General features: G+C 36.3%; 5 protein-coding genes and 1 long non-coding RNA gene across 6 annotated transcripts; 3 read left to right on the top strand and 3 right to left on the bottom strand.

The window, feature by feature from the left end:
• Positions 1 to 8490: 8490 nt before the first annotated feature.
• LOC140152210 (beta-1 adrenergic receptor-like) lies at positions 8491 to 10133 on the bottom strand. The gene has a single exon (XM_072174509.1). The coding sequence runs from the start codon at positions 10131 to 10133 to the stop codon at positions 9072 to 9074; it is 1062 nt and encodes a 353-aa protein (XP_072030610.1). The 3' UTR covers positions 8491 to 9071.
• Positions 10134 to 19725: 9592 nt separating this feature from the next.
• LOC140152209 (glutamate carboxypeptidase 2-like) lies at positions 19726 to 43536 on the top strand. The gene is made up of 13 exons (XM_072174508.1): positions 19726 to 19869; positions 22918 to 23017; positions 25914 to 25942; positions 27152 to 27341; positions 27595 to 27685; positions 29613 to 29708; positions 34740 to 34825; positions 38732 to 38851; positions 40193 to 40275; positions 41467 to 41598; positions 42302 to 42321; positions 42452 to 42544; positions 43341 to 43536. Exons 1-13 carry the CDS (start codon positions 19726 to 19728, stop codon positions 43534 to 43536), a joined length of 1380 nt encoding a protein of 459 aa, XP_072030609.1.
• Positions 43537 to 44749: 1213 nt separating this feature from the next.
• Positions 44750 to 70189, top strand: LOC140153132 (N-acetylated-alpha-linked acidic dipeptidase 2-like). Its single transcript, XM_072175773.1, has 17 exons — positions 44750 to 45018; positions 48195 to 48351; positions 49160 to 49288; positions 50301 to 50429; positions 50628 to 50817; positions 51760 to 51850; positions 53027 to 53122; positions 60360 to 60445; positions 61070 to 61189; positions 62113 to 62195; positions 63665 to 63796; positions 64761 to 64849; positions 66662 to 66752; positions 67519 to 67771; positions 68702 to 68783; positions 69030 to 69122; positions 69917 to 70189. The coding sequence occupies exons 1-17, from the start codon at positions 44831 to 44833 to the stop codon at positions 70110 to 70112; spliced, it is 2205 nt and encodes a 734-aa protein (XP_072031874.1). The 5' UTR covers positions 44750 to 44830; the 3' UTR covers positions 70113 to 70189.
• Positions 70190 to 72305: 2116 nt separating this feature from the next.
• Positions 72306 to 104584, top strand: LOC140152208 (gamma-aminobutyric acid type B receptor subunit 1-like). The gene is made up of 16 exons (XM_072174507.1): positions 72306 to 72770; positions 83879 to 84016; positions 88094 to 88264; positions 91403 to 91468; positions 92704 to 92898; positions 93990 to 94027; positions 96238 to 96437; positions 96682 to 96765; positions 98071 to 98236; positions 98729 to 98861; positions 99304 to 99411; positions 99557 to 99679; positions 99838 to 99984; positions 100110 to 100298; positions 101089 to 101124; positions 104516 to 104584. The coding sequence occupies exons 1-16, from the start codon at positions 72306 to 72308 to the stop codon at positions 104582 to 104584; spliced, it is 2328 nt and encodes a 775-aa protein (XP_072030608.1).
• A 4849-nt stretch (positions 104585 to 109433) lies between these two features.
• Positions 109434 to 135015, bottom strand: LOC140152207 (dual oxidase 1-like). The gene is given in 20 exon segments (XM_072174506.1): positions 109434 to 109715; positions 110350 to 110437; positions 110439 to 110476; positions 111076 to 111231; positions 112947 to 113105; positions 113542 to 113771; positions 113959 to 114290; positions 114834 to 114927; positions 115497 to 115727; positions 118762 to 118937; positions 120204 to 120297; positions 121403 to 121631; positions 122344 to 122741; positions 123106 to 123231; positions 125527 to 125703; positions 128085 to 128181; positions 132944 to 133102; positions 133499 to 133683; positions 134513 to 134674; positions 134955 to 135015. Coding segments are annotated over 20 exon segments (3315 nt in total). The 3' UTR covers positions 109434 to 109592.
• Positions 128737 to 130268, bottom strand: LOC140153131 (uncharacterized). The gene is made up of 3 exons (XR_011859073.1): positions 130196 to 130268; positions 129384 to 129480; positions 128737 to 128834 (listed from the first exon to the last, which is right to left on the bottom strand). It is a non-coding gene; the product is annotated as an uncharacterized lncRNA (long non-coding RNA).
• Positions 135016 to 139228: the final 4213 nt, after the last annotated feature.

Below are 139228 nucleotides of genomic sequence, written 5' to 3'. Positions count from 1 at the left end.
TGTTTAAAACGTTTTGATGACTTAGTAAACCCGCATTTACTATTAAAACGTTTTTAAATGTCCTAAGACGTGTTGCGTTTGCTAGGGTACTATGCATGTATGTAAGCTTATAATACTACTACTAGGCATACTACTATATGAATACCTGATGGATCCCAATCTATCGGTGTCTCAGCTGTTCCATCTTGTGAAGCTACCACTTTCCATGAAAGGCAAAGGACTATCACCAAAACAAATTTCCAACACATGCTGAAGCAGAATAAAATGTATTCTGTATGTTACGACTATGCTACGAAACTCTATGTTTCTGATGTTAGATATTAAAAAGCCGTGGGCGAAATTCCATTGAATAATCTCGGAGGTATAGGGTTATATGGTACGGGTCAGTGGATCACGACATCCAGCCAAATCCGCTATTATTCCTGTATGGTATTAAAGGAACAACATAAAAGTTAATAAAAAGTTTTAATTTCGGAAATGTTACAGTGTTTATAAACGGAAGCAGCATCGATATTATTATTATTATTATTATTATTATTATTATTATTATTATTATTATTATTATTATTATTATTATTATTATTATTAGTAGTAGTAGTAGTAGTAGTAGTAGTAGTAGTAGTAGTAGTAGTAGTATTAGTATTATTAGTATTATTATTATTATTATTATTATTATTATTATTATTATTATTATTATTATGAATTACGCTATAATACCGGTGGAGTTTTTTAGCTTTTCTTCTCTCCATACACAGATGAACAAATACAATAGGAGAAGGTCAACACATGTGACCTCCTACGAGACATGTTATATGAGATGTACAAAAACTGAACATCATAAAGATCAGTATTCGTTTGTGCATATGCACATTTACGATGCTAAATATTACTCATTATATCACTCATACATAAATTGTAGACAGTTCATTGGTTGATTACCATTTATCATTTTTACTATCACCCTCTCCGTGTGATATAATTGTAGACTGAATTAAAAAGACTAGTTTGCGTATGACGTCCTGTCAACCAGACTAAAAATGTCGTACTGGGCAGGTCAGCAACCAATCACGCCGCGCCTTTGCCCTGACGTCAGACGCAAACTAGTCTTTTTAATTCGGTCTTCAATTATAGTCTTTACCATCATAGTGCTCTGCCGTAGTGCGCCTGCGCCAGGCCGGGGCGCCAGGCCGTGCATGCGCTGACTCTTGGACTCGCCGATTTAGTTATGGGGTGGACCCCAAAATGTGAAGTATATCATGGCAAAACATGGTGTTATGTTGATGAAAAAATGTTTTTCCTACCTTAAATAGTATTTTAGTAATAAAATTTATGCATGAGTGATATAAAACAAATATTAACTGTCTTAAATTCGTGTAATGGTCGAAATATAATCACTCGGTGAAAGATGTATTGTTCCATTCCATCTTTCACCTCGTGATTATATTTCGACCATCGCAAAAAGAGCGAAAAACAGAGACGAATGTGAAATCTGTGGCTATCAAAAACAGGTAGAAAAATAGAGCAGAATAACTGCTCTGTTTTTCGCTCTGTTTATAAAATATAGCCACAGATTTCATATGCTGCTCTGTTTTTCGCTCTATTTTTGAAATATAGCCACGGATTCATATTCTGCTCTGTTTGTAGCTCTGTTTATAAAAATAGCAACAGATTTCACATTCTGCTCTTCTTTTCCCTGGTTTTTTTTGCAATATAGCCACGGATTCATATTTTGCTCTTTTTTGCTCTGTTTATAGCCACATATTCATATTCTGCTCAATTTTTCGCTTTGCTTTTCAAATATTGCCACAGATTTCATATTCGGCTGTTCTTCGCACTGTTTTTAAAATATAGCCACAAATTTCACATTCTGCTCAGTTTTTTGCTCTGTTTTTAAAAGGCATGTCTATTGCAAAAACAAGTTTAACTCCATTCGAAGAGAATAATTATTACCTTACAAGTTGACACTCGTTGAAATTTGTTATGCGTATTTCTCCTAAAAAGATAAATTGTGTTGATAAAGTTCGGGGCTCGTACGAGTCCTCCACCCGTTTGAAGAGAAATTAATTTTCTTTTTGTAAGGTAGAAAAACGAGAACTTTCGCATTCTCCTGTGAGCTTCGGTCATTTAATGTGACCACTTTAAACTTCAACGGCCATTATTTCAATGTTCATTTTAAATAATTTGAAATGACGATTTAGGTACACGATAACTCAATAAATACAGCATCTATAGGTAAGTTATTGTGCTCATCTTAAAAAGCATGATCAACTCAAGAAACGGTTTTCTCATTTTTTAAATATTTTTTTATATTTCCGATTTTAGGTATCATATTGTGCAAATAGGCATTTGCGAATTTTAAAAAGTTCATTTTGATGCCTTATATGGCCAATATCTCAAAAAATAAGGCCAATATCAAAAAACTATATAAAAAAAAATATTTTGGAAAGATTGTTTCTTTGTTATGATGTACCGAACAAAAATTACCAAAAATTCACCCTTTAGTGATTTTCTTCATAATTGTTGTTTTTACACCAAATCTGTATTTATATTGAACTTTATTGATGTCTTGCCTTAATTTGATAAAAATGTATACTTTTATAATCTTGCGTGAATAATTACAAAGTTATGACACTTTTACTACATGCATGTCTGAGAGTACACAGCCACCTTAAGCCTATTACTACACATTAAAACAACGTAAGATAGAATAAACCATACCAATATCAAGAGTGGGATTACCCGCCCTTCTCCTATGATCACGATAACACATGAGCTATAAAGCTCTTTTTATGTTCATTCATGCATAGATTATCTAGATGGTCTATGATTGATATATAAATGCGCGACCTTCAAATGTCAACGAAGGTTAGATACCGTATCATTGAAATTGTTTATTTGCATAAAATACAATATTGATCACAGAGACTAGTATACCTCAATATACTAGTCTCAGATTGATCACGCTCAAATTCTAAGCTCAAAATATTTTTTTTGTTTCTTAGTCCAAATATTTCTCATGTTGTTGATATACATATGAATGGTAATATCACAATTTATTAATATATAAAAAGAAGCGGTTGATTTTATCCATATGTTTAAAAACCATTAAATTTGTAATACTTGATTCAGTTTTTTCTGAGAACAACAACAGTATACGTTCTGTGCATTGAGAGCGTTTACAGTCCCTTCTCTCAAAGCAGGCAAATCTCATTTCATGACGTCAACTTTTTTCTAGGTCAAATCTGTCCGGTTCGAAGAAACTCACCGCTTATGTTGGTGTTTTCGTGTCCATAAGTCATGTGCATATTTATAAAAGCGCATTTATAAATATAACCGAAGTAGAGTGTCGGTCTATCTGCTCTAGTTAAGATTTTCATGCAACATTTTGGACAAAGGTGCTAACTGGGTTAAAATTAACCATAAGAGTATCATCTTTCTGATTAACCCGGCTGGCAATTCTGAAAAGTGACGTGAGCTGAGATATTTGGGTTGAAAAATGCAGTTTTTGTGATATTTTCCCTTTTTGTTTGATCAAAAATGCCAATTATTAAAACAGATATAACTTTGAAAGTAAATATGGTATGAAGTTTGCCGGGCACATAGTATAAAGAACCGGATGGTTGGAGTTAATTTTTGTCCTCCATGAGCGGAAGGCAAACATGGCAGAGTCGGTACTCTTTGGTTCTACTTCTTTGCTCATTCCTCATACAGAAATTGCTCATTCCTCATACAGGAATTCCCATCTTCCAAAAATATTCAGCCTATGATGCAAAACCTAGTTGATAAAAAACCAAAATAATAAGATTTGCGGATTTTAAAACATTTCATGATTTAGGTCGAATTTAACACTCTCATGTTCTTTACCGACATTGCAGCATCATAAGCAGACTGTAAACATGGTAAAGGGAAACACTTAAAAACAATGATGGTGCCAAAATCATGCATAATAAGTACTAATAAATACACATTTTATTGAATCTGGCAGCACATTTTGATATATTGCTAACAATTTCCTTCCTATTATGAATACAATGCATATATAATGATGTACACTTTGCATAAACAAAATACTTCTTTAAATAGACTGTAAAAGTCGACTTGAAATAGATAATCCAAGTTTGGCAATCGAATAATCAATTATAAATGATTTTTTGTTTAAATCCTATTTTTCTACTTACAGACAGGTAGGTGTCCATATGATTGAGGTATATCTTTCCTGATTATTAGGTATTTCTGCGTTTAATTACTTACATTTGAAACATTTCGTAACCATTTAAAAGGGCATTTTCTGATCCACAGCCTTATCAGGCCACTCCAAAAAGTTGAAATTTTTATACCACTGGAAACTTCTGGCTACATATTGTTTATGTACCAACAATTTCTTGCAGATTAATTCGTTTAGCAAAAATATCGTCAAATTTGAATTTCTTTCTGGTATACCAGAACGAAATTACAACAGTGGCCTATGAAACAGTGTAATACACACAATCATGCATAACTCGCAAATGCAAAATCGTAATAAACTCAAATTTTGGGAATAAGCCTTTTTCGTTGATATCTACTGAAAAATGCCATAAAAAGAGGTTGCTAGGATCACGAAATCCTCCTTTAAAGGACATTATTAGGGAGATAATTATGTTGTTCATTTAGTTTTCGTAATATTTAATTGTGGCGGCAATCAAAAAAAGGTTTATTTCAGTTTCATAAACCACGATAATGGGGATTTTGCTGACATGCAATGTTTCCAGATCTAAGTATCTTTTTTTAACATTAATATGATGTATTGGGTGTTTACTAAGTTGAAACGTGTTAAATATTAGGCTGGTTGTCAGCAACAGTTAGCCAGTGAGTAAAATCTGCACGCGTAAAGGTTTAGTACTTCATTGCTATATATGAAAATATTTCTGTACATGTATTAAAATTGTGACAAAAGGAGACACTTTTGGGCAGGATCGTAAATGGAGAAATAGCCAAAAATCTGCCTGGGCTGAATTTTACACAATTTGGGTTTGTTGCGAATTTGTGATCTAATTAATGTTAAAAATATTGTCTGATAGTTTCAGACCGGAATATAACTAGCATCTTGTATTTTTGAGACATTTTCAAGGTAATTCCTACTCTCAACATTGTCAATAATATTTTTGAAGGCCGATATCTCAAATTCCAATTTTATAATACCATAACTTACGAACTCAATATCTTCGCTTAGGAAAGTCCGATTGCATTGGGGAAAACGGTGTTGTGGAGCAAAATATCTCTATATTTCAGATATGTGAAAACCTCAAAATTGATAACCTGCCCAAAAGTGTCTCCTTTTGACATGACACGTCACAAATAATGACATGACGACACATACCAAAATCATAGCTACGCTACTGACTAGGGTTAATGTACCTTTAAATCTTTAAATACCGGGCGCTTCCCGTAATTTTCTTGGTACTGCCAGCTGCAATCCCGGTCATAATTGTTGGTACAGTTTAACATGGATACTTCAATTATGTCCCCATTCCCCCGATCAATGTTGGTAGTTGTTTTTTGGTCATGCACCCCCTAAAGGTTGTAGTAGTAGGGAGGGGTTCAGACTTCACACCAAAATAAAGCGAAATTTTAGTATGCCAAGTATAACAGAAATACGGCTTCAAACAATGCTACTTTGACCCGGGAGAGGGAGGGTTCTTCAACAAACAATACGGGGCTGTGTCGCGCAGACTTTCGGAAGCTGACTTTCTCTATACCTACTTTTTGCCGTTTTTGCTACCCATCAGTATATCAATTTTTCACCAAAAGTGGAGTGGTCTCCACTGAAAACCCACCCATCGATATACCAACATCGCTGAAAGGATACCCCAAACCCGTGGCACATCCCCGTATACCTTCAACCATGGATAACCCCCTTCGGGACTTTGACATAAATGTCTATTTATGACCGGGATTGTGGGTTGTTATCATCATTTCACCGTAAATTTCACGGTAAATCTACGACTCCTACTCTGTACGGTACGCAAAATTGACTACACTGAAAGCCAAACTGGAGTCTAGGTGACTCTAAAAGTAGAGTCCAGCCACTCTGCGACTCTATGTCTAAAATGACTCCATATTGGGAGGCATGTGACTCCCTTGAAGAGTCATGAATTTCTTGACTCCGCTGAAGAGTCACAGGAGTCGTTTGACTCCCAATATAGAGTCATTTTATACATAAGGTCCGTTCATACTACCACCGCATTTGCGATGCGTTGCTTTGCGATGCCGATTACTTTTTGCCGCAACTCAACGCAACTCGTCGCAATTCCAAGTTAAAATGTATTTAACTTTATTGCGATATCGCAATGCAGTATTTTTCAGTACAATGCGATGCGGCATCGCACCACATCGCAACGCAATTGCGGCGTAGTATGAACGGACCTATAGAGTCGCGTAGTGGCTGGACTCTGCTCCTAGAGTAACCCAGACTCCATTAAAGGTCCGTTCATACTACCACCGCATTTGCGATGCGTTGCTTTGCGATGCGGTGCGGTGCCGCACTGCATCGTACTGCAAACTACTGCATTGCGATATCGCAATGAACTTAAATACATTTTAACTTGGAAATGCGACGAGTTGCGTTGAGTTGCGGCAAAAAGTAATCGATATATCGGCATCGCAAAGCAACGCACCGCAAATGCGGTGGTAGTATGAACGGACCTTAATAGAGTCACCCTGACTCCATTACAGGGTCACTCCGACTGTCCGAAAAAAAGACAAAATAATGATAGAAATAGATGTACATCAAGATAAAAATTCAAAGTATAGACCTACCGGAATAAGAGACATTACTCTGAGTTTCACGCCATTGGCGATTGTCAGACGACACGATGGAGAAAATTTGGCTTGACCACCTTCCCCTTGGAATTATTGGGAGAATATACATTCCATGGTGTCAAGAGCCAAGCAACTACAGAGTCTGACTCCCTGGAAGAGTCATAAATTTCTTGACTCCGTCGACGACTCTCATTGTAGAGTCAATTGACCCCACATGTAGAGTCAACTGACTCTCCTGTGATAATCAGGTGACTCCTTTGGAGAGTCAGTGCTAGTTTACTCCACTTATAGAGTCACTTGACTCCATTCTGGCTATCAGTGTAGACATGGTAGACTACCACGAATAAGTGTCTTCGTTTATTACCCTATCATACACACCGGCGTCATCCTACCCCCAATATTTGTGAAGGTGCATAAAATCACCCCCCCCCATGTTGACGTCTCTATATGGGTTTCTGTTTTTCTACATCTACATTCTACAATGTATGTGGTACACATCGGGTTTTTTTCACAACGGGTATCTACTAGCTTCTACTATCATTATTTATATGACGTCATGTTGACACTATAATGTATGTGCGCCCTTGGAAAATCCTAGCTATTATTATTCAAACTCTGCAGAAAACTCCTTGCCTTCCGCCTTTGTACAGGTCAAAATTTTGAATCCTACTTGCAAACATTTAATGCTACTCTAGATTTATATGATGCGAGCGTAGCATCTATAATAAATTAATGAGTTTGGCGAATTGGTAAGGCTAAAAACTTTTACGGTTTACATTAGTTCGGTAAACGGCCTTTTGTGATGCAAAGAACAAGATTGTGCGCACTTCAATAAAACGTCGAATTTTGTTTTTGTTTACATGACGGTGGTCAAATTAAGTTAATTAGTTTCAAAAGCACTGAAAGGGCATTTTGGACTGAAATAAGGTTGTCATATTTTTCACTCGCACACTCCTTTTTCTGTCTCATACTCCTGTCACTGCATCAACTATTACATCACACAGGAGAAACTCAATTAACATGTATTGTTTATTCAACTCATTTGTCAACATTCAGTGTTCAAAGGGTGACTGTTTTTATGAAGAACCTATTGTCAACAGTAGAGTGTTTGTTTATTGAATTAGTTCAAGGGTTTGATGTTTTTGTGTTGAAGGACAAATAAATCAGGGTTGCCAAACCCCGGTTTGGTTGCCCAAATGGGTGACTTTTGAAGATTTTCCCTGAGAAAACAATTGGGTGACTTTTCAGCAATGCAGGTGCAAGTCTGATAAGGATAAGCATTTGGATGTCTTGAAGGCATAAGGGACTGTGCAATAATTAATTATGAACCCTGCTCAGACCCTGGGAGTGGGTTAGTCTGATATTGGGTCACACAGGAGTACACACTACTTTCAAAATGGGATGCACATCAGGGTAAAAAAAAATAGCCCAAAACACTGAAATTACACTGACCTACTCAATTGTAATTCTAAATGACAATATCCTTTTACATCACTAATCACATTAACATTAAATAGAACATTTGAAAAAAATATCAGTACCGCAAAAGACAGTGACCGCGAAAGACGGGTGACCGCTAGTCATATAAATTTAAGCCTTTCCGTACTGTTTTCATAAGCCTTTTTGGAGCGTATTATTTAAAAGGCGCCCCATGAATCTTTGCCAAAAATTGAATTGAATGAATGTGTCCACCTTTCGGCACCTTATTGCACAGCCCCTTACAATATTGCAAAAACTACAACATATAAAAATTAAAAACACACTACGTGCGAGACACTGATTTGGTCCAAGTCACTCACAGCCTACCAATGTAAAGATTCCAAGAACAAAATAACAGTACTGTTATCTGGTGGTATACGAAGATGATTGACTAGATCTTGACCATACGTATGAGCATTTCATTTGAATACACAATATAAAGAGCAAAGTTATTAATAACTTTAAAAAGTATTATTCAAACAGCAATGTCATTTATTCATATCCCTAAAGAATGTAAATAGTGAAAGGGACAATAATGAGAGGAGCGGCTTCGTTTTACACTCGGTTCCAGAGAAGAACGCAGTCCCTTGCTCAGATTGACGTGAGCACCCTGGCCAACGTTTTGACGCGTAATCGGTCAATCAGATTGTGTCAGCTGTTACGATTGTCAGAGGAATGAGCTAATCAGAACCCCACTTCCGTGTTTACGCTGTGCGCTCTCAAAATATGAACAACTGCCGTTCTTCTCTGCTAGAAACTGTTGTATGGGTTTTTAGAGGAGAGATTCTCAAAATTCAGTTTGCTCTTGTCGATTCTGTGACACTTGAGTCTCCGACTTCAGGTGCTACACGCCGCCAACTCCTCGGCATTAATTTTCGCGCCGGACGCCTAAAAGCTTCATTTTTCCAATAATATATGATCACATTGATCAAAGTCCCAAATATTACGCACAATTCTGACCACCACGGTAGAATAGGTGGTTCAACGTTGACAACGTATTCATATCCAATACCCACAATGAAAGGGAACCAGGAGAGAACAAATCCCACAGTAACCATGAGGAAAGCTTTGGCCGCTTTTGTATCCAGCATTCGCTTTCGATCACCCGCTTCCTGACCTTGCACTCTGTTGTCAATCGCTGCAATCGCTGCAGCATGAAATTTAGCCACCTTGTAGATCTTACGGTAAATGACGATAACTGCGATTATTGGGAAAACAATGAGTATCAGAACATTGCTCATTCCTATTATATCGACAATTTCATCAGTATAGGGATCAAAGAAACAGAATAGGTAATCTGGTTTGTAGAAGGCTTTCTGATACGGAAGAAATGCATTGAGAATGGCAAAAATGAGTGAAGCAATCCATGCAATCGAAGCCATTAGAGCAGCCTTCCATACCGGCATTATTGAGTCATAGTGAAGTGGTCTTGTGACAGCAATTAGTCGATCCAGGTTTAATACAAATAAAATGCAAAGACTCCCTGTGTTGAACCAAACCATTCCAAAACAGAACCAATGACATAACCCTGGTCCGTATGGCCAGTCTCCTACAATAGTTGATCCGATCAACGGAATGCCAAACGATAAATCGATGCAGATGTAACAAACAGCCAACGAGAACATATATATCTTTGTGGTTGTGTTAATATCTCTTGCTTTATTGATGACAACAATACTGAAAGTGTTTCCAAGTAAAGACAATATAACAACAATAGTGAGAAGAGTTACTTGTACGGCTTTGTAAATCGGGTTTTTAACGATTGCCAAAACTGGATGCGAGTATACATCAATAGGAGTATCTGTCTGCATACTCCCAGTAGACAAGTTAGCAAAGATGTTAACAGTTACATCCATGTTTATTCCTGATGCTCACAAGTGATAATACAAAGTCCATTCGATTATTTCAAGCAAACGGATGTTATATTTACACGACAAATACTTTTTCTCAGAATCGTTGCAAAATTTGACATTGAAGAAATGTCAAACACTTTCCTCTACACTTTGAGCTTGACTCTATCGTGTTTTGCTTCCCATTTGAATGAGAAGCAGCATTACGCATTAACCCTCACACACAGGAAACTAAAACTACCCTCCACACAGGAAACTACAGCATCTAAGTGCAGCGACTAATTAGTCGCCTGTTTTTTGCAATATAAATTAATTGCGTGAAAATGGGAAGATACTGACACGAATCGATGTCTTGGTTCGTTAGAAAGATTAATTTAAGAGAAAATGGAACGTCCGTTCATATACATTCAATAAAAGGGCAATTGATTCGAAATGCATTTTAAAGTTAGTTAGCTCTTACCAGATATATGGATGACCTTGATTGATTTCTCACTTACCGGGCCACGCTATATTTCATTCCTTGCATCGAATACATTTGCTAGTCAAGGTTGGAGCGCGATTTTTGTTAACTTCTCATTATGAAAACTGTTTTCATTTTGTATTTATATATTGTATACCATAAACAATTTAATTCCTATTATATTGCCTGACAAACAATGGACATCATACGTTGCATCAGGGACGTTATGATACATGTGAAAATAGAAATGGCCTTTAACAATCATAGTGCTATGTCTCTTTGAATACGTCAAATAGCAAGTATAATTACATGGTTTGTTTTCACAATGGCAAGGAGAGGCAACAATTAAATCTCGTCCTAATAATGTATATGCATCAATGTGAAGCAAGTGCCTCTGGCTATTTGATTTAAGTGTTCGAGCTCATGCATTTTGTTCCTCTCGACACTAAGTCATTCTGCTATATCAATTATTCTATAATGTCCTTAAATTAAAAGCAAGAAATAAAATATAACACAAGTGTGTCTGTGCCACCGTAATTCAAGGACTACCATTATAAATAAACAATTATATCAACCACGTCACGTACTTTTCGACATGGGGATGAGGTTGAAAAAAATTCTTAATCCAGCATGTTTTGGCAACAGAATAAAGGTAAAATTGAAGCTAATGATTAAATGTTGAACAAAAATTGTAGGCACAAATGGCCAAATGACGTTAATTTTGTCCACATACAGACGACAACATGGGGTGGGGTGCTGTGATTGAATGGACCATCCCTCTATTGATCTTACCCCCTTAGAAAAATATTGTGCCAACAAACAGGCTAAATAAGTGCTAGAGGCGCAATTCTTTGTAACGTTCAAGCTTAAAGACGTAAATTATCATTCAATGCCGGAGGTACAGTATTTATTTGCCCTTCACGAGCAACAAAGCAATAAGGCGGACTTCAAATCGTGTTACACACGGGGCAATCGGTACTCTTTGGTTCTCATCTGACTTTATTCATGAATTTCATACATGCTATGCAACAAAAACACTAACAATTTTCAATATACTTGCAAGAGAATTCTGATTATATGGGAAAAAAACAAAGCACACAAAATACAGCCTTTCAAATAACAGAAAATCAAATAAATAGATATTGTAATGACGTCAAAAATGCTTTTAGATGATTGATACTTTAAAATTGTCAATTCGATTTTTGCTCTTCCGGTTGTATTCTTTTAGCAAGTCTTAAGATTTAAATCACGTTTCTTGTATGACAGTTAGTCAATAAAACCTTAAAACCATTCCCCAACAACCTTACAGTAAGCATCCATCCAGCTAAGATGGCGATAATAAGACATAGCGTGGGCAACGGGCAGCGACAAGGTACGTAATTTTATTGTCAGCGACCAGAGCCGCGGATAGTATGAAATTGGGTTTTTTGGCCCATGTATTTCACGTGACTAGATGGTCTCATCCTCTGTTTGTGTAATAATATCATGACTGCATTGACAGTCGTTGCATGTATGTTTGATTTAAAGCCATAATGTGTGATTTGCTCCACAGCAATGCTATTAATTTTTATTCGAATTTCTACTTTTTGCGCCATTGTAATGGCCATTGGTTTACATAAATGCAATGTGAAAGACAAAGTCCGAAGTGCTTTAATTACAGTAAAATTTAACATTTATAATAAAACCGGAGATCTCCGGTTTTATTCTGAGCTCACCGATCGAGTGCTGGATAAACACATCGCGTGCGTGTATATCATTGAATCAGTGACGTATCGTATAAACTGTATGCATATCGCTATTCGTCTTTCGTCTTGTTTGTACATCCCATCAGCTGCGTGAAGCCTCCTCCAATAATCATGATAATAATACGATCGGCGAGTTTATACACGCATTGTAGGTGCTGTCCGTCTTGACGCATAAACTCTATGTATATCGCTATTCGTCTTACGTCTTGTTTGTATATCCCATCAGCTGCCTGAAGCTCCCGATAATCATGATAATAATACGATCGGCGAGATGATCTACGCATTGTAGGCGCTGGACTGAAATAGCAATTTTCTTCGTTTTACCTCATTTGTTTGGCTCGAAATTAAAAGGGTACAATGTGATTATATCAGTAGCTATAAGTGAAAGCTAATATTTAAATAGGAAATTTTAAAAGAATTCTTTATGCAAATCACACATTATTGCTTTAATCACTACTGAGATTTGGTGTTGTGCTATTTGCCCCAGTTATTTGACCAAAATACACCATATTGATTTTACTCCTAGTTATAATGAAAATAGATACATGTGGTGCATAGATCGTGTAGATTCTTTTGATATGATTATAGTCTCAAATCCTAAAATATATGCCGTGATTTTTGGTCTAGGTTAAAATCTATTGTTGGACTTGAAGTTGAATATATGTGTTGAAAGCATATGGTAACAAAGACTGACACAAAGATATCGAATTATTTCTTGAGTTGGAAACGTTAAAGAGGATAATGAGCATGGGCAGATCATAAAAATGAATCATTTCAGATGATGAATGGTAACGCTCTATTCGTACTGGGAATGAAGCGTACATTTTATCGTACATGGTGGTGTGCTTTGCCTGAGTCGAATAAAATCACCATGCGTGTCTGTTGAAGAACTAGTGGATTCGCCGTACTATCACGGCAACTTTTGACAGGAAGATACAGGGATGATGACGCTGTGGACCGTTTCTATATTACGCCCTAATCATGCTAATAGAAATGTAAAGCATATCTATTGCAGTGGGAGAGGTGTAAAATCGTACTGCATGGAATGTAAGAGGATTGGTTTCAAGTAAAAAGGAAAAAAAGCTTAGGTTACCATTTTGGTTACCATTACAACAAGTTGCCATAGATCGAGTAACAAACTCGAATGAGCTGCGACATCATCACCCAATTTACATCTCGCCGTCCACAGCCAATACAATTGGAGCACCATTGGCCTGTTTGCCAAATGTCCGACAAATATTTATGAATATTTCATGGTACATCTAGGGAAAATACCCGGATGGTGCAAAAAAAACAACCCCAAAAAAACCAACCCCCAAAAAAACAAAAAACAAAAAACACGGCCAAAGAACACGGCCAAAGAGGGGGTAAACAATTTTTGGCAGACCATTTTGTGAATTTTTCATACTTATAAAACAACACTCCCATTATACAATAACAATACATTATATGCCGCCCAGGATGACCGTAGCCAAATAGCGTTCAACCTTAATTCCATTAATGGTATTGTGTCTCTCGATGAATATGCATAGGGTGCTATAGTGATTTTAAACTTGACCGTAAATAATTTGTTATGTTTACATTTAACAATTATTCATACCACTTAATTTGATCAAATGTAAACAAAGTAGTTTAACTCTTTGCCATAGATAACACTAGGCCCAATAAACGCTCATCATATTTGGAACCGAATGTAAATAGGCCTATTCAAGATAAAGTGTGATTCTACATTTTTTTGCCAATACACCAGCCTTCCATACCGGCATTATTGAGTCATAGTGGAGTGGTCTTGTGACATCAATCAATCGATCCAAGTTTAATACAAACAAAATACCAAGACCCGCTGTGTTGAACCAAACCATTCCAAAACAGAACCAATGACATAATGCTGCTCCGTATGGCCAATCCCCTACAATAGTTGATCCGATCAACGGAATGCCAAAAGATAAATCGATGCAGATGTAACAAACAGCAAGCGAGAACATATCTTTGTGGTTGTGTTAATATCTCTTGCTTTGTTGATGACAACAATACTGAAAGTGTTCCCAAGTAAAGACATTATAACAACAGTAGTGAGAATAGTTAATTGTATGGTTTTGTAAATCGGGTATTTACAGTTAGCAACCTGGACAACCGATTCTTTTGTTTAGCAAGGCTCACTCAGTCATTTAATGTGGCAATACAAACGATCGAATTTGGTGTTGAAACGAGCTAAATTTTGAGTTACACCTTTTCAATGTAAAATTAATTTTCTCCGCCAAATGAAATGCAATCATTTTCATTTTTTCAGTAAATGTCAGGTCAAATTGTAGTGCTTGATATTTTTTTTTTTTTTAAATCCTAGTGTTAAACTTCGGCGTGAAATTCAGTCATTTCGTGTAAGATTGTCGATTTTGATAGGCTTAAACTCTGCCCGCGAGCCTTTTCTTGGATCAACCTTTTAGCTTTTCAAAGTAATATAGTTCGCTAATGAAGGATTTTTCCCAACTTTCTAACGCACATCACCGTGAGCGATATATCATAGTTTTGTCAGAATTTACGTTTTGATTTCACCATTTTTTCACCGGCTGAAATTTTTTCAAAATCAGCGCGTGAAATATAAGGCTAATAATACTAGCATTGTGGATCGATATCCCTGGGTTTAATAGGAATACCGTCATGATACAGTGTTGCCAGAACTTGAATATAGCAACGAAATTCCCAGGCCTAATACTCCTATACTGATCATGTTTATAGCACGATGAGGATATTTCATCATCACGTGAGTGATTCGGACCAATGTGTTGAAATTTGCTTCTCCTCAAAACAACTTTGCCCGAAGGCTTACATGCAATTGGGCAATATTTTAAACAAAACTTTCTTTTACAAAACATTATATTACGCTGTATGTTTTATGATCAAGCAAACTGTTTGGAACACACTTCCAAAGAAATAACCTTCGTAACGCCCCGGCGTAACGCCCCAGACTTTCGTTATTTAAACGCCAGAAATAGATTGTCCTTATAAGAACCATCAGAGATTGTGGCTTATAAGAACCGTTCATTATCATTGTTAACTGTAACAGGTTTTTGTTTTTAAACATCTTTATAAATTGATTGTTTTTATGTTTGTTTGTAAATTTCGTGCTTTACGCGCTTTGAGTTCCTCATCAGAGATTGTGCCTTATAAGAACCATTCATTTTCATTGTTAACTTAAACAGGTTTTGTTTTAAACAAAAACCTGTTCAAGCAATTATTTAAAATTGCTTGCCTAAAACAGAATAACTTGGATGTTAATACTTGACGTAGTGTTTCAATTGTCATGAAGGTGACTGGGTATGGTGCCTTTTGTTTGTGTTTGTTTGAAACTGCTTTTGGAAACCCACCGAAAGTCATAGGCCCTAATGAAGCAGCCAAAACAATACCAGGTTAAACATGGAAGTTTATAAAACTTATTAAATAACCTTAAGGAAAAAAACAACATTTGTGGCAACAATAAGCCTTGCATTGAAAGTCATGGTTAAAGTGTGTTGATTACCACACCAAAGTTTCCCTACATACACCCCCACTACCCACCTCACACACCTCTGCACCCACCCCACCCTATAGGCCTACATGTACATGATATTACATAATAATATATAGCATAGCTATACATTTAGGTATAGCGCTTAATTATGACAAATATGGTTTAGGCCTACATGTCAAATTAAAAACAAACCCGAACACTGATGAATCTCTACAGAAACCCGAACACAAGTCTGAAGGGTGTAATGAAAATGGCAACCCGAGACGGGGGGGGTAGGTCATACAAAATTCACATGGAGATAGGAGGGACAGAAGATTAAAATCCCCTATAATAACACGCTAATTTTTCTAGGTTTGGACCGTGGATTTTCATGAACCTCAAGCGTGCGTCTCTTAATACGGACTAACCTAGGTAAACAAACACACAGACAGACAAAATGGTTTTCATAATCATGGAATCCATATAAATTGAAATTGCAGGCTATCACGGGAGCAAATTTTTAAAATTCACCTCATTTACCAATTGGGGATTTGGGCTACCAAATCGCTAGTCGGGCAATCTTCATGATCTTTGCTTTTCAATGGAAAATTGCCCTGGATGACAACAATGAAAATATCGACTATTTCTGCTGGTTGCGCACGAGATAAAAGCACCGAGTTTGACATTTTCAGAGCATGAAGGGAAAAAGGGTAAAATAAAAACGGAAATTCTGACAAAACTATAATATATAGACCCACACGATGTGTTTTACAGAGGTGGGAAATATCTTTCTTTAGCAAACTATATTAGTTTGAGACGCTAAAAAATCAATTCCGTAAAAAGCTCGCAGGCGAACTCAAGGCCTATAAAAATCAAAAATATCACACTAAAAGATACAATTTGATGCTTAATTTTAACACCAGGATTTAAAAAAATGTATATCCAAGCACCAAGTTTTTAACTGACATTACTGAAGAAAAAAAAATATTGCTTTATATTTGACGGAGAAAATTAATTTCATAGCAAAAAGGTGTATCTCTGAATTGTGCTGATTTCAACATGTATCGATCGACTTTTAGCGCGACTAAGCATTTCTAAAGAATCGGTTGTCCAGGTAGGTGACTGTTTAACGATGACTGGATGAGAGTATTCATCAATGGGATCATCTGTCTGCATTTCTGCGCTACTTCCGGTAGACATGGTAGAAGGGATGTTAAAAGTTACATCCATGTTTATTCCTGGTGCTCACAAGTGATAATGCAAAGTCCATTCGATTATTTCAATCAAACGGATGTTATATTTACACGACAATTCACTTTTTCTCAGAATTGTTGAGAATAAAATTTGGTCATTAATCCTATTCAAAATTTCAAACACTTCCCTGTTCACTCTGAGCTTGACTTTATCGTGTTTTGCTTCCCGTTTGAATTAAAAGCAGTATTACGCATACTTAAACCCTGTCAGGAAACTAACACCACCCTATACACAGGAAACTACAACATCTAAGTGCAGCGACTAATTAACCTCCTGTTTTTTGCAATATAAATTAATTGCGTGAAAATGGGAAGATACTGACACGAATTTAGAAAGATTAATTTACGAGAAAATGGAAATGTATGACCTTATACATTCAATAAAACAGTCTTACAGTTGTTAAGCCCCATCTGAAAGGCGGGAGCAAAATTCATTTTAAATAAAAGCGGTACCACTACATAAAACATAAATGGTGATTTTTTTATTAGATTTCGTTTTTAATGAATAGTGAAAAAATATTTTAGTCAAACTTAAAGGATGGTATCGTGTTATGCTTCTGTATTATCATGACAAGTTTGGTTTTCATCGATTCATTCAGTCTATTTCATTCGAATAAAGTAAATAAACATGACAAAAAGCACGAGGTTTTCAAACATGCAACACTAGCATTGAGCATCATGATTCATATTTGTTATGAATACCGTATTATAAAATGTCCACATTTCAGTTGTGTCAAATCAGGAGGGTCGGTACGGTATTGTTGCAGCTTTTAAGTCAAGATTTTAAGCATTTAAGTCAGCATTTGTAAACTTAAAAGTCTCTAAACATGTAAATTTCCATAATGATAGATGCAAAATAGTTTGTTATGTCAGTTCTGATTAAAAATTTAATATACGTACTAGTTTTGAGGCGTTTTAAAGCATTTTGGCAAATATTTGTCCATCTCCATATAATTATGTACTTGCAAAAGTGCAACCCCCGGTGAAGCATCGTCGGTTGTGATGTAGGCATCATCATTATTAATACATATTTTAAACTTATGATCGCAATACAAAATCCTAGACTCTTGGTAACTTGTATTGGCCCCCGTCGCGGTTGAGTGATGGTTGGTTGACTCTGATGTAAATTGACTCCTTCACACCCCTTTCAAAGTATCTAGCGTCCCAGTCAAGGAATTTGACCTCATCCAAATCAACTTGGTGGCCGAGGGATTCAATGTGGATGTTCTGGGAGACTTCCGACGAGGTAGTACTCGGACGACGGTGTTCTGAGAATCTGGTTTTTAATGATCTTTTAGTCTCACCAATGTAGGATTCTGAACACTAACCCTTCAGGGTTTTCCCCTGACAGGGGATGTAATATATTGGTCCGGTAATGTCTTTCTTCTCGGTTTTATTTTTAGGCGAGACAAGTAATAAGGGTATATGGAATGCTGCTGTCATGTTGTAATAATCTTGCATTAATGCTACCAATTTGGTTAAAATCAAAGGTTGATTTTGGTATTGAAACAGACTTTCATAATATATTCTCAATTATGGTTAAATGCGCGCAAAGCGCGTGAATTTTGTAATCAGGATTGGGGACCGTTCACAAACACTTGTTAGGGGGGCCTGATGCAAAAAAAAGGAGGGGCCCTTAATTTTTTTGACCCTCCAAAGGGGGTGGGTGACCACACATTTTCCTGCGAAAATTGAGTTTATATGCTTTTCTATGGGGTTGAAAAAAAAGGGGGGGCTGAAATTTTTGAGGTCTGAAAAGGAGGGGCCTGAAAAATTTGCATCAGCCCCCTAACAAGTGTTTGTGAACGGTCCCTTGGTTAAAACTTTTTTGACCCCCTTCTCTAAGTAGTCAAACCATTCCCCCCTTTTGAAGACCTAAATCTTTTTCGACCCCCTCCATTTTGACCAGCCCCACCAAGGTATTTATGAACACTCCCTATCTTAGCGCTACAGGTGCAATTCTTTGTAACGCTCAAGCTTTAAGACCCAAATTATCGTTCGATTTCACTAGCTCTTGCCGATAAATAAAAGGGTACACTATTTATTTGCCCTTCATGAGCGGCAAAACAATAAGGCAGATTTACCATAGCATTACACACGGGGCAATCGGTACTGTTTGGGTCTAATGTATGTGGATAAAAATGACTTTTAAAATTCGTGAGTTTCATACATGCCTTGAATTTCTAAAAAAGTCACAAACAATTAATAATATACTTGCATGAAAATTCTGATTATATGAGAAAATGACGACGCACGAAAAAATACAGTCTTATAGCCTGTGAGGCCAAAAAAAACACATGTTTGTTTCCTGTAGCAGATCTTAAAAGTCAAATGCGAAATGCGGGTGTTTTTTTTAAATCCATGTCCTGAAATGAAAAACAAATACCCTTTTTGCTGCAAATTGGAATGGGAATTTACAGTAGGTCTCTCCGACACTCACAAAAAAGTCATATTGGATTTAGCTTCATGGGAAACTAAGACAATGTTTTTCTACACAGGATCTATGGATTTCAACTGCAATAGGACTTGGCAACCAAAAGATTTACACAAAGTATTGAGCGTTTCAAGTTTGTTTCCCGTAGCGCGCATTTCGTTTTGGACGGTTTTTTTGCGCATTTAGAGTTTTTTTTCACTTTTGAAAAAAAAAACCACCATGGTTGCTGTTATTGAAACGCTCAATGCTTTGTGTAAAACCTTTGGTTGCCAAACTATTGCAGTTGAAATCCATAGATCCTGTGTAGAAAAACATTGTCTTAGTTCAAGTTCCCATGAAGCTAAACCACATATGACTTTTTGTGTGAGTGTGGAAGAGACCTACTGTAAATTTCCATTCCAATTTGCAGCAAAAAGGGTGTTTGTTTTTCATTTCAGGACATGGATTAAAAAAACAAAAAACAAACAAAAACACCGCATTTCGCATTTGACTTTTCAAACCTGCTACAGGAAACAAACATGTTTTGTTTTGCCTTATTGCTTATCCATAGGCCTATCCAATGTATAAAAGTTGAACCCAAATCCACCCCATGATGCAGTCATGTCTACAGTAGAATTCATCTCGACCTTTGCAGGACTTAACCCCATTAAAAGCTATTAAACCAAGATAACACTCATTGAAACAGCTCAACTGATTAAATCGGATCTTTTCTGGCTGTGCACATGTGACTGTTTTCATGTGCGATATCGCAATAAAGTTTGTATTATAGCTTCAGTTGGGTAACCGATTATAAAGGAAACGAAAGGAAACAATGGTATGTGTACTTTTGTTCACGAAATGAGACAATGGCGTGCTTTTTGAAAACCAGCATTCTTGAAAATGAGCAACATAATGATTGTTGACTTAACACGGTTTGGAAATAATTTTCATATTTTTGGTGTTATCTGTCGTTTACATATCCTTCCTAAAACACAAAAGTACGACCCTCTCCAAACACCTAAATTAGCTAAAAATTTAGGACATGTTACAAAACTATATTGTCTAGAATTTTAGAAGAGTACTTTTAATATTGGCCGGTTATTTTTCACACAGCGACGTTAACTAGGCAATGTACTATTACCTATAACATTAACTAAAACACCAAAGTACGAATATTTCCAAACATCTAAATTAGCTAAAAATTTAGGACATGTTAAAAAACTATATTTTCAAGAAGTTTAGAAGAGTACTTTTAATATTGGCCGGTTATTTTTCACACAGCGACGTTAACTAGTCATATCCCCATACTTATAACGTAGGGCTATTTGTAGAGGTCACGCGTCAATGGGAAAGAGCACTGTGTATTGTGTATAGGAAAACGGACAGTAACTGCAGTATGCGCTACTTGCGTCTATTGATGAGCATGTGAAATCCAGCATGTGAGAATACCCAGCATATGTTTGATACACATTTGTTTTTTAGTTTTCTCAAAATCACTTTCCATGGACTTGGGTGGGTTTTGTATTCAGGTATTCAATTATTACTTGATTTGTTTTTATAATGGCAAGGAGAGGCACCAATTACAGCTCGTCCTGATAACGTACATGCATCAATGTGAAGAAAGCGCATCTGGTTATTTGATTTAAATGTTCGAGCTCATGCATTTTGTTCCTCACTGAATCGTTCTATTATATATATCAATTATTCTATAATGTCATGGAAGTAAAAGCAAGAAATAAAATATAACGCAAAGTGTATCTGGGCAACCGTAGTTCAAGGACTACCATATTATTAATGAACAATCATATTAACCATGTCACGTAGATTTCCTTTTAACATGAGGGGTGGAAAACATAATACAGCACGTTTTGGTGACCGAATGAAGTTAAAATTGAAGCTGCAATGGCGAAATGTGGTGCAAAAGTTGATCATATTCGATCACAAATGGCCAAATATGACGTTAATTTGGCCGAGTAATTGTGTCTACATACAGGGTCAACATGAGGGGATTATTGAATGGTCGACCGTTCCCCTTATTAAATTATTGGGGGACTCATATCCACCATCACCCTTGATCTACGCCAATGATGGTGAATGTATGTAAAAATAACAAAGCACGAAAAAATCTTTCAGTTGGCAGTAAATATTAATGTCTGTAAATAGATATTGGCATGACGTTAAAATGCTTTTAGGTGGTAATTTAAAATTTTCAATTCGATTTTTGCTCTTCCAGTTAAGATTAAAATCACATTTATTGTACGACAGATAGTCAATAAAAGCTTAAAACCATTCAACCATCCAACAACCTTTAAAGTAAATAGCTTCAAAAATGTTTCAAAGTGTTAATTATTTTATCCAAACTACCCAAAACAAAACATATTTCTGAACCTCTGGAACTCCGGACCAGCGATCTTACCCGCGGCCCTTTTTAACTTAGCTATCCGTGAAGCTTATGCAATATAAAAAATGGAGCTTTTAGATTTACTATACAGGCCCAAGATTCCTACTCATATTTCTCCCGCTTCTCATCATTATGTTTTTATAATCTTCGTTATTCAACCATTCATTAGACTTGACATGTTTGTAGAAGAATAATTTTACCGAATATAATTGCTACTTGAATCCAATAAAGTGAGGTACAAATACATGCAAAAATTATTTTATAGGTAAATTCTATAGAAATCGTTTTTAATAGTACATGCATTAAAGTGGAACCTTTTTTGAATTATTTATTCAAATAATAACTGGTTTTAACAGCTATTATTTGAATAAATATTCAAAAACAATTGCAATTATGTTAAACCCCCATAATTGCCATCTGCTTTAATATATTGATACTGCATTTCATAAACATGCTTCGGTTATGAACCTACATGCTGTATCATAATGATTGGTACTCATTAGTTTCTATATTTATTGAAAAGTCTGCTTCATACAAAAACTTCATAGTTGTACATGTAGTTTAAACAGTTAAAAGTTCTTATTACCACGCGGTTTAAAAAAATAATTACGCTATAAGTCCATCAAGTTTGAAGAGTGTAATAAAAGTAAATATTCTTTTTTTTGGATGACATGTCATAAAAATACCACATTTGCTTGATAAAACATGAAAAATGAAGAGAGCTCTACTAGTCCATGATATGTTACCATGGTTACTGAGATAGAGTGAGACGTATTTAATGGTAATGAAATGTTGCTGAACTAAACTGTACTTGAACAATTCGCTTGCGAATTATGTTCGCCAATAAATTACTTTTTTTTGTCGGAGATGGTATATTAGACATTTGATGGAATGTTGAGAGTTTAATCGCTTACAAAGAAAACGAACAATGTACTGGAACATTACATGTACAAGTATTGGAAATTAATTGGAACCATGGAAACATGAGTATTATTACTAATAACATGTACGTTCACTTCTTTGTAATGCAGAGTGATTTGGTTTACGCTAATTATGCCCGAGTGGAAGACTTCGAGTATTTGGAAGACAATTATCCCGAAATAAACCTGACTGGTACCATAATTATCGCTAGACATTACTCGTTGACTGCCGATAAAACGCCCAATAAAGACTTAGTCACCGGACCGCGCCGGCCAGTTAAAGTACATGCCCTATCACACCACTCCACACCATACATAAATTCTCCCAGTCACATTTCCCAAATATGAAATTTAAAAAATCCAAATTTTAATTTACTTCTTTTAAAGTTTGGCAGAGGCGGGGTTCGAACTCACGGCGCAACGCTTAGTACTCTATGAGCCTAGCGCCTTAGACCACTAGGCCACTTGTCTTCTTGTTATTCATCTGAAACTTATTTAAAAATATAATCGCAACTTCAACATAGGCCTACCACGTGACAAGCAAAGGCAGAAAACGTATTATATTTTGGAATTTTATCTGCTTAAAACATTAATGTGTATTATAATAGAGCTACCATTATTTATATTGTTGAATTCTCAAGCGCATAGAGACAATTAATACGAGCGTCCTATGATACATACACAATACATAAAATCGATTTTGATCTTCGGCATTACTCGGTGACCTCCGATAAAACGCCCAATAACGCCGGTCAGTTAAAAAAAATGCTTAAGTACATGCCCTATTGAGATAAGCAATCCTTTTGTGATATGTCCATTCATCCATATAATAATAGCAATCAGATTTTTGGATGGATGTTTTACACAGTGGAGAAGAAGCTATGTAAATAATCAAAAGTACATGTCTACAAATTGACAAGGACAACTCCTTTTGTCAAAATTGTTTTCACCTATTGCTCAGTATGTTAATTAATCCGATTAATTACGTAATTTCGCCAGCGTATGATATATCAGTACTAATATGTAGGCCCAAGGAGGTTAGATATAGAAAGAAGAGGAAATAGATTACGTATCGCATATTGGTCCTTTGTGCCTATTAGAGTTTCCGCCAAGGGGAGGAAGAAAAAAAGGAAGGGGGGGGGGGGAAGGAGAGCGAGACCGATGGAGTAACAGGGCTCTAAATTACATAGGCGTAGATCGGGGGATAAATGCCACAATATTTTGCCAGGGGATGGTCAATATAATCACCCCCCAATATTGACGCCTGTGTATTGGTTTGTGTCGAAATTAACCTCATATTTGGCCATTTTATAGCCACAAAATGCCATTTTAGCGCTTTGCGCGAATTTATTCCACTTTTGTCCCATATTTCACCAGTTTAGTTTCAATAGGCCTATGCTAAAATTTTCGCGCGCATTTGTACCATAAGGTTCACTGTACTGGGTACTTTAAAAAAATCCTAACCTAACCTAAACATAACTTTAACCCTTAGATTGGAGCTCTACTAGAAGTAAAAATAATACGAATTTAGTATTTCTATATCTATGTGAGAATGATACAATAGAGGCCCTGCATGAAATTATTGATTGGCTCCAAACAAAGGTTTTCAACCGGTGTCCTTCACCGTAGTTATGGCGGAGTGCAGTCCATTCAATCAAATGTTGTCATCAACCTATTTGATCGTAGTGCAGGATTATGTGTGTGAGACGAACTGTCACGGTAGATTGCAATCATGCTTTTGTTGAATGCATTTGAGTAGTCCGCCATATTTACGGGATGATACGTCGCATGCAAGGCCTCTATATGACATGATGAACAAAGTCATTGATGCATCAGTTTTAAAATAGACTAGGCGGTTACCCATATTTGGCGGTTCTCGGCTGGGCGCGATTACCAGGCTGATGGTGACATGCCCATATGACAATTTTACTAATTTGACCTCAGATGACCCCAGGGTGACATTGGATGACCCCAAAATGACCTAAACTTATAACTCTAAATGTTGACTGTACCTACCAAGTTTCATGCCCATATATGAGCTTTTACTAATTTGACCTCAGATGACCCGTGGTGACCTTGGATGACCCCAAAATGACCTTCAAAAAATGCTGCTTTAAATGTTGACTGTACCTACCAAGTTTCATGCCCATACGACACTTTATAGTAATTTGACCTTAGATGACCCCTGGGAGGGGACCCCGTGGTCAGATGACTTAACGAACATAAACATCTTCTTGCCAGCACAGAACTATACCCACCCACCGAGTTTGAGCCCCGTACGACCTAGTTTCATGCCCATATGACAGTTTTTAGTCATTTGACCTCAAATGACCCCTGGGAGGGGGGCCCCATGGTCGGATGACTTAACGAACATAGACATCTTCTTGCCAGGACAGAACTACACCCACCCACCGAGTTTGAGCCCCGTAGGACCTAGTTTCATGCCCATATGACAGTTTTTAGTCATTTGACCTCAAATGACCCCTGGGAGGAGCCCCGGGGTCGGACGACTTAACGAACATAAACATCTTCTTGCCAGGACAGAACTACACCCACCCACCGAGTTTGAGTCCCGTACGACCTAGTTTCATGCCCATATGACAGTTTTTAGTCATTTGACCTCAAATGACCCCTGGGAGGGGGCCCCGGGGTCGGATGACTTAACGAACATAAACTTCTTCTTGCCAGGACAGAACTACACCCACCCACCGAGTTTGAGCCTCGTACGACCTAGTTTCATGCCCATATGACAGTCTTTAGTCATTTGACCTCAAATGACCCCTGGGAGGGGGCCCCGGGGTCGGATGACTTAACGAACATAAACTTATTCTTGCCAGGACAGAGCTACACCCACCCACCGAGTTTGAGCCCCGTACGACCTACGACGGCCTCACATTAGCAGTCACAGACAAAACCTAAATCTACAGAATATATCCATTACTCGTCGATACTCGAAAGAGCTCAAAATAAATAACTTAGAAAATTTTCTTGATGTCCTTTAACATGTTTTCATAGTTAACCATCGTTAGCCATGGAAATCTATCATGAGAACTGACCGGTGACTAAGTCCGATTTATTGGGACGTTTATCGGCAGTCAACGAGTAATGATACGGAAAGATATTCAGAGGAAACAAGGTATAGCTACTCGTTTTAAATACTATAAACACATTCCTGGTATTCTCTTACTCTTATCCTTACGAAGATACTGTCCAACGCCCCAAGGTGGGGTCAAACGAAGAGGAAATATGTGACCGTACACCACGAATGAGCCGTAAATGTCCTCAATTGTATTCTGAGTTACAGTGTAAAATGGGCATGAAGGTACCTCAATTTGGTGCTACGTGTACCTCATTTAATGAGATACACGTAGCACCAAATTGAAATACCTATGAATATGACCTTCATGCCCATTTTACACTGTAACTCAGAATACAATTGATGACATTTACGGCTCATTCGTGGTGTACGGTCACATATGTTGTGCGCTGGGGTGGAATAATATATGCCGCAAAAGTGATCTTCGATGCGTTCCTTGAATAACATAGAGTCTTGTTGTTGGTACTGGAAGTTCAATTCAATCCAATTAAAAAATTTAAGAAATATGTATTTCACAACTTCAATAATACATGATATAATGACAAATGCCGAAACAATTGCATACATAGATATCTAAGCAAGCAAACAAGCAAGCAAGCAAGCAAGCAGTGTATCCGATCATAAGCCCACTGCTGACATAGTAGTGGAAGTGAGTTCGAGTCCTTGATTGTTCTGGTATAATATGAAAACTTGAAAACGTCTCTGACTTGAAGCTCTTGAAAATTATTCGGGTGACTCCGTTTGTTAAGGCGCTGGATTGGGCGAAGTATCTTTTGCACTGGAAGGGCAAGGTGATACTCGCTAGGTTTGTGGAGTATAAGACGTTCTATTTTTCTCTGTCCTGTAAGCTACTCATGTGTAAGTTCTTCATTAATTCAGTGATACTAGTTTTCCTGCTATAACAATTTTTTTTATTAATCGGACTGCTCGACGCTGCATCGCTCAATAAATGAGATCTTGGTTATGAGGATCCTCAACAGCGGAGCAGTATTTAATTGTAGTTCTGACCAGCTCATTGAATGCTGTCAGTTTGGTTTCTGAATTACATGAGCAGAGATATCTGTTGTAGCATGATTCATGGACTAAACAATATTGTTTATATTAAACTTAAAAAGTTATAGAACATGACGTTTTCACGCTGGAATTTTTGTTTCCCGCTGTTGTTCGATTGCTTAAGCTTGGGTTATATGTTCTGTAACTTTGACACTTCGCTTGCTTAATATTTTCTTCATCATATCCTCTTCGTAGGCACTCCACGCGCAAGCTGCCGGGGCAAAAGGTTTAATTTTATATTCAGATCCAGCAGACTACGCCGTTGACGGTGACATTTCCTTGTATCCAGATGGTTGGTGGCTACCAGAAACCGGAGCTCAACGTGGTAACATATGGGTGAGCGACGCTAAAGGAGATCCACTGACTCCTGGATTCCCTGCGAATGGTAAGATGTGTACACTTCATTTAATTAGCACATGGCACTTGTTCCAAAACTTTCAGTATGATCATCAACTAAGTTATAAGAACTTCAAGGAGCTACCGAATCAATGAAAGAAAATATATCAGAAATACATACAATATATGACGAGAATTGAAAGCATATTTTGTAACCTCCCAATTATCTTACTTACGCTATGCCATCGATAAGAGGTAAAATCTATACTTTCCACTTTCTTCTAACCAATTCTTTAATTCAGCTTATGCATACCGGAAGAATGATACCGACACACCCTTACCAAAAATCCCAGCCCATCCAATAGGCTACGGTGATGCACGACGCCTTTTGAGGTAAGTTTTGACAGGTGTATAGTATAGTATAGCGTCTAATCTGATGATACTCCTATAATTTAAAATAATATGAGGAAGATGCATAAGCGAATAACAGTGGCCCAAGAGATCCAATCTCAATTTCGGTTTGAGAAAACTGAATATAATAATTGTATCGTCCACATTTTGATAAGCATTAGACCGCTTTTGATAGCTCGTTTTGTTGGGTAGGAAACGCAAAACGATTCAAATTAAAGAAGAAAGGTTTTATTTCAAACTCTAATGGTGACCCGCAGGTCAAATTGCTAGAATTGTACATTAACCACACCTAAACAGACACAATGCAATTTGCAGGCAGCAGCTTAATCAGCGCCAATATTACAACATTGAAACAAACAACTATACAAACATCCAATCCAACCCAACCCCATCCCCCAGTAGGCAATGAGGATAAAGTGCCTTGCCCAAGGACACAACACGTTGGCACGAGCGGGGCTCGAACTCGCAACCTATGGATTATGAGTCGGGCGCCTTATCCACTCGGCCACACGTGCTCCCACAAGTGCTCCCAAAAATACAGCCCTCTCTCTTACCTAATGTCACCATTGTGATGTACTTTAATTTAATTTAATCGTTTATCTTTACTTACATGTAAAGCTATTTCATGAAAGATGAGAATCCCCGTTCATGTAATCAAGTTGATTCAATAACAAATTCAGTCAGAGCTATTTTTGTATTTGAAAATGACCATATCTCACAGGACGTTCATTGCATTGCATAATACCAAAATCCTGTGGATAAAATAAGGTGAATGTGAACGAATAATCTTTTAATACGACTGGAACTTTCCAGTTTTACCAATTTGGTATAAAGACAAGAAGCAAGAGATTTTTGTGGAAATGTATGAAACTTGTGTTTATATTGAGGGATATTTATAGTATATGTGGCAAAGATACTTGCGAGCCATACATCATTTTATGTAGTCAATGTGCTACTATCCATCTTTAACGAAGAAGATCTGGAGCATGCCAAATTCCTCAACCTTCCCCAAAACGGGAATATATTCTTCTGTTTACTTGCTGAAGTCTGGTTTATGTAACCATACATCTGTAAATGTAAGTGCGAACAAGTGGAACAACCTTTTACTTGTGGCCTTTTTCCTGAAGAGCGTGAGTAAATGGTGAAAGCAGCACCGTTTGGTATTTGTGCAAGGATTTTGTACACAAAGAATATATATTACACAAGTCAACAGTGGTATTCGCAGGACCAGTTTGAAACAGGATATACAACAGTGTTCCGGAGTGCAACAAAACTTTGTAGTCAACAACAAGAAATCGACTGCCGAATAAGTACGCTCGTAATTATTATAAATCAGTATAACTTGTTCAATATGCATTCATGTTATGTGCAAGAACATTGCCCAATCATATTAAAGTTTCCTTTAAAGATTCTAATTTTGTTAACTCAAACAAATAGTGTGTTTTGTTGTAAATTTTGAAGTGAATTTGGGTAATAGGTCTTTTGGGTCGTTGCGATACATAACACCATCATAATTATGTGATCAGCTCAGTTTATTTTCTTTCTATGGCTGCGATTTTATGTTCTTTTTGATAAACCAAGAATATATGTCAATGATCATGTCGGTCTGTATAATTGTTTTATCAGATAAGTCCATTAAAATAATTTGCAGACAGTTCCCATTAAGGAAAAATACTGCCACTCTTCATAATTTTAATATACACCACGCACTATGGGATAATGGTTTATGGTTTACCCGTTATCAATTACATAATTATACGACGACACACGTTATGCATGCTACAGAAATATATTTCTCGTAGATTGTACAATAAATATACGATTTCATATTAAACTTAGTTGCAGATATCATGTAGATATGCCCTTTATTATTTATTATCTCCTATTTTGCATTAATATTTTATCTTAGTGAAATGAAAGGACCAGTGGTATCGGAAGCTGATGGGTGGAAAGGTAATCTTAATGTAACATATCGTATCGGCCCTGGGTTTACAGATCCACAAAGGTAAACAAATTAATGGGGTCTTTTACATTTGTTTTTTGGCTTTTTTTGGCAATCAGAACACGCGTTATGAAAATGTCAGGAGTGAATTGATACTCAGTGCTTTTGGACTCGTTAATTTGTCTTGCGGGTTGAAGCATTTATATTTGTTCGCATTCTTCAAAATGTTTATTGAAAATTTAAGGTAAATAGGTAAATGCGTATCACTTGTTGCTCGAGAAATTGCACAAAATAATACACTTGAAATGCACTTCTCATGTGTCGCTTGTGCATTATTGTCTGTCCAATTAACTTAGACACCCAGTTTTTGTTATTTATTTGAAAAAATATCCACTTTCAAAGAAAGTCATGAAAGAAAAGTGTTAACATTCGCTGAGACCTAACGGGGTTTTTGTGTTTCCAAACCATTGGGTGAGAGTTTACCAGAAATTCTATTGAAATTGGAAGGTTTTTCTCAACACTTTAAAAATAATCCGGTAGAAGTTGGGTACCACTATTTTGGAAGGTCTCATTATACAGATTTGTAGGTATTGTGATTTTGGATAGTGAATGGATGAATAGCAAATTAATTATACTCCTCACCAAAAACATTTTATAAAAATGAAAAATACAATTCAGTTCATAAAATGCAGACAGTGTTTCTAATTAGCATATTTATTCTTAGTGTATTAACTCAGTGATCCCAGTTGTCCCTCAACCAATTACAACAATTCGGCACGGCCGTTTTTAACGTCTACTTTTATCGAAAACAACGAAAACTGAGGGGGTAAACTATTAGTCTCGTATACACGTTTGTGGCGTGTCAGACGCCTACACAGCGAATGCCCACCGTTACTGATGAGTACGTTGAAGATATGGACACGTAATACGCTTTAAGCTTACTGAAAGTTAAGTTTTTAAGCTTACTGAAAGTTAAGTTTTAAGCTTACTGAAAGTTAAGCTTCCTTAAAATCCCATTAGATCATGGTTATATAATAGTTAAAGTGTCCAATATCTTCAATTTAACAATAATTTTGTCTCTAAGCTAAAGCAATTAATTAGTTTAATTGAATCTATTCCAAAGTGAAAGTCCGATTCTTGAAGACCCGGTCAGTGGCCCGAATGTAGACGGGTGGAAAAATTCGGTCTTTTTTCACCAAAACATAAACTGTGACGGTGAATCTGAACATACCGGTACGCTATTTTAGCCTATTTAACATCGTAAAGAAGTACGACACAGCAAAATGTACAATTTACTCCAGATTTTAGGCCCCGTAAAAAATAAGTTACGTAGCTGGTTAAAATAGACTAAAACTTATCGTGTATTGTTGCGTACATAATTGGTCTTTCGTAGGAGCTTAATGATGAAATCTGAACATACCGGTATGTTATTTTAGCATTACTACGGAACCCGGTAAATTACTACGGAACCCGTAAAATACTACGGCACCCGGTAAATTACTAAGGCACCCGTAAATTACTACGGAACCCGTAAATTGCTATGGAACCCGTAAATTGCTACGGAACCCGTAAATTGCTACGGAACCCGTAAATTGCTACGGCACCCGTAAATTGCTACGGAACCCGTAAATTGCTACGGAACCCGTAAATTGCTACGGAACCCGTAAATTGCTACGGAACCCGTAAATTGCTACGGCACCCGTAAATTGCTACGGAACCCGTAAATTGCTACGGAACCCGTAAATTGCTACGGAACCCGTAAATTGCTACGGAACCCGTAAATTGCTACGGAACCCGTAAATAGCCTACGGAACCCTTAAATTGCTACGGCACCCGTAAATTGCTACGGAACCCGTAAATTGCTACGGAACCCGTAAATTGCTACGGCACCCGTAAATTGCTACGGAACCCGTAAATTGCTACGGAACCCGTAAATTGCTACGGAACCCGTAAATTGCTACGGAACCCGTAAATTGCTACGGAACCCGTAAATTGCTACGGAACCCGTAAATTGCTACGGAACCCGTAAATTGCTACGGAACCCGTAAATTGCTACGGAACCCGTAAATTGCTACGGAACCCGTAAATTACTACGGAACCCGGTACATAAAATTATATGTAATGTAGAATTTTATCGGAAATTTTGGCCCGTAGAGCATTTAGTTACGTAGCTGGTTGAAACAAGCTAAAACTCATCGCGTAGCGTTACATTTGTAAATCGGACCAAATTGATTCTTCGGAAGAGTGCGACGATGATACCAGAACATACCGATACACTATTTCGGCATTGTAAAGAACTACGGAAGGACGAAATATAAAAAATGGAGAATTTATCGAGATTGGTAAAAACAAGTGACAAGTCATAGCGTATCGTTACGTATCTCACACGAAGCAAATTAATGCTTCGTAAGGGTTTGACAACAAAATCGCAACTCACAATGATTTCAGTCAGCGCATACACACTACATGTTATACTTTTGGGTTTCTATGTCGAGTTTACATGTACATGTACTGTACTGTAGTACAGTATCATGAGTGGCTATAGTGCGTGTATTATCAGTACATGTCATATCATTTCTGCAAAGTATATAGACTGTGACACTGTTATGCTCGCACAAATTATTATCATTAGCATCTGTTTTACTTGTAAATAAAGAGAGGATGATATTATTGACTGTTTTTATGTTCCAATATTCTGACTAAAATACGCTATACCGTACGGTATGATTCGCATTTTGTGCAGTGAATTTAGTGATGGTGTACGGACATATGTTGTCTATTATCAAGCATCTAAGGAGGGTGAACGGTAACTCTTGGATAGCATTTTTATCTAAAGCTTCTGGTTTACTTGAAAAATTAATAAAATATAATTGGGAGTGTTTTTGTGGGTCTATTCTAGTGATCAAAATGGGCTATTTTCAACTTCGAAAGGACATTTCGTCGCCATTATCGGCGACCGATTACATTCGGTAACTATGTAGGGTTGGGCGGTATGGGAATTTTGAGTCAACAGTACCGCTATACTTTTGTGTGCTAATTGGTATCGGTAGTTTACAATTATAACTCTTTGTATCGCCCTACACCACTTTAACGAAATAAGACTCCTTAAGTCAAAACTGAGGGCGCTCTAGATAAAAGTAGACATCACGCATAGGCGGCGAACGGCCGTGTCGGCGCGGTATTTGAATCTTGTTCTGTGCATGGCTTGGCCCAATTCCAAGAAAATACAAATTGTATGCCCTATGAATGTTCTGATGTTATTGGTGAGGAGTATAATTCACAATACACTCCAGACGTATAGTAACTTGCCCTATCATTTGTTATAATGCATCAACTGAAATTAAACAAAGGATTTGAACCGGTGTCCTTCACCGAAATCATGGCACAGTGCAGTCCATTCAATCAAATATTGTCATCAACCTATTTGATCGTAGTGTATTTGTAATGCGTGTGAGACGACCTCTCGCGGTAGATTGCAAACATGCTTTTGTTGAATGCATTAGACCGCCATTGTTGTGAATTAGTAAAAGGATCAAAGAAAAAAGGGTGGCATCGCTGATCAATATGCATGATTACAATGTTCAAACACCCCTTACTGTAAATAGATTATCCCATCAAAAGTTTCAAGTCATTAGGAATATTCGGCTGGACCCAGATATCTTGCTGTAAATCGGTCCAAATTGAATAAAAGTAGACAAGGAAGAATATTTTTTCATCGCTTTACTAATAATTTCTGTTAGGTCTGACCGTGTTTAGCAACTTTTCTTTCATGACTTTTTGCCAAAGTAAAACCTTTAAGAAATATATCCTAAAAACCGGGTGTCTAAGTTATTTGGACAGACAATAGACGCATTAACATCTCAATACGGGTGCATTATTTTGTACAATTTCACTCCCAACAAGTGATAATTAACGCTAATTTGTTTTAACATTACTATACATGACACTTTAAGTTTAAAGCAATTCCTCTTGAGAGTTTTAGGTCTTAAAGGAATTATTTCCCTGACCCAGAATGACCGGTTTATTTGTTTGTCATACAGCCAAGGGAATCAGTCCACCTTTCCAGGTAGTGACTTTCATCTGAGGCAGTAATTTATATCACATACGTTGATGATTGGAGAGGTCTTTTTCAATTTTGCTCAGAACTCTTTTGACACTCTTCCAACACATCCATTATTGAAAAAAAAATCAGGAAAAAACAAAAACACTTTTGATAAACAACTGTACCATATATTATTGTAGACACTTCCACATGTGCAAACTACCATGCATGGCATGTAATTATGGTAGACTACCATTTCACGTCTCTCAAGACCATACGTACAAATTAAACTCAGCTAGTCCATATTGAACTGCTTTGACATTTAACTGTTGTTGCTTAAGCCAGTGGAAACTGTTTTTATTGCATTTCACTTTCGTTGTTAAAGATAAATATTTGCAACTTGATAATTGAAATAATTATCTTTACGATTGGACGGTGATTTTCCAATAGACTAAGCACAATGTCCAAGCCGAAGTGATTGATTTAATTATTAAACAATTTAAAAGGCATTTTAGCATGATGTTTACTAGAAAAATTAAGCATATCCTCAAAATATTGGATGTTCATCATCATCATCATCATCATGATCATCATCATCATCATCATCATCATCATCATCATCATTATCATCATCATCATCATCATCATCATCATCATCATCATCATCGTCATTCATTATCATCATCATTATCATCATCATCATCATCATCATCATCATTATCATCATCATCATCATCATCATCATCATCATCATCATCATCATCATCATCATCATCATTGTCGTCGTCGTCATCGTCATTGTCATCGTTATTATTATTATTATTATTATTATTATTATTATTATTATTATTATTATTATTATTATTATTATTATTAGTGTTATTATTATTATTATTATTATTATTATTATTATTATTATTATTATTATTATTATTATTATTATTATTAGTGTTATTATTATTATTAGTAGTATTATAATTATTATTATTACTATTATTGTTATTATTATTATCATTATTACTATTACTATCATTATTTACATACTATTAAAGGAAAGCAAAGATGAATATATACACTACCAGAGAGATACGCAACACTTATGACGTAATTGGCTATATCAGAGGCGACACAGAACCAGGTAAAATAAAAAATCTACCTATTTCTTATAACAAATTGTATTGCTGTTTTATATGGACCTTTTGGTATGAAAATAGATTTTATTTTGAAACATTCACACATTCTTCATTTTCAACCCCAATTGGGTATCATTGTTCTCACATGCTACAGCAATTTTTCAACCAGAAGTCCTTCAGAATCAACTGTCTCCAGTTCTTTACATGCCACTTATACCCTTCAGCAAGATGAAGATCTTTTCATTACATTGGGGCCAAAAGAAAATTTTATAATCTCAATTTGCCAGCATTTTTGCGACAAAACTACCAGTATTGGATCCTTAATAAGTATGCGTAATTAAAAAACCAAGAATTCTATGATCGTATAACCAATCATTACTCGTTGAAGGTCGATAAACGTCCCAATAAATCGGACTTACTCACCGGTCAGTTCTACAGCATAGATATCCATGGCTAACGATGGTTAACTATGGAAACATGTTAAAGGACATCAAGAAAATTTTCTAAGTTATTTATTTTGAGCTCTTTCGAGACGAGTAATGGATATATTCTGTAGATTTAGGTTTTGTCTGTGACTGCTAATGTGAGGCCGTCGTAGGTCGTACGGGGCTCAAACTCGGTGGGTGGGTGTAGTTCTGTCCTGGCAAGACGAAGTTTATGTTCGTTAAGTCATCCGACCCCGGGGCCCCCTCCAAGGGGTCATTTGAGGTCAAATGACTAAAACTGCCATATGGGCATGAAACTAGGTCCTACGGGACTCAAACTCGGTGGGTGGGTGTAGTTCTGTCCTGGCAAGAAGATGTTCATGTTCGTTAAGTCATCCGACCCCGGGGCCCCTCTCCAGGGGTCATTTGAGGTAAAATGACTAAAAACTGTCATATGGGCATGAAACTAGGTCGTACAGGGCTCAAACTCGGTGGGTGGGTGTAGTTCTGTCCTGTCAAGAAGATGTTTATGTTCGTTTTAAAGTCATCTGACACCGGGGTCCGCTCCCAGGGGTCATCTGAGGTCAAATTACTAAAAAGTGTCGTATGGGCATGAAACTTGGTAGGTACAGTCAACATTTAAAACAACAAAGGTCATTTTGGGGTCATCCAAGGTCACCACGGGTCATCTGAGGTCAAATTAGTAAAAACTCATATATAGGCATGAAACTTGGTGGGTACAGTCAACATTTAGAGTTATAAGTTTAGATCATTTTGGGGTCATCCAAGGTCACCCAGGGGTCATCTGAGGTCAAATTACTAAAAACTGTCGTATGGGCATGAAACGTAGTGGGTAAAGTGAACATTTAGAGCCAAATTTTGGAAGGTCAATTTGGGGTCGCCAGGGGCCATCTGAGGTCAAATTAGTAAAAACTGTCATATGGACATGTCACCATCAGCCTGGTAATCGCGCCCAGCCGAGAACCGCCAAATATGGTAAGCGCCTAGTCTATTTTAAAACTGATGTATCAATGACTATGTTCATCATGTCATTATTGTATCATTCTCACATACATTAGGAAATGAATTTGGAGAATAGAGGCCTTGCATGTGACATATCATCCCGTAAATATGGCGGACTACTCAAATGCATTCAACAAAAGCATGATTGCAATCAAATAGGTTGATGACAACATTTGATTGAATGGACTGCACTCCGCCATAACTACGGTGAAGGACACCGGCTCAAATCCTTTGTTTGGAGCCAATCGATAATTTCATGCAGGGCCTCTATACTTTCTGTTAATAAAATACTATGCTGACCTCACACTCCAGTAATTTTAGATCATTGAGCTCAGTAATACATCAAAGAATGTCTTCCAATTCATGAAAACAAATAGATAATCTGCATATCGGATTAAAAGCTTGAGGCATTTCAATTGCAAGGCCCATTACTTATACACCAACAACAATATAGGCCTACAAGTGTATATAATGTAGCATGTGCACACATTATCATGTTGTGGATGGTGAATCAAGCTGCAGTGCCTACCCATTCCCAAATAAATGCAGTGACCAACCGGTGTGCACTCATGATTGACGTACTGATCATTATGTATGATTTAAACTCATAGGTTTTGGCAATTTGGGAGGGGGTGGGTTCAAAATGACCCCATAGGATTATACGGGGGTAAAAATTTCAAATTGCTCAAATACCCCTTTCAAATAATATCAAATTATTTAACTAAATAAATGAATGAATGAATGAATGAATGAATGAATGAATGAATGAATGAATGAATGAATAAATAAATAAATGAAAAAAAAATTGAACAAATTGTAGCGTAGCATTAAAATCATAATAACCATTGCTGGCAGGCGGATTAGAACCAACGATATTGACATTACCAGTCTGATGCTCTAACACTGAGCTATGCCATCATCTAGTAATGAGGGTCGAGTTTTTAGCGTATACAGTGTTTGTCTGTGAAAATGCCGCCTTGTGAAATAAATAAATATAAAGTCTCAATTTTTAATTTAAATTTATTTGATAATTTCTAACCTATATTTTCTTTAGAGCAGGAACAAATATTTCCCCTTTTATCCAATTTGGCCGCTAAATAAGAATCTACTTCTTTTATTACTGATTTAATTCCGCGATTTGTTCCATTCAGCAATATCAAAGATTAATGTCAAGCATCTCACGACAGATATTTAGTTGGCTTAGTGGTTTTGCACAGTGCTTTTTAACCGGGAGGTACCGAGATCGATTCCCACCTCTGCCTGCAATTTGTTTTCAAGACTGGGAAATAATAACCTGACATTCGCCGCTGACATTCGTACTGCAGAAGCGGAGTTCCTTCCGTAAAAGGGTACATTATTTTGGCACTACATTATTTCTTTTTTTCCACATTGCTGGTAGGCCCCTATTAAATATCAAATGGTCATAATTGGCGGTCACTTCAAATCATCGCCAACTGAACGAGGTTCAGGAATGTACTCTCATTGTTAATTGTTGGTTAATCCACCACTTGAACAGGACTTAACCAAAGCAAACAAAGACTTAAGCTTTTTTACGAATGCTATACATAAGTATAAGCTTATTATCCTCATCAACAATAGGATTAAAGATTGGTGATTGACTGGTATTACGTGCTAGTGTCATTGGTTATTGTTAAAAGGCAATAAGGTGTGTAATTGCAATATTTCCTCTGAATAGGAAAGACACTCTACATCGAACCATGGATGCTGGTGGTTCGAATTAAGCCCGATCCTGACTCCACTTCGCAGCGGTATGCGATGCTGCGATGCTTTTCAAACATCTCAGCATCCCGCGATGAAATTAAAATGTACAGGTGGAGTCAGTATCGGGCTTTAGGAATAAAAACCCAATTCGAAATGATGCGCTTGAGAATTCAACAATATAAATAATGGTAGCTCTATTATAATACACATTAATGATAAAATTCCAAAATATAATACGTTTTCTGTCTTTGCTTGTCACGTGGTAGCGATTATATTTTTTAATAAGTTTCAAATGAATAACAACAAGACACAGTCAAGTGGCCGAGTGGTCTAAGGCGCTAGGCTCATAGAGTACTAAGCGTTGCACCGTGAGTTCGAACCCCGCCTCTGCCGAACTTTAAAAGAAGTAAATTAAAATTTGAATATTTTTAATTTCATATCTGGGAAATGTGACTGGGAGAATTTATGTATGGTGTGGAGTGGTGTGATAGGGCATGTAGGCCTACTTTAACTGGCCGGCGCGGTCCGGTGACTAAGTCTTTATTGGGCGTTTTATCGGCAGTCAACGAGTAATGGTATTATTTAAAACATTGCAATGTTTTTAATCCCGACTGTGTACGACAGCAAACTGAACATCATGGGCATGAACAAATTTATTGCAGCTCTTGTCCAAACTTGGGCCTATATTGCACTTTTTTAAAACAATATTTTCATAACCTACATCAAATATTATATTCACAGATAGATACGTGATACTTGGTAACCATAGAGATGCATGGGTCTACGGGTCCACTGATCCATCAAGCGGAACTGCCACATTGATGGAAGTAGCAAGAGCTTTTGGAGAGCAAGTAAAATCTGGTAAGAATGTTTCTACATCAGACCACGTTCTGACATTAGGGAAAGTTTCCCCCTGCCTCAAAATACTGTCGAGTCAGCTTGATAGCGTGCGACCAGGAACACTTTGCCGTATTGAGCCCGATTGGAAAGTGCGTACAGTACGCCACTAAACCAAAGTATTACTAAACACCTCCGAGTTGTTTTCAAGATGTATGCGTTTTATCCCTTGTCCTATTGAGCCATTTTTTGTAACACGAGCTACGAATAATTATATAATATTAGATGGCATTGGCCTAAGATGAGCGGGGGAGGGGGGGGTGGGGGTGCCACTAGCTACGCCACCGTGCCTAACGTATTTTAATACGTTATTACTTATTGGGGCCATCCATATGAGGCCAAAAGTATTGATTGGGCTTTACGGTAATTGGACTATCACTGATAGTGGAGTAAACTAGCACTGACTCTCCAAGGGAGTAACCTGATTATCACAGGAGAGTCAGATGACCTGTGGGGTCAATTGACTCTACATTCAGAGTCGTCGACGGAGTCAAGAAATTTATGACTCTTCAAGGGAGTCAGACTCTGTAATTGCTCGGCTCTTGACACCATGGAATGTATATTCTCTCATTCCAAGGGGATGGTGGTCAAGCCAAATTTTCTCCATCGTGTCGTCTGACAATCGCCAATGGCGTGAAACTCAGAGTAAAGTCTCCTATTCCGGTAGGTCTATACTTTGAATTTTTATCTTGATGTACATCTATGTGTATCATTATTTTGTCTTTTTTCGGACAGTCGTAGTGACCCTGCAATGGAGTCAGGATGACTCTATTAATGGAGTCTGGGTTACTCTAAGAGCAGAGTCCAGCCACTACGCGACTCTATGTCTAAAATGACTCTATATTGGGAGTCAAATGACCTCTGTGTAGAGTCATCAACAGTGACTCTTCAGCGGAGTCAAGAAATTTATGACTCTTCAAGGGAGTCAAATGACTCCCAATATGGAGTCATTTTAGACATAGAGTCGCAGAGTGCTGGACTCCACTTTTAGAGTCACCTAGACTCCAGTTTGGCTTTCAGTGATAATGGCCAATAAAATTATTTCCCGGATCGCGGACCACTGTAACATACAAGTATAGAGATTGCAAATCTTCGTCTTTACCACGAAAACTGAGAAGTTTGGGCTGCTGCGCGGTGGACAATTTCCAATTGTCATGTTTCATTTCATACATTGTCATTTAAGTAATAGTTTGTCGAACTCAATTTGTAACACGTTTATACTCGGTGTATTTTCACCGCATTTCCTTCCTTCCGCTCTCACTTTCCCATCTGCCGTTCAATCTATTTCTGATTATCATAAAACAGGGTGGCGACCCCGACGGTCAATACTGTTCACTAGTTGGGGCTCAGAGGAATATGGACTACTTGGATCAACAGAATATGTAGAAGTAAGTTATTGATGGTGTAGTGGTATACTACTGCTACTAGCTAGGCGGGGCAGAGGGACCCGGCAGAGGGAAGAACGGCCCTATAGATATGCTCCCGGATATGCTATGGCTACGGTGACGTTCAGCTTAAAAATCGTAACAGAAGAAAAGAATAAAGCAACAGCTCCGTGTATCTTCCTTATTAGCCAAAAATAAGGTAAATTGCACACTTTTACCCGTTTCGCTCGCACTGGTCAATCAAACACCAAAATTCACCTTTTGGGCTGAAATAGTCTGCATTTGATATTTTGTGCGCGCTCTGAAAATATCTTATTGAAACCGCTGAATACGTGAGTCTAATTAACTCCACGTTTCCATCATACTTACGCACCAAGAGTAAGGGCTTTCATACAGATTATACTGTACGTTTATTCAATGAACGTAACGGTACTTTGTTGAGGAATCATACTGTCATGAGGTATAATAACGCCTTTTCCCGCCTAAAATGTAATGCAAAAAACAAGCATCATAGAAAAATAATATACAATACGCCTGTCAATTTACAGGCGTTACTGTAAAATTCCCGGGTAAAAATACACTTATACTAAAAATACAATGTCTGATAAATGCATGAGAGTTTCTACACATGAATTACATGGTCCAAAGTTAATGTTAAGACCTGGAGCAATTTCCCTAGTGACTACTATAATAATAAAAACAAATTTCTCTGTATGACCTTTGATGGATACCGCGGCAACTAGAGGTCAAATTTAAAATGGGTCCCAGTTTTAAAATAAATTTCTTGTGCGTAAACTCTCATACTATATATACAATGATTCTGGTTAGCAGCTGTACTATAGTTTGATCAACTCGTAATCGGCGGGATTTGTTAAGCTTTTACTACTACGCCGACAAGTAGATCCACGTTAAGAGTGCTGACCTGTCGGGTCTATCATGTGCGTATTAAAGAAAGTAGGCAAAGTGTAGGGCTTGAATTAAAAAATTCGTGGTGCTTCTGGCGAGATTTTATAAGACAATTCTCGAAATAAAATATTTTGATACTAATCCGCGATGTTATAAGGCCCGCCGATTACGAGATGATCAAACTATATAGGGGAACTTTCCTCCAGCGATTTCGACAAAGAGATCGAAAGAGGAAAGAAAATTGGACAGCAATTTACTGGAATGTAATTTAGTTTTATTTACCGACAGGAATTTCAAAAAATACTAGGGGAGAGAGCTGTTGCATATTTGAACGTAGATTGCGCTGTGGTAGGGAATTACACTCTCCGAGTGAAAAGTACGCCACTTTTATATAATGCCATATATGAAGCTGCAAGACAGGTATGTTTACACGTTTTTTCATAAAAGTAATAGACCCTGGCAAGAGATGAAAATCCATTTTGAATTGGTAGTTAATTAACCATATTTTGTTTACAAAAGTAGTACAAGGTCATGTATTTTATTGAGTAATCAACGTTTGATAAAAAGGTAAAATAATTTTGACCTCTCGCTTCCAAAATAGTCCCATACCATACTTTGTGGACCTGCTAAACAAGTAATGTGTAATTTTTCTTTTTATTCATGTGCTCATTGTATCCTGCATGCACAGTGGCCGTGCAATCAACCTCCTTTTTCTGAAGTGAATTATGCAATGTGTAGCTTTCCTTTTCTTTTTCTTTTTTTATTATTTAATGATACTATTTTAAAAGTGCAATATTAGTTTCTTTAAATGAAATTTTATACCATTTTATGTGTTTATAGATGTAATTCTTTAAAACAAAATTTTTTTGAATGTTTGTTGTTTTTATCTTTGTAAATTTGTCATGTAATTTGACCTTCGGGTCACCTTTTGATAATAAAATATGAATATGAATATGAATGAGAATAGAAGAGGTCAATGTTAACAGGTAATATCAAACGGTATAAGCCTTTATAAAAAATGGTTGCAACGGTTTAAGTTTCAATGAAACCTTTGCGAACAAGAATAATAACAGCCGATTCAACATAAAATATCCACCTTTTATAATGATTCCAAAATTTACAGTACAAATGTCAATATGCATCGTAAACATAATATTATTCTACAGCGTTTTAGATTCTTACGTAGTTATCCGTTGAGCGAAATTAAAGTAATGTAGCATTTAACTTAATTTATCTAAAATTTTATCCTTGGTTATTGTTATTTTGTCTTCAGCCCTCTGGAAGTCCGTCAACTTAACGATCAATTGATGCAGGTGGAGAGAGCTTTCATCGAACCACTTGGTTTACCTAATAGGAAATTCCTCAGGTAACATGGCTCTTATTTCTTCGAGAGATAAGCTCTTGCTTTGACGTGAAAATGTGGTGATTTTCATTTTGTTCCTTTGTAGTAAATTCAATTTCTGATTTACAGAAAGAGGTATTGCACCAGTTACCAATATACACCCTATCTAAGTAGTGTCTTCCACAAAATTCAAGATGTCTGCGCACAGGTCAAACAAAAATATTTATATCAAGTTCTTGTCTTTTGTATTAGGTTAACGCTGTTTGACGCCTCTAAAATTATTCTACGGATTGTTGTGATGACATCTTATTATACAATCTCCTTTATTCATATCCTAATTCAGTTTTTCTCAACATTTTTGTTTTTCAATTTTCTGAAAACCTAACATGCCTAACTTCATATCCCTTTATTGTTGAGCTTCCAATCAGGTCTTGTCTGTTGGTCCCGTCCTTTTTTCTTTTCCTTTGCTTTGTCGATCTTAGCCTTGATTAATTTTGTAATTCTACAATGAGCTTTGTCAACCAACCTGACTACTTTGTCTCTATTCAACCAATTCCTCATTTGTCTTTTATTTCCTTATTTGACCTACTTTTGTTTCATGCTTCGAATTGTCTCCCCGACTCCGAAGTGCTACTTCACATAAAGGTCAGTGGCTCGTCAAGCTCTCCGTGAATTTTCTCTACGGCCCCCTATTTTGTATATTATTTTCATATGATGGGTTCATTTTTTTAATTTTGCTGAAATAATTTGTATATTGTCGTATCGTACACGGTATCGTATTAAAAACGTACACGTACTTGCATATTATTTTGTATTTCAGACATCTCGTATTTGCTCCGAGTAACAATGACTACTACGCGGCCGATGCTTTTCCAGGCATAGTAGATGCAATGTTCAACATCGACGAAGATCCTGATCAAGAAACACGTTGGAGAATCGTGAGGGAACAAATGGCTATTACTGCTTTTGTTATTCAATCTGCTGCCACCACTCTTGCTGATGTACTACAGTTCTAAAGAATGCTGGATGCAGTCGTGCACTCTCGGTTGTCATTCATCATTTTGTCTTCCTGCGGTTAATGACGTCGAAGCTTTGTTTACATTAAATGGACATAATTTTAAAATTTCCGTGATTTTGATAAAATGGGAATATTCGACGAAACTCTGGCAAAAGTGTTCCCAACCAGTTAATAGATCTTCTTTGTTTTTCACTTTTTAGAAAATTACAATTAGAAAATGGCGGTATAATCATAATTATTTCAATCTGTATTGTTTACACTGGAGGAAAACAGTGTTAACTTTATATAGTAGTAGAAAAATATTATATTAAATTATATTACACTTTCAGTGTTAGTGTTTTATTGGTAAATAAATAAATTAAGCTTTCATTAGTGTGCACATCACCTTATTACAAAATTACTGGTAATTATCATGATATCGCAATATTTAAAAAAAATCATCAATTCCATTATTTTATCATACATACATACATACATAAACAACATTTAATAGGGCGCCTTTCCAACTTGATCAAAGCGCCGTAACAACAAAGCAATAACAAAAACAGAGTCAATACGATGGATAAAAATGAGACTTCAAAACTTTCTTGAAACTAGGCAGTGTGCATGCCTCCCTGATGGTTCTTGGGAGGCTGTAAGATGTACTTTGAACGCTTAGTATCGAGCAAATACTATCATCAATTGCATTTATTTTCCAATTCAATTCATATCAGTTTATTGGTTTTCATCTCATACAACGCATTTGATGTAGATTATAACAAATGGTAATTAGAGAAATACCATATATAATCTAAATCTACTGAGACCAAGAGGTTTGCACTTTACCTCTCGTGACCGATTGAGAAAAGAAAAGAAGACGAATAGACTTATCGTAAAAGAATAATCACAGTTACTTGCAATATTTTTAAATGAAAATTTTTTTACTTATTGCAAAACAGTCACTTTTTACTTCAAGATGAAAAAACACCACCTTATTGGGTACGACACATGGCCATTTCTTATAGTTGCAAATGTAATATAACACCCTCTCTGCAAGATAATAATCCCTGTGTTTGACACTCTTTAACAGTTTAAACTCTACGTAAATGGCAAATAATGTTATCTGTTGACCCTGATCAAACTGGTGTTATCAAAAGGGCAACATCTGTGCTTCACAGTGTGTAACATGCGATAAATAAATAAGTATCAATTCCAAGTGATACTTTGAATAGGTATGGAATAGGTACAGTAGTGGCCCGGGAACAGTGGGTTCAGTTTGGAATCAAGAAGTGAAAACTTTGCTTTTAATAATCATGACTTCAAAGGTTGTTGTTGTAATTGCTGCAACATCAGTCGCGCTTTTTGCATTCGCCATCGGTATTATTATTGGCTTCTTTTCGGCACCATCCCCGAGATGCCAGGGAGTTGTTAGGGAATCTACGGGAACATCCAACAGACTAATTAATTCAATCAGCGCGTCCAATATAGAAGAAAATTTAAAGTAAGTATACTTGAATTTGTCGAAAGGAAGTTTATTTTACGATTTTAATAATTTTATTTTATGTTGGGTAATACCCATCAACAAGTATAAACTACTTGTTGAATTTATTAAATCATAATATCACAGTGTATGCATTGTGTATATTGTAGGTGATGGATATACTGTGGGTATATTAAACCATTAGAGAGCTTGCGATTTCCAAACGTAGACATCGGACGTACGTTGATCTATTCAAAACCACTCTCCTGTATCGAAGCGAGGTCACGTATTTAGCTATTTTTTAAGATATTCCACGTGCGAAATCGACGTAGATACATCGTTGAAAATGCATAAAATTTGTCCATTTCACAATATGTTAAAGACAGTCAAAGATAATGAACATACGACGGAAAGTCTAATTATTATTATGATCCTTTTTGTTTGTAACAAATCATTATAATAAAGGTACAGCGATGTGTTAAAAATGGACTAAATTTAAACGCAATATTCATACGCAGAGATTGTCTATTGAAATTTGTGTGATACCTTGCGTATAAAACATTAGCTTGCGATTTGACATTTTGGACTCAACGTAGCATTAAAACGTACGTTCCTCCATGGTTCCTCGTGGAAATAGGCTGATTTTACCTCGAGTCTAGGTAAAAGAAACGTAGAGAACGAGTGTTTCTCTACGAATGTTATAATCAAAATATCATGTGTTTTTGTACAGCTGAGGGGTGGTGCAATAACTTTGTGTATCCCCGAGGTGGTGAAGTATTATAGGGGGTGGGGGGGGGGGGGAAAGATTGGTTGGCAGGTCAAAAGAGGGGGGGGGGGCAAGCATTTTTTGCAGGTCGAAAGTTGGGTGGGGAGGGCAAGGAAATTTTGGCTCAGATATTTTAGGAACATTAGGAACGCGTTCAAATATGCAAAATTCCTGATCGGTTATTTATGTATTTATTTATTTATATATATTTATTTATTTATTTATTTATTTATTTATTTATTTATTTATTTATTTATTTATTTATTCATTCATTCATTGAACCATAGATGTCAAAGAAAGGATGTTCACTTGCACCTATAAGATTAGTATTTTTGAAAAGAGCTGTATTGTATTCATGTTTGCAGAGATACACAGGTAATTAGTGCAATCTGCTTGTGTTGGCATGGTTGGGCGATCTATTCAAACATTGTATTCATCTATTGCGATTATTACGTCACTTCTTAACTTATAGAGGCCCTGCATTCTTTTATCGATTGGCTCCAAACAAAGGATTTGAACCGGTGTCCTTCATCGTAGTTATGGCGGAGTGCAGTTCAACAAAAGCATGATTGCAATCAACCACGACATTTCGGCTCACACACATAAGAAATGCACTACGATAAAATAGGTTGATGAAAACAGTGCAACAGAGCATTAATGCCCAAAATTGAAAAGCTGTATAATTTATAAACAATATACACTACACATAAAAAATACTACTACAAGGGATTTTCAACATGCACAGTTTTGTCCTTATATCACTTTTGGGTTTATAACAAAATGTTTTTAAGCCTCTATCGTGATTGGCAGCTGCATAAGACATCTCTTTGATAGCTGATAATGCCCATCTATTCACCAAGTGGCTATTAACTGATGAGCACTGTCATTATGCTAATATGAAATCATTGTTTATCAACAAAGGCGAGGACTCATCTGTCGATATGCTCAAACAAACCGCTACACTGTTCAATGGCTTTCTTGTACTATATGAAATATGGTGGGCGATTTGAAATGCACGTGCCCTGACCAAACTACGATGCCTACGCACACTGCAGGGCAAAGAACAATGGAAATTGTCATAATTCGCGCGCATACTGCCGGACAATGACGTCACATGTCAAGTGGTCTATACCCGATCAATGTTGGAGTTGCCTATAGCCTATATGTTTAAAATTCAATATGGCTACCGAACTGTCATGTGGTCCAGTGGATTAATACGCTGGACTTCTGTATTCTGTATGTAGCAGCGGCGTGGGTTCGAGGCCCACCTGTGCCGAACTGAAATTCCATTTAAAAAAAAATTTAATATTAGGGAAATGAGACTGGGCGAATTTATGTATGACGTAGAGAGGATTAAGATCCCTTTATTGATCCCTGCCCCCCACCGACTACCCCGGGCTGATTTCATGCAAAACAAATCACCAGATAACTGGCTATAGGACATAGCGCCACAACACGAGCGTTGGTAAAGTATGTGGCCTCACTGCAATACATAGCTACGTAAAAACGTACGTGTTAACGTACGTAAAAACGTACGTCCTACGTCTACGTTTGGAAAATCGCAATCTCTCTATTGTGTAGGGGTGAGTTGACATGTGTTTACATTTGATACGTCCTCTGTTGATCTGAGATCATAACTGCCAGGCAAAAACACTATAGTTTACATGGAAGAAGTTGATTTTTTCAGTAACTTTGGTTTCAAAGCAAATACTACTAAAAATGTTATCAAACTTGTTTACAAATGCATCAAATGCTATATATATATATATATATATATAGTGTGAGAAATTTGGTCTTGGCTTTTTTACGACTTGGTTCATCCATTCGTGAAATATTATATAGGCGTAAGAAATTTGAACAGACGACAACGTAGCTGTGTAACATTAACTTTTATTCCGAGCTTTCGCCCTCAGGGCTTCATCAAGGCATAGGCAAACTGTTAAATGAATAAACAGAGAGAGGATACATAAATGCCAGGCAATAAATCCCTACATTACAAGAAATATTATACAATCAAAAACCTGAGCAGACCAGAAACAATGTTCATGTACAAAGATTATACAGAAAAGGGATTATATTATTATTACAAACTGATGATAGCAAAAAATTGCAAAATTATGATGCTATATTGTAAACAATAAAAAACATTATGTTTTTTATTGTTGACTCTAAAGCACGAATTTTACTGTAGAGACCTATGTAGGGGATTTAACAACCTCCGCCCCCTCAATGTTCAGCGGTATGTATTAATGGTAAGGTGGCCGGTTAAATGTTTTATTATTAAAATGAGCGCAAAAGATGGATCTAAGATTAGCTTATTATAAGTCATTTTTGTGTAAAATAAACATACCGGATGAAAAAAAAATCGAGGATTATTGTTTTCGCATAAATTATAGATATTAAGTATTTTTAATTTACATCTGATATGTAGGTATTTCACAAGTGTTCCACACATCGGAGGAAGCCCAAGAGAAAAATCTAATGCTGAATATATAAGAGATACATGGCTGGAACAAGGACTAGACTCTGCCAAATTAATACCATATGATGTATTACTGAGTTATCCTAACCCAGATATTCCCAACAAAGTAAGTCTAGGTATAATGTTATAAAAGGCGGGTGGGGAGCATGACCCAGCTGTGTTTGCACTCAAATATTGAGATTGATAAAGCTGACACACAAGAATAATGGAATGGTTAATATAAACGAGATCTCAAGGCTTGATATAAGGGGTGTCATTTCTGCCTACATGTGCAACTTTGATATTTTATTATTGGCCGTAACTCAAGGACGGCAAGACTTACGGAAATATAAATGCGATTATTGGCTTCCTTGACCCATTTCCTACAAGATCAATGTATTAATATCAAAACAAATATTTATGTCGAATGGCACAAACTGAAAGAATATGGATCCTGCTATCCCATTTGCATTAAATAGATGTTGATGCATACCTCGTATACTATGACATGTTTTTGATACAAAAAGCGCGTTATTTTGGACTGCTAAAACTTTAAATTGTTCATGCGATGTTAATTGAGTTTAACTGGCAATGATCTATGACAAGCAAATCATTATCTTTTGTAGATGTGACATAAGATCCGTCATGAGCGTTTGAAGTAACTTTACCATGTTAAGGTCTACGGCCGGAACGTTGTTCGAAAATAATGCACCAATTACGTCACAAAGTTTGGTAGAATTGTGCCTATAATACTGACACAGCTTTTCCCTGTTGCAGTTAGAATGTGCGAAAAAAGGCACCTGCATTACATTTATTATTATTTTTTGTTTCATGCAGTTGGCAGTATCTTGAATTTGTCTTGAATTTAGACCAGTACTTAATGATTAGTACTTAAAGTGAACACCTTTTTGGCATAATGTTTTTGATTTATACAGATATCAATTATGGAAGATGGCAACGAGATATACCACACTGCTTTGGAAGAGGAGATTCTTCGAGAGGAAGATCGTCATCCTGACGTGGTACCTCCATTCAATGCATACTCTGTTGCCGGACAGCCAGAGGTATTTTGACAACAAATTTTAAATATGTGTCGCTTTTTGTATTGTATATGCTACACTGTTATATATCCATAAAACATGTTAAAGAATCAAATCCAATTATATTAAGAAACTGCAACTCGATATTCATAGCATGAAGAGATCGGGGATTTGCCATTTGGTCTAATACCATTTGGTCTAACATCCATTTCATCTACATCCATTTCGTCTAAACCCATTAGGTCTATATCCACTATGTCCAATAATCATTTGGTCCTTTAACCATTTTGGTTTGATAACCATTTGGTCCGATAACCATTTAGTCTAATAACCAATAAGTCTAAAACCATTTAGTCTAACAACCATGTAGTCTAATACCCATTTGGTCTATAACCAATAGGTCTAATAGGCGTTTGGTCTAATACTCATTTGGTCTACACACCATTTAGTCTTACAAGCATTTAGTTTATTAATAAATAGACGAAATGGTATTAGACAAACTGGTTATTAGACCATACAAGTAGTAGAACTAACGGTTATTAGACCAAACGGTTATTAGACCAAATGGTTATTAAAGAAATATTAGACCAAATGGTTATTAGACTATATGGTTAGTAGATATACCGGTTATTAGACCAAACAATATTAGACTAAATGGACATTAGACTATATGATTATTAGACTAAGTGCCAATTAGCCTTTCTGGTAATAGACCAATTGAATATAGACTAAACGGGAATTAGACCAAATGGTATTAGACCAAATGGCAATAGACCAAGAGATCTATAACCACTTAATGGTAATGAAATGGTGTTTAACCTAAATGTACTTAAAAGAACAATCGTTCGAATTATTTTCGCCGTCTATAAATAAATTTTTGTCGATGATGATATCCTAGACATGATATGTTGAGAGTTTATTAGACTGAATTAAAACTAATAAAAAAACTAATTAACAAGTATAGAGAAATAATTGGAGCAATGGAAGCATGAATATTATTGCTAATGGCAAGTACATTCACTTCTTTGTCACGCAGGGTGATTTGGTTTACGCTAATTATGCCCGAGTGGAAGACTTCGAGTATTTGGAAGACAATTATCCCGAAATAAACCTGACTGGTACCATCATTATCGCTAGATACGGAAAGATATTCAGAGGAAACAAGGTATAGCTATTTACTCGAGTAATTACCGTCAAAACATAAATTATAACTTAATGAAACTAAGAAGTGATAGTCGCACATTGATTTTGTTACAAAATGCATAAGATTTAGTGATGTACGTTATTTTTCGCTGTTGTTCAATTCCTTATAAAAGCATGACACGTTTTGATTACCATACACCTCATCATGCCCTCTTCATAGGCACTCCACGCACAAGCTGCCGGAGCAAAGGGTTTAATATTGTATTCAGATCCAGCAGATTATGCCGTTGACGGTGACATTTCCTTGTATCCAGATGGCTGGTGGCTACCGGAAACTGGATGTCAACGTGGTAACATATGGGTGAGCGACGCTAAAGGAGATCCGTTGACTCCTGGATTCCCTGCGAATGGTAAGACGAGCTTTGATTCAGTATAGACCTTTTCAAAAGCTTTCAAACCTATTCATTCCGATTAATCCCAAAGCAGGAAATTTCCCCGAAAGCACGCGCAGAAAAAAGGAAGTACCTCTTCAGCATCATGCGAAGTTCCAATCTGTAACAGGCATAACCACAACAAACTTTCGCACAGTCAATTATGGATGAGAGAGGTACTTTTGCCAAGGATAATCAATGCGCATTCAAGCTCACATTCACTCTAAACCTTGGTTTCTGAATACGGAAAGTACGCACGTAAACCATACAGTCATGTAATGTAACATGTCATTTCATGTTTGTCGTTTGTACGCTTTATTAAAAAAATTTACGCTTATTCCAAAAATTATTCCAAAAAAGCTTATTCCAGAATTTGAATATCAGAAAAAATATTATATTATGGGATATGAAAATTAATTATAAGAAGTTAATGGAGTGAACGAGTCGGTCGTGTGCTGTAAGAGAAAAACAATGTATTTGCATGCATAAACTATATCAGACACACTACACAAGGCGAGAAATTGTAAATATATTGCAATTGTTTTTCATTGTCTAAGCATAATTGCTTAGACACGGTAGTCAGGTAGTGAAGAACGATGGGCCAATAGTGACAATCTTCAAATGCGTTAAGTTTGTTCATATCCATAACATATTAAAAAAGAGTACTAATATCAACTACTGTTTATCAATCAGTAACTGATGTTTGTAAATTTATCTACCTATGATATAAAGTTCAAGTACCATTAAATGACATATGTACACAATCAATGATAGCAAATAAAGATAGCAGGCGACATTTGTAATCAAATAATAATTATCTTAAGATAACAGATGAAATCTTTAATTTTTAATGTTTTTGATGGAAATTGTTATTTTCTATATTAAATGTATGGATAATTCTGACCAATTCTTTAATTTCAGCTTATGCATACCGGATGAATGATACCGACACACCCTTACCAAAAATCCCAGTACATCCAATAGGCTACGGTGATGCACGACGCCTTTTGAGGTATTAAGTTCTTACAGAAGTGGGAAGAGTATTATACCTTGTAATCTAGAAGAACACTTATCGTAGATAATTTCATAACTTTTGTAGTTTGGGCAAACTGACATATAATAATTTGAGAGAGCGAAATAATCATGACTAATGGTGAGATCGCATACCACTGCACTACCTGAGTTCGCAATTGGTACTCGGGTATCTTACGTACTTCCATTCAAGAAAAATACAGCACTCATTTTTTCGGATTTAAAAAATATTATCCTGTTTTAGTTAGTTCTAACTGGCAACAGAATTCAAATTTTAATATTTTTGCAATTTGAGGAAAATTTTTTGGCACAAGTCTAAGCATTCGAAAAGCTTGAGTATATGATAAGAGTTAGCTCACAATTGTAATATTTTATGTTATATTTGCTAATTGGTTATGAAAAAGATTAGAAAATGTGTTTTTCAAAAATTAGAATGCATAACTTGAAAGTAGTCTTTGTTCAAGTCTTTGGGCTTGATTGTCACAGAATACGAAAAATGACGAAAATGTTTTTGGCCCTTATTTCCAAAAATTGACCAAATATTGAAATTGTTCTTTCATTGTCAGTTAGGACTAACTAAAGGATTAGGATTTAGCTATGTTTCATTTGGCAAAACAGGATAATATTTTTTAATCCAAAAAAAATAGTGCTGTATTTTTCTGGAATGGGGAGCAGGGCCGGATTTACCATTGGACCAGATGGGCCCGGGCCCAGGGCCCCCAAATTTTGTGGGCCCCAAATTTGCCCTGTGCATCTTCCTTTGGACCAAAATAGGGTAAAATCGCCAATTTTTTTGCGCGCTTCGATCGCGCGCACTGACCAGTTATACCAGTTATATAGCAAAATTCGCCTTCATGTGGGGCTAAAATAGTCTGAAATTGGACATTTTTGCGCACTTTCTGGCCCTGATGGGGAGTAGTCATGATTGCCTAGTCATTCACTGACATAGCGGCATTTATTTGAATAATGAAGACAATGCGATACCCAATTAATATGCGAGGGTCAGAAATGAACAATGCAAGCCCAAGAAAATTTATTTATGTTACTTCATGAAGCTCGAGCATAAAGTATTTATAAGCATGTTTTATCGTAGGGATCTACCCTTAATTCAGTATATTATTTATCATTAATATTTATACATTATATTTTATCTTAGCGAAATGAAGGGACCAGAGGTATCGGAAGCTGATGGGTGGAAAGGTAATCTGAATGTAACATATCGTATCGGCCCTGGGTTTACAGATCCACAAAGGTAAACAATACATTCTCCTTAAAAGATTATCTTTTACATAATTGACTTTTAACGCTGATTTGATACATAACATATATGATATTAACGTATGGCTCTTTTACGTTTAAAGCAGTTCCTCTTGACAGCTTTGTTTCCCAAAGGAATTATTTCCCTGGCCCTGAGTGACCAGTTTACTTGTTTGTTACAGCCAGTTATATGTCATCAGCTGACAATGTTCACTCCCGCTTTCTAGCTAGTGACTTTCGCTTGAGGCAATTGGTTGTCAAATGTCGACAGTTGGTAACAGGTGTCATGCTGGAAGTATTCTTGGCCATGATATGGTTGAAAGCATTATCATCCCATTTGCATCCCCAACTTTGGTAAAATAGGACCGATTGCTTTAGGAGTTAGTAACGTAATGACATTTTATTTCACAATGTGCGCAATACAGCATACTCAGCCCGTGTATTAGTCGGGCTCTCATTCACGCGCGGATGGGAAATAGTGTTCACTTTATGTTTGATACGGTTTCTAGACTGAAATTTTGCGTAGAACACGCTCCCATAGTCCACTTTAATTAAAAATGTGCCCAAAGTGGGTCCGGGGGGTGCCCCTACAATGGGGGTCAAAATTACTAAAAATGTATTATAAGGCCAATGGTGGTGATTTTGGTGTCTGAATATATGTTTATGGACATGAGAAAGTCATTTTGACAGTTTACGAAACCTAAAATGGCGTCCTTATGTTCCAAAATTCAAAATGGCGGCCAAAATGGTGAATTTTAGCCAAACTTATTTGAACGGCTTTTTCAGGCCGATGGTGGTGATTTGAGTGTCTATGAATATGTCTGTGGACATGAAAAAGTTATTTACATAGTTTATTAAAATCCAAAATGGCTGCCTTATACAAAAAAATTCAAAATGGCCGCCAAAATGCCGAACATTATTCAAACTTATTTGAACGGCGCTCTCGGGCCGATGGTCGTGATTTGGGTGTAGGTATATGTTTGCGGACATGAAACAGTCATTTACATTGCTTATAAAAATCCAAAATGGCTGCCCTATGCCCCAAAATTCAAAAGGGCGGTCAAAATATCGAATATCAGTCTATATCATTCGGAACGGCATTCTCAGGCCGATGGTGGTGATTTTGTGGTGTCCAGTTATATGTTTGGGGACATGAAAAAGACATTCGGCTAGTTTACAAAATCCAAAAAAAGTTGCCATATGGTCCAAAATTGAAAATGGCGGCTAAAATAGTGAATTTTAGTAAAAATTACTTGAAAGATATTCTTAGGCCGATGGTAGCGATATTGGTGTCCAGGTATATGTTTGTGACATATAGGCCCCTATAGTGTACATGACCAAGTCATTTAGATGATGAAATCTTAAATGGCTGCCCTATGTTAAAAAATTCAAGTGGAGGTCAAAATTGCAAATTTTATATTGATTTCACATAATTATCATATAGACCATAGACTCTAGATGTTTTGTTTTTTTGGTTTTAAATCTAAGGTCCCGGGTCACAATATAATCACTTGTAATTGGTACATAGATCCCCAAATTATTCAAAATGGCGCCATTAACCAAATAATCAGATTTGATGTCCATTGATCTATTATGATTTAAAAAGGTGGCCAACTGTTGTACAGCCCGTAAAAGGTAAACGATTTCTATCTTTAAACCGGGGTATTTGAAGATCGGCCATAATATGAAACATAATAATCATTATAACGCAATTAAGGAAAGTGATTAATCCTAGAACTACACAGGGGGTTGTACCACCCCTAAGGTTTTTCATGCGCCATAAAAAAACACGCGTCTTTACGCCCAAACGACTTAAACTAATCGTAGATCCATCTTGTACGCTCTTTTAAGTGATACAATTTTTACCCCAGCACCTTACCAGGGGTATGACCGACCATCAAAGATGATTGACCATAGAGGGGGGGGGGGGTGAGGCTCACCATAGGTTTCTACAGTAAATACAGTTTCATTTCACTCTATATATTGACTTTTTACTTGTTAGTTAGGTTGAAATAGTCATTTTCCTTTATATTTAGGAGACAATTCGGTGAAAATCGCATTTTCGTAGAAATTTTTGAAGATCAATTTTGCCTATACTTTTGTGAATAACCAGAATTGAATACATAAATACAAGACCCACCCAAGTCCATCGAAAATGATTTTGAAAAAACTAAAAAACAAATGTGTATCATACATGCCGGTTATATGCCATTTTGGATTCCACATGCTAATAGACCCACGTAGAGGGTTGATTTGGATTCAACTTTTATACATATGATAGGCCTATGTACTATGTATAAGCAACACATTTCCATGCTTAACTCAATTTGGCCAAAGTATGGACTTGGGTGGGTGCATTCATATTATTCAATTTTGCAAGGATGTGCTGACATTATGACGTCATAGCGATATTATGTGGGGAATGTTTGTACTTCTTTTGGTATCACCGGATAGACGAGACCCATAGCTATACATTGGTACCTAATACAATTGAAAATTAGGGGCAACGCCCCCCCCCCCTCTTCGTAGTCAGTGGTACAAAATATGGCTCAGCAGTTCTCAGTAGTATATAGCGACTCACTGCGACTGTTCCTTGGAGTCAGTAGGTAACTGCGAAAGCTGGATTTGTTAGAAAGCAATCACATTCGCTTGTTTGGTAATAATATTGACCAAGACCTGATACCCTTGTGATAAAGGCGAGTGTCTACTGAGCAAGGATAGATGATAAACAATAATTTCCACTTTTAGCACATTAATTTCACTCATAACAGATCAAAAGTGGAAACGTAAGTTTAACCCTAGAACTACTGAGTCATATTTTGTAATACAGACTACAAAGGGATGGGGTGTTGCACCCCCCCCCCCCCAAAAAATTCAATTACAAACGTCATATGCCGTTATATTTGGTACCAAAGTATAGCTATAGGTCTACTCTCTCCAGTGATCCCAAAAAAGTCCACATTCCCCACATAATATCGCTATGACGTCATAATGCGAGCACACCCTTGTAAAATTTGGAAATTTTGGGTATCTACAAAAGTATAGGCAAAATAGATTCGGCCAAAAAATCTACGATCTTAAATCTAAAGTGCGATTTTCACCGAATTTTCTCATAAATATAAAAGGAAATGACTATTTCAACCTAACTAACAAGTAAAAAGTCAATATATCTTGGAATAATTTTACAAGATTGAAATGAAAATCATGATGGGCCTCACCCCCCCGGCCATCTTTGATGGTCGGTCCTACCCCCGGGTAAGGTACTTGGGCAAACATTTTATCACTAAAATGAGCGCAATTGATGGATCTACGATTAGCTTAAGTCGGTTGGACGTACGCGTGTTTTTTTTATGGCGGATGAAAAACCTTTGTGGTGGTACAACCCCCCCTACTTACTTCTAGGGTTTATCACTTTACTTATTGCGTTATAATGATTATTGTATGATGTTTCATATTATGGCCGCCAAGGTCTTCAAGTGCCCAGGTTTAGCATGTTTAGAGATGGAACTAGTTTACATTTTACGGGATATACAACATTTTCAATCGTCTTTGGACTACCCTTTTAAATCATAATAGATCAATGGACATCAAATGTGATAGTGTTGGTTAGTATTGAATTTGGTTAATGACGCCATTTTGAATATTTTGTGCATATATGTTCCATTTATAAGTGATTATATTGTGACACGACGACCTTATATTTAAAACAAAAATTAAGTCCCAGGAGCTGGGGTGTCTATATGATAATTAGATAAAATCAATATGAAATTTGCAATTTTGGCCACCACTTGATTTTTTTTAGCATAGGGCAGCCATTCTAGATTTCATCAACTATCTAAATGACTTGGTCATGTACACTATAGGGGCCTATATGTCACAAACATATACCTATAGACACCAATATCGCTATCCGAGTCATCAGCTTAAGAATACCTTTCAAGTAATTTTTTACTAAAATTCACTATTTTAGCCCCTATTTTGAATTTTGGACCATAGGGCAATTTTATTTTATTTTGTAAACTAGCTGAATGACTTTGTCATGTCCCCCAAACATATAACTTGACACCAAAATCGCCACCATCGACCTGAGAATGCCGTTCAAATGATATAGACTAATATTCGACATTTTGACCGCCATTTTGAAATTTTGGGCATAGGGCAGCCATTTTGGATTTTTATAAATAATATAAATGAATGTTTTATGTTCTCAAACATATACCTACACCCAAATCACGACCATCGGCCCGAGAGTGCCGTTCAAATAAGTTAGAATAATTTTCGGCATTTTGGCGGCCATTTTGATTTTTTTCGTATAAGGCAGCCATTTTGGATTTTGATAAACTATGTAAATAACTGTTTCATGTCCACAGACATATTCATAGACACTCAAATCACCACCATCGGCCTAAAAAAGCCGTTCAAATAAGTTTGGCTAAATTTCACCATTTTGGCCGCCATTTTGAATTTTGGAACATAAGGAAGCCATTTTAGTTTTCGTAAACTGTCTAAATGACTTTCTCATGTCCATAAACATATATTCAGACACCAAAATCACCACCATTGGCCTTATAATACATTTTTAGTAATTTTGACCCCCCCCCCCCTTGTAGGGGCACCCCGGAAAAAGCACTTTGGGCACATTTTTAATTAAAGTGGACTATGGGAGCGTGTTCTACGCAAAATTTCAGTCTAGAAACCGTATCAAACATAAAGTGAACACTATTTCCCATCCGCGCGTGAATGAGAGCCCGACTATATACTTTTGTTGCTAAAAAGCGAAATATTTATAATTTGATAGCTGAAATAATTATCTTTACGATAAAATGCTTAAAAACAAAAGCATACGAATTAAAATTTTATCAGTAGAAGTACAAATTATTGTTGTTTTCCTTGGCTACTCGATGGAAATAGTAAATTATGTATATCGAGTACTAAGTATTAGCAGTAGACTTCGGTTGTATATATAAATGCGCTTTTATAAATGCGCACGTGACCAGATGGCCAGCGCCATATTTGCATTACATCACTGTCAATCACTGAAATGGCGATCATTGAAGGAGTGGCTACAGTTGTGACCTTGTTTCGTGGCTAGCACTGGCAAGGAACATTGGCTGGAGGTTCGATGCTATAAATTTGCAAGGATAAATCATGGATATCAAAGGATCATGATTATTGCACAGCACCCCCCATGTATAAACATAACTAATGTTTATTTATTTATTTTCGGAAATTTCAGGACAATTTTTTTTTGTATTTTCTCAAATTGAAATTTATTTACAGATTTTTGTGATTTTTTGGGGTATTTAAAATTTTTAAAAAATACCAACCGACCGACCGACCCTACTTGAAAGGTCCGTTCGCCTGTAGAACAGGGTTTCTCTCTTTCCCGCCTTACTTATAATTTTATAAATATTATTTGCCCCCCCCCCCCCCTTCCCCCAAAACCACCCTCCCCCTTTTACACTCATAAATTAATTGTTTTTTGCTAACTTTCCCTTCCGTGTAAAGTAAAACTTTATAAGCCGGTTGAATCAAACTGAACAAAATAATTCGTCGTCCGTATTCCATAGTGGCGTATAGTGGGGCGCCGCGAATAAACAACTTTTCGAGAAAATCGGGTTTGAAGAAATGCCAATTTAAAATCGAGTTGTGTAAATCAGACATTCATTATATTTTGTAAATGATGTGAAATTTCTGTAGTAAACTAAATAGATTTTATTGTTATATATTTTTTATTAGAAATAAATACATACTATTGCTGGCAAACTGACAATAAATCTATACGTCACTATGGAAAACGAACAAAACGCAATACCCTAACCTTACGTTAACCGTACGCCACCTCGGTCGCCGTGTAATCCCTATGGCGTTACTTTTCGTCGTTCGTATTCCATAGTGGCGTATAGGTCCGATACGCGTACGCCACTATGACATACGATGTTTTTCATTTTTGCCGATATTTCATAATTATACAATGTGTATAAAAAGTGGCGTATGGTCGATACGCCACTATGAAATACAAAAAATATCACTTTGTAACTATACGCCACATTTAATTAATTAATTACTAATTAATTAGCTAATTATGACTGATGAGACTTAGAAAAATGAAAGAGAACATCATTAAAAACATATGTGCCAATTTTCAAAAAATGACCAAAAATCACTATACGCCACTATGGAATACAGCCTTTTACAATGTAATACCATGACAATAATGCGTATGACGGATCTAACTTACTAGCTGAATAAACCTCAAACCATGCATCACATACGTGATTGTACGTCAAATTGTCATATAACGTATGAGCGTGATGTATAGTATACGAGTCTTCCTCAACATCTTCCAGCCGGGATGATTAGATCATGTACAGTCATCTACGTGTTTATACTCTAAATTGTACGTCAAAGGGTGACAAAGGGTGTACAGATTACCGATTTAGCATGGGGGACACAAAAAGGTGCTTAAAAACACATTTTGAATTTGTTTTTTGTCCATTTGCGAGCGAATGAGTAAGTTAGAGTTGAGGAGGTCGGGCGGGGACATCTAGCCTATTAGTTTGAGAGGGTCATTATGCCGAAAAGGGCTAAAGTTATAGTTTCCTCAATTTACGTTATAATTAGAGTTAAAATTAGGGTCAGAGTTATGTTCATTGGCGGCACTACGGGGGGTACTTATCTTGACTCCCAAATAAATAAATCCATGACCCCTTCCTTCCGAAGAAAATGACAGCCCCTAAGTTCCCTACGTGCAAACATTATCAAATAACATCATCGGCAGCTACCCAGTTCTGACCTTAATGCCAGTAAGAATCACATTTCGTCATCAATATGGCCAATTGCCACGCCCATTTAGCACGGAAATAATGAAATATAACTTTTTAAATCAGCTATATCTAGCTTTTCCGTCATAATTTTTTTTTCCGTAATGGAAAATCCAAATAAAGAGTTTATGTTTCGGGTCAAATTATTTTGCCCTTTGCAATCAATGCCACTATTTTGCAAAGCCAATTTTCCTTGTAACCTGTCATTTTCGCCTATACTTTTGCGTGTGGAATTTGTGCACATCCGGGTGCCTTACATCGTTGAACACGGTATGGCGACTTGTAGATGTCACGTGCGCATTTATATATGCGCATTTATATATATACCCGAAGTCCACTGAGCCATAAAGCGGTAAGAGAATATTCACTATCAGAATTATTTTTAAACATAATTATTAAATTTAATAGGAAAGCAAAGATGAATATATACACTACAAGAGAGATACGCACCACTTATGACGTAATTGGCTATATCAGAGGCGACACAGAACCAGGTAAGATTTGATAAAAGTCAACTACTTTGGTTGACAAACTGCATCATCGTTTTATAGTTTTGGCCTCAATGTTGTAAATCCTATCAGATCTTAATTTTAAACATTCACTCAATATTTATTGTTTCCAACCCAATTGGTGAAAATATATCATTGTTCTCACAGGCCAAAGCAAATTTCAAACAAAGGTCTTTCAGTGTTTACATCCTTCTACAAAATCATGAGCTACATTATTCATGACATAATATTCATTCATTCATTCATTCATTCATTCATTCATTCATTCATTCATTCATTCATTCAATCATTCATTCATTCATTCATTCATTCATTCATTCATTCATTCATTCATTCCACAATTCACATAAAAATAACGAAATACGCATTAAAATATCATTACATTAAGGCCTGAGGTAGCCATCCTCTTTAACAGAAAAGGTACCAAACAGAAAACACATAAAACAACAGCAAAATAACACACACAAAAAACCCCAACAACAAACAGCAACCAAAAAAATACAAAAACAAACAGCAACCAAAAAAAAATAGACATTATATTACATTACCTACATAATGCACTTTTTTAAACATTATTTTTGTAAGCTATCTTAACAATTATGCTTACAGATAGATACGTGGTCCTTGGTAACCATAGAGATGCATGGGTCTACGGGTCCACTGATCCATCAAGCGGAACTGCCACAATAATGGAAGTAGCAAGAGCTTTTGGAGAGCAGGTTAAATCTGGTAATATACGTTTATCTGCCTTTCTACCTTTAGTCCCGACAAGTTCAAGTTACCCGTATGCTCGAAATATAAAATAAAAATTGACCAAAAACTGCTATTTGCATCTTCCTTTTGGTCTGTGTACCTGTGTTAGGCAACAATTATCTTCCTTTTACTTTTCCAGTAAAGAAAATCTGGTAGCAGGTCGGCAAAAGGATATTGCCGTTTGGTGCCCCTTGACAATATTGTCCGGGACGCCACTGAACCCGCAATCCTTGTAAAAATTTGTTGGGCCATGAAAATCTTCGGTGTCAAGCCTAAATCTTTTCCTAACATCCCAACCCTCTCCCCACCAGTCATGTGAATGAACTAGGCGCGAGTGAACAAAAAAGTAGGATTCATCATTGAGTGTGTGGGGGTGGGGTGATTTACAGTATCATATCAAAAATGGTATCCCAACACTTTTGAAATTTTTACCACCATTGTTTAGATTATAATACTTCTGAAGCAATCGTTCCTAAGACACATTTTAATTATTATATATCCGTAAATGTTAATTTTTACAATTTATTTTTATTAACCAACCAATAAGTAGTTGAAAGTGTTTCTCATCTAAGAGTAAAACAACCTTGATACAGTTCAAATCTTAATACATATATCACTCTTTATCAACCAGCAAATAATTTGCTTAACCATGAATACAATGCTGAGAAATGGAATGCTGAGAAAGTTGGGCCGCAACGTGGAAGGCAGATTCTTTGTAGTATCTTTCAAGTGTTTCATTTATTAATGACGTCATTTCATAAATTAACGTGTTGTAATATTAGTTTGTTGAACTAAATTTGTAACACGGTTTAGGTCTATACTCGGGTGTATTTTCACTGTTTTCATCACTTCCGCTCCCACCATCTCATCTGCCTTTCAATCTATTTCTGATGATCCAGGGTGGCGACCCCGACGGTCAATACTGTTTACTAGCTGGGGCTCAGAGGAATATGGACTACTTGGATCAACAGAATATGTAGAAGTAAGTCACAGCTATTATATCGATGGCGCAGTGGGCGGACATACTGGGCCTGGGCAGAAGGGAGAATGGCCATAGTCATGTTATCGGGCATTCCAACTCCAGTACCGGTACAAACAATTTGCAATCTGTCATTTTTAGAGCTGGTCCAGGTCAGCGTGAACACATTTGCCCTTATTGCCCTGTACATGTACGACACGTATACGCCTCTTAACTTTCCCTGCAAAAAAGATTGATCCCTTTGACAACACACCCATGACAGGCCCCTGCAATGGCTGATTTCCTGCGTAATATACCCGTAATTTACCCGTAACACTCCATCTGATCAGTGTATAATGCATTTAATAGTGTGAGTATAATTGACATCTCTACCTTAACTCATCCTAACTCAAACCACCAGTTAGACATTGATCCATTGAACGTAGATGGCACTGTGCTAAAGAATCATCATGTCATTCGGTATTATAACGAATTTCCCGCCAAAATGTAATGCAAAAAAGAATCATTGTATTTGTATAACTAGCTGTTATGCGTTTTTGCGGTAAATTTTAATTATAATAACTACTTGCTGCTAGAATTGAGAAGTCTTCAACGTGGTGTAATGAATATGATGTTAAAGCATAATATGTTTATCTCTAAAGTTAACAGTGGCATTTATGACCAATTTTAAAAATGCAGTACATGGAATTCGTATTAATTATAATTTTTAAAGCAATTGAATACATGAATACAAAAGCCACCTAAGTCCATGCGAAGTTATTTTGAGAGAAAAACCCGTGTATCATTTTAATTCCTTCAGTTAGATTTACCTGGTCAATATGGTAAGTTTTACGTGCAAATGAGTGGATTAACCTGTATTAGGTATGACGATTAGCATTTCAGGGACTTCGTGGGTTCATTTTAAATTTTGGACTTTTAAAAAAAATCATATACAAAGACAACAATGTTAGAATGAGATTACCACTAGTAAGATAATACAAAATAAAGCACACAGGTATGTATAATGTTGATAAGCATTCTGCCATGTAATATAAACCACACACTTTCCTTTATTAAACCCATTTTTGTTCAAAAGTCATTCTCTAGCAATGAATGTGTTACAAGTGGACTTTTATACATACTGGATTTCAATCAATGTGTTACAAGACTCAAATCATGGAATTGGGTGATTCTTTCATACATGCTATTTTTCACATGCCCAATAGATACAGAGAATGAATTTGAGTTGTTCTTTCATGCATATGACAGGCCTATGTATAGCAACAATTTCCCATGCTTAACTCAATTTGGCCAAAGTATGGACTTAGGTGGCTTTTGTATTCATATATTCAATTTTCCTAAGAACTTGGTGCAGTTGCCCATATTTCACACACAAACATAATGGGAAGAGAATGAATGTAATTTCGATCAAAGGAGAATTTGACAAAATATATTGCAATGTATTTACTTTTATGCTTATTATCTACCAACAGGAATTTCAAAAAATACTAGGGGAGAGAGCTGTTGCATATTTGAACGTAGATGGCGCTGTGTCAGGGAATTACACCATCAGAGTAAAAAGTACGCCACTTTTATATAATGCCATTTATGAAGCCGCAAAACGGGTATGTTGGCATTTTTTCTTTATAAGATTTTATAAAAAATAATAAAAGTAAGGGCTTTTGGAAATGTCTCGGTTACCCAGCAAACACAAAAACGTTTTAAAAACGTTTAAAAAAAGTTATATTTTGGCTTTTGGTTTAGGTAAACACGTTTTAATAACATTAAAATGTCGGGTTATATAAAGGTCATGATAACGTTTTAAAACGTTTTGTATGAAAACACACTACAACAATGTTTTTAAATGTTTTCAAAAATGTTATTGTAAACTATTTTTGCAAACATTTTTGCCAAATATTGTGTCAATACTTAAATAACATTATGTTAAAATATTTGAACCCAGCAAACACAGAAATGTTCTTAAAATGTTTTTTCAAAACCTTTTAATAACATTTAAATGTCGTGTTATATAAAGGTCATGAAAACGTTTTTAAAACGTTATTGAAAATATTTTGGGCAAACATTTTTCGCAAAATCTTTTTCAACCCCAAAATAACATTCTGTTTAGAATGTTTTGTATCAAGTTTTCAAGAATGTTTTTGGAATGTTATTAAAACGTTTTTATACCCTTTATATAACCCGACATTTAAACGTTTTCTGTAAAACATTTTTGTTTGCTGAGCAGTACATTATCAAGAAATGTTTTTTAAGGTTATGAAAACGTTTTATACTCTTAATATACCCTTTATATAACCCGACATTGAAACGTTTTCTGACAACCTTTTATAACCTTTTGCGAATGATGTCGAAAACGTTTTGTGTTTGCTGGGTAGACTCTAGAGATAACAAACCATTTTGGAACCATGTAGCGTATTGTATTGTATTGTATTGCATAATTAGCAGACAACAACCTATGTTATTCCTAATACCAACAAGTTACAAACACAACTTTTTTACAAAATTTTTACACACATATATCGTACATAATCATTCAGAAAGCTTTATATTCTTCTAAATTTGTTCGTGAAGATTCCTGACCCAGAAGATTTGGGAACATCAAAAACACTTTATGACAGCTGGGAAGAGAGACTGAAAACACCCCCTGAACAAAGACCAAGGTAATAATTAACTGTATGAAAGGTGTGTGAAAAGTAAACTATTATACGATCCACAAGTGTTTGGAGTAATCTTTATTTGTGTACAGGTTAATTATTATCAATAGACGGGCTCACTGACTCCACACAATGCAGTTAGGAAGAGATCAATAACATTTAATTATGTTACCCAGATCTGAAAATCGCTTCAATGTATTATGGAATCTATTACAGTATATGACGTGTCAGATCCCTTTCTAGACAATTCTCAGACAATTATTTAAAATAATTGCTTCAGTACGAATTCCGAAAAAATTCTTTATCTTTCGCTGAAAACAGTTTAACAGTTTGTCACAGAGTCAGGAGCAGTATCCCAGCAAACACAAAAACGTTTTAGAAACGTTTTAAATAAGTTATATTTTGGCTTTTGGTTTATGTAAAAACGTTTTAATAACATTAAAATGTCGGGTTATATAAAGGTCATGATAACGTTTTAAAACGTTTTGTATGAAAAAACACACTACAACAATATTTTTAAATGTTTTCAAAAAATGTTATTGTAAACTATTTTTGCAAACATTTTTGCCAAATTTTGTGTCAATACAAAAATAACATTATGTTAAAATATTTGAATCAAGCAAACACAGAAATGTTCTTAAAATGTTTTTTCAAAACCTTTTAATAACATTTAAATGTCGGGTTATATAAAGGTCATGAAAACGTTTTTAAAACGTTATTGAAAATATTTTGGGCAAACATTTTTCGCAAAATGTTTTTTTAACCCCAAAATAACATTCTGTTTAGAATGTTTTGTATCAAGTTTTCAAGAATGTTTTTGGAATGTTATAAAAACGTTTTTATACCCTTTATATAACCCGACATTTAAACGTTTTCTGTAAAACATTTTTGTTTGCTGGGCAGTAGATTATCAAAAGATGTTTTTAAGGTTATGAAAACGTTTTATACTCTTAATATACCCTTTATATAACCCGACATTTAAACGTTTTCTGACAACCTTTTATAACCTTTTGCGAATGATGTCGAAAACGTTTTGTGTTTGCTGGGATATGTGACCCAAATGTTGGATCCGTTACATTAGGCCGTATAAAATTAATGTTTTGGTTCTCGTCCAGAGGATTTTCATGAATTGATGAGGAGGAGGTGTTTTTTTTTTTTTTTTTTTTTTTTTCAATGTAAAATTAGCATTGTCAGTAGTTTTCGGTCTTCTCCAACAGTGCTCGAGGAAACGATGAGGCCCTTTTTTTTTTTTTCAAATGTGAGATTCTGAGGATAAACCCCTAGAGTACCACAAAAAGACTTGGAAGTGATGCTTGTTCTCTAATAAACTTATTTATATGTATGAAGATTTCATAAATCATTCCAAAATCTAAAAAAAATGAAAAATCTAAAAAACAAAAAAATCTGACAAATCCCAGAAATTGAGGAGGGAGGGGACGAGAACCAAAATATTAATTTTACACGGCCTTAGATGTCCTTGTTCAGGCCACTTGCCTCACCAAGATAATTAGTTGTCAGATGTTGACAGTTGGTAACAGGTGTCATGCTGAAAACATTGTTTGACCTTCCCTTTTTTCAGCTGAAACGATGGCAAAATATGACCAATTGATTAAGAGATTTGTAACGTGATGAATCGGGTAGATTGAAAGTGAAATCGTGAATAAATGTAAACAAGACCTCATTATCGTTGTTCAAGACAAATACATTCAAACATAAAATTGCCTTTCCTTTTGAAATGATGAGGATATCATATTCTCTACGAGTTAAGTCACTTAAGTGTTTTCGTTGTATCTTTGTTTACACGTCATTTCTCTACAGGATAGACAACTTGGGAGCAGGCAGTGATTTTGCACCATTCATGTATCGTATTGGTGTACCTGCTGTTGATATGAGATACTCATATGACCCGGTAAGATTTTTTTAAATCAAATTAGTTTGTAATAGGTGGGGAGCTAATAATCATCTAGACACTCTTACGAAAATTGGGTTCTTAATACAGCACAGCGCAAGAATTAAAAGGGTTTTAGGATATTGTAAGAACCTCAAAATAGTGTCTCTGGCATTTACAGAACATATTTCATGCCTAAAATGGTTCTTTCTGGCTCTTGCAGAACTCTGTTTAGTTATATCTAAAACTATTTAAGATGCTACGAACATGAAACCTTATGAACCTTTCTACGAGTATAGCTGGTACATAATAAATATGGACTCATGATCATTCTACACTCTATTATGCTAATTAGCAGGTGATAAAAGTTTGCTATCCAATAAAGTTATATAATAATGATAGATGTTTCTCCCCAAACACCAAAAAAATTCAATTGATGATCGGCTTTTCATCCCAGCTACATAGACTTAAGTACATATCATTAGATTTATTAAGTTTACTTCGAAGACTGTAAAAAAAATGTAATTTTAGTAATTTGCCATGCAATTTGTATTATATCGCGAATTTCAAAAAATCAAAATGATTTGATATGAGAAAGACATTTCTCGTATTCAGAATGCAATTCGACATATCTGATGTGCTCTCATGTCCCACAAAATACTGTGCAAACGTTGCTATCCGATTCTTTAAATGTAGAGGTATATGTTTGCTTCGAGAAAACAGGCGGTTACGCGTTACATGTAACGTAAAATGATCACATACATTTCATTTATATTATCTAATACAGGATTTAGGCATATCAAGCTACCCAGTCTACCATTCCGTTTACGAGACATTCTACTACATGAAATCCTTTTTGGATTACAATTTCTACCGTCACCAAGCTGTTGCACGAATATGGACTGAATTATCACGAGATCTTGCCGACTCAGTTATCCTGCCAATGAATTGTACTGATTACTCTATCAAGATTCATGGGTCGATGGACCTGGTGAAAGACGCATATGAGGACAGAATGAATCAAGAAGGAATCACTTTTGGTATAATGTTTATTGTTGTTTTCTGTGATTGATTTTGTGACCTATGATCAGTGGTGACCCTGACTTTTTGTCAGGGGGCAAAGTGAGCATTACTTTTTACCAGTTCTTATCTGGATATATTTTCAGTCTCAAACTATTTGAAGAAAAAGTTGATACACATTGGGTTCATTATGCGCGGAGCGTGCCAATTTTACACTATCAGTATTGATACCCAAATTAAGGTGTTTACCGAATGTATGCGTATTTAAACATCACTAAGAACAATGAATCTATTTTATTTGAGTTGTCAGGGAGGTAATCGCCCCTCCCCGCACCCGACTCCTTTCGTTAGGCATTATTTTGTTGTGGTATCAAAAAGGCCGGATTTACAATTAGGGCCCCAAATATTGCCCCGTGCATCTTGTTTAGCGCGAAAAATACCATGTTTTAAGCCAAAATAGGGCACAATTGAAAATGTTTGCACGCTTCGCGCACACTGTACCTTCAAATAGTCCCTTCCACTGTCTCTTCCAAATTCACCTTCATTTTGGGCTAAAATTGCCTGAATTTTTCACCCTTTCGCGCGGAAATGTCCTAGTAAAATCGAAACAAAATATGCTCGCCCCCTCTAAATTTCAATGCGCCCGCCGTCACTGTCGAACTTATACGTAAACCAACACTTGGTCACTTAAGTGCACATGCCTTTCCTCACGGTGAGCTTGTGGGCTTCCAAATGCCCCCCCCCCCGGAAAATCTGGCCCTGGATATCAATACAGTATGAAACCGTACATTTGACATTTCTGTACTTTCTCGCACAATATTTACCGTAAGTAAAATTCACACGTGTTATAATATTGGCCTATCCTAAAGGTTCTAAGCATGGACACATAGTTGTAAGTGCCGTTTACAATTTTACTAATTTTGCATAATGTATTGTTTTGATTTTTCTAGCTTACATTGATTCAGCACTGGCCAATTTTTCTGCAGCTGCCAATGAATTACATATTAGAATAAAAGAAGTCAACGTTAACAAGTAAGTCTTTTATATGAAAAATTTGGTTTGCTGGTTACAAAGGTTCAAGTTTTAATAGTACTTTCCCGATTTATGAATAATAACACCAAATACAAGCGACCAAGATCCGGCTGACGACACGGAATGTCCGCGAAAGTTCTCCCGGTTAGCGAAATTAAATATAGTGTAGAAGTTTAATTACACTAATTCAATACAATATTATTCTTGATGTTTTTTTTTGCAATTTCGTTCTATAATTTCTTTCAGCCCTCTAGAGGTCCGTCAACTTAATGATCAATTGATGCAGGTGGAGAGAGCTTTCATCGAACCACTTGGTTTACCTAATAGGAAATTCCTCAGGTAATATACCTCCTATTTTTTACGTGTCATGGGGCCTATCCTCCAACACCTACAAATTCAGTTTTTCCCCTCACACAATACCAAAATGGAATGATCTCCCACCTTCATAACTTGATTTCACAAAGTTTGAGCCTCTTTAAAGCAGGACTCTGTAATATTACGTTTTAATTGTTTCTTTAATTGCCTTTTCTGAGCCGTGTCTTTTGACTACCGGTGTCGGCATTCATGGTTCAGATATTGCCTTTATTCCTAAAAAGGGTTTAGGGCTTGAAGGAACCAAAGTGGCTAACCGTATCTTCCCTTGATACATATAGCACTGATTGTACGTTAAATAACTTTTCCTACTGCCATTTTAGTCGGCCGAGCAGTTTACAGCCACAACTACTATACGGTATGATACATAATGTGTACCCCACCTAATCTCCAACAAGATGTCTGCACAAAGACCAACCAGGGGTGGATCCAGCTTTATGAGGGAGTGTTTAGAGGAGAGATATGCCCGCCTCCTGGTCTTTTGTATCAGGATATATATGTGTAACGCCTAAAATTATTCTACGGATTGTTGTGACGACATCTTTAGTCCCCTTTACCCCAGCACAAGTCATCATACTTTCATATTTTACAAAAATTTGTACCTTTTATCAATTTTTCGTTGTATAAGGAACCGAATGTAAAATACAAAGTTGATAACAACTTACGTTGATAGGATACTGTAGCTTCCACCGACAATTAAACAACACCTGCATGATTATCCTGTGATATAACACACGCTCTCATAATTATTTGGATTTCAGGCATCTCGTATTTGCTCCAAGTAATAATAACTACTACGCTGCCGATGCTTTTCCAGGCATAGTAGATGCAATGTTCAACATCGACGAAGATCCTGACCAAGAAACACGTTGGAGAATCGTGAGGGAACAAATGGCCATTACTGCTTTTGTTATTCAATCTGCTGCCACCACTCTTGCTGATGTACTAAAGTTCTAAAAATGATAAATGCATGCCCGACTGGCGCCCTTTCTTTTTGCATACAACGGTTTGTCTTCATACAGTTAATGACGTCAGAACTTAAACATTAAACGCGCATTTTTTTAATATTCACATTACGGTTGATGAAAAGAGAATATTTAACGAAACTCTGACAAAAGTGCTTCTACAACCAATTTTGTTTTTGTTTTAATAAGATTACCAAGACTGTATAATCACATAATGTGATTTCAATCTATTCTTTTTAGCATAATGACGAAAACAATGTTAAGCTATAACAATAGAGCTAATCCCTCGTATAACTTCATTAAAGTATTTGTAAGAACTGCTTATCCACAATAAACAGTCAGGGCAAATTTCCAGATAAGGAAATATGACCAATCTGTCAACACATTGTCTGATCAGGAAATATCAATTCCATAATAGATTGCAAATAGGCTTACTCAAGTCAAATTTCTAGCTTAAAAATATTTGTAGCAAAAGTAGACAGTAAGTAGAGTACAATCTCTCCAGTATGTTGATGATAATAGTAGCAGACTGTCAAAATAATCATAATTCTACCACACTGTGCTTGCTACCTCAAGCATACTCAAGTATATGTTTTCTTAAATTTGTCATTATTGTGTGTACACAATACACATTTTTTTCAAAATACTTAATTCATATTTTTTCAAATCAAACTACCGGTTATAATCACATTTTGTCAAGACACCTCAATATGAATATAATTTCATGCATAAATCAAGTTCCATCAATTTATCAAGATAGGCATTTGAACACTTAGTGTGTACTAGTAAAATACTACCGTCAATTGTATTTATTTTCCAATAATTCGTTCTATTTTTGAAAGAACACGATATTCTCACCTTTATTTTGTCACCCTCAAGTTTAATCAAATTGTAGACTGATCATTATGCACTAAAAGCAATATTGTAATAATTCCATTAAACATAGATTTTCCTCACAAAAATGTGAGTCTTCACTGTCAAATATGTTCCCTTTTAATTTTGAGCCGAACAATTCAGGTAAAACAAAGAAAATACGCTATTTTATTCCAACACCTATATCGCCAATGCGTGTTAGCAGTTCGTAGATCGTGACTAAGGTCGATCTGCTTCATGTGTTATTAACATCTCGTACGCCATTTACGTAGAGTATTATGAACATCGCGTCCGCGTCGACTAATACTTTCGAACATTTGAATTAAACGACGTTTATTCAAAATCTCAGATAATTTTGTCACACATACTGCTTAAGGGATCGGGAATGAGCGTTTAAGGCGTTTCGACAGTATTTTTTGTGGAACATGAGAGCACATCAGACATATCGAATTGCATTCTGAATACGTAGAATGTCTTTCTGATATCAAATAATTTTAATTTTTGAAATTCACGATACAATACAAATTTTATGACAAATTATTAAAATTTGATATTTTTCACATTTTTGATATATAACAGTACTCGAAGTAAATTTTATAAATCTAATGATATATTCTTAAAGTGTATGTATTTCCTGGGAGGAAAAGCCGACGATCAATTGAAAATTTGACCTTTCATATTGAAGATATGGATTTTTTCCCCCAAAAGACCTAATTCTGTTTGGTGTTTTGGGAAAAAAATCCATAGCTTTCATCCCACCTACATACACTTCAAGTATAAATCATCAGATTTATGAAGTTTACTTCGAGTACTGTTAAATATCAAAAATATCAATTTTTAATCATTTGCCATAAAATGTGTATTACATTGCGAATTTCAAAAAATCAAAATTATTTGATATTAGAAGGACATTCTACGTATTCAGAATGCAATTCGATATGCCTGATGTGCTCTAATGGCCCACAATAAATACTGTCCAAACGTTCATACCCCACCCCTTAAAGGCCTTGATTTTTTTCAGGGTATGTTAGTTCATTACGTTACAATCGTTTAAAAATCAGAATTTTGAAACAAAACTAAGGGCGTTTCGCACAGCCAATATTACATGACATGATTGAGTAATAAATACAAAATCTTAAGAATACGCCACCCATCCCATACGTAGAAGTATATGAGAGTATCCATGTAATGTGGTGATGACAAGTGGTATTCGCACTTCGAGACTATATTGCATATACGTTGCAGTGACGGCGTTGCAAGTAGTCGGTTTTCAGTGTACCTACCTCACCTAGACATACAACTTAACTCAGGTATGTCTCAACTTATGCTTTTATTCTTGTGGAATTTGACATTTACCTGTAAGGTTATTTGTCAACAACGGGCAACAACTTATCCAAACGAAGAAACTACAATATTAAGTGATGTCACACAAGAAGTATCATCAGAAAGTGTTACATCATTTGATTCTGAAGCCAATTCAGAAAGCATATCTGCTATAGACAATGACGATTTACTAGCACAATGTGCTTCTGTATGCCAACTAAGAAATAACTCTGAATACGTGAATGAGTCAAGCCGTGAACAACCCACAAATGATTCGTGGACCAGACCCTCAGATAAAATACCATTGTATCTGGGTGCTTTTTTTGAGGGGCCTGATGGAAGTTGGGATGGTAGCGGCTGTGTTCCAGCAATTGAAATGGCTTTAGAACATATCAATGATCGCGATGATATTCTTCCTGAATATGAGCTGAATGCTGTTTGGGCTGATACCATGGTAAGAAGTAACTCTATTTTAGTTTTTAATGCAGTTTACTAAATAAATCATAATGAAAATGCTAATGGTCAAGTCATTAGAATTATCATATAATTTGCTTACTTCGACAACGAGTGAAATACGTGAAGCAACCTGCACGTAGTTGAACACTTGATGCAGAGCTCTGAAGTGAATTGTAGCAACAAATCATGGCAGCACTTTCACCCAGAAATACAAATTCATGTCATGATATTACATTAAAAAATGTTGCCAAATGAAAGAACTTCGAATAGGGAAAAAACCGCATCCCGATATCATGTACGCCAACATTTTTGCATGTTATTTAGTCTTTTTCAGCTTTTAGTTGTCTCTAGATTTGCTAAAATGACTAAAATTGCCTATTTAGTGGCTTTGTTTATATATTTATTCACCGAGGGATTTTAGGAAAGATACGTATTTAACGTGTGATACTTAGATTAATTGATTTCAATCGTTCAAACAAGTGTCCAAATTGCTATTTTGCTCTTTTGTTGATATTTTTGCCATTTATATCAATTTATGGCCGGTTTTCATCTGATTTCCGACACACATTATTGAATTTCCAGGCATATATAACCATAGAGGCATATACAGTTGAAATGATTTTAATTTTCAATAATTATTGTCTAGGTGTATGATGGTATAACGCAATTAAAAAATCTGTCTAAATTATCTGTACATTTGAAATATATTATTTGCAGAACTTGAAAAGGGTTTTTTTGCCGAGTTTATTGAAAAGTTATAAAACAATGTACGTGCTCATACGAAAAAATGACCATTAGCCAATAACGTCAATCATTACTTTTCTTTATAAAATTAAAATGATTTCATTTGCCATGACCTGTGTAATATAAAACATCCTAAATAGTGCAAATATTCTTTAAATGAATTATGTTTGCAAAACGAACAATTTTGATTAAAATCAGACAAGTGTTTAGTTTTTGACCTCTGTGAAGCCCAAAATTTGACCTTTGACCTTTTGCTTATAGCTCAAGAACCGTACATCACAAATATGGCAAACTATGCTTTTTCTGAAGCAATTAGTGTTGCATCAAAACCTACTTTGATTGGACAATTGGTTGGCAACCCGCTTTTTGTTCCCACAGCAATACCATATGCATGTCAATTTCACATCAGAGATATTCATAACAAAATAAATAACACCATATCATACAACGCTAATCGATAATTTAGTGCCACAAATCGTATAAAAATCGGAGTTTCATTTTGTTTGTGTGGCAAATGCATAAGCTAATACTAAATGTACTTATACCTCTTGAGTTCAATAGGCAATAGATAATGCATCATCAGGCATGAATAACACTAATAATAGTTTTAAAATAAAAATTACAGGTTTTACGACGATTTGTTCATGTCGATGTTTCAAAGAACCAATTTAACGTCGATGATATTTCAAACACATTTTCTGATTTTTGTTGAGAGCATATTAACTAATTAATATACCAGAATCTTGCGCGGGAAAAGTGACTTATTATCATAGATGTAGATCCGGCGGATTGGGGGATAAATCCCCCAATATTTTGATAGGGGATGGTCCATACAATCATTCCCCCAATGTGGACGCCTGTATGTGGCTTTCTGACCAAACTAATCTCATAATTAGCCATTTTAAGGCAGCTGTGTACTCTAGACATTGTTTCTTTCGCAAAATTGAGTTTTTATTGATATGTTTGTACTTTGTTATGTTTTTTTATAAATACAAGGAATGAAAATCCAGATTTGTAAACTCCAAATGCAATATTTTAAGGATTTTATTTCACTATTCCACTCGTGTTTAAAATTGAAAAGGAAAGAAAATCTTTGTTGTACCAGCCCCAGACAAACGAGAACCTAGACCAATGACTTTGACTCGCGTAGTGAAGCCGACACTGCTTAGCAACGAATTTGACAAGGACGCATACCCGGACGCAAACAAGCAGACATGTTCGCGTCTATGGAACATGTTGCATTTGACGCGGCGATAACGGCGCAGTAATCACGCAAACGAGCGCGTCAAACATATATGCGATATTTCTTCTCGCCTAGTAACCCCGTCAATCCGTCAATATCACCTTGGATACGGGGCTTCACCTCCCGTTGTGGTAAAGGATGGGCAGTAATAGGTCTAGGTGGTATGTCTATGGTACCAGCAGGGTACACGCGCGCAACAACGCATCGCGTTGCGTATTGCGCAATTTGTTAACGCACAAATACGCTACGCATACGCGACGCTTATCTGCATGCGCGGCGCATCTTATGGAAACACCACGGAAGCACAAAAACCTAGTGGTCAAATGGCTCCGTTTTAGCTGATAAAATGTGGGTTTTTTTCAAGTTCTTTCCCCCGATTTAAATATCAAGTTATGAATGGGTTTCGCTCAAACTTCTCAAGGGGCCGTGGATTTACCCGATGTTTATGTAATGTAAGGTAGAAAAATAAAAACTGCCGCATTCTCCTGCGAGATTCGATGAAAGTGCAATATGTGACCACTTTAAACTTCAACGGCCATTATTTCAATGTCATTTTCTCGGTAAAATGACGATTTAGGTACACGATAACTCAATAAATACAGCATCTATAGGTAAGCAAATATGATCATCGTAAAAAGCATGATCGACTCAAGAAACGGTTTTCTCATTTTTTTATATTTTGGTCTATTCCCGATTTTAGGCATCATTTTGTGCAAATAGACGTTTGTGAATTTTAAAAAGTTCAATTTGATGCCTTATATGGTCAATATCTCAAAAAATAAGCCCAATATCAAAAAAAAAAAAAAAAACATTTTTGAATGGAGCCTCAAGATTGAGCTAAAAACAAAATAAAAATATTTTGGAAAGAGTGTGTTTTTGTTATGATGTACCTAACAAATATTGCCAAAAACTCACTTTTTTTGTGATTTTCTTCAGAATTGTTGTTTTACCCCAAATCTGTATTTATATTAAGATTTATTGATGTCTTTCCTTCATAAAAATGTATACTTTTATATGTCTTGCGCGAATAATTACAAAGTTATTGCACTTTTACTACATGCATGTCTGAGAGTACACAGCCTCCTTAAAGGAGTATTTCGTGATCCTAGTAAACTCCTTTTATGACATTTTTCAGTATAGACATCCATGAAAAAAGCTTATTCCCAAAATTTCAGTTGATTTAGATTTTACGTTTGCGAGGTATGCATCATTATGTCTATCAAGCTGCTCTATAGACAATGTGTTGTAATTTCGAGAAAAGGGTGTGGGGGTGTGTGTGTGTGTGTGTGTGGGGGGGGGTGATGCTGTGGGTCACGAAATGCCCTTTTAACCTAAAAAGTGCCAATTTTGCACACTTGGCGCCAATATATTTCACTTTTGTACCATATTTCACCAGTTTAGTTTCAATATAGTAAACATTTTCGCGCATTTATACTATAAACTTATTTTGGTGCCAAAATTAGCTTCACAAAAATTTTTCCAATCTCAGCTATCAAATAGAAAAAGAAATGTACGCAAAATCGTGCCCACCCCTTTTTCAGGTCATGTAGGAAAGCAATACGGTGTTTACCTGGTTACGTCTGTGTGTCTATTCGGTTCGGAATAATTATTTATAGACTGAATGTTTCAGAGTCAATGCCAGTTCGTCCGTCAAAAATAGGTATATCTGCTTGACTAGATTATTTCATGCTATTAATTTAACACGCTGTTAATGTTAAGCAATTTAACATTAACTCCCGCTGAAGAAAAACAATAGTCAAGGCGTGAAATGGGAATTGAGTGAATTTATGCTTTCAAAATAGACCAAGGTTTACCACTAGCAAAAGCCATTTAAATCACTCTCTCGATCTAGACAATTTATGTCATTTCCATTTCAATACCTTTTGAATAAAATTAATATTTTTCGACCAAGGTTTCAATGAATAGAAAGAATACCAGGATTCATGTGAAAGATCACGCTCCAACTTTTATTTTGATTATAAGTAATACTCTAAGTAGTCTACTGTAGTAGACCACTTTAATTTATCATCCCCTAAAAAAAATTAATCCCTCTGACCATGGAAAATCAATCCTGGTCTGATCCAACAGCTCGGCCATCCATGAGAAAAGTGGTCTACTATATTTAGAATACACAATTAACTATATGCACTCTAATACTGGGTATGATGTTACCTCATTAAAAATGCAGTCTTGGTTGTTTATGCACAGATGTTGTGGTTTATGTTACCTGACCCAGATAGAGCTACCCCATGTGGGTTGGGTTCAGTGAATACAGTGGGTTGGGCTAATGCATAAGCATGTATGATTGCCTATCTGTTATTGGTTAAGATATACCACCCACATTGATTTTTACTTCATTAACATTCATCTCAGATTTAAGATGAAAGAGGTTGAGTCTATGTGTTAAGGTATGGTGGGTCACACAGGTCATATTCAACTAGAGCAGTCCCTCTTTTCTCTGGGCAGGACAGTCACTGGAGATGTATTATGTTTTATGCATGGAAATGTATGAATTGTTTATCAAAAAAAGGGGGAATGCAGAGCAGTCTATACTCTAAGGGATCTACACATACAGACTAGCCAAAAGTATCAAATCTGGCAGACTGTCAGTTGAACCAATATCCTTTCATATTACGTACTAGATGGCAACGTTCTCAGCATAGAATAAGTAAGATCAGTCTAATCAATGGGATTCGTCTTCCCGCCATTGTAAACACACAATTACGCGCATGATTTCAACACAGTGGACAAATTACATGCCATTGATTAGCCTAATCTTACTTATTTCATGCAAAGAACATTGCCATCTAGTAGTCCTGGCCCTGTCCTACAGACCCGTATACAATTGTTCAGGAAGAAAGTTTGAATGTTGATTCGAGTAGGGTATGCATAGGTCTTTCAAATTCTACTAGGTGGAAAATTCCAAACCCGGGCAAACTCTGTATATGGCCGTTTTTCAAAATGGCCGCCAAAATGTACTTATGAACCAGGTATAATGACAATAACTCTGAAACTATTTGACCTAGAGGGGCGATTGAGGTGTCTATCCCCACTAAATCAAGGCTGTCTGATTGAATGAAGGGGTTTCATGGTTGTCCGAGGTCTAGGACACCTGAAATCCAAGATGGCCGCCCGTAGCAACCATAATCATCATATTCGCCAGATGAAATGACAATAATTCGGAAGCTGCTTGACCTACAAGGGTCATTAAGGTGTCTATCCCCACTAAAATCAAGGCTTTCTGATTGAATAAAGGGGGTTTCATGGTTGTCCGAGGTCTAGGACACCTGAAATTCAAGATGGCCGCCCATAGCAACCAGATAATCATCATAATAGCCAGATGAAATGACAATAATTCGGAATCTGCTTGACCTGCAAGGGCCATTTAGGTCTCTATCCCTATGAAATCAAGACTGTCTAATTGAATGAAGAGGGTGTCATGGTTGTCTGATGTCTAGGACCCCCGGGTCTAGGACAACCACAATCTCACATTGAATATCAAGAAAACAAAACTCATGATTTTTGGCACAAGTTATATGTTGAATACATTTGATGATATTGATGTTTCATACAATGGTAATAATATTGAAAGAGTTGATAAATTCAAGTATCTTGGGGTTGTATTTGATGAATTATTATCTTGGAATGAACATGTAAGCCATATTTCTTCTAATATCTCAAAGCGCATTGGCATAATCCGTAGACTTAGGTATTATCTTCCAAATGATACCCTTAAAATGCTTGCCAATGCCCTTGTCATGCCACACTTTGACTATTGTAGTCCTGTTTGGACAAATTGCATAAACCCCCTTTCAACTTCACTTCAAGTGCACCATAATAGACTTGCTCGTACTCTTTTGTCAGCAGATGTAAGAACTCCTATTAATGATATGATGGAGTCTCTTAACTGGGATAAACTACATACAAGATGGGAAAAACAACTTCTGATAATTGTGTTGAAGTGCCTTACCCATAATGCACCATCTTACTTATCCTCTCACTTTATTTATATGCAATCTCTTCATACTCATGGTACCAGAAGCCAAACTTTCAATTCTCTTGCCATTCCAAAATGGAACATAAATCCTGGCAAGAGAACTTTTCACTACAGATCATGTTATGCTTGGAATGAACTCCCTCAAGACATCCGCAGAAACTTTTCTTCCATGACCCTTAATACTTTTAAAACCTGTATTTCAGATTTGTGATTAGATTTTATCAATTTCCACAAATTTATTTAACTTTTTGTCTTTTCTTTATATCTGATTGCCAAACATGTACCGTACATTGTTATAATATTATCAGTATTTAATCATGTAACTATTGGTGTTACCAGACCTAATGTAAAAATGAACCTGATGTACAATGTAACTAATGTATCATGTAACTTTTGATTCCATGCATTGCTTTTAATTTAATTTATATTAACATCTGTTATGAAATTGTACAATGTATATGTATATTGTGAATTGTCACTCAGGGCCCCCTTGGAGATCAGTACTAGTTACTGAAGGGGCTACCCTGGTTAAAGAAAGATTAAATAAATAAATAAGATGGCCGCCCATAGCAACCATATAAATATTCACATTAACCAGGTGAGATGACAATATCTCAATAATTATTTGATCCAGAAGAGCAATTAAGGCGTGTAACTTCGCTAAATCAAGGCTGTTTGATTAAATGATGTGATATCATGGTTGTCTGAAGTCGAAGTCACACCAAACCAGATGGCAGCCATAGCAACCACTATTAACCAAGTAAAATGTCATCAATTAGAACCTCTGTAACATAGAGGCTGGATTAATGCCGCCAAAATACGGTTTTTTTTCACTAAAAATGGGTTAGAGTGTCATTGAAACAGCATTATAAGCACTAAATATTCAAAATAATCGATGAAAAATGGCTTTGAGGGTTATAGCAGAAACATTTCTCCCTAAATTATGTTGCTAATATGTTTTTAATCCAAAATGGCGCCGATTATGAGGTCCAAAATGGCCTTCAAAATACATTTTTTCACTCAAAAAATGGGTTAGAGTGGCATTAAAACAGCATTTAACACATTAAATATTCAAACTTATCAATGGTAAATGGCTTTGAAGGTTACAGCAGAAACATTTCTCCCCAATTGTGTTGTTAACATGTTTCAAATCCAAAATGGTGCCGATTATGAGGTCAAAAATGGCCATCAAAATACTTTTTTCACTCAAAAATGGGTCAGAGTGGCATTAAAACAGCATTATAAACATTAAATATTCAAAATAATCAATGAAAAATGGCTTTGAGGGTTATAGAAGAAACATGTCTCCCCAAATTATGTTGCTTATATGTTTTAAATCCAAAATGGCGCCGATATTATGAGGTCCAAAATGGCCTCCAAAATACATTTTTTCACTCGAAAAATGGGTTAGAGTGGCATTAAAATAACATTTAACACATTAAATATTAAAACTTATCAATGGTAAATGGCTTTAGAGGGTTACAGCAGAAACATTTTCCCCCAAATTGTGTTGTTAACATGTTTCAAATCCAAAATGGTGTCCATTATGAGGTCCAAAATGGCCGCAAAAATACATTTTAAGCAGCCATAAGTAGTATTAAAACAGCATTAAACACATTAAATATTCAAAATAATCAATGGTAAACCGTTTTAGGGATTACAACAGAAACATTTTGTACCAAACAATAGGTTGTTAACATGTTTTAAATCCAAAATGGTGCCAAAAATGAAAACCAAAATGACCGCTTAAGTATTTTTTTCATACTAAAGGCGACATTAAAACAGCTTTTAAAAAAGCTGAGAAAAAATTTATTTGGCCGCTATTTTGGGCTTCACTTTGGGCGCCATTTTATTTTTGACCTCATAATCGGCACCATTTTGGATTTGAAACATGTTAACAACACAATTTGGGGAGAAATGTTTCTGCTGTAACCCTCAAAGCCATTTACCATTGATAAGTTTGAATATTTAATGTGTTAAATGCTGTTTTAATGCCACTCTAACCCATTTTTGAGTGAAAAAATGTATTTTGAAGGCCATTTTGGACCTCATAATCGGCGCCATTTTGGATTAAAAACATATTAGCAACATAATTTAGGGAGAAATGTTTCTGCTATAACCCTCAAAGCCATTTTTCATCGATTATTTTGAATATTTAGTGCTTATAATGCTGTTTCAGTGACACTCTAACCCATTTTTAGTGAAAAAAACGTATTTTGGCGGCATTAATCCAGCCTCTATGTTACAGAGGTTCTAATTGATGACATTTTACTTGGTTAATAGTGGTTGCTATGGCTGCCATCTGGTTTGGTGTGACTTCGACTTCAGACAACCATGATATCACATCATTTAATCAAACAGCCTTGATTTAGCGAAGTTACACGCCTCAATTGCTCTTCTGGATCAAATAATTATTGAGATATTGTCATCTCACCTGGTTAATGTGAATATTTATATGGTTGCTATGGGCGGCCATCTTAGATTGTGGTTGTCCTAGACCCGGGGTCCTAGACATCAGACAACCATGACACCCTCTTCATTCAATTAGACAGTCTTGATTTCATAGGGATAGAGACCTAAATGGCCCTTGCAGGTCAAGCAGATTCCGAATTATTGTCATTTCATCTGGCTAATATGATGATTATCTGGTTGCTATGGGCGGCCATCTTGAATTTCAGGTGTCCTAGACCTCGGACAACCATGAAACCCCCTTTATTCAATCAGAAAGCCTTGATTTAGTGGGGATAGACACCTTAATGACCCTTGTAGGTCAAGCAGATTCCGAATTATTGTCATTTCATCTGGCGAATATGATGATTATGGTTGCTACGGGCGGCCATCTTGGATTTCAGGTGTCCTAGACCTCGGACAACCATGAAACCCCCTTCATTCAATCTGACAGCCTTGATTTAGTGGGGATAGACACCTCAATCGCCCCTCTAGGTCAAATAGTTTCAGAGTTATTGTCATTATACCTGGTTCATAAGTACATTTTGGCGGCCATTTTGAAAAACGGCCATATACAGAGTTTGCCCGGGTTTGGAATTTTCCACCTAGTAGAATTTGAAATACCTATGCATACCCTACTCGAATCAATATTCAAACTTTCTTCCTGAACAATTGTATACGGGTCTGTAGGACAGGGCCAGGACTATAGTACGTATGGATGAATGTTCGCTTTACGAGTTGCCAAATCCTTTATTACAGTGGTATGATGTTGCAATCCTTTGTGTGTACATCGGATTCTGCGCTGTTTTCAGTATATTATTAGGGATTCAATCATGTTTCACCGTTGTTCATCACCGTTTAACAACGATGCGGCCGCGTCGTCTGCGTGGTTTACTTCGCGAGGGCAGCTTTAGCTGCCCGAGCGAAGTAAACCACGCAGACAATAAAGCTAAAAGAAGCTAAAGATCGTATATTTCACATCATGCAGTTATTGTTAACTACCGTTATGTATGCACACAACACAGGGGCACTCACATAGGTAATTGACCCGTACTAGTAGCGCTGTGCAGTGGGTATAGGAGATGAACTAGTTAGCGTCATATATCAAAAAGTATAAAAGCTCTGATTTTAGTACTTGCTCTATGTTTCAATTACTTATTTTTTTCAAAATATCTGAATTTTTAATCCGGTACAAGCTTTAATACCGGGGGAGCATGGATTTGTATGAGAAATTATCCAAACTCCCGTGTTAATCCAATGCATATTTTGCTTCACCGGACCGCCATGACTTGGTCGCGTTTGGAAGAGGAGTGTCACCAAACCGTAATAGGTACAAATTTAGTACTTTCTGTCAATCAAGTATGGTTTATTTTCTACATGTCAATCTTTAAATTATTAGCATAGTCCGTATAATAACGGTGGAGCGCCTTGATGAGTAAATGATAACAAACCAGTGAAAAATCCCCAAAACTCAGTCAGTGGAGCTCCACCCGTACATGTCAATAGCGTCAGTATCGATTGGATTAGTCGACCGTAGCGGACAATTCGATCGCTCATTGGATTAATATTATCACGTGGTAAGAAATGTGCATTGGACAATCGATTACTATAATGGTTTAGTACTGCATATTTCGGTTTAATCTTCACTAAGCGGGTTTATGGCTGAAAAGGTCACGGTGAATTTGCCGTGGACAAAACTGTGCTATGACATGATTATTCATGAGGAATGTCAGTTAATTATTGCCACTCAGCCTTACAAAAACTTCGATGATTTCTCTGTTGATATCAGCAATGAAACCACAGAATAAAACTGCATGTTTAGCCGCTGCCTGAAAAATACTGAATTCAACTTGTAAAGCTTGCATACGCACACATGTTCCAGGTATGACGAATTTTATGCGCTCTCGCGTAACGCGTAGTCTCGCTCGCGTTCGCGTATACGCTACAGTAAAAGTGTGGATTCATCACGGATTAACAACGGTTGGCTCCTGTACAAAGGTATAGGAGGAGTTGTTGAATCAAGATTTAAAGTAAAAATACAATAACCAAAAACTAATCAGGTCAAATTTAAAATAGCTCCAACCCATTTCAAATTGTTATTATTGACGCAATGACCCAAATTGGAAAGGCAGAAGCAATTTAACATTAGCTGAAAAAATGCACTATATAAATACCTGTGAACATCGTTTGCATGCCATTTAAAATACTGTTTCCACGCAACAAAACAAACTCTTGGAGGAACCAAAATAGAATATAGAATAGGATAGAATTTTACTTGCCCAAAGTAACACTCTCAACTCAAACTTACTAATGGCTCTTAAGTGGACAACTAATTTTTCTATTTTAATACCTTTATTTGACCAACGTTTCAATTTTGTTTTTCATATAAATAGTTGTACCTTTGAATATTATATGAATGAGATGATATGAAAGAACATGTATTGAGAAATAACTTACATAGTTCGAGCAAAGATATTGGTACTTTAATATTTTCTTGCCATCATATCAATTTTGGTGGCATTATTAGATGATTTGTGAGACCCACGCCCATGATTCATCTGTCATAAAAAATTCTACTGCTTTGAAAAATGAGATTCAAATTGAAATAATAATACATGACCCTCTAGTAGTGGCCTTTATAATAACTTTAAACCCGTTTCTTTGTTTTCTATAGTGTGACACTGGCGCTGGTTCGCATGGTTTGTTTGAGCAGCTATTTCAAGAACCAATCAAGATAGTACTCCTTGGTGGTGGATGTTCATCTCCAGCTAAAGCTTTGGCAAGCACTGCACACTATTGGAACCTGATTACGGTATCAATATGTTATTTCGTTCAGTTTTTTCATATCTCTTTTTTTTTTTTAATGACGTACGATTGTAATCTCCATCGATGATCACCTTTGTTATAGAGACAATTGCTTTCGTGGTTCTTGCGTTCTTTTCACGCACTTTTTAAGTTGACATGACGGCAACACTCTTTATATTTAATACTGTCAATATAAAAATAATCAACTTGAACATTGAACATGACGAACAACAGATAAAGCTATTCACTTATGTTACGACGTCCTTGGAATTCCCACGTTTCCCCCGTTTAATAAAATAATGCGAAGCATAGTGATGAACAAAGAAAACGATCAGTCTTTTGGGAGTTTCACAGATAAATGTATGAAAGAGTATCATTTGCTCTATCTTTCATATGTTTTTAGTACAATATCGTCGTTCGCAAGACATAGTGGTGTATCACGAAAATGGCCATTTTGAGATAATTGCATCTGAAGCTTTTGCAACTTTTAACCATTTGTCACACATTGCCTAGATTAAAGTATCCATTTTCTTTAAAGGATATGAAAATATAGATATTTAAGTTACATTTAATGTATAAAATACAAGGTTGTCATTCACCAATTTATTGTAATTAGTCATTAAACTTATACGCCAGTATGTCAATTTTTTTGAAAAATTATTCTCCATTCAAAATTGACATACGACACGTGATACGCCAGTATGTCGAATAATAGTTGAATTCATATCCATATTGACCACACAGCCGCGATATACCAAAATAGTGGTGTATGTCACATACATGTATTTACGACATAGTTGCGTATGTCACTGATACGCCACTATGTCGTCCAAAACAAGGGGAATGTTGTACACAATAATTCCATTGAGTGAGATACGCCAAACCTAATTAATACTTAATTAATTGATGACATGCATGTCTCGAAAGTTTGTCATAATGTAGAGCTTTATACATAGATTATGAAACTGATCTTATCTCATTCGATGCGTTCGATTCGGTGCAGTGGTTGCAAACAAATGGTAGATTATGTAATGCATGTCACAACAGGGGCGTAGTCAGCTTTCTTGGTCAGAGTGAGCAAAATAAATTTTCGGGGGCACAGACGAAAAAAATTGCAGCTGCATCATACAATACATAGGCCCCTATACCTGTTTTGTTTTTAGAGAGACTGTACATGTCGCCAAGCTTCCAAAAAAGGCTTTATTGGGACGATGTGCGCGAGTAGCACGCAGAATTTTGGATTTTACACTATTTTCGCCCATGATCGGAATGAAACGGGGCTTAATTGTGGCAATGTGCGCGCGCAGCTCACAAAAAAATTTGAATTTTACAGTATTTTGGCCCATGATCGGGGTGAATTTTGAGGGAAAGGAGGCTCCTTGCCCCTTTTCTTTTGCTTTGCCCTACAGATTTTCTCTTTCATTTTTTGTAAGAGGGTAACCTTTTTCTTTCATTTTTTGTCGGGGGGGGCACTCTGCCCCTCTGACACCCGACTGGTTACGCTACTATGTCACAATGCAAGGTTAACTATGAACTTCTTCATGAGGCTCATCCTGGTCATAATGCTCCTTTGATGTTGTCACTATTACTTGATTCGTTTATTGTGATCGTATTGGCATTCTATAATTCATGTTGCGGTACCGTAATTAATTTATGTTCGCAACTTATTTCCGGAGCTCTAACATAACATTGGGAAACATTTTCAATGAACTTCCTCCTTGGAGAATGTTATATAATTATATAATGCAATGCATCAAAACTACAAATTGCTTCGTAGCAGTTTATGAATAACTTGTTTTTAATTCTATTGTCAAGTATTTCCAGAGCTCAGCCATATTCTATAAATAAAATAAAATATCTTATTGTATTAAATACAAGTCTTGTTAATTTGAATACAATTCCTATACAAATTATATTTTTTGTTGATGCAACATCTAAAGGTCTTTAACCTTAACACGCCTGAGTACTACAAAATACTACTTGATGTATGCGCTGTTCGTGCGTGTATCCCGCGTGGTGTGATGACGCAATCGCCCTAAGTGATATCGGTTTCGCTGGCCAGCGAAGCCCAAGATCAGTGGCAAAGTGTCGCCAAGCCAGTGGTTGGCATGCGAGGAGTCTCGGGTTCGAATCCTACCCGGAGCAAACAACTTCTTTCTTTCAAGTGTTTTCTCTCTTTATTACTTCCTTCTTTGCCTTCCGTCGCCAAAAAGCCCCTGGCGGGTTAGGGTTAAAGGAGACTTAAGGGGGTTCGAAACGATGTTTCTGGAAAACAGAAACTGAATTTAGAACCATTTGAATAGATTGAATAAGTTAAGCTAAATACACTGAGCAAAATAGTTTTTGTTTGAAGGAAAGATATGCATGTTTTTAGTTTCTTTGTATTCTATTGTTTTTGCCAATATATTGATGAAGTTAATGAGGAAAATTGGCAAAATGTGCTCATGAATATTCATGTTTGCCAATATTATACCAATATCTTATGAATAAACCTTCATACTACTTTTATTTTAAATGATTTTGACATGAAACTTTGCCAATGTGTTTCTATGGCCTAAAACATTACCATGTGATTTTTCCGCCCATCTAATTTGCATATTTGCATAATTAATTAGCATTATACTTAAGGCTAATTAATTATGCAAATATGCAAATTAGATTTGCGGAAAATCACATGTTAAAGGTTTAGGTCATAGAGACACATTGGCAAAGTTTCAGGTCAAAATTTTAAAGGTAAAAGTAGTATGAAGGTTTATTCATAAAAATATTGGGAAAATATTGGCAACAATTAATATTAATGAGCACATTTTGCCAATTTTCTTCATTAACTTCATCAATATATTGGCAAAAACAATAAAATACAAAGAATCTTTCAACAGCAATATCTCAAAAACCGTTTGTCCGATTTGGCTCAAATTTTAGAATTAAGATTATTTTGCATATCTCTCTGCAACAAGTCTATTTTAATCTCAATCAGAGCAACTTGATTTTGCCTTTCGTACCACCTTAAATTTATGTTATCCCATTTTGAGCTCAGTAGCCTTATTTGCATATAGGTACATTTAAATAAATGAAAAATATAAAAAGTATTATTTTCAGGTAGACTAACTTTGCAATTAAGAGTGCTCAATCCCATTACAGGAGCGCGTAAAAACAAATTTTAAATCATAATAAGACCTCTGGAAAGGCAACCGTTACTCTGCGTTTCACGGTATACCATCACATTCGATCATTGGGTACCCAATCATCATTGAAGGATATGTTTTTCAAACCAGTTTATAGTGCATAACAGAGCGCGTTTGCAATTTCAGTTGAAATGTAATATATTTGGGACATTTTGAATCTTGATCATATATGTGTACTACTCGTAACTTAAGGGTGGGGTATGAACGTTTGGACAGTATTTATTGTGGGACATTAGAGCACATCAGACATATCGAATTGCATTCTGAATACGAAGAATGTCCTTCTGATATCAAAATTGATATTTTTGATATTTAACAGTACTTGAAGTAAACTTTATAAATCTGATGATTTATACTTAAAGTGTATGTAGGTGGGATGAAAAGCCGACAATCAATTGAAAATTTTGACCTTTCGTATTGAAGATATGGATTTTTTTCCCAAAAAAAAAAAAAAAAATAGGTCTTTTTGGGAAAAAATCCATATCTTCAATATAAAAGGTCAAAATTTTCAATTGATCATCGGCTTTTCCTCCCAGCTACATACACTTTAAGAATATATCATTAGATTTATAAAATGTATTTCGAAGACTGTTATATATCAAAAATTTGAAAAATATCAAATTTTAATAATTTGTCATAAAATTTGTATTATATCGTGAATTTCAAAAAATGAAAATTATTTGATATCAGAAAGACATGCTTCGTATTCAGAATGCAATTCGATACGTCTGAGGTGCTCTCATGTCCCACAAAAAATACTGTCGAAACGCCATAAACGCTCATTCTAGATCCCTTAAAGGGACCAAAATATGATGTAAAAGTTATTGTGCTCCCTCACCTTAAGGTTTTTACTACTCAATGCAGATGGACTAGGATTATTTTCCTTTTACTCCTTTTAGGTTGCTTACGGATCGGAGTCTCCGGAATTATCCAATCGCAAATTTTACCCATACTTCTATCGTACAAGTTCACCAGCAACTGTATATAATTTTGCCAGGATCCGTCTCATAAAAGAATTTGATTGGTCTAGAGTGGCTACTATTCATGAGAACAGAGAGCATTATAAATTGGTAAGTATAAAAGAAAAAGAAACAGAAGCGAGAGCTTTCGAAATAAAATGACAACCACTTCCAGATAAGATATAAACAAATCTAATTTCATCACGCATACTCAAATAGTTTTAACTATATAATTATGTTAAAGAAGGGAACTCATTACCAAACGGTGCCCTTAACATTCATATTTTTCAACTTACACTGCAGCAGATAATAAGTCTGCACAAAAAGTAACGCAGCTGTTATAGATATGCCTAAAGCTTCAGAATTATTAATTGCATTCACAATGTTTTATCATAGAAAGAAGGATGGTGTATTTACGCGCATTTTGATACCCCATTTGTCATTCAATATTAACAACTTGTTAGTGCTGTTAAGGGATCTAGAATGAGCGTTTATGGCGTTGTCTGATGTGCTCTACTGTCCCACATAATACTGTCCAAACGTTCATACCCCTTCCCTTAAAGTAAAATACCCGAATTAAAAAGTGGCATTTTACAGCGGTAAATGGTTATTATACAAGCACGTAAAGCCCGCTTATACCTTCGCGCTGACTACAGATCAATACAAATAGCTGCAATTTTTAAATTCGGGTATTTTTTCTTTCTAAACACTAGCTGTTGTATTGGTAATATTGAACGAAATTGGACAAATGGGGGGATCAAAATGCGCGTAAATACCCCGATCTTTTGTTCTATGTCAAAACATTGTGAATGCAAATAATAGTTCTGAAGCCATGGGCGTATTTATATACCTCATATATAGATTCCTGACATCTGGTGATCTCAAAAGCATGCTATGACCCTCGGCTGCGCCTCGGATCATAGCATGGTTTTGAGATCACCTTAGGCCTATAATCTTAACCATGCCCCTCATAGCAGTCAATATTTGTATACTATAACAGCTGCGTTACTTTTTGTGCAGACTTTAGATCATCTTCATATTAAATCTACCAAACGGTGCTCTTATTTACCATTAATATTTTTCAACTGCAGATAATAGATCATCTGCATAATCTGCTAAAAGAGGAAAATATTACGTTGATTACTTCGGAGAGTTTTTCTGACAGCCCAAGGAATCAAGTGGAAAATTTAAAGGTTCGTATTTTCATATACATTTGGCTGTTCCCGATGAAATCCATACACCCCCTATAAAAGACATGACCTTATCCATCGTCTACTGGAGGCACTTTTGTAACACGTCTACCGAAGCGGGTGGGGGTGACGATGGGTGGGGGTGTGTGGGTGTGAGGTTGGGGTTGGGATTAAGGTGTTTGGGGATGCGGTTGGGTGTGTGGGGGGGGGGATATTCTGGAAATCGTATACCCTATAGCAGATGAGATGAGATATCACCTTCGATGGTTAACGCCCAGTAACATATAGTACCACTGCTGTTAATATTACTACTTATTATGCTTTTATACCTGTATTTGAATAATTGATTGTATCAGTATCCATACTTTATTAAAAAATCATGTCTCGTGTTCCCGAAGACCAAATTGCACATAATTGTCCATATAAAACATCCAAATATCAATATTTATATTTACATATACAAAGAATTGCACACTTATACAATAGCACAAATAAGGCAACATGCATGAAACGAGAAAAAGACGTAGTATAGGTCAACAGCCCAGCAGAATACCTTCACTACACCTAAATATATAATTGACATTTTAGTTTTCATAACAAACAAACAGGATAAATAAAACATCAAAGAACCGACATTTCTGTCCACATTTAAAGAAAATAGCATAAATGTGATAGTTACCAGTAATGGTCATTCTGCTTGTACTTTAGTAATTGACATTTTGACAATAGTTTGAATAGTTTTGACAATAGTTTTTGCTTTGAACCTTTTAATAACATTGCTATTTTGCAGTTTATTTTTCATAATTTGCATTCTCGTAGTATATGTTTTGCGGGGGAAACTTTTTCCGGTATTAATTATTCCTGCAAGTTTTTATGGTAAAATAACAATCAAGCAATGGTTGCCATAGCAATGGAAATAAGAACAGTTTTCTTTTGGAATAACAACTTTCCAGTCAATCTAAACCAATTAGTGGTGTCAGTTACCACTAATATACTTGGTGAAAATTTCAATATTTTTAAAAACTATACCAAAGTATTCAGCTAATCACAAGGATTCAGAAAAAGTATAGCTTGTCATGCCTGTGACGTACCGTTCGCAAGTTATAAGCAAAAAGGTCAAAGATTATATTTTGAGCTTCATGAGGATCAGATTTGAAATAAATGCTCCGATCTCTTTAAAAATTAAAATTGTCTCAATTTGTTCGTCCTTGAGAAACACTTTAAATTAAGAATAGTTAGCCATATCTTGAATGTTTCGTTACCTAGGTATAAGAGGTCAATGACCATTAAACTCTATTAACCTATTTTTCGATGTTATCTATGTATATAAACATCCTAAACAGTGCTTGACGCACAATTTGAGACGATTTTGGTTAAAATCAGACAGTGTTTAGTTTTAGACCCCTGTGGAACTCAAGATTTGTCATTTGTCTTCTTGGCTTATAACTCAAGAACCGTACGTCACAGATAGCCAAACTATACTTTTTCTGAATCCTTATGACTAGAGGAATAATTGGTATAATTTTTAATGATTTTTAATGATTGGAGCAATTTTGAAATTTGACCCCTGTATGACCCTTTCCCGCCAAAACTTACCTTTCCACTAAGTATATTTTAGTATACTTTTTGTATGCTGTTCAGGCGACATCTCTGAAATACATAGCAGTGAAAATAATTATGTTGCAATTAGTAGTCAAAACCCACTTTGACTATTATCCACTGTTATTGTGTAAAAAGAGAGGTTTGAATATGTAGCGACCATGCAAAATGCTCTCCATTTTGAAAAGACCGGGGTCAAAATTGTCAGTTACCACATCGATAGTACACGATGAGATGTTATATGCTATGAAATTTCAGATTCTGTTTGAATTAGCAACTTTTCAAATCGCACCAAACTTCATTCAAGCATAAATTCTCGGTCATTCGAATTTGATTTTACACAAATTTGGTATCATACTACAGCTAACAAAAATGTATACAACACTTAATTAATTATCGGCCATTGAACGCAATTATTTTCTTTGATTGTAACATTGGATGGTTTCTAATTTGTATCCAGAGAAAAGATGCGAAGATTATCTTTGGCAACATGTACGAAGACATGGCGCGAAGGGTATTTTGCGAGGTAAGAAACACTGTTTGTTTTGCATACTTCGCATTAGCAACCTCAGATTTTTGTTTGTTTGCTGAGGCTGTTGCCAGTGAGGAATGGGGTGAAGTGATGACAATGTGAGACATTGTCATCACTTCACCCCATTCCTCACTGGCATTGTCTAAAATAGTCAAACAAGCGTTTCGGGCCAAGAGGTGGCTACGACTCTGTCTCCCGAGTTATGATAACATTTTCTTTTCTGTGTCAATTATCATTTCTTTGTGCTCTACAGGAAAAATAAAAACAACTACATTAATTAAATTTGTGGTAAACACTACCAATTGACATGTTGTATCAAGTGGAAAAACAAATAACCACCTAAGTAACAATTATTGACCTATTAGCAAGAACAATAACTATGAAAAAACGTCATTTACGGTCAAATAAACATAACTAATTGGATAACTTTAATTCAGCATTTTCTTCCAAAGTCCAATTGAAACACTTACTGTATGGGACGTTTCAAGAGCTAAGGTCTGCTCTTTTCATCAGCCAGATGATGCACTGATCTGCTTGGGTTGTCAGTTGACTTCTTGTTGGTATTGATTGAAGTAACACTGTCATCACGCATGGAATTTCATATACACAGTCTGTGATTTTATCCTTTTCTCTTTTGTCCTTGGGATGTACCAGAATGTTACGCAGAGTGGTCATGGGCTTCATTGCTGTGGCAATGTTATGTTTTTTGAAAATCCGCTGTGCTTTTTCTGACAAACCTTGAACATAAGGGATAACAACAAGTCCTTTATTCCTGTTGGTATCATTTTTCTTTTTAGCTGGTTTAACTTGCTCCTGCTTTTGTTTTATGGCACTTTCCACTTTTTCAAAGGCCCACTGAGGGTAACCACATTTCTGGAGAGCTGTTTGGACGAGTATGACAAGTATACAAGATGGGTCAAGGAATCCATTTGGATCCGGAGGCGGGGCACCCAATCTATGAACAGAGTTGATGGCACATTCTAATTAAGCCACCTTTATGATGTATTGATTTCTGGTGATGACAGTGTTACTTCAATCAATACCAACAAGAAGTCAACTGGCAACCCAGGCAGATCAGTGCATCATCTGGCTGATGAAAAGAGCAGACCTTAGCTCTTGAAACGTCCCATACAGTGTTTCAATTGGACTTGTATAGAAGAAAAAGCTGAATTAATGGAATATTACAGTCCTGATGAACTTAATCAATTGGATAACTTGTTAAACTACAGGCATTCAAGAAAGGAATGACAGGCAAAGGCTACGTGTGGATTATGATGGGGTGGTACTCGCACAAGTTCTGGGAAGTAGAGGACGATAATATTGACTGTACAAATGAGGAGATGCGACTTGCTATTCATGGTTTCATCGGCACAGAGACGAATCTATTGAATGATGACCCTGACGCCATTACTATCGCCAATATCGTATGTTGTTAACTACAAAACTAATTGAATCAATATTTGTCCCTATTTGATTTTAATTTATCATGCGATACCGATCTCTATTATATGAAACAAGTACCTGCTAAATTGGTAATTTAATAAAATATCAGACGATTTTGAAATAAAGCTCATCTATATAAATGACTAAAATGGTTGAATAAAGGAAGCAACGCTCCGTTGCTAAATGGTAATTCCCCTTCTCAGTGAAGGAGAAACGTGAAGTTATTCTTCTTATAATAAATAAGGTAGCAGTTTATGAATTATGACGTTACAAGCAAAGTGAAAGTCGATTTTGAAAATCAAGGTAGCCATAATGATCGCAGGTGAGGAAATAACCACATTATGAAACTATTCTCAATTCCAGAAAAATACAGCACTAAATTGATTAGATTAAAAACACATTATCCTATGTTGCCACATGAAAGATATTAATTAAATTCAAACTGGCAATGAAAGTAAATTTTTAATATGGTCAATTTTTGTGAATAAGGGCCAAAAACATTCGTTTTTAGGGTATTTTTTTCGAATGCTGTAACAATGTTGTATCAAGACTAATTTCAGCTTATGCGTTCAAATTTTTGGAAACACGTTTTTGAATTTTGAGTATTATTTTCCACAAGGTCATATGTACACGCTTGACGTCTCGCGCGTATGCACGATGGTTGACGCATAAAAAGAACCTTGCTACAGATTATGCAAATTCAAAAGTTGCCATTTTCATTTTCCGTCAATGCGTTTACCGTAGTAAACCAACCTGGTCTCTCTAATATTCAGTCTTTATCGCACTGAATATACGGCATAAATAGCGCCATCTGTTGGTGCAGTGTTAAGGTTACTGTTGGTCAATGTTACATTCAGGTTACTTTTTGTCGATATTACTCCTTTTCAAGTATTTTTTAACTTTCAACTCTAAGCAATAAAACATATGCTTGCATTTAAGTACCACGTTTGAAATTATTAGTAGGCACTATATGTGTTGATAGCTATTGGCCATAATTAGACATAATGTGCTAGATTAGGCGTAAGTACTATACTCAATTTTGACGTCCATCTGTTTTCGTCTTTTTATGCAGGCTCTGCTGGAAATGCGTCAAAACCCGCGAACAGTAAAGTAAAATAAAGCATAATAGGGTTCAGGTTTACTACCGATTGATTCAACATAATATTTTCAATAAAATGGCACCCAATCTATCATCTGGATCATTGGACTCCTGGTTTCTTTCTATTTCATTAGGCTATTGTTTCCTTTTCTCATCTACATGTATAATAGACATCAGCAGAGTATGTTCAAGAATTGAAATCAAGACTTGTACGACCTGAAAATCACCAGTATGACTATAATTTGTACGGAGCCAATGGCTATGATGGCGCATGGACGATTGCTTTAACATTACACAGAGCCTCGGAAATTCTTAGGACCCGAGTTAATGCTGATAATCAGACCAAGCGACTGGAAGATTTTTCATACATAGATACTGAAATGAGAGAGATGCTCTTTCACATAATGGCTGATGTAAACTTTGAGGGCGTGTCGGTAAGATATTTTATCAATTTTGGGTGACGTAACACTCACGGAGCAAGAAGAGAATATTATGCATTCACTAATACATATTGCTCAACTACGAAGATACAATTAATGGTTTAAGAGATGTTAAAGTGTAAAATTAAAAAGCAAAATTATTTATGTGGTATGGGTTCAAAGCTAAGAAACAGTTCATTGAGATTTCTCAGAGCTGAGCAAATAACGAACACATTTTTTTATTCTGTTCAGGGTCCGGTTAGCTTTATCAAAGGAGATCGTGTTGGAATGACACAGCTTGAGCAACACCAAGGTATTTGGTGTATTCTGTAATATTTACTAGGTCATATACCTGGTGGGTAGGGGCCCAGAAAACACAAAACGTTTTCAACATTATTCGCAAAAGATTAGAAAAGGTTAAGAAAACGTTTTTGTCGAGTTATATGAACAGTGATGAAGAGTATATGAAGGGCATAAAACGTTTTCATTTGTTGAAAACTACAGTAAAATATTCTAACATAATGTTATTTGAGTATTGACGAGATAGTCTGCAAAATGTTTGCAAAACATATTTTACAATAACATTTTGACAATATGTTAAAAATGTTGTTGATGTGCCTTTTCATACAAAACGTTTTAAAACGTTTTCTTGACCTTTATAAAACGTGTTTACCAAACCCAAAATATAACCTGTTTAAAATGTTTTTAAAATATTTTGTGTTTTCTGGGTGTATACTCTATACACGCAATAGCCCTCGACTATTAAACTGAAGTGTTTTTGTAACACATGTAACGAAGGAAGGGTTAATTGCAACCACCCTCTGAATGTTTGCAATAATAGTGCTATATCTATGATTTTGATACCAATGGATAGGTATACAAACAACCCTAGATTTACGTCATAATGACGTTATGGTTGACTCTAAATTTGCTGACTTTTCGGCTGATTTGCAGTCATAATTAGCCAAAAATTAGATTTCAGCCAAACATCTTTACTGACCTACAATCCGGATAAGGTGATTGGTAAACAAAATTTCACTGAAATTAACGGATAGTTGGACAATTACATTGGAGCCGTTTGGCGAACATATTAATTAATTTGGTCCTGAAAGTCAACAATTTTATCACTTTGCATTGAACATGCTGAAAATTTAAGGTCAGTTTGAAACTAAAATCTTAAAGACAAGGGGGAAAGAAGTACTCTAAGAACAAAGCTGCCTTAAAATTACTTAAAACTTAAGGGACATGTGGCGTTGTAGAGTAATGAACAGCAATGTGCCACTAGCTTTCTACGTCTTTATTATTAATATTTTGTATAGTTGGATGCTTACCCGGGTGGAAACATAATGGGAGTAATTGCTTTGCATTTATTGTGGAGTCTCACTTAACTTGGTTTGAAGCTCAAGAACATTGTTCACAAACAGATGCACATCTTCTTAGCATCCGGACTCTTCAAGACCGAGAATTTATAATTCAAAACTGGCCTCAAGATGAGATTTTCTTCTGGTAAGTACGTGAAACAGATATAATCTCTTTGCGTATCATCTGCTACTTAAATTACCATCGGATGTATACATGTATCAGATTGCATCTGGCAATTTATAGCTTACGCCATTAGATTATTTAAAATCAGACCAGGGAGTTATTTCACATAGAACAAATTAAGACAGATTAGCCCGAAACCAACGGCTTACGATCTACGCTTTCATTACAACCTCGCATTGGGATGTTGATGAAGGTTAGATACTGACCATGCATTCGTGATAAATCTTTGTAAATACCATACTATCCCTTCTTTAAAGGATTGGTTTGAAAGTTACATATGGTAAATGGAAATGGAGTGATTCTGATGTTGTTGACGCATTACCAGCATGGCTTGTAACGGGACAAAATTTGTCGTTGTCAAGCTCCGACAATGAGTGTGTGTACATGAAGAAAGATGGAGACATATCAGTAGCATCATGTCACACGACATTGCCTTACATATGCAAAGGAAAGACCGGTATGTTCGATTTATTCATTATTTATTCAATTTTGTTTTTGCCAATATCTGAACCATAATAATTGTATTTTGTTGGGATGTGTTTCAGAATGTTGTTATAAAACCTCATAATCACAATTATCTGATGTTCTGGAATACCATCCGACTACAAAACACACACTATTTTTTTTGGATTATCCTGTTTTGCCAAATGAAACACATATAAATTGATGTCGAACTTGTCAATATGGTTTGCTTTATCCAGAACTTGTTTCTCAGGCTATTGGTTATTTTGATGTCCGGCGTAACTATTTGCGTTGGGAAGCTGATCCAAAGCTACAATGGCCAGGTATATGTAAAATTAACAAAGTTTATGTTGATATCAAACTGTCTTTGATATACGAAAATCATTAGTATTCCCTAAGGTACCAATAAGGTAACCCAGGGTAGGGTGTACTGACAACTAGAAGTTGCCCTGATTGGACCTTGCAGCTATGTATTTGACATTCACTGAAACTGCTCCACAGTTCACTCGCAGCCATGTAGAATAGGTAATGATCCAAACGTCAAGCCTCGTATATATACGTAACAAAATCAGCTTGCGTTCGGTGACGACTTCAACGGCAAGGGGGTAAAGTTCACGTAAAAATGGCTTGTTTTTACTCGAGCTACCAGTATACCTATGGGAAGAGTATGTGCATATATTTTAGATAAACATTTCATAGGCTGCGTCTCATAAGAAAGGGGTAGGGAGTCGGAGAGGCAAGGCATTGGAAGTTGACAGGGAGGTGCAGTGGGGGTAGCCAAGGGGAATGGACATCTCCCTCATGGGACATCTTGTCCTCCTTTGCCCATTTTCGTCAATAATGTTTCCCCTTGAAAGTCGCCTCCCCCATGCCCTCCTGAAAAAACCCTACCAACCCCACTGCGGAGGGGCAAACGGGAGTGCCCTGAAGTGACAATATGGTATTGTAGAAGAGGGTAAAATTTGAAAGAGCGAGGATAGCTGGAGGGGAGAATGTGGAGAAGAGTGGGAAGGGAAACAGGAGCGGAGGAAGAGAGATTGAGAAGGAGGGGAGAGAAATGTGTTTCATTACGCTTTGTGTTGTAAAATGGCAACATGAAAATTAACAAAGCTAACATTAACAAGATTAATTAAGTCTTTTGTGTTTGAGTGTGACCAACAACCCACTCGAAAGAACATAAGGGAGAAAATTTGCTGCAGTCGCTTGCACGTGGCTCTCTGTTGATCGCCTATTGATACACATGTTGATATTAATACACATGTCCCGAGTTTAAGCGTCAACTTAAACGTTCTTGTTGAAGTAAATCAGACCACTAATCGATATATCGATTGCTCAGTACCAAAATGTGGGTAAGTACAATAGCTGCCATGTAGCTGCCACACGTAGATGAGTACAATATACTGTGTGTAAATTGCCAAATGTTCACAGGGCAGCTATTGAACTTACCCACTTCTGGCATTGAACAGTCGATATATAGAAGTTGACGTATAAATAAATTGACAAATTTCATTTCGCAAACTCTCTGCATAATATGCTATAATACCTTTGGGTTAAATATCACAAGCATTATATATTTTACACTATAAATACTACTTAGCCTAAGGGATTTTGTTTTTGTTTTTATGAAGACGGTGAAATCCCATTAGATCACACGCCCCAAATAGTGATCACAAGAGTAAGGGTTCAGCTGGGCGTTCCATTGCATCTCTATATCACTATATGTTCCTTGGCTTGTGCGGGCATTGTATTAACCTTGGTGTTTCTAGTTTTCAATGTAAGCTTTCGCGAGCAAAGGTAAGTGAAATTAGATCAATATATGTCTTTTTAGTAATAAACTTGTTGGAAATATGGATTTATCTCTGCGCTTTGTTATGGTGCAGGACATGGCCTGATGTTAAAAAAAAGAAAGGAAACCGAAAACTTTAGTGAAACATTGTTTTAGAATGTGAAATATATGTGGAGTAGCGTATCATGACTTGGTCAGGGTGATATTTCTATTTTTTTTGGTTCCGAACGATTTTTATTACTAAGTTGTACATGTATAAGTCTGAAATATTATATTGTTTGTCCAAAAGGATCTCATTCTGAAGGGTCGTTTGTTCCAGATATCGGCTTTACTCCGAAGGGTTATTGTTCCAATTATCCGGTTCTTCTTCCGAAGGGGCCGTATTCCGAACTTATTACAGGGTTTGTTATTCTCCAACGACACATCGGAATAGCAACCTCTCCGAGTAAACACTTCGGTATAATATACCTTCGTAACTAAAATACTTCTCTTCTTTCTAGATTCGTGAAGATGTCAAGTCCTAACCTGAATAACATCATCCTGTTTGGCAGTCTTCTTACTTATATATGGGTGATAGTCAGTGGTATTGATACAACACTTGTGTCCAAACCGATCTTCCGCATTGTGTGTCAGGTAGGGGTTTCTTCATTCTATAACTCTAAATACGTGGATAAAGTTAAACAGATTTGACCATTTTTGCCCAATTTCATTGACATGGCGGAATTGACTAAATGAATACCACCATTATGTATACGTCTTTGAAATAGCAAGTAATTGGGGTGTGGGTGTGTGTGTGTGGTGGGGGTGTGTAGGGGATCAGCGTGAGAGCTCAAAGATGGGAAATGTTGGTACATTTACATCTGCAATTTTGTAGCCCCCTGGTCTCGGAAGGTTGTCTACGCCACTGTTAAAAGGTATAGAGATGGCGATCTTACAGCAGGTTAAAATACCATCCGGGATGGATAGGTACAGAGCTTGTAAAACTAAAGGAATGACACCAGCTTGGAAATCTTTCACCTTGGGTTTACTGAAATACATTTTAGATAATTATGTTTCTATTCAATTTTCTTTATAGTTGCGTGTGTGGCTTTTGTCAATTGGATTCGTGCTGGCCTTTGGAGCAATGTTTAGTAAGACGTGGAGAGTATATAGGGTGGCTACCTTTAAGAAGCCAAAAAGAATTGTAAGTTTATTCATTGTTTGCATTAGACATTAAAGTGTTGTCTTTCAATCTACGTTCTGTCAATATTTATGAGACGTTCTTTAATTCGAATTTGTTTGTTTTTTGTCATAATTCATATTATTTTCAATTATTTTGTTTTCTACAGGTAGTTCGAGATAAACAACTATTTATGTTGGTATTTCTTCTTCTTCTGGTAGATGTTCTATTATTGACAGCCTGGCAGATTATAAACCCGTGGTATATTGCCACCAATGAAGGCTTTGAGAGGGTTTGTAGTGTAATGTACAAGATATAAACTCATGTCCGTTCGTACACACCTACCCACGAACAAGAAAAAACAAACACACACTAACACAATACTTATAATAAAGTCACACACCCAATGTCATGTCTTAGTTACTTGAAGTATCGTTTGTTTTCTCCTAGGATGATCCTAATGTGGCTAACCAAAAGATCCTACCTTACTTTGACTATTGCACCTGTAACAGGTTAATGTATTGGCAAATGGCGTTGCTGGGTTACAAAGGCTTATTGCTTATATTCGGGATGTTTCTGGCCTGGGAAACGAGAAAGGTATTCTTCTGTTACACTTTTCTATAATTTGCCTATAATTATTCGGCAATGACGCTTTCAGACGATTGTTCAAGAGACAGCACTACGTTATTTTTGTAACTTGTTTTTACTTTCCATTCCATTAGGTCACAATTTCAGCGCTTAATGATAGTAAACTGATCGGTATCAGCGTCTACAATGTTGTTATTTTGTGCACCATTGGGGTAGCTGTAAGTCTCATAATCAGTGACAACCCGTCAGCTCTGTACATATTCTCAGCCAGTATAGTAATCTTCTGTGCCTCTCTTACACTCATTGTTGTGTTTATTCCAAAGGTACATATGTGAAAATGTGAACATGTTTTTGTTTACATTTTCTTTAAGAAGCACCTTAATACGCACAATGTTTTGTTCAAGTCTGTCTTTTTTCTATAACTTATTTTATAACCTAGACTCCAGACTTGCTAGACAGGTAGCTCCATTGAGGTGCTCGGATGCGTAAAACATCCAAATCGTGAAAAACGGACTATTACACCTAGCAGCTGAATATATTTTGTAATTAATTTTGTGAAATTCAAACTATGATTGACATGCCCCTAGTCCATCTCAGATTTGGAAACACTATGTTGATGACACATTCTGTGTTATCGAACGCGAACACTAATGAGGAGGACACCAATGACGATCATGTTTTCCTTGATATTCTCGTTAAGGGAAAGCCTGTTGCTTGATACTATATACAGGCTACAGGCAGAAAACTCACGCTAACCAGTATCTTAATTATTTTGACTCGCAACATCCAGCATCTGTTCCATAGAACTGACAATGTTTCGTTGAATTTTGAGGATAAACAATATGAGAAGACTCGCGTCCGACGAGCTTTGAAACTAAAGTATCCTTCTTAGTTTATTGACTTTACATGTCCTCTTGACAATTTCAGTAGTGTATTTCAGAGGCATTATCCTGATTATTTAGTAGTTCTGAAGATGGCACTCGCTAAAGTTCGGAGAGTTTCCCTATAGGACCTCTCGTGGGAAAGATTAAATCCTACCCATGTCCTTTTTTTTGTGGACTTTGCATTTTCTTTGCAATAATTATTTATCAAATGTTTATTATTCTATTTCAGATGATATCTGTATACAAATATCGTGATGGTCCGCCAGTGATATCTACAGTCAAGCATCCTTCGAGACAAGATACATATGAGAAAGATTCATCTAATGCTTCACATTCCAATATAACTAACATATAAGAACAATCATTATAATCTTATTAAATTCAATAGAAGTTCAAGTCGAGTTAGCTCAATCGGTTCAGGTGCTAGAGCTAGACCCTATTGCATGGTGCGTGACACTATGTGTAAATTCTGTTCTGCTCTTAAATTGAGCTACAATCCAGGAAAAAATAGTTGGCACACTTGCACTAAACAATGGAAATGCGTGCCCCATCAAAATTGGAGAGGCGAGTGAAACATGCATGCAATATATGTGAAGTACAGACTCCCCCTTATATCTCACCCTTCCCCACTCCCCATCTTTCAATGTTGGAGGGTCCCACGGACCTGTTGACAACATGGCTTGGTCCAACATTGAATTTGGGGAGCGGGGGCAGAGATATATACCAAAAGGCAGGCAAAGTGTGCCAACCTTTTTTTCCTGGATTGTAGCTTAAAATTCAGCAGAACAGGAATTTACTGCCAATTATTCCGGACTACCTGTGCAAACTTGGGAAGTTGGTTCTGGCTGCGATGTCATTCTATGGCTGGTATAGGGTTCTGCGCAGTATAATAGAGCTGCGTCCCTGAAATAAAGCTAATACGACGTGGCGCTAGAACTGGATGTATTGGTAGATCAGTGCCCAAGTGGGGGTCTTAGGTACAAATTTTTGTTTCAATGGTCTTGAAACCTGATTTTTTGCCGTAGCTATAGAGTTGAACAAATAAAAAAATGTCACAATTATTGTTCAATGAAATTTATTTATTTGTGACCCGGCAGCACAAATGAGCCGTAAATTCCCTAAATGTGTACGAAGGTCATATTCATCGGTAACTTAAGCTGGCCCGACATCCGTCTCATTTCGATAGTCAAAAACTAATCAATAATCATATTGTTGAAGTGGATAATAAGCTTCTACCTTAGATGGCTATAGAACTTTTAATAGCTCTGGTCTTTGTTTGCTTATATTGCTAAATCCTGTTCAAGTGGTGGGTTACCAGGCATTGTATTTTGTACACAGGTATGCATAACCAACAATTAACAATGAGAGAACTTTCTTAAACCTCGTTGACTTGGGGATGATTTGAAATGACCGCCAATTATGACTGTTTGATATTTATTGCCAACAATGTGGAAAAAGAGACACATGTAAAAACGTAAAAAGCTATAATTTTGTTGAAGGAGCAAAGTTTAACAAACCATAACCCCGCTTCTGGATATCGTTTGAAGTCAAATGATATACCATTTTTAAGTTTATGATGTTTATTTTTAAACACGAAATAAAACAAAATTGACCGGGGAGGAATTTACGGCTCATTCGCCGTGGACGGTCACAATTTTATGTTTGGAATTGGAAACGGTTGTGACAATCAACATTCCAATGCTCCTCCTGCATATAATTTTAGACATCAAATTCTCTGGAATAATTCTTCTATTATTATCAATGGTAGCACTATTTATAGGCATGTATGGTGCAGTAAAGGGATCAAGTTTTTGGAAGATATTTTAGATGATGATGGGGAATTTTTAGCCTTGTCACGTTTAAAAGATAAGTTTAATTTGAAGTGTAACTTTTGGACTACTATTCACTTATTTATGCCATTCCAAATAAATGGAAAAGAAGTGTCAAGAGGGGGGAGGACAATGATAATATTAATTCATCTCAGGAGGAGATGCTAGCCAGAATTACGAAGACTGTTAAAGTGTGTAAAACCATTAGTGATATCTGTATTAGTAAGCTCTTCAAACCACCAATCGCTGAGGAGAAATGGTCGTATATCTTTGATAATATTGATTTGAATTGGTGTGATATTTATCAAATTCCATTGTCCTCCTCCCGATCGACCCAACTTAGATATTTTCAATTTAAAGTTCTTCATAGGTACCTTGGTACCAATAATAATATGTTTAAATTTGGTTATGTTGATTCCAATTTGTGTTATTTTTGTAAACATGAAGTTGAGACTATACAGCATCTCTTTTGGGAATGTAATGTTGTAAGAAATTTCTGGAATGATGTTCAAAATCAAATCATAAAAAAACAGGTTTACCTGGACATGAAGAGTGTTTTGTTAGGTATTCTTGACCCAGATGTGTCCAAATTCAACTTCCTTGTTCTTCATGGGAAAAAATTCATTTATGATGTGAAGTATAAACAAGGTTCTCTAAATATTTCTTATTTTATTAGGAGGCTTAAGAAGACTGCTAAGGTAGAAAAAAAAGCATGTCATGTACTGGCAAAAGGTTAAATGAATGGCATAAACGTTGGAACTCCATTTTGTAAAATAATTATAATTGTATACCGTATCATGTTTATTGAGTACAAATGCATTGTTGTTTATACATATCACATATCATAATGTTTTCTATGATTATATTATTCATGCTACGTTGTATGTAACCTGCTGATAAAATAAAAGCACGGTGTACCTGGTGTATACTGTGGAAAGATAAAAAAAAACATTCCAATGCTAACTAAAATACGCACACACGTGTTATTTGTGTATCTCTTTATTTATTTATTATTTATTTATTTCTTACATCATAATTACCCTGGGTAGCCCGATCACCTAAATGCTAGCTTACACGGGCACTGTATATTCCACATTTTCGAAACCATACAGATACAGTGAGTAAGATACAAAAGCATAAAGCATAAGCATAATAAAGCGCAGATAAATTGAGTATTTTAATTAATGAATAATTTAATAAAATGTTAATTAATTTACACAAGTGCTAATTAATTTTGCAAATATGTGAATTAAAGGTCGGCTAGAAAATACAAAGCACAAGAACATGTTAAAAATGCTATGACCAAGGTTTTTTAAACAATTTATGAACAATTTATGAATTGATTTTAACCAAATACTGGCAGTTATTTCAGCTCACTTATATAGATTATTGATGACAAAAACAAAAAAATACAAATAAAATACAGATTGATGTATTTTGAAAACCTTATGTCCGATTTCCTTCAAACGAAGGGCATATTGATAAGTGTACCCAACTCAATTAAAACATGCTCAGAGCACTTACTAATTTCCAGAAAATTCATCATATTCCACCTTCAGGATACGATACACGATTTACCGACAAGTTACTCATTTCGGAATGCGATAATAATAATATTTATTTCTTATATAGCGCAATTACATCAAAAGAACTCAAGACGCTTTACAAAACATGGAATTAAAAGCACATACATTTGTAAAATATAAGAACAATATTTGAATTTACAATTTTAAAACATACAAAAAGTTTGAGGAAACCCCTCGATATAAGCAAGCAAACCAAAATGTTAAAAACTAATTTGAAAAAGACAAACAAGATATTGCACAGCATGAGCCTAAAAAGGCAAGATCGAACGAAATGCAATCGACTCAGTTGACTGTGAAATATACATTATAAAACGAAAAAATATTTAAACAATGCACACAATGCATATTGCACAACATAAATGCAACAGTAATTTCGAGATCAAAAAATAAGCAAGAAGCCATGCAACATGCATGATGTAAACATTAAATAAGAGAAATGTTACCGCAATACGCATTGACAAGTAAACACAGCGCACGGAAACAAATAAGCCTTGGAATGCGATTGCAATTACATTCCACAAAATCATACAACAAGATATATGAACAATATTTAAATTTACAATCTTAAAACATACAAAAACCAATATATTAAAACCAGTTTAAAAAGACAAGCAATATATATAATGCACAGTGTAAGCCTAAAAAGGCACGATTGATCAAATTTGATTATGAATTTTGAAGGACAAAAAAGTTTCCACAGGCTTCAATTCCACGTGATTATCAGTCCCGTTCTTTACCGCTCGGCCACGGAGGCAGATGAACAGAAGAGTGTAATAATAAAAGATAAATCTCATAATGCTATCTTTAGCCTTTTGTAAAGATAGATTGGCCGTTTTATGCATATATATATAGCACGAACGTTAACAAAAGGCCTCAAACAAATAATAAAGACACTGATACGATGATGAAATTGCATAAGATGGGGGGAATATCTGCGTCGCAATGTTTTGTTTTGATTTTAGGAATTTGACCTTAAAATTTACGACGTTAAGTCACATTCGAAATCAACAAAATATATTTCAACAGTATACCTCATTCTTTCTCTAGAGTGTTTTGAACATGTGTGTGAAATAGCTTCAACAATGGTTTGGAGAGGTGCCATATTTACGGATTCAGGCTAAATTTAAAATTGGTATAAAACGTTTGGTTTTTGATCGATTGCAAAAAGTCCTTTTTTGCATTAAAAGAAATTGTGTCTGGCGTGAATTACACTACAATTTTTATTCCTGGTGCTCTTTGATTTCTTCAAATATTTTTTTATAATAATAGAGTGAACCCCTGGCCCTCTATAATTACGCACAAAAGATCGCCTCCCCTTAACGTGTATGAAAATGTATCTAATTCTGGAAACTGGAACGCCTTTGGAGAAGCCCACCCCTGCCAATCGAAACAAAAATCAAGCTGTTTGAGACAACTTGTGTTACGATCTTTCTGTCCGGGTGTGAGTCATGGGTAATCACCAAGGACATGGAAAAGAAGATCAATGCCTTTGCAACATCTTGCTACAGAGTCATGTTAAACATCAAGCGTGTGGATCGGATTCCATATAAAACCATCTACAATCTGACCAACACCAAGATTCATCAACTCACATTTCTCGGCCATATACTTTTTTTTTTATTTCACATAGCCAAAACAGCTTTTATTTCCCTGTGCTCAATGGGAGAAAGACATGTATACAGAAAATGAAAAACTATACAGATTTACATAATGCAGGAGAACATTGAAAATAAAACATTACATGATGTTTGAAAAGAGCGCAATCCATTACAGCTTTTAAAAAGAATGGTGAAAGTTAACAACACATCTGTTCTAAAACATGCCATTTATCAATAAATTTGTGCATTGCATTATTACTAATAGCAATTCGTTTCTCAAGCTTGTAATGAAATTTAATCAATTGCAGAAAAGACACAAAAGATGGCTTTTGGTTTTTAAATCTACTGTCATAAATAACCGTTTTGATTAAAATGACACATATATTCAGTAAAGTCTCAGAACCAAAACCAAAAATAATATGCTTATAGTTTAAATCAATGTTTCCATCAATATTGTCTATATATATACCATGACCCAAAATCATTCCACATCTTCTTTGCATATTTACAATCCCAAAACAAATGGTTCAAAGATTCAGGAGAGTTATTACAAAAGGTACACATTTCACTGTTCACAAGGTTCATCTTATACAGTCTACTATTTGTCATTAGACAATTAAGATTAATCTTATATTGAAAAATCCTGGTTCTTATATCACAAGTTGACTTGAAAGGCATAAGATAAATAACACTCCATTCATCATCATTAATATTAAACTCATTCTTATACTTTTTCTGTGATGTTGGAGGCTATTGTATTCTCTGTACAAAAATACGATTGATACATTGAGATGTCATTTTACTAATATTGATTTCTTTATCATCATGATACAACACGAAACCTTTAGGAGTACAAAGATCCCTTGCTTCCATGGAAGGAATTGCATCAATAATGCTCCTCCATTGCAAAAATACTTCTTAAAAACCCCCTTATCACTCCAGACCTTAAATGGAACAATCGTTGTAAAAAACATCAGTGTAAAATAAGTCGCTAACTAACTTCATACCATGGATCAAAAAATGCTGAAAATAGATGGACTGGCGATTCACAAGGATGCGACGATTGTTCCAAATGCATTGCTGGTGTGGGTCGACATTATCAGGATTAGTTAAATTAATATACGAAATCAACATATCTTTATAAAAGGATGGAATATGCCATTTCATTATCTGCTTTGGGGAGATATTACAATAAAAGATTAAATCATTACCATATGGGATGATAAATTCATTCAAAATAATTTTCCAAGGTGCAGAAGTGGTATTGTATTTACTAACCCACTTAATTTTCTGAGCAGCAAAAATAGATTTTACATCAACCATTTTCAGCCCTCCTTGATCAATTTCACCAATAATTGTGTTTCTCTTAAAGGTCCGTAACCCGATCGACAGCATCATCCCCCGATTTTTTTCATTGTTGATGAGGTTTTGGTATCACATAATAGATACTATTTTTCTCATTACTATCCTGGAATTTGACGCTCCAAGTCGATGTATTTCCGGAGAAATCATGAAACACGCCGGCTTTTACAGGCTACCAGTTTGTAAACAATGGTAATACTTTGGATTTCTGGGCCGGGAATTATGAACGAAATAGCTCGAAATATCAGTCTCCTCAACAGCTACTTTGGTTTCGCGTCATACACATTCTGTGAAAAAAGCGAACCACACTAACTGCTGAGGAGACGCGTCTAGACGGTGTGCCGTATTTAATTATAAAATTTCCACGATGGAGGCAGCGGGCCGATTAGCTCAGTCGGTTAGCGCGCTTCATGTTTCTACCTGAGAGGTACCCGGTTCAAAATCCGGTATTGGAATGGTTTTTTTCCTCTCCATTTTTAACCCAAACTTTTTTATATTCATTTGAAATGTACATATTGCAAGGGGAAATATATTTTGTTTCCTTTTTTTCTGAAACGGTACAAAAAACAAATATTTTTCGTTCAATACGGGCCGGGCATTGATTGTACAGCATGTCAGTATTAAATTCGTCATACGAACGGAAATGGTTGTTGTTGCTTGCCTACCCAGAATGCAATTCACGTATACCAAGGTATTGGATTGCAAATTTGGCTATTTATTCACATTTACGCTGAAAATGCTCTCGTTTTTTCACAAAGCAGCATAAAGGGGGCGATATTTGATATTATTATGTAATTTCAAAGACAATCCATATCCAAAACCAATAGGGTTACCCCCCTTTAACAAAACCTTTACCTCCATTCCAAAGAAAATTATAAATAATAGTGTCAATTTCCTGAATCACATGGTCAGGGATATGAATGACTGATGCCAAATAAATACATTTTGATAATGCAAATGTTTTGATCAAGAGGATTTTACCAGAAAGGGTCAAGTTTCTAGTTTTCCAAATATTTAACAGAGTCTTTATATGCTTGATTTTTGGAACAAAGTTCAGATTCCCAGCAGCATCATTATCATATGAAAAATACACACCCAATGCCTTAACAGGATTATTTGGCCACTCAACATTCAATGGTTTTTCTTTGCAATTTCTCTTAGAACCAAGCCATAACGCTTGAGATTTACTTACATTTAATTTCAATCCAGAGACCTTAGAGAAAAGATCTAAAACCTTTAAAAGATTATTTGCTGACTGAACATCATTTAAAACACATGTAGTGTCATCTGCATACTGAATTAACTTAAGTTCAAAGTTATTCACAATTATACCAGAAATAGATGTGTCTTCACGTATATTGAACATGACAATAATTCTATCGCCAAAATAAACAAGTAAGAGCTCAATGGGTCGCCCTGTCGCACGCCGCGCCCCACCGAAAAGTAATGTGATGTAAGCCCATTATTAAGAATACAACTACTAATATTAGTGTAAAGGGCTTTGACATACTTGACAAAACTTGGACCAAAATTCATTCGATTTAAAGCCATATACTGCATCTTGAAGACGACGAGCCTGTGAAAGAATACGCCCTTTATATTCCACCACATGGAAAGAGGAAACCGGGACGGCCGCGCACACTGTACTTACAGTATGTCCAGCACCTCCTGTGAGATACTGAAGGGATGCTGCAGCAAAACAAAATTGTTTCGCTTGCCCAAGATCGCAATAGTTGGAGAAAGCTTATAGTCGCCTGCTCCGCAGTCGGCTGATGATGATGATGATGTAATGATGTACTTTAATAAACATACCCGGCAAAAAGTGCCGAAGTTATGACAAAATATGAGATTTTGAGTAAAACAACGGAGGGCGTCGTTTATTATTACGATCGAAATATTAGTTGAACGCATACGCGATGTTCATAACAATGTACGTACATGGTATGCGGGAAATCAAAAGCACCGACCTCAGTCAAGATCGACAGAGTGACACGCATGTATGTTCTATAATGACATAATAATTCTTTTCTTTTTTTGGGTGGGGAATGCAGTTTTATTTATTTGTTGTAGTATAAATGACATCAAAGAGTGTATTTACAGCAAGGTATTACTAATAAATTAATGCTAAACCAATAACAATAGCTTTGTTTATACCCACAGCCATGTGGGTACCCGCACTCATGGCTAGGGACCCCCTTACTCGCACCCGTACCCATGGCCTGGGACAGATACCCGTACCCATTGCCTGTCCCAATACTCATGGCTCGGGACCAGTACTCGTACTCATGACCAATACTACAAGCCTGACGTACATTCTATAGTTTCACACCTTATGTGAACAAAAATTAACACGATTCTTTAGAAATTTTCATAGTGATGAATAAATTTGGTTTCGTCAAATTTATTGAGTTCAACACATGCCTTTTCCACACTTCCGGTCATTCCTGGAGGTCCACAGCTAAACACACCAATGCGTCGAACCTGAAGTGCAATGAAAAAAATTTCAGCTTCAACTTAGGATTATAGGGTCTGTGATATTATGAGAGTAAACATTCTGAATGGCTAAATTCTGAATTCCAAAACCAGGCTCAGCTTCCTTTGACTCATATATGCATAACATGTCCCAATTTTAAGTGTTGATTTAAGTTTCGGGATTTTAGATAATTTATATGAACAATCTGAAATCATCGAATGTCAAAATTTCGACGAAAGTGCGTGTCTTTTGTGCTACCAGGGCAGAATACATTTAACAATAAAAAAAAAAGGACTAGGGTAAAAATATATTCGTCACAGGTTTATACAAATACAGCTATAGAAGTATTCGCTGCATAAGAGTATCATTTAAGGAGCAATATTACCATCTCAAAATGACAGCAACAATTTAGAAAAAAGATCATTTAGCCTGATAAACCCCAGATAACCATAAACCGTCCCTTTGTATTGTACCGACGATAGAGGGCGATATTATCGATTGTTTTTCTCGATGTGTAGTCGTTTTTGTCATGACCGCTATTCCATGTCCCACCGGGGATGGAGGGATGGAATTATTAGTTATCTAGTATTCATCAGGTATGCGGAAATCACCACAAATTGTTTTACACATTGTTTTACATACCTCTTGATGTCCTTGTTGAAGAGAGCTGAGGAAAGACAAGAAATTTGGTCTTCCAAAATGAGTGACCGAAAGAAGTCCAGTGAAGAGATCGACCTGATATCTTCTGAAAATGACGCTCACAGATGTACTGAAAACATTGGTACCATAACGTTAGACAATATAACCGATAACGCATTTTCAAAATAATTCGGAGAAAACGTTTCAACATTATTTTATTATTCTACTATTTTAAATGAGGATGACTAAAGTAGTGTTCATAATACTTTCGTAAATGAGTCTTAGAATACGGAATCTGAAACAAAACATTAGCAGAGAAAAAGGGGAATCTAATCGTGGGTGTTTTTTCGTATCGTGAGACGCAGTGGCTAATTTTCTACAGCGTTTCCGCAACGGCTAATATTTTCCGCAACAGGTAATAGTTTTCGTAGGCCTTTACTTGCAGAAGACGTCGATAAAGCAATCGAAGCCCTTAAAATACTAACCATCAGAGCTTAAAGAAAGAACATAAGTTGTCAACTGGACAACCCCAAAACCGCAGCGGCCTATCGAAAATGCAACGTCTGTCTCAAAGCAAAGACGTCCAAAAAGTGGCACGATACGAGACTCTTTTACAGGCAAAACACGTGGTTGTTAATTATTCTCCAGTTTCATGTATAGGCTATATGTTACTGATGCAATTTATACATATTTAACGTAAGTGTTTTAGCTGCATTCTGCTCCACTTACCAGCATAGTTGTACGCAAATCAAATTGTTCATAGAACTGTGTGATAAACAGGTGTATGGTGACAAAGTTACTGACGTCGTTTTCTTCGACCTCGCGGATGATGTCTGTCAACCATTCGAATTGTTTCTGCGTTCTCGTTACCCAAATGAAATGAACCTATGATAAATAAATTAGAGCAACTTGTTGAAAATAATACAATAATTTTAAAAGAACTAAGGTTGAAAATGCTACTTCTTTGCTATTTTTCCTCCTTTTAAAGCCATATTATAACATTTGCTGATGAGGACGCCCTTAATAATTCAAAATTCTGTTTTTTACACGATTGTTATGTATTTTAGTGAACTAACATACCATGCAAATTTTAAAACTTTAGGTGCTGTAGTTCGAAATTCGAAATTTTGAATAAACCGCAGGAAGAACCGTCGTTTTATTATTAAGATGGAAATATTAGTCGAACGCGTTCACGATGTGCATAACACCGTACGTACATGGCGTGCGGGCAGTCGTGACATATCAAAACAGCCGACACGGCTCACGTTCGAATGAGTGGCTCGCATTAGCGACATATGTACTGGTATTAAATAACGATTGACAGTGAAAACTAACATTTTGTACCAAAAAAATACAATTCTGTTTCTTATGGAAATGTTATAATATGGCTTTAACTGTCTACACGACTGCACACAAGCTTCATTAAAAAAAATCCAAAATTTTAGAATTGTAAATTTTCATAACCAAATTTGGAATCAGCATGAAAAATATATTAAAATGAGTACAAACAAGCCTAGTATTGGTTCTGTGGTTCTTAAGATAGCTCTTTATATTTTGAGAAAATATCTCAAAACTTGGACTTGTCATGTTAAAGCCGATGGCAAGCACGCAAAGCATTAAGGTTGGTCTGAACCCTGGAATTATGGAAACTTTCGGGCTTCATAACTGCTAAATTATTAGTCTAAAGAATATAAAAGTATACATTTTTAGACTGGAAATGACTTGCTGAATTCATCTGTGAGGTCCAATTTGGGCCAAAATGCTGATTTTTTTGAGAAAATCCCAAAAAACGGGTTTTTTGGCCCAAATTTTTTCGTGCAACATAACAAAAAAAATTGTTTGGCCAAAAAATTTTTTATTAATTTTTAAAAACTAGATAAAAATATCTAGGGACCATTTTTTTATTTTTTTGAATTTTGACCAACTTTGAGAAATTTGCACCAAAAATGGTCAAAAAATGCAAAATTTTCAAAAAAATCATAAAAAAAGCCTGATTTTCGCCCAAATTTCAAATATTTTTGGTGAAGTTGGTCAAAATTCAAAAAAATGAAAAAACGGTCCCTAGATATTTTTATCTGGGTTTTAAAAATGAATAAAATAAATTGGTCCTCACAGATGAATTCATCAAGTCATTTCCATTCTAAAAATGTATACTTTTATATTCTTTAGACTAATAATTTAGCAGTTATGAGGCCCGAAAGTTTTCATAATTCCAGGGTTCAGACCAACCTTAACTATATTGACCAGCATGCCTTTTATAACTCAAGCTAGCCTGGCTCAATTGTGTATTATTCACGCATAGGTCTGGACCATGGATCCCTTACAGCACAACCTAGTCCGAGGTTGTTCAGACTGATATTCTCCAATATATTGGGACGTCGACAAAGTGGAGGAGAAGGCTAGAGAAACGTAGAACAACCTGGCTAAACAATTAAACAAACAAACAAACAAACAAACAAACAAACAAACGCATTTAATTGAGCGTAGAGATACAGGTCATTTGAAAACTGATAATAGGCTGAAAAATAATACGGCGTTCCTATTTAACTGTGTGTAGTTTTTACAGCTTATTAATTAGCTTTGGTAGTTAATTAGCATACCTTCTTGCATTGTAACCGTTGACGGCTATGTGACATGTGAGTGATGTCTTTAAGGATGGATGCAAATGGCGTGACACCAATACCCCCGCCAACCAGAACCGACACGTCAAAGCTACACCAATCCTGGTGACCTTCACCATACGGTCCGTCTAAGTAAACCTGTACGTAGAAAATAAGTGACCATCTATTGTGTAAAGATGCATTTAGGCCGCCTCTTATGACATGATTAGTGTTTGTAGGGGTGTGTGTGTGTGTGGGGGGGGGTGAATTATGATCAAGTGGTGCAGCTATCGAGTGCAATGAAAATTCTCTTGTGAATACTAGGGGCGGTGCCAACCCATTTATGACAGGTCGAAAGGTGTGTCAAATACAGCTATTAAGGTTTTGAAATCTTTTTGAAAAGCCACCTCAGTAGCCTACTAAATTTTTATCTTCTAAGAACGGCATTGCAAAACCCTCCATGTTCAAACATGACATTTTCCCGCCCGTATCATATATGTAGACTATTTAAACACCGGCCCGGGAAGCTAGAGACCGCGTCTTTGATACTAGATTTCGCATGTCTAATTCACTAACAGCGTATTTATTTACTAACCTTAGGATAAGGGCAGTCTCCTATTACATCCGGGTCATATGTATTCCGCAAATTAATCGTCCATGGTCCAACAGCTCGAATGTGTAAAGACAAATGTGTTTCACATGGTGATGAAGACAACGTGAAGGGATGGTATTCCCCGCTTCCTAGCTCTTTGCAGGCAATGCGTACCCACTGTCCAGACTTAAATTCGAATCCTCTTGGTCGCCTGAATACTAAATGCGTCACATCTATGACGAGAAGACGAGAAAATACCGCAAAATATTATTGCATTAATAGCAAACATGTTTGGTATTCTTATCGTTTGCTATCTGTTTGTATGTCTGTATGTTTTTAACCTTGTAAAATGATTAGAAATTATACACTAAACATGACTAATACTATATAACTATAACAAATGGAAATTATCTGGAGTACCTGATGGTAGTAGCTCAGCTTTTACGACAGAAATTTCTGCTTTATTCCGGGAAATGCTGACGAGCTTATCCAGGGTGAACAGAATGGCAGGACCCAGGAAGAAGAACCACATAAAGGGAGGCTGTACCATAAGTCCGACACCATGAAGAATCATTAACATGTATAGGACAATATACAAACTGTGAGTAAGCCAGAAGACCTGGAACACATGACGACGGGCATTTTGTGTAGCAAATGTGTATATAACGGCACAAACCAGGACCAAGAGAACTCCAGTGAAACCGGTAATTGTGCTCCAACACCAGTAATGGAAATTGGTCATGGTGTGTGATCTTAAAACAAATAAAATCAAATCTTTATTATTCACCAATAATATTTGCATATTATTACAAATTAATAACAGATCTATTGAACTATGTCAACCTTTCAACTGAGGCACATTGCAGCATTTCCATGCCAGGAAAACGTTTCAATTGATCAAAAGTGACAACAATTAATATCGCTGATTTGATATTGATGAATGTCCAAAATCAAAAACAGGACTAAGCCATTGCTTATTGGTAAACCTAGTTTATTAACATGTTAACACACAAAAAATAAAAGAATTAATGATAACGTATACTTTAGCCACTTGTGTGGAGTTCTTATCGGGTGGCAAAATATCGTATAAGATGACGCACATTTAGAGATTGCAGCAGAATGAGAAATAGTACATTTTTCCCGAGACCATTTCACGAAAATTCTGCGACAAACTACAATACATCGCTCCACGGCGTTCAATTGACGCAGGGATAATACCACGTTCACTTGATGAACGGGTATCATGGCTTAAGGCACAATGATCAATATTCAATTATCGTCACAACAATACTAACCGATGAAAGTAGTCCGGGAAATAACATGACAAGTCATCTGGCGGCTGGGTATTGATGTTATAAATATTAAAGGCATGACCAATAATATGGACCACTGAAAAAACAAAACAAACAATAATAACAGTATTGCTTTACTTTCATCTTCCCTTTTTACTTTCACAGAATTATTATTAAACAAGTGATATACCATTGACTTTATGATTTATAGTCATCCCAGTCACAAGATAAGACAGGAAAATACTTCACTCACTACGTGTCCTTAAATTACACTCTTCCAATATTCCGTTACTATGAGATGCCTGCAAAATACACTTTGGGTCGGGTTTACAAACTATATTTTGGCAAGTTTTCATGACTCACGTTTTTATAACATTTAGCCATTATTAATTAACATTACACAATTTTCAATCATTATATCATTGAAACGATTGTAAACTTAACTTTCACAGTAAGCTTCAGCGACCCTCCCCTCTCTCGATGTTTAATTATACACATAGTCCCGTGATGACTCTAGTCATCATCATCATCATCATCATCATCATCATCATCATCATCATCATCATCATCATCATCATCATCATCATCATCATGTATGCATATCACCATGATCACCATCATGATCTTAATCATCACCATTATCATCATCAATATATCAATACTTACACGTAAACAGAAGCGCTAATCTAGCAATAATCTTGTGCATAGAAGTAGCGGCATCAAATGGTATGTAGAGGCGTAAGAATGTATCTCTAAGCTTTGTTATAACGTTACGACACATGGTAATTAACAGAGATGAGTAGGTAAACATCATGACACTTGCTGCCCCTCTCGTTATCGAAACACCATAACCGACAATACGTCGCAGTCCTTTATGTTCTCGTTCCGTCGCAAACACTGCATGCAATGATTTAACATTAATAACATTAATAACAAAAATATATGATTAATGCAAATATTCAGCAATATATTGTGGTTTACATCAAGAATCCTGGAAAGTATGGATGAGTTGGCATAATGTCACATGTTTACATTCAGGAATACCTATTTTGCTTCAGACAAGACAAAATAATAAAACAGTCATGTGTGTATGACCAAGACAGACCACGTAAAATCTTGCCAAACCCCCATATTGTGTGATATTATGTAGCTTATAGTAAGTTTTGTAGCATTTTTTAAGTTGGGTAACCCGATTGATATATAGCCTCATGCCCCACTTAACCCCAATAAAGTGCAGATTAATATGGTGTCAGGTGAAAGCTCATATGTTTCTCACAAATATATTGACATAAGGGGTTCCAAATCTGTATATTTCCAAAGAAATCATCAGAAAACTGTCGAATAAGTCACAACTGTGGTATACCACGTTTGAGTCTAATTCGACAGTTTTTGATGATATCCTCGGAAATACACCGATTTCTCCTAATCTCCCCTAATCTCCTATCCTAATTTCAATATGTTAATAAAAAAAATAGGGTCGTTCATTTGATATCATGATGATCATGATTATTTTGCCGCAAATAAACAATTTGCAAATTTAACCCTAAACATCACTTAATTTTCGAAACCGGATGTTTTCGCGCCGAAACTTCATCTCTGAAATAGAAAAAAATCGGGATATTTTCTTAGTGTAGACACTTATTGGAATCAAATGAGCTGCGAACGAGCAAACGTTTGACTATGCATTTAGAAAATAAAAGCCGCAAGAAGCTCAAATAAGTGGTGGACTATTTTAACCAAATTTCAACGGTAAATAAAACGTGGACTGATTTGCTGGTGCGCCTTCTTATAAATGGCCCCTTCCACTCTGAAAAGCATTACAATTACTACGTTTTACCATCACTTCGGATATTCCTAGATTGAGCTTTAAATAGCTACATATTTAGTCCTTCGAGAAATATAAGACACATGGATACAAGATTAACAAAGTGGTACCTAAGCATTAAAAACAAATCCCTTTACAAGACACAAGACTTTTATGCCTACCTTTCTTTGAAGGAACAAAAAAAAAATCGTTGACCCATTTTAGAAATTGTTACAAACTTACCATATACACGTTCGGCGAACATGATGACGCAGATGATGATATACATCGACAGCCAGAATATGTGAAGACGATTGTTCTCAATGTAACTCAGTGTCGACCTCCAACGAATTGCTTGCCTTGTTAATACCTCGTCTCCCTCTAGCGTCTCCACCTTAATGGTATCTCTCCCTCGAAGTCTGCTTGGACTACCAAACACCAAAAATATCTTAATTGTTGCCATTTCGTTATTTTAATGAAGAACAATAATTTATTGACATGAAATTTGAAATAACACGAAGCCGGTGTAGGAGCAAACTTTATCATACCATAAGAGCAAGTATGGGAAACATCAAAGAACATCGCCAACCGGATATATTTTCGTATCTAGTCAGTGACCCGGGTCAGTGAGTGCGTACTTAAAAGCGTTATATTTAGTTAGTGAGACCTTATTTTGTCCATACATGAGTCAACATTATACGAATGGGAATAGCTCAACAAATCCCATATTATGCAGTTGTTGTTGTTTTTCCTTTTTTGCAACAATTACAATGTCTAAAAACTTAATTACTTAAATATATAGAATGACTTAGTGGTATCAAAAATTGAGGTTCATCGCCGGTATAGAACGTGAAATAATCGCTCGCTCAGTGTCGTACTGGGTTCAGCCTTCGGCTTCACACAGTATGACATTTCGTGCAATGACAATTTCTATACTTTCGCTTCACCTAATAACTAATAATAAGATGCAGTGATAAATTCCCGACTGCAAGTCGTTAATAATAGCAGCGTATATAAACTGAGCTCAAAAAGAAACTTATATTTTTCACAAGGTCATATCTTGAAATCCTGTCCATCAAATTGAACCACAATTACACACAGATTTACTTCAATACTCTACTCTTAACACATGTCAGTAACCAAGCAGTTATCCAACTGACACAACAGCAAAATGCACTGACATGGGACAGCTTCCTGGACCACATTCACAGCCCAGCCCTGTTTCATGAAAAAAGTGCATGAAAAGCAGAAAGCAGCACCGTTTTATCATCTGTGCAAGGATCTTGTGTGCATTCTCACAGATTTTTTGTCCTGGGTGCCAAATGTTGGGCTGTGAAAGTGAAGGAAGTCCAGGAAGCTGTCCCATGACAGTGCATTTTGCTGTTGTGTCAGTTGGACAACTGCTTGGTTACTGACATGTGTTTTGAGTAGAGTATTAAGGTAATCCTGTGTGTAATTTTGGTTCATTTTGATTGACAGTATTTTAAGATATGACCTTGTGATTCACAAGTTGTAAAAAATTATAAGTTTCTTTTTGAGCTCAGTTTATATATGTATGCGGGTTATTCAAAGTCCCAAAAAATGTATTACAATTATTTGCTTGAGTGATGTGAGTATTAATAGTTAATAATATTAATTTCTTACCAAGAAAACCTGAAAATTAGGACTGATAGCAGTGGAGGTACAATCTTGAAAAACAAATCCAGTGTTCTTTTTACCATAGTCACTGTACGCATAGTCATTAAAAAACTAAGACCTATAATAGTGTAGCCTCAAAATTCATATAATCACGCTGTGCATTGCAACATTGTACGAGGGTACAAGCCGGACCATTTTCAATTTGGCCTTTAAAGGTTTCAAACAGTTTCGTCTGAGATTGTAGTTTACTAAGTCCGATCTTGGCTAAAAAAACGAATAATTAAAATACTATACCTTCCGTGTTTCTCCTTTTCGTTTTGGAATACGTTAATATTATCTGGAATTAAATAAAATATTAAAAGGCTATACAGTCATTTAATTGCGACACCCAAAACGTAAGACCAACATGTCACAGCTGCGGCCATAATTATCAAAATGTCTCAAAATAAGATTTAGATATTTATCGTTTCTATAAGAGTTTCAGTTTACCAGATATCTGCAGTGCCGACTCATTAAAAGCATCCGTATGTTCAGCCATCAACACAATAAAATCTTTGAATGTTAATTCTGCTTTATTTTCAAACCCAGCAGCAATGAACATCGAATCGATGACTTTCTCTAGTTGGGACGATTCTAATGAGGCATTCACCATCTCCATCATAGACCTTAAAGATAGAACATTAACACTAATTTAATTTGATTACGATATCACGGAACGTAGTTGTGCAGTGTAGTCCAAACAGATCTTTGCGAATGCAACTTGTTTAGTTTTTCTTTCATAATAATATAATGCATATCAGGGCTAGACCATCGAAACGTTTTGATGGTTCCATGATCGGGTCCATGTTCCATGATCAAATTGCAAATACAGTAATGTCTGTACTCAGACATATCCAATAGCACCAGATTTGGCCGTATATTTATGTAACCAGCAGTTTTTTCAACCAAGTTGTTTAAAAAATGCGGATATTACCATTCTATCTTGTGAAGTAAGCTTACCAAGGTGCACAAACGATTGCTAATGGCATCGGTAGTTGGCGAAAGTCTGATCATAAACCCGGAAGTCATCATTCCTAGTACATAGTTCGACATTTCAGGGTGAGTTTTAAGCTTACCTAATGATTTTAACGTAAATTATCGTTCTAAAAATGACCTCTAATAAAGTAACCCCAGTGGCGACATTATATGAGTACAGGGGGGGAATTTCCACCCAAATATTTTTGTTTCCCCCAAATCACACAAATTTCCACTTTTCCCGCAAGTTTGTGCACAATTGGTTGATTCTCTCCAGAACCCCCCCCCCCCAATAAAAGTTTCTGGTGGCCACATAGCGCCCCTTTTGCTTTTGGAATATATATGGTTCACGTTCCTGTGAGGCCCCACCCCAAATCTTCTATAGTGATTTCGTCACCGGATACAATATTTGGGGGCTCTTCAATAATTATGAGCCCTGGGGGAGGGTAAAATGGGGAGGGGTGGAAGAAATTTTTGGCGAGTCGAAGGGGGGGGGAAGCAATTTTTGGCAAGCCGAGAGGGGGGCAAGCGATTTTTGACACACATTCATGTGGCGCCTCTTAAATAAAAAGCTCTAAAAAGGCTTAGGAAAACAGTACGGAAAAGGTTAAATATGCAAATTATCCAGCTCGCTGCGCTCGCCACATGTATCTAGACCATTTAAGGTTTGTAAATTGGGATCCCAAACATTTGGCATGCGCAAGTGGGGGGGGGGGGGCAAAGAATATTTAGCAGGCCGAGAGGGGGAATGGGGGAAACGCGATTTTTGGCGGGCCGAGAGGGGAGGGGAAGCGATTTTGGCGAGCCGTTTGGAATTTTACCCCCCCGGCTCATAATTATTGCACAGCCCCTTATGTATACGGCAATGTACTTTGACCCAGTCCGTCTATGTGCGACAGAGGAATAAGGCAACTTACTTTAGCATGGTATCGAATTCTTTTCGATCTAATGCTCCCGATCCGTCAAGGTCATATATATTGAACATCATACGCATCTTATCTTCAGGTTGACCTGATGCCAGTAAAGAGAAGGTTGAAATCGGTAATATTTATGCGGTGATTTAGAATACAGCAGATCATTTCGGTAATTACTTCGCGAAATCATTGGAAAAAGTAACTGAGACGACGCCATCGTTGATGCCCACATAGTAACTTCGTACGGTTGATCTTGACATCGTTAATGACGTTGTTTCGGTTTCTTCGCTACGTCATGGGAAAAGTGATAGCCAATCTAAAAGAACTCGGTCGTTATCATTGGCAGACTGTTTGTGTGGAGAGAACGGAACGGAACTGGCTGCTGTGGAGACTAAGGTGAGGTTTCAAAGATTTTCGTGACTTCAAATACTATTTGTATTTCATATCTGATACCAGTCACGTATTTCCTTCGTTTTATCTACATCTACTATTACACACAGTCATTCCCATATCAAATTAGTAGACTTTCTTTAAAACAATCAATGCTGCCTGATGGGATCATAGTAGTTGACCCATTTTCGGTATCCAAGGACCTGGCTAGAGGGCGCTTTTACTCTCTTCAACATGTAAGATTCGATACACTAACGATACCTTTATGTGGTAACCTGAAAAGGGCCGAGTAAGAGTTAAGCGTGAATTATTCATAACCGATCGATAGCTTGCCCCACTTTGTAAATCGCAAACCAACGAAATTCGTCACAGGTTTGCGTTGCTAAAAGAACAACTGTGAATTTAGTGTCACCCCTTGATAATGTGTTTTGAACAACTATGTTTTAAAATGAGTTGCAAGTAATATAGAGTTTCTGGTGTCAATTGGTAACAGTGCTGGATCTATGTATGAGAACCTCTTTTACCATAGGTTTTTGAATGAACTGCAGACTTGACATTTAATATGGAATGTTTTTTCGCAAAATTCCAAGACTGGTCTGGAAGGGCTCTGCATAAACCGCACGGGCAAAATAATAATTGGGGAGTGTCGGGAGATATGGAAAATTCGCTACATATTGAGCACCATAATTTTAACTTGTATTTTACAACATCATCCGACACACCCTAATTAATATTTAGCCCGTATTACATATTAAATGTCAAATCTGTATAAACTACTATGAATGATGGAAGAGAACGAGACATAGGCCTACCTTCAGTAAATGTAACGAGGACATCCAAAAACTCCTGTAATGAGATCGTTCCACTGTTGTTTTTATCTGCCAGTAGAAACATCTTTTCAACGAAGAGACTATCAGGCTTCATCGAAAGGGTTTCAGCAAATTCAGTTTTGGTCAGCTCAAACGCCAGTATGGGTTGGTCTCTGCCGAGAGCTTCTTTGACTCCTCGGAATTCATCAGTATCAACGTTCAGCTTAAAAACCTTCAAATAGGACAGAATTTTCGGTTTATTTTAAATTGAAGTTATAATAATCATGTTACGAGTAAATCTACAACAATAATAATATTGCCGAATTGGCAATATATTATTGCTGATGCATATCATCTAGACACATAAGCTATATTGAATTGCAGCTGTCGGGGAATGGATACATAAAACGAAATGCAGGCACGGCCGTGTATGAGTGCCTGGTTGTCTTTGCATGTATGAGGGGCATAGCCGAGAGCAGCCGGTAGGAAACAACTGCCATCTCCATAGAAATTTTTCAGGGAGAAAATGGGGACGGCAAGAAGTAAAGTGTCCTCAAAATGAGCTAACATGTGCCAAGAAATTGACAATAATGGGAACGAAACTTTGGTTTTGCCCCCTCATATTAAAATTCTGCCCACGCTACTTTAGGTAATCCGGAATTCAATATAATTGGAGTCGGATGCAGATATTCAACATATAAATAATTACAAATGCATGTACAGTATATAATTTGCATGTATAAATTATAAAATGGAAGGGTCCTCAGTTTGAAAAATTGATTAAATTACCGGGATGGAAAGGCTAAAACTGACTGAAATAGGCCGATTTGCATTTTTGGCGAGAGGCTGGCGCCTGCTCCACAGTTCTCCTGCATACACTTCATTAAAAAAGTTTTATGGCAGTAATTTTGATCAATTAAAATTTGTATTTGACTTCAACATACCTGTGCGAAGACTAGCTTGAAAAATCTCTCCAGAATCTTCTGTCTATCTTCTTTGGTGATAGCCAAGGCGAGTAAATTCTTCTCACGGATCTGTACCTGTTGCCCTCTGATACCAACATTTGGTTTCACCAGCCAATGTTCAAAGTCGCTAATAAACGCATTTCTCTTGCCTTCGGTGTCAAATCTGATCACCAAATCATATTCCTTATTCACCTCAATTAAGACATATTGCCGTTTACGGTCGGATGAAACGGAGAATGTAAGGTTTGTTACCGTGCTTAGATCGATGGTTCGATAAGTTTTGATGCCATCTTCGTGGTTGACTTGAATTTGTTTTCCGTTACAAAGTTTGATTTGGACTTGACGATGACCTTCTTTAGGACCACACCATTCAGCAGCTATGAACGTGAGAACATGGCATCGTTACTTTATAATATGGCTTACATTGAAATAAAGACCATCGCTTTAATATTAAAACATATCAAAAAATAGGTTTTTATCATAACAAGCGAACACTGTGTAATGTAACCAATGCGTTGTTTGAAGTTGCTTAAGATTTTTTTAACTTGCCACTGTTTAATACTGTTAAAACATGTATTAAAATGTTAAAATTCTAATCAACAGTGGATTACCAGGTGAATTAAACATGTGTTGGTTAAAACCGTAACCAGCAGCTGTGAGGGTTGGTTAAACGTTAACATGCGGTTGCTTAAAGTGATTTTAAGCACATTTCCCCAGAAAAATTGAGTATAGCATTCATACCTTGATGTGATATGCTCGAGACTTTAACATGTGGAATCCTACTGTATTTCTTGCGAAGAACCTTCTGTTTTATCCTAGTTTTCTTGGATTGCCATTTTGCCAGAAAATGTAAAACTGCAATACAACCTTGTGATTCAAAGAAAAGCAATAACATTTACAGTATCAGTTTACAAATTCTTTAACTCAAACTAATTCTAGAGTAAAAAGTAAAATAGAAGGTATATTACTTTTGGCATTTTGCTAATTTTAATCTGCATAATTAATTAGAGGCTATTAATTTAGCTGCTAAGCTCCCAAATTTGGTACAATTGTGCACTTTGTGATAAAAGCATGAGAATGTTCACACATGATCCAAGTTTATTTTACGATGTAGAGCCATTTCAGATTTGACCCGTAGAGACCTCTAGAGGTCACGAAAGGTCACACAGGGGTTAAAAGTTGAAAATGCTCCAAAGTTTGTCGACATATACACCAAATTATTCGTCTGATCACAAGGATTTCAAAAACGTACAGTTTGCGCTATCTACGACCTATCGTTACTAGTATAGTGCCTTAGGGTCAAATAAGGCGAAAATCGTTACACAAGTGACAAAAGTACCAAATTTGGTACACAGGTTTGTATGACCCTAAAGTTTAAGAAAATAAGCGGCTCCAAAAATATGGACCTCATTTTGGCAATTTTTGGGCTAAAAACCCAATTTTTGGTCAAAAATGCAACTTTTTTGATATTAATGTATTTAACATATACTTTAATCGCCCTTTCATTTAAAATAAATTTTAAGTTGATATGATGCTTTCTGAGTGTAATATAGCTCTTTTAAGTTGTGAAAAATAAAGAAAATAAAAGAGATTTATCATACAAAAGAGGCTTTTTCTCAAAACTAGATTTTTCTGATATTTGAACTTTTGATGTTTTATCACATTGTATTAACTGACAAATAATGCATTCTAATGCCGTTTAGAAAGCATTTTGTTAACTGAGTGAGATGCACTTTGACATATTGGTATTAACAGTATTATAATTTGCCCTTTAACTCCTAAGAATCTGTAGGCCTATACACATATTCAGAGTTTTCTGACATATAGATTATACACGGAGAACAGAGGCATGTTACCACCACATCTACATTTGCTGTTCTCTTATTGCTTTATGACTTCTATCAGACTATTGCTCTGTTAATGAAACTCTTGTTGTGTGGCTAACCCCTCCTCATGGGGTTCATGGTTTGTTTCTGGATCTCCATAATAGATGTTGTACTCTTTTAAATGCAGTCAAATGCCTTGCTTGCTCTGGACTTTTTATGGAAAAGGCTGATCTGTATATAGCTATGATAAAGCATGGTCTAGATATCGTAAAGAACACCACAAACTTCTTTAATCCCGGTCAAGCTCCCATCTTGGCGTGTGACTGCCCATTGTTTGCCAAATGCAAATATATGGTGAAGATCAATTTGTCATCCTCTTTGGAGAGCTACATTTAGAGAGTTATTCTACAAAAACCTAATTTTGAGGTAAAAAGAGCATTTTTGGTTCTACAGGGGTGAAATATTCAACTTGCTCTTATTTTGCCAAAATTGGTGGCAAATTGGTTGTCTTGACATAAGAATCAAGAAACAGTATAGTACTTGCCATCTAAAATGTACCCTTTACTTGCTATTTGCAGTGGCAGTCAACGGACAACAGGACCCTATAGGGCCAGCCAATGGCATTTGACATGTTTAACCTCTATCTCAGTCGGTTAACACAGTAGATATGCAAAACTATTCTTTTTATGATTAGCGTCAGCTAAACGGACAATTTGCCACCATTTTTGTCAAAATCAGAGCAAGTTGAAATTTGTATTCCTGTAAAACCAAAATATGTAATTTTTACCCAAAAATGAGGATTTTGTAGAATAACTCTGCAACGATAGGTCGTAGATAGCACAAACTACATTTTTGAAATCCTTGTGATCAGACGATAATTTGGTGTATCTGTCGACAAGATTGGAGCATTTTCATATTTTTACCCCTGTGTGACCTTTCGTGACATGTAGAGGTCACTAGGGGTCACATCTGAAATGGCTCTACATCTTAAAACTTTGGACCATGTACTTCATGTGTGGACATTCTCATGCTTTTATCACAAAGTGCACAATGATTCAGCTTAGCAGCTGTACTATATTAGAGTTCATTTTATTTTTTCAAGAAATTAACCCTAATTAATTATGCAGATTAAAATTAGCAAAGTGCTAAACACAATATACTTCTATTGTGCTTGTACTACATTATGTATCCAGTCTCAGCTAATTAACTTTGCATAATTGGACGTTTACATCTTTGGCATCGCTTTCAGTTTTCTGCTTGGCCTAATTAGAGTTAGGCAAACGCCGCCAACGGCAGCGAAGTGGTCAATTACGAAAAAGGTGTATTCGTCTCTTACCTACAATCCATATACCTGCCGCTGTAAAAGTAAGCGCAAATGAAACCTGACTGTGAGTGAAGTAATCATACGTCCGTAAGTCTGTACACTCATCCATGTCAAATTCTGATACCGTGCGGTTCATGTTTCCATGGCCACCTTTGTTTGGATCTATAGCTTCTTCCCAGCAAGGATCTCCTAAAAGATAACAGACACGAGAAAAAAAAAAAATACTATGGTGTCCCATCGACGCCAAAAAACAACAAAAAACAACAACAATAACAACAACAACAACAATCATAAGTCTATACTAAATATTTTGCTTTGGAGGTGACGGGTATTGATGGCCATTAAGACCTCTTTCTCAGCATCGCTGTCACCCAAATACCCCGTAGGCTATATGTTATAAGTTTATGCTCTGTCACCCAAAGACCCTTATTTTTCCATTTGAGTAGCAGTGAGTTATCTATCACTGATTTTGTTCTCACCGAATGACCCTTACCGTGAAAGTGCCAGCCCTACTGTAACACCTATATCCGTTTCATATTGAAGTGCTCCCCCCCCTCCCGGGTACTTAACTCACAGAAATGGCCATACCTTCTACAAAGTGGAAAACGTCCTGTTGAATTGCATCTGCAGATATGTTGGTACATCTTGTAATGACGTCATGTAATGTAAGTCCACGAATATACTTCATCTGCTCCATAGTAAATAAACTGTGGGTTTCGATATTTATGAAAACAAATCAACTTCGCTTTCTTTCTTCCTCTCCGCGACGAACTACATATCGATATTTTTTGTAACGCAGACACTACCTCCTTCGTATATATAGACGCCTCAAAGTTTTGGAAAGTTTTTTCAAGCATCTGTATCTCAAATTATTTGTAACATATTCATATCGTATATTGCATATCAACGGATAGCTACAATACTCCCCTTTACAATGACGCCACATTTGAATTAATCACGTTTTTCACGGCTGAGTACACGCCTTGTGAATGTAATGGTGTCTCAAACAGAATTTGCCCAATTGACCATTATTCTGTGTAGCAAGCTGTGATTTTCGTATCTTCACAATCTGAGACCTAATGCAATCCTCCAAGACGACACCGTTCGCCCCACAGAGCCACGGTAGTCAACGACAACCAACAGAATATGGGAGTAGAGCGAAAATGGTCTGCCATCAGGTCAGACCCGGGGCCAGACCTTAACACGATTAAACACTTGTAGGACCAGCTTGATCGTGCTGTGCGTGCCAGAGAAGCCCATATGCAGCCACATTGAATGACCTGTGACGAATCCTTGTTGAAAAATGGAATACCAAGCCACAGTAACGTGTAACCAGGTCGGTGAGCAGCATAAGGAGGAGGTGCCTGACTATTGTGGCTGCCTGTGGTTTTTCCATCCGCTATTTAGGTTAGTGGCTAGCGTTGCTTGAGCACAGAATAATGGTCAATTTGGCAAATTCTGTTTGAGACACCACTACATTCACAAGGCGTGTACTCAGCCGCAAAAATGTTATTGTTTCAAATATGCAACACGATCTGAATATAGTACAAATAATTTGAGATACAGATGCCTGAAAAAACATTACAAACTTATGTAGAGGAGTTTAGTTGTATTTAATATTTAAACTACTTATTATTGTAATTATCATTATTTTGATGTTTATTGAAAAGCTTGCCTCTTCCAAATGCAATAGCTTGCAATGATCATTGGATATACTTGAATGTCCAGAATGTATAGTTCACGACTAGTTATCACTTATATTGCTCTTACGTTGAAATTTGATGTGTCAAACTCATCCATTATCAATGAACACCGATGGGTACCAATCATTTTTATACAGCTTGTAAAAACACAGTAACACAATACCAACACCATATAAGCCTATCGCCATGGATTCAGCCTAAGAAACATACCCATTACGTTCATTTTCAAACCAAAATCGATCTCCGTCTCGTATCCGAATAAACTGATCTAGAATTATTGTACGAAAAAGTTCTCCAGGTCCTCTTGCAGTTGTCTCAAAAAGTCCTCCTACCCAAAGGTCGACTATGTCTATGTTATTTTGGTAAACCTTTTCCAAGTTACGTAATACCTATAACAAGTAACACAGAAACGTTGAAAACAACAAATTAAATGTAGGTAAACTGGTCGACAGTTCAGCTGAAAGCAAAACTATTTTCCTCATAACTCCAGGGAATGTTTTATTTTTGAGATTTAATTGATTATCAAAAAAGCATGAGTTAATATGTCAAATTATAAGCAAACTATTTTAACACTCACACTTTGGTCAATATCAGACATGGTACTGTCGTTGTAATATGGATTAATTTCCAGAAAGCTGGTTTTCTTCTTCAGTCCTAGCGCTTCACGAGCGGTATTATAATCGGGCAAACCATGGTCTTTGCCACGAAGAATTGTTTCTACCATGAGGTCTCTGCGAGCAAAATTCAGTGGACCATACACACGTCCTGATTTTGACAAATACACATACAAAGAGTTTATAACAATTAAGAGATATGAAGCTTTAAAAAGGTAACTGTTTTAGGATAGGTGCTTTACCATTTGCTCACCTTGCAAGTCAGTTGCAATAATGTTGTCTTCTCTTTCTGTTATTTGAGATGCCATACCCATCAGGAAAGGTTCAATGCCATATTCTCGTACTGGACGCTACAAAGATAAATGGACGTGTACATATCATTTATCTTGCAATCCAGTGGTTGCCAGAGTTCGAATCCAGCTTCAACCTAATTTTGTTTGTTCCTCTTCCTTCCTTTATTTGATATTCTATTACCCCGACTGCCCATTATTCAGAATCGCTCTTTCTCTCTCTGATTTTTTAAAAACACATCACGTGAGAGCCTTTTATTCTGCAAAATGGGTCAAAGGCCGTAACACATTCTACTCATACCATTACGCTTGGCTACGCTAGTGGCGTGGCTGAGATTTTTACCGGCGAGGCAAGGCGGTATGAGGTGGGGCCCAAATCATCTAAAAAAATGCGGGTAGGTGCGACTAAATCAATAAAGATGGATACAAAGTTGTCTTTGTCAATTTGGAGTGTTTGGTATCAAATAGGAGCTAACAAGATTCTGCACACAAACTTATCAATCAAATTGTCATAACAAGATCAGGTTTTGGTGTAGGAGGGGCTACATAAGTTCGGACTTTCTTTATTGAGACTAAATTGAGATGATTATAAACTCTTTACCTGTGGGTTCCAATATGAATTACACGTCCTAACGCCATAATGTCCTGCACCTTTCCCATTCGGGATATAACTAGAATTCACAGATGTCTTGATATATTGGCATTGGTCATTCCTTCAAAATAAGGTCAACGCACATTCATAATACATACTATTTCTGCCCACGTTTGCTCACTAATATATTTGAACATTTCAAGGGTTCGGAACCAGAAAGCCGTAGCTCACTATGACCAGCTCTCACAAAATGAGCATAAAGTTGGCTCCTTGCTTTGGTTTTCAAAAATCAATATTTCATCCACAATGTCTTTTGTTTTTTATTGAGTTTGTTATGATTTAATGGGCTGTATCTTGTACAGTGCCCTGGCGACTTTATGCTCATTTTGGGGAGCAGGTGATTGTGAGTTGCGGCTTTCTGGCTCTTAACCATCGATTTGTTGGTTTTCAAATTATCGTTATCAAAACGTATACGTGTTGTGCAAGCACGCAAAGTTTAAAACGTCAATTATTGCCATTATAACTTTTTATTTAGGTTTTACAATAAGAATGCTATCATAACGTTTAACCTTTTATATTCCATTCGTATAACCCGATATTTAACAACATTTTGAGTAACTTTGTGAATGATGTCGATAACGTGTTTTTTTTGTTTGATGGCAAGTCATACCTCCTGTACACGCCAGCTGGTACTAATGTATGTCCCCATCTCATGGCTGCAGCCTGGAACTCATGGGTGATTCCTGGAAGGACGTAACTCTTGTAACCTGTTGAATGGATAACTATTTAATCTGAGTATATGTTGAGGCTATGACGTTTTATAGCCAGTGGCGGCGCCACGGGAGCGAGGGGGAACACTTGGGCATTGCCCCCATAGATTCTCCCTTCTGACAACTGGATGGAATAAAACGTATTGAAAGCTGAATAATGTAGCTATAGGTGACCCCGGCCATCCGGGTACTTATTTTACATGACGCTACAGTGCCTACACTTACGCTTTTCAGCCCACAATAGACCGTGGAGCAGTGCGACTAGTTGAAGACTTGTAACAGAGGCTGATTCAGTTTGTTGACATTTTGTTTTGCCCTCGAATCAAGAATATTTCGGGCCGATTTCGGTAAAATAAGGGTTAAATACTTGGCGAAAATTGCATTTTATGTGAAGCTGAACACATGAACATGTAGAGGAGAGTCTTTATTTTTGTTGTTGGCTGGAAGCCCCATGTCGAGAAGTTATAGAAATGGTAGTATTTTGGCCGATTTGAAAAGGGACAAACCACAGAAAACTACAAATTTGACTTCTGAATCGGATTTGTTGTCAACGGAGGTCAACGGCTTGTGACGTCACTCCGGGGTCACCTATAGCGTGGTATAAATAACAATATCGCCAATCTATAACTTTTAGGTACTAACTCTGCTTATTTATCATTGGACAAAGAAAATATATGGAAATGGTATGGGTAAAGTTTACTATGTTCCTTACCCGAATACTCGATGTCTTTCATTTTTTCTTCAGTCTGGTCAAGAAAAGCAGGCAGCCAATCATAAAAAACAATTTTCTAAACAAATAGAATAAACAATGTAAAGATACTGGGTTTCATTGCTGACAAAATACATTAAATGACATTAAATGGAATATTTCTTCACGAGGTGCCAAGACTAATCTGAAAGGGTCTGCATAAACAGCACGGGGTTACATATTTGTAGAGGTTTGTTGGGAGATGGTGTAAAATAATTTTTGATAGAAAATGTGCTTGCCATGAGTTTTCATTATGGTGCTCATAATGTAGTGAATGAGTTTGAGGTGATATGTACTGGAAATATCACCTTGAACCCCAATAAAATTGATAATAAGGGAACAATGTTGCATAGAGTCCCAAATTGTGTCCCTCACAAATTTAACAGCCTCCTTAAATCCGCCATTTTAGACAAATGCACTACATTATGAGCACAATAATGTAAACTCATGGAAAGTACATTTTCTATCAAACAATCATTTTACACCATCTCCCGACACATCTCGATTAATATTTAGCCCGTGCGGTTTATGCAGACACTTTCCAGGCTAGTCTTGGTACTTTGTGAAGAAATATATTCCATACTTAATGTGAAGCCTGTACTATACGATCATTTAATGTTGTTTAATGATGCGTACCTGATATGTGCCTATTACCCATTTTCGAGCTTCCTGGTAAATTCTTTCATCAGACCAATCTGGATTTTCCTCGTAAAATTTGTCTGCCCAGTGGTTGTGCCATCTAAACCACAAAATACCAAACGTCAGAAGAAATGGATTTTCGTTTCCAAGCGAGTTTCAAGCTCTAAATAAATTCATTCGAATTAAACAAATATATGTTCTTCAAAACAACTTAATTATATACATGGTGGTACGAATGAAACTACCCACAAACATCCCTCCAACCCTTTCACACACTCTTTTAAAGCTCTTTAGAATTTATATTTGTGAATATTTTCAAAGGTAGATACACATAGAGTAATAAAATTAATAAAATATGTTCATCTGGACTTTCTCTTTTTGATAGCGATAGTATTACGTCTCAACCAAGACGCATCATCAGGCTGACTGATCAGGCACTGAACAAATGACGACCTATGACACAGTTGATGGTATGACGTCAAAGGAGAGTCGTCGAGGTATTTTCCTGATTGCTGCGTCATAGGTGGAAGTGGAAGAAGACGAAACTTTATGACGTGTCTCTGTTGTTTACGTGTGTCCCTTTTGGCGGTACGGTTGAAGCAGTCAACATCTGTGAGTCAACGCACTTAGCTTATCACATCCAGGAACTTTGTCTGAACTCTACCTATTTTGTGTATGACGGGAAAATTTACAAGCAGCTGGCCCTACAATCGTACAACGGCAGACCATCAACGCATTGGTTTCGTTATGTGGGCGATACTGTCGTGAAGTTAACGAAAAGTGAACAAGTCCCTTTCTTTGAACAGGTCAACACTGTAGACAAGAATGTCAGTTTTACGCAGGAAGGTGTACAGGATAACAATTAATAAACTTCCATTCCTGGACTGTTTAGTCACTATATTGAGAACAATGGGTCGATAAGTACCACAGCGTATAGGAAATCCACACATACGAACCAATACTTTCTGTTTGATTCATTTACAAAGTAGGGGTGATTAAAACCCCATTTCATCGAGTGGAGAAGATTACATCCAAATAGGCTAAGTCGGAAGAACATAACCATCTGAAATCTGCGTTTGGTACCTGTAGATACCAGAACTGGACATTTGCGAAAGCTCTCAAAGCCCGCGATAAATCAAAACCTACATCTTCTGCATATGATATTTCTAAGCACGTGGGTCTAGCCTCTACGCAGCCTGTTTTATACTACACGGTTTAGTGCATAACCTCATAAAAGCTGTGTTAGATCTTGTGGAAAATGGGCATCTGTGATTGGTTTTTGTCAAAACCTCAAATGTTCCCTTCATCTAATTTCTTATATCGAACGAAAGCTAACACTTCCCCCTACAAACACTTTTTTCATTAAGTCAACAGATAACGCGATTCAGTGTTTATAGCAATGCGAATGTGCTAGAGCACTCGCCCGACAAGCAAGAGGTCTGGGGTTCAAGTTCTCGCACAGGCATGTATGTTCGGAGATTTTACTTTGGTATATGCATGTCATGTTTTCATTTGTAAATTCGTGTTTAATTGTGCTAGTATCCGATGCGTAATTCTTCTTTCCCCTGTATATTGATATATTAGGAATCATTAAGTATCAATAATTTGATCTCGTGCTCTATTTTGTAATGTTTAGGCCTAAATGTTTCCATGTTCCAGTGTATGATGCGTAAGCCTCTTCCCTTGTTTATACATTTGAGGTTAAGGATGTGTTAGTGCTTAATGACAGAGAACATAAGTGGTTTGAAAGAGGGGTCACGGAGGCCATACATGTCCGGCGGGAGGAACCTTCGCTCAATCGAGGAGGGAAACTTCGCTACAACCTTTCAAGGACTTACAACGCAGCAATCAGGAAAATACCTCGACGACTGTTCTGTGACATCATACCATCAACTGTGTCACAGGTTAATAGTTCTGGTCATTTAGCCCGATAATCCTGTCGCTATCAAAAATAGTAAGTCCAGATGAACAGACTTTTATTAATTTTTTCCTTTACAATTTAGAATTGAAAAACTTACTAAAAAACCGCGTCGCATCTTTGAGCTTATGTTCCACGGGGTTAGGTGGATTTGCCATTGGTAAACCAATGAAGTTTCTCTCAGGATATTGTGGCTCACCCTCTTCTCCATTATCAGACAAACGTCCGCCCTTAAAGGAACGGAGTTTATCAGCCCAAGTTTTTGTTGTTCCATATACAGGACCACCATCAATCCAAGGAGTGTGTTCATTCACCTAAAATGGAAAAATGTTATTTTCAAAAATATCAAAATTAAAAAATTACAAAAATATCCATCTTACTTACTTGTATCAGAAGTTTAGTTTCTAAATTGTCCCACATTCTTCTGTCATCGAATCATGTGAAAGACAAAACATGTTCCGCATGTGAGACCAATTCCCTATTATGTTTAAGATGTTTACAACTGACCATTTTGGTATGACTCGAAGTCCTTTGCAAATCATAAGTGAAACATAAACTACATCCATAGTATCGTTGGCTTCGTTGCGCGGAGTGGTTTCGAAAATACAGTTTTTGAACATGTGCAACGGTGTTAATGACGTAGTTTTCGGTTTCATTTCCAAAGGATTTCGGGAATTACCAAAATGTTTTATAATTCGAAAGAATCTGACCTGATTTCGTGGTGCGGTTGGAGATATTCCTGTATCAAAACTATGGCGAGTTCTTACAAAAGGCATCTTGGTGAGATGTGGGTGGTTACGCCTAAACTCGTGCCATTCAGGGATGTTAATATATTCATATTCTACCGGACATCCAGATCGACGAGTGTTCAGAATTTCATCTACCACTTGTTGGCCTATGAAAAAGTGTCATCATGCATAGTTATATACCGAGGGTTGAGAACCAGAAAGCCCTAACTCACTATGACCAGTCTCACAAATGAGCATTAAGTTTCCAGAATTTAAATACTTATTTTATACCCCTTAACTTCATAATGTACATGTTAGGATGCCTCATTGCTTTGGTCTTCAAAAATCAATATTTCCTCCAAAAGGTCTTTTCTTTTCTGTAGAATTTTGTGATATTTAACATATTTAATGGGTTGTATCTTACAAAGTGTCCTGGCGACTTTATGCTCATTTTGTGGGAGCATGTGATTGTGAGTTGAGGCTTTCTGGCGCTCAACCCTCGATATGTGTAAACATCAAACTGTTATATGTTCTGGTGCGTTCCAGTGCAACTCTACTAACACTATGAAACGAAAAAGATGAATTAAAATGATACGATCTATCAATACTACAAAATACAAGAATTCTCTGTATGTTATTCCAGACTTTTGCTGAATTGCAGAGAATTACTCTACAGTTTTGAGGCTAGTGTCTTCCGACAACTTACAGAATTGCCATAAACACTTTGTGGTGATCCTCTGAGGATTACTGTTTATCAAACGTACTTACAGAAGGTACATAATATCACAAAATAAAAAATAGTTTTTCAAGTTGGGTTCTGAAAATATTTTTATGGTTGGTGTATTATTTTGAATTTTGTCGGACAACAGAGGGCGTTCTGAATGTAAACGCGTGAGCCTCGTGAGGTCATTAGTCAACTCAGGTATAAATCTATGTGATATATGCGATATATTTACATGTATATAAAACTCACTTTCCTGTATTTACCCAACTTACTAAAGAAGGTCAAAAGGACTGTCTTTCCCTTAAAAGATGGTTTCCCTGATGGCCCTCGCATAGCTTTCCAGCTAAGTTCAAAAGGACTTGGTCTGCGTGTTCCTGTCATTGAGTAAACTCCGTCGCTATACGCTACCGGCAATCGTCTACTTAAAGGCAGATCTAGGGAAAGAAAATTAATTTGATTAAGGGAATGAATTTATGTCATATGCATCTCATAGGTATCGACATTCTACACCAGAATTAATGGTATGATGAAGGATAAAAGGTGCACAATCTGTTTCTTGCAAAATATTTTATTAGGTTTTGTTCGTGAAAATACTGTATGATATTAAAAATGAAAGCTTGCATGTAAGATGATGCTTGGTACTTGTAAATATCTTTTTTCGTTAATGTTAATATAACTATTGCATTAAGAATTATTGAAAATTAATGTTCTCACGCAATAATGTTTTTGGAATATTTCCAAGAAATGGTAATATTGATATCTTGATCATTGTCATTCTTGGCTCATTCTAATGTTTTTGGAATGCTAAAATATAACATATTGCACAACATAAAGAATAAAAGATGGGAAGCTTCCAATTGTAGAAATCAAAGTTTTCCCGGGCAAAATCTTGCTTCAAATATTGTCATGCATAATGAATGCAAAAGTTTGAACTTTAAACAAATACTTAAACCATTTTAATGCCGTCAAGTTTATTTTGAACACCCCTCACCCGCGCCACATACACACACCTGGATTTGACGCCACTAAAACAGTGAAACGGTAAAAAAATTTGAACTTAAACTTGAACTTACCAGCAGCGCCTAAGTTAGAATTGGCTTTATTATTGTACCATCCATTGTAACCCTCGTATTCTCTCTGTACCTTATCAAATACGCCTATCCTTCCTGAAATTAAGATATCCAAATACGGCACATCATTTTAAAGGGCACTTGGTGATCCACTGCCTTGCCCCTTCCCCCAACTTACTCTAAAAAGTTAATACCATCAGACACTTAATGTTTGTGTGCAAAACCATTCTTGCATATCCGGTCGTCAGACTTAAATTACAACACGTGGCCTATGGGGGATTGCTACGTATTGTCAAATTGTCAAATTCATTGTCCGAATTAAATTCCCATTCAGTGATTTGCTCATCCGGACGATCGTAAAAATCATCAAAATTTAGATTTTGGTACCTTTGTTATTGTCATAGATGTGGTAACATAGCCTGTCAGTGGTTCAGCCAAAAGCCGTGTATTAAAGACAAAATAAGTCATTTACACGAATCTGTCATTTATATACTGACAGTTAATTACAAATTAGCTACAGTATTTGAATGGGCGTTACTTCCACTTCGTCAATACTACTGTTTTCGTCGTCTTTAGCCAAATATTTCATTTCAAAAATACAATTTGAAATGACAATTTGAATGATTTATCCACCACTTTTAAGCAATTTTAAAGTGAAGGATAACCCTAACCCAGCACACTCAACAAGGACAAAGGCCGCCACCAGCTAACACCGGTCTAAGAACCTGGTCTGTCACATGACATCGCCAGCTCGTCATGTGACAACCAAGATCAATAACTAGTTTTCGTCTGTTTGAAAACGACACAGAGTCGAAAGCTCACTCACGTAAGTGAACAAAATAGTCGTGTTTATCGGTTTTGATAATGATCACTGAATGGGAGCCCTGTAACCGAAATGTTGACAACAAGCTTTTTTCGTGAATACCTATTGAACCATACCCTAAAATAAAGCTGATTAAAAATTACTAAATATTAAATGATGTTCTATTTATTGGAAGAATTCTGAATTTTACTTGAATGCCGTTTTTATTAGTAATGGCGCTGTGTATTTTGATATTTAAGTTAGCATTTTGTCTTGCTACTGTTATGATGAAAACTTGGATGAGTACCTTAAAGGGAAAAGGCAACAGAGAGGTACAGGATTTGGAGTTCCATAAAGGACCAAAGGAAAAATGAACGGGAAATTATTAATTTAGCTTTATTCCAAAACACTATATATGCTTGTAGATGATGTTGTACGGTATGTGGGGAGTGTGCATAACTTACTTTCAAATGCTCTTATTTCAGCTTCAGTTGAAAATGCATGTCTAGTGGAAGGAACTCGCTTCATGTCATCTGCTTGAAGAATATAAAGGTAATACATTGTTTTGTCGCGGGTTAATTAAATATCTGCCAAAAAATTGTGAATATCAGTATTTATCAATAACTTTTTGAATTAATAAGTTGGTAAAATATTACACTTGATGTTACGTGTAAATAATTATAGTCTCCCGGAGCTTCTGTTTAGTCTTATTAATCAGTCTTTTTTTAAACATTGTTGGTCACGGCTATATCGTGACTTTATTCAACAACAACTTGGTTGAATGTATCCATTATATTGGTAGAGCAAACTAGTAACTGTCTTAGTAAAAATATCACCATTTATGCAACAAGTACGTTTTATTACGCGGGTAATACAACGTACTGTTCATATCCCATTATATACAATACCGTTATAATAATGATATATGCATAAAGTACATTTTATTACGCGGGTAATACAACGTAATTATATCATAAATCATATACCAGTATATACAATACCGGTATTTACTAAATGAACCATGCAATGAGGGGGGGGGCACAAAAACTAATCGGTAATAAAAATATAAGATAATAATGATATATGCAACAAGTACATTTTATTACGCGGGTAATACAACGTAATTATATCATAAATATCCCATTATATACAATGCCGGAAAAATGGGATGGGGGCAAAAAAAAAGTAAAAAGGACAACCTTGGACGCAAAAAATATCAAGCAATAACGAACACAAGAAACGTTGATATACAATGGTTCTATTTTTGGAAATATATGTCTATTAAGCGGCTTGCGCAAGTTCGCGTAAAAGCTGGTAGCCAACTTATTACACAGCCGTGACGTTAGTCACGGCTGTGTCTTTTTTCTTACAGGTTCTTGTTTCTTTCTTTCTTCTGTCAACCATTACATTTGCTCTAGCACTCACATGCTTACATCGATTTTAACTTAACTTGGTCACAATGATCATTGACCATGCCCCTACATGTCACATGAAACTCGCGGGGTCAAAGGTCACGCAGGGGTCACAGGGGTCAAAAACGTGATTTCAACTAAAAATGTATCTTCTCCCACAACTTACGTAGGACAGCAACCCCACTTGCACACATGTATTGCTATTACCCAGTGTCTATGTGGTGTACACAGATTTGGGGTCAAAGGTCATTAAGGGTCACTTCCGGTATAAAACGAAAAACCTTCAAAATTTATATTAGCTAAATAAAACATAGCACAGTAACGGTATGTTCACATATGATCTGCAGTCACCCAATGTATATGTGGTATTTTTTTTATTTGGGGTCAAAGCTCATTAAGGGGTCACTTCTGGTATAAAAAGAAATACCTTTAAAATGCATCTTCTTCCACAAATTATGTGGGACAGAGACGCCACTTGCACACATGCATTGCTATTACCCAGTGTCTATGGGGTGTACACAGATTTGGGGTCAAAGGTCATTAAGGGGTCACTTCCGGTATAAAACGAAATACCTTCAAAAATTTTATTAGCTAAGTAAAACATGGGACAGTAACGGTATGTTCACACATGATCTGCAGTCACCCAATGTATATGTGGTATTTTTTATTTGGGGTCAAATCTCATTAAGGGGTCACTTCCGGTATAAAACGAAATACCTTTAAAATGCATCTTCTTCCACAGATTCTGTAGGACAGAGACGCCACTTACACACATGCATTGTTATTACCCAGTGTCTATGGGGTGTACACAGATTTGGGGTCAAAGGTCATTAAGGGGTCACTTCCGGTATAAAACGAAAAACCTTCAAAATGTTTTATTTGCTAAGAAAAACATAGGACACTAACGGTATGTTCACACATGAATTGTGGTTACCCAGTTTATATGTGGTATTATTTTATTTGGGGTCAAAGGTCATTAAGGGGTCACTTCCGGTATAAAACGAAATACCTTTAAAATGCTTCTTCTTCCACAAATTACGTAGGACAGTGACGCCACTTGCACACATGCATTGTTATAACACAGTGTCTATATGGTGTACACACATTTGGGGTCAATGGTCAGTAAGGAGTCACTTCCGGTATAAAACGATATACCTTCAAAATGGCCCTTCTGCCACAAAAAGCATAGCAAAGTGATGCCACGTGGACACGTGCATTGACATTAGCCAATGTCTATGGGGTTTTCATATATTTTGGGGTCAAAGGTGATTAAGGGGTCACCACACGGCTGTGTTCGTGGTCTTAGACCACAGCTAAGTCTAGTTGTTGTTAATTCGGGAATGCTGAACGCGAATTTTGCATGATGCAGTCATGTCTACAGTAGAATTCATCTCGACCTTTGCAGGACTTAAACCCCATTAAAAGCTATTAAACCAAGATAAAACTCATTGAAGCAGCTCAACTGATTAAATCAGATCTTCTCTGGTTGTGCACAAGTGTCTGTTTTACATGTGCGACATCGCAATAAAGCTGGTATTATAGCTTCAGTTGGGTAACCGATTATAAAGGAAACGAAAGGAAACAATGGTATGTGTACCTTTGTTCACGAAATGAGACAATGGCCTGCTTTTTGTTAACCAGCATTCTTCAAAATGAGCAACATAATGATTGTTGACTTAACACGGTTTGGAAATAATTTCTTCA

Source organism: Amphiura filiformis, chromosome 5 (genome assembly GCF_039555335.1).
Source record: "Amphiura filiformis chromosome 5, Afil_fr2py, whole genome shotgun sequence".
NCBI lineage: Eukaryota > Metazoa > Echinodermata > Ophiuroidea > Amphilepidida > Amphiuridae > Amphiura > Amphiura filiformis.
Note: the sequence above shows the minus strand (reverse complement) of the source record. Positions and strands in the feature narration are given on the sequence as shown.

What these genes read in the sequence shown, in the direction of transcription:
- LOC140152210 (XM_072174509.1), bottom strand. Translation starts at nt 10,133, where the DNA reads ATGGATGTAACTGTTAACATCTTTGCTAACTTGTCTACTGGGAGTATG.
- LOC140152209 (XM_072174508.1), top strand. Translation starts at nt 19,726, where the DNA reads ATGGTTGCTGTTATTGAAACGCTCAATGCTTTGTGTAAAACCTTTGGT. An exon ending in AGATATTCAGAGGAAACAAG is followed by an intron (nt 25,943 to 27,151) that starts GTATAGCTACTC and finishes TCCTCTTCGTAG; the next exon opens with GCACTCCACGCGCAAGCTGC. An exon ending in CAGAGGCGACACAGAACCAG is followed by an intron (nt 34,826 to 38,731) that starts GTAAAATAAAAA and finishes TTATATTCACAG; the next exon opens with ATAGATACGTGATACTTGGT.
- LOC140153132 (XM_072175773.1), top strand. Translation starts at nt 44,831, where the DNA reads ATGACTTCAAAGGTTGTTGTTGTAATTGCTGCAACATCAGTCGCGCTT. An exon ending in GGGTTTACAGATCCACAAAG is followed by an intron (nt 53,123 to 60,359) that starts GTAAACAATACA and finishes TAAATTTAATAG; the next exon opens with GAAAGCAAAGATGAATATAT. An exon ending in TGAGATACTCATATGACCCG is followed by an intron (nt 66,753 to 67,518) that starts GTAAGATTTTTT and finishes TATCTAATACAG; the next exon opens with GATTTAGGCATATCAAGCTA.
- LOC140152208 (XM_072174507.1), top strand. Translation starts at nt 72,306, where the DNA reads ATGTCTCAACTTATGCTTTTATTCTTGTGGAATTTGACATTTACCTGT. An exon ending in CGCGAAGGGTATTTTGCGAG is followed by an intron (nt 91,469 to 92,703) that starts GTAAGAAACACT and finishes GTTAAACTACAG; the next exon opens with GCATTCAAGAAAGGAATGAC. An exon ending in TGGCCTGGGAAACGAGAAAG is followed by an intron (nt 99,985 to 100,109) that starts GTATTCTTCTGT and finishes CCATTCCATTAG; the next exon opens with GTCACAATTTCAGCGCTTAA.